A 111,713-nucleotide genomic window follows, 5' to 3' on the forward strand; every position below is an offset into this window, starting at 1 on the left:
AGAAGCCTTTGTGAATTTGGGACAGTCTGTGTTAGTTTCTTATTTGTGAAGTAAGGATGATTAAGGGGTGCCTGGGTGGCTCAGTCAGTTAAGGGTCTGACTTGATTTATCTAGGTCATGATCTCAGGGTCATGAGACTGAGCCTTGCTTGGGGTTCCGTGCTGGGTGTGGAGCCTGCTTATGAAGATTCTCTCTGTTGGGGTGCCTGGATGAGTCAGTCAGTTAAGTGGCTGACTCTTGATTTTGGCTCAGGTCATGATCTCAGGGTCTTGGGATCAGGCCCCACATGGGGCTCTGTGCTCAGTAGGGAGTCTGCTTTAGGATCTCTCTCTCCCTCTGCCCCCCCCCCACACACTCATGCTCGCTCTCTCTCTCTCTGTAAAATAAATAAACCTTAAAAAAGATTCTCTGTCTCTCTCCCTCTCCACCCTGCTCACATACACTCTTGGTCACTCTAAAAAGGAAAAAAAAATTTTCCTCTAAGTTTAACTGATTGCCACATCCTGTATTATCTAAGTTTGTGAGGATAAGGTTTCTGAAGGTATTTTATAAAGCTGAAAGAATCTGTGCATGTGTGTATGGAGTGGTACTGACCTTTCTCAAAACTTTGTTTTAAATCTAAAACAAACAGTTTTAGATTAACAGAAAGAATGTTAAGATAGTAAGAGTTCCCATAGATATGCACCGACCGTTTCCCTTATTAACATCTTACATTAGTGTTTGCACATTTGTTACCATACTAACAGACTAATAATCTTTACCAATGGATATTGATACAATATTATTAATTCAAGTCTGTATCTGTATCCTTAGTACTCCCCTCATGTCCTTTTCTGTTCGAGGGTCCCATACAGGATACCTCATTACATTTAGCTATCATGTCTCTTTAGAACCTGTTTGGCTGTGTCTGTTTGTAATAAATTTTTAAAGCGCAAAAACTTAGTTAATGTTGTAATTGCCATTAATTTTGGGTATAATTTAATAAAAATTTCAGTTTGTCCTAAGTACCTGTATATGTTGCTGTTTTGTCTTTTTTTTTTTAATTTTTATTTATTTATTTATTTTTAATTTAAAGATTTTTAAAAATTCATTTATTTGACAGATCACAAGTAGGCAGAGAGAGAGAGAGGGGAAGCAGGCTCCCCGCCGAGCAGAGAGCCCAATGCGGGCCTTGATCCCAGGACCCTGAGATCATGACCTGAGCCGAAGGCAGAGGCTTAACCAGCTGAGCCACCCAGGCGCCCAAAAGTGAATATTGTTAAAATGCAGGCTGTATTGTAACAGTAGAAATTGAAGGAAAGCCCTACTTCTTTCGTTCTTTTCTCTTCTTTATATTTTCAGATGAAAATATTTATTTTTTAGAGAGAGGTAGAGCACACAAACAGGGGAGCAGCAGGCAGACAGAGAAGCAGGATCCTCGATGAGCAGGGAGCCCGATGCGGGGCTGGATCCCAGGACTCCCAGAATCATGACTTGAGCCAAAGGCAGACACTTAATGACTGAGCCACCCGGGCACCCATCGTTTTATTTCTAAGAAGTAATCACTTACCAACTTTATAGTTTTGTAGCAAAATTTTAAAATGGACATATTTTGGGGAAGAAATGTTTTGGAAATGTTGACCATGGGTATACTCAATTTATTACCTCTCTTTTGTTGTTTACTTTTTTTTTTTTTTTAACATATAGACTTTATTTTTTAGAGCACTGTTAGATTCACAGCAAAATGGAGCTGAAAGTAGAGTTCCCATATATCTGTTCTCCCTTCACACACAGTGTCCCCACCATCAATATCTCATACCAGAGTGGTATGTTTGTTACTCTTGGTGTAGTTCTGTTGGTTTTGACAGATGTATGACATGTATCCACCATTAGAGTATTATACAGAATAGTTTTACCGCCCTAAAAATGTCCTGCACTCAGCCTGTTCATCCGTTCTTATTCCCTGAAGTTCTAGGCAACCACTGATTTTTTTTTTTTTTTAAGATTTTATTTACTTTTTTGAGAGAGGAGAGCAGGAGCAGAGGGAGAGGGAGAAGCAGACTCCTATCTGAGCCAGGATCCTAGCGTGGGGCTTGATCCCAGGATCCTGGGGTCATGACCTAAGCCAAAGGCAGACGCTTAGCTGACTTGAGCCACCTAGGCACCCCAGTGTCTTGGGTTTTAGCCATTCTATTTTATATGTAGTGGTATTTCATTTTAATTTGCAATTCCTTAATGATGCATGATGTTGATCATCTTTTCTTAGGCTGATTTGCCATATATTTTTTTTTCTTCTTTGGTGAAGTATCATTTCAGATCCTTTGCCCAGTTTTAAATTGGGTTCTTTGTTTCTTATTTAATTTTAGTAGTTCTTTTTATATTTTGGATAAGTTTTTTATCAGATGTAACTTTTGGAACTATTTTTTCCCTATTTGTGGTTTGTGTTCTCATTTTCTTCACAGTGTCTTTTCCAGAGCAGAAGTTTAAAATCTTAACAAAGTTCAATTTATTATTTTGTTTATAACTCATGCCTTTGGTGTTGAATCTAAAAAGTCATCACCAAACCAAGGTCATTTGTTTGCTTTTACTTGGTTTACATGTCATGGAATAAGACTACATTATTTTGGTGGTAGGTGAAAAATGTTTTATGCTTTTCCACCAAGGATTATTGCCACTGTCGTTAATATTTTTCTTTTGTAGGAATTGATGGCATATGTTTTTGTATTAACAAATTTTAAATGACTTAATTAACCACTTTCTAGAGGCTAAATTTAATTCAGCTTAAATTTGCAAATTTGTGAAATTTTAGACCAAGAAATGACATAAAAGAGCGTCCAGTTAAAATTCTTCATTTTGTAAATGAGTACACAGTGGATGCGAAACGTAACATGATTGTTTGAAGTCATACAGCAAATTAGTAATATCTATAGGACTTAGAATTGGTGATAACCAGTTTAAATTACAAAGATGAAGCTTGTAATGATAATTTCTCTTGTGTGGAAAGTATTTTTTTGGTTGGTAGGTGCTTTTTATTGTTTGTGACTTGGTATTGTAGTCCTAATATTTAAAAGGTTAAGTTCTAAGACAGTAAAAATACAAGCAGTTTTTATACTTCTCAAATGTTGCAACTAATTGGCTGGTTTATTATGGCAAATCAAGCAGATACTCATGTTAAGAAGTAATCTCAATTCACTAATTCAGTTATGGTGAGTTGTGGAATATTTCTTTTCAGGCTGTTTAAAGTCGTCTTCTATCACTAACATCATATTTTTAGAAAAATTACTTGAAAGAGAGATTGAGGGGGTGGTGCGGGAGGGGCAGAGGGAGAGAGAAGGAGAAGCAGACACCCTGCTGAGCAGGGAACCCAGTGTGGGGCTCAATCCCAGGATCCTGATCATGACCAGAGCTGGAGGCAGATGCTTAACTGACTGAGCCCTAGGCGCCCCTAAAATTGTATTTAAATTAAAAAAAAATTAAACTTAAGGTGTTCGTTAGATGTATGTCTTCAAATCAGCTCCTGTCATATTTTCAGAATACCGCTCAGTTTTTGTCCATATAAAGAATCTTACACAGTTGTAATTAGTTAACTACCTTTTGTTTTTTCCCCTTCTGTGTAACTTAACCTGTTTCTGTATAGTTTTAAAGTTTGTATTAACTCTCTGATTGTTGTGTTAATAAAATAGTATTAAACTCTTTCCCTATTGGACATTTCCTGCTGTTGTTTTTTTTTTTTTTTTAAATAAAATTTATTTGAGAGAGAATGTGAGAGCCCCCCCCCCCAACCCCCCCATTGCCTGGGAGGAGGGATGGAGGGAGAGGAAGAGTCTTAAGCAGACTATACGTGGCTCTGTCTCACTACTGGAGATCACCACCTGAGCTGAAACCCAGAGTTGGATGATTAACCAAACTGTACCATGCCATAATTGAAATTTATTAAAGTTGAGATTATATTATGGATGATTCCTAGATGCCTTTTTTGTTTGTTTGTTTTTGAATAGTCAACCTCTCAGCAGCAAAAGAGCAACTCTGGTGTCAGTTACTGAGAATACTGACAAAAAAAATTAACTGAGCTTGTGGACTTTATAGTCTGATGTATATGCTTTTTAGGAAAACTTTCGAATGTCCAAAGAAATCATGATTTTATTTTCTTTTTATATTTCAAAAAAGTGAAAATTACATATTTTTGAATCAGCATGACTTTAAAATTTTAAAATAATGTCATCAGAAATTTATTTCAAATGGTGCTGACTAAGCATTCAAAGATAAACACAGAATGGTTGTAATTTCCATTAGAGTATTTGAGTCTTAGGGTATTAAGTATAAAATTCAAAAGGAAAAAACATGGAGTTAAAAACAGGGCCTCCCTCTCATCTCTTGTCTCGTAGGCACTCAGTTCTCAGAATTAATCTCTAGTATCAGCTTGTAGATGTATTCTAGAGTTGCCTGTGCATGTTTTTTAGTTTTATTTATTTATTTATTTATTTTTAATGATTTTTTTTATTTGAGAGAGCAGAAGTCGGGGGAGGAACAGAGGGAGAGGGAGAAGCAGACTCCCTGCTGAGCAGGGAGCCAGACGTGGGGCTCCATCGCTGGACCTCCAGATCATGACATGAGCCACTCAGGCACCCAAGAGTTCCTAAGGTTTAAAAAAACTTAGCTGGCTGTGTTTAGAAATTTGTTAAGCATCTCATTTGGAACATGTTCTAATCTACAGAAGGATTTTCTAAATGACTAAATCTGGGGCACCTGGCTAGTTCATTCAGTAGTGCATGCAACTCTTGATCTTAGGGTTGTAAGTGTGAGCCCCATAGAGATTAATTAAAATATAAATAAAATTTTAAAATGATTTTAAGTCTACAGATGAAAGGATTTTGCTAATGATTCATTATCTGTTTGGAAAAATTTGAGGGATTTCTTGTGCAGTAAGGATGAACTAGAATGGCTTTTCTTAGATGTCCATATTCTTTTTTATGGAGTTACTTGGTAGTTCTCTCATAATATCTGCAGGTGTTTTGTGCTTTTATTATATCATCTTTGATAGTGATAAATTTGGGGGCAGTTCTCTTTTGATTTAAAATATGGTTGTCCTAAGTTACTCTGAAGTAACTTTCAAAATAGTATCCAGTTATTGTTGGTAGGATGAGATTTTATCTTTAAATCCTATAGAGCTGTGGAGTGAAAGAGTTACTAGATTTAGTGGGACATTGTTATGCAATGTGAGGTTTTTCAGTTAATCTGAGTATTTGGATGTTTACTATTTGGGAATTTTGAAGCACCTTGCAATTAATGCCTTGTAGTAACTGTTTTTAATTTTTTATCTGTTGTTTTAGAAGTTCAAAGAAAAGGCAAGTGTTAATTTTAAAGAGATTGTTGGACAAAATACTGGAGATAAATCCTTTCAGGATTTATAGCTATTTTTTCGTTTTTAGTATTTGTTGATGATTGCTTTTCCTCCTTGGAATGTCAGCTCTTCAGTTTTTAGGATTTGCTTTGTTTCTTTGGAAAATCCATTCCTGTTACTCTTTTCTTTTGGATAGACTACTGCACAATTTTATTTTTATTTTTATCATTTTTATTATAGTAAAATACAATATAAAAGTACCATTTTAAGTACTTTAAAGTATACAGTTCAGTGGCATTAAGTACATTAACTTGTATGACTGTTATCACCACCACTGTCTAATTCCAGGATTTTTTTTTTATCAGTACCACACAATTTTAGCACCTAATTGTTCTGGGATGTTTAGCCACCACATTTTTAGGGTTATAAGAGATAAATAAGATTTAGTTTTTTTTTTTTTTTTTTTAAGATTATTTATTTATTTATTTGACAGACAGAGATCACAAGTAGGCAGAGAGGCAGGCAGAGAGAGGGGGAGGCAGGCTCCCCGCCGAGCAGAGAGCCCGATGTAGGGCTCGATCCCAGGATCCTGGAATCATGACCTGAGACGAAGGCAGAGGCTTCAACCCACTGAGCCACCCAGGCGCCCCAATAAGATTTAGTTTTGTTCTTAAGGACTTTACAGTCTGATGAGAGAAACAAGTAACCTAGTGTTTATGATACAGTGTGGCAGATTATATGTTTTATATCTCTATCATTAAGTTTTATTCAACCAAAATTTTACCTTGAAAAATTGTGCCCTACCACTCCACACACTGAATTAATGTAGGCTCTTCAGTCTTTTCATTTAGGTCAATTCAGGACTCAACAAACCATCATGACTGCTTCTGTAACAAAAAGGGTATCAGAAAATTGGTATTCTGATTTAATGCCAAATTATGAGCATTTCTTTTCTAATGAAGCAGGGAGATGAGAGAAAACCATGATTAGCGAGAACTTCCTAGTTGTCTGCACCTACCCGCAGTTGAACTGTTTTGACTTATTCTAGTTGCAGTGACTCCTTGCTTGATTATGGTCAAATATGGCATTACACAGACATGTTTATCTCTCTCGGCAGATCATTTGAGGAATAGCTGTGTTTGGAATAACGTGTCAAGAGATTGTGTGTTCGAATTCCTTGAAATTTGGGAGTTAGCACTTAAAGTTGAATGTTTTTAGCAGTTTTAGTTAGAAGCAATGTTACCAACGTTGGACAGTATTATAGGTTTTGTTTTCATTCTTCTGTTACTTATTCTCTGTAGTACGGGATTGTTTATGAAAAGTTAAACATGGATCTTTGTTTCTAAGATCCTACAGTCTTCGTAATATAGTCAGTCTGAGAAGAAGTTGATAGTCCAAATGCTTTTAATAGTATTTTAATTAGCAATTTCAGTGTTTGCTGTATAGGAAGAATTCATATTACTAGGCTTAGACTCCTCTAATAAATTATTTTTGTAGATTTAGAAAAGTCTGAATTTGTGACACAGTTTTGACTGCTGAAAAAGAATGAAAGTTTAAAATAACACTTAGTTTGATTAGATTATTAATAATTTCAGCATTTATTACTTTTGAAAAATAACTGTAGTCTTGTTCTTTCAGGGTAATCACTTTGATCAGTATGAAGAAGGACATTTGGAAATTGAACAGGCATCACTTGACAAGCCTATAGAATCGGTAAGATGATCAGTGCTTAATTTTGGGTCATAGTTAGGTAGTGTTTGTGTGACACTTGATGTGAATGAATTTAAATTTATTACAGTACAGTTTAGAGTGTTTCTTTGTTTTTTTGTTTTTTTTTTGCATGCCCTACAATAATCAAATAGAGTTTGGGATGTAATCTAATATTTAATGTTTTGGGAAATCGGTCTGAAAAATCTAGAAACAACTTAGCATTTGATGGAAAAATATCATTTTGGCCCATAGTGATATTCTGTTAAAGATAGCAAGTTAAAGTTTAGCATTTTTGTAAATTAAATAAAGGAGTAAAATGTATTTTGATCCTTGAAAAGCTTCACCTTTCTTGGGCAACACAATCACGTGTGAAATGTTCCATTAGGAATAGTTAAGGACTAATACAGTTACCAGACGCTTGTGAAAAATGACAAATTTGGTAGCTTACGTAGATGTCTGGTTTTTGTGAAAAGCTGATTTCTATCTCTTTACATGGCTTAGTTTTAGATATTGATATAAAGTAATAGAACAAGGGATTTATTTTCCCGACTTAATTTAAAAAAAAAATCCCAATTTTTAAACATTATTTTCATTTTGAAAAGACTTTTATTTTTAAATTACACAGTTCATTGTTAAAAAAGTCTAAACTTGTCAGTATTGTCAGTATTTAATATTTGTGGTTAGTGTACATATTTTAATAAGTGTTTCAGTGAGTTATTGGTAAACTTGAGCAAAAATGACCAAAGAGGAAATCTTAATCTTTATAGCAGTCAAGACATATCCCCTCTCCTTTTAAGAAACATTAGCTTCTCCTCCTTCCTCAGGAAAATAAGGCAGTTTAGAGAGCACAGATATTTTAACTTTTAGCTTTTATTTTCAAACTGTAACATAGTAAAGGATCAACATATATTTATGTTCCTGATTAGGTTGGTGTTGTGTGTGTGTTTGTGTGTGTGTTTAGATGTTTACAGAAATTTACACAACTTGGGGTGTTCGACATTTTTCTTCCACAGCAGTTGGCCCATATTAGCTAAGCAGCCATGATCTGGTTTGTATTGCACGGTCTGCCTTTTTTTAATTTCTTCTCTAGGGTTTCTTTCTCCCCCACCTCCCCTTCTTATTTCTGTTCTTCTGGTCCAGTGAACACTGCATATAGTACCTTCTGTCTTAATGTGCTGGCATGATGCTAGACTTAGGCATGGCAGTAATTGATGACGCATGTGATAATGCTGCAGAGGGAGAATTCATATCTGGTAGTGTGCTGAAAGCCCGGTCTTGCGTTTTGATTTGAGGATATAATGCCAAGTCCACATTGCTAAGTTAAAAATCACTGAAGTGTGTGCCTTGTTCTATATCATCTAGGGAATTATCACAAGGCAGAATTTTACAGTGAAGTCTGTAAGCTAGCTAGATTAGTATTTTGTACTTGAAAAATAATTTAATTTTTCCATTTTATTTAAATGTTTCTTTGGGTCATAGTTTAAGAACAGATAGCTATCAGAAGGAAGACCCAAGTACCATATCTACAAGGTACATGGTTAATATTCTTAAATAAGCTACATTCTGTGGGTACTCTCAGTAGTAGGAAATTTAATTAGACTAAATTTGCACCTTAGTATTCATTATTACTATACTCAATAAAGATTTTTTTAAAACTTTAATAAACATTTCTAAAGCAATTTAGGGCTGCATTTTAAAGTTTTGGAAAATTCCTTCCTTTGGTGTGTGAGGCTAATGCTGTTTTTCCTCTCACACTGTCCAGGATTTTTTCCAGCACATGTCATAGGAAGAATGCTATCAGAAGACAGTCTGACTGAGTCATCATTGTTGAGTAATCCCAAAGAGTAGGAGTGGAATTGATACATGCTCTCTTTATTGAGCAGTATTATCTTCACTTAAAATAATGAATGGTATAGTACTTAACTGGATATTTAATTTTTAAAAAATGAATAAGTGTATGTTCAGAGCTGTATATTAATAAAGTATATTTCTAATGAAAATTTACTCCTGAAACAAATAAATAAATATTATTGATGTGGTAGTTTAGGTAGTAGGAGGAGGAGCTTCCTAGTCTGCATTGTGTTAGATGGAAGTGGGGACACACAACAAAGAGGGATTTTATTTCTTTGACCAAATCACTGGGGAACAAACTGATTAAGGGAAGGTTTTAAAGAAACTTTTGCTAAAACAATTGGCATGAAAGTTGGTAGTGTGGTATCAATTCCTCTCTTCTCCTCCCACCCCCCCCCCAAAAGAAAATACCCTATCACCTAAGGAATGTCCACTAAATAAGTGTGTTTTAGTTATGTGGCTGGTTGGCTATATTGAACTCTTGTTCTTAGGGGAAATGGCATTGCTCTCACGTACAGTCTCCGCTGAATCAAAGTCTTTCTCTGCAGCAATATCTGTTGAGAGGTGCTGCCTGTTTTGCTACAGCATGCGACTCAAAAGTGGCTGGAAATACGCAGCTTGGGAGTCTACAGATCATTGCAGGAGCTAAAGGTCTAGTCATTTTTTTTTTTTAAAACAAAGGTAATCTGCAGCAGCTGGTAACCGTGGAAGTCTCTGCACAGGTTTGTGCCAAGAAATATGCCTGTGAGAAGGGTTATTGTGAGTATAGGATGAAGGTCTTTTCCATTGGTAATAGGGTAAATTTGTTGCAAACTGGCAAGATGGGGAATGCAATACAAAGACTCAATAATGCATTATGCTTTTAGTAAACTTCCGAAGTCCAGATTTGTTAGATGATACAGGTATTTCCTTTCAATCAGGAAGTGTGGGAAACATCTCAAAATCCAGCATTTATAAAGTATTTCATAATTTTTGTTAGAAAGTTTTATTTCCCCTACTTTATTTCAACCAACCAGATATCTTTCAGTGAAATTTTTGGTCAGGAATAAAATTTTGTTCTAAGAAAATTATGAAAGAATTGCCAGACAACTTGATTAGAGAAAATGGAAAGTATTAATGTTTTACCTTTATTACAAAAAAAGTCTTAGGATTTGAATTTTAAGTTATTGCTTAATGATTTTTTTTAAGTCCCACCCATTATAATTATACGCTCTACATTCTTAAGAAAGATAAACTACTTAGAAAACAAAACTTAATCTAAAGCCATAGCTCAGTCTAGAATTCCACATAGTTCCAAGAACTGGTTGGTGTGATTTAGGATATAATGGTTTTTCATTACCTTTGTCATCGACAATGAGAAATGAGATGGCGGCATGATTATAAGCTATACAGAAGGCAAAATACCTGCATCATAGTAAAATTGTCACAGTTGCTCTTGGAAGTAAAACTATCATCAGCCATTAGTTGGTCTTTGTTTTACCTGATAAAAATCCCGTCTTTATAGTTCTTAGGTTGACTGAGCTGTTTTAAAAAAATTAAGTTTTCAAACTCCAGTTGCTGATGTTTACTTTGCTCATGTAGGGTTTTAGATGTACATGTATAATTGAGTTTTGTCATGTTGCATATCTGTTTAGATCTGTGGACTCCACTAGTTCCAAACTGTAACTATAAGACTGCTGATTTGACATTTAGCAGTGACCATATGTGGACTGCACTATAAATAATGTGCTTCTTGGAGCTGAATGGTGTAGCATTACTATATGGCTTTTCTCTCTAGTCTTCATTGTGTCATCTGTAGTGAGCTATAGATTTTTTTGTTTCGGGAATTTTTACAACTTGTTGTTTGCATGGGTTCACCTAGTAGCATTTGGTTTTTGCTTATAGAGTCTTTCAATACACAATCAGCAAAGCTTACAATCCACTCAAGAGACTTACCATTTTTGTCACTTGAAAATGGTCTAAATGGTGTAAATTGAATGTGGCTGTCAACTAAAAGAAAATTGAGTGTGGAGTTAATACTCATCCAGTTACTGACATAATTGTAGTATAGTTTTCTCTTGAGACATGATATTCTGTTTCCTGCTCTAAAAACTGGAATCAGACTCTTGAAATAAAATAAATTTTTATCTGTGTTTTGGCAGGGTCCCATTTTACAGATTGGTGGTGCTGTTGCCAAAATGGTCATTGTTATTATGATGGAATATAGTTTATGGAGCAGAGAAAATTTCTTGGGAAAATTTTCTGCTTGATAATAAATACAAATATTGAGGAATGGCTGAAATAATAATGAGGTTTTTTGTTGTTTTTGTTTTTTCTGGTATTGTGTTTCAGCATGTTGATAGTTTATAATAACTTACATTTCTTGCTTTCAGAGATGTTCCCATTTAAAAATTATATTTTCCTTTCTTACACATATCATAGAAGGGAACAAAGAGTAAAAATACAGCATTTTAGTTCTAGATTTAACTTTAGAAATAGAAAAGAAAAAAGGCCAACTGAGGTAGTCAGTATAAAAAGTTTGGGTTTTCAGTTCAGTTTCATGGTTTGACCAGAATTATGAAATTCATGCCTAACCAAAGAAAATGCCACACTGCCACCATTTTGGTCTTGAGCACAGAGAGTAACAAATAGCTTGTGGTAACTCTGTGAATTAAGTGGAACCCAGTTTTTTGCCTGCCTCCCTTGGGCAAAGGTCAGTTGCTTTATCAGTTAATTTAGAATGAGTATTTGCCTTGATGTGCCTGGCTGGCTCAGTTCATAGAACATGCAACTCTTGATTTTGGGGTCATAAGCTTGAGCCCCACGTTGGGGGCAGAGTTTACTTAGGTAGGTAGGTGGGTAGGTAGGTGGAATTGTCCTGCAGTTCTTCCATGTGCATTTAATTTAAAACAGCCTGTTATTGTCATGTCCCTTTGTCAGTTATAAACCAGACAGTGTTATAAAAGAAAAAGAATTCTGTTACTTATTTTTGGTTCTATGACATTATAGTTAAACCTCAAATTATGTATTTTATTTTAAAATCAAACACTGAAAGATTTTTTTTTGTTTTGTTTTATTTTTTTATTTTTGAAAGATTTTTTAGTCACTACTAAAGTGAAATAGTAAAATGCTACTACTTAGAGGTAAATTTAGTGCTCATTGTCCTTGTTATTCTAGGCTACCTGTTTGAGCTTTAAATCACTTACTCCAATTTATTGTCATAAATAACATCCATGGGAATAATTAGCAAAATCACAACTCCAGATAGAGATAGGAGATTACTATTTTCACAGGCTTATGAGCGAGTTCCTTGTTCTTTCACTGTGAATGTTCAGTGAACATTTTGATCATTTCAGAGATAGGCAAGTCTGCTTTGTTCTACTTTGTTATGAGGTATTTTGGTGTGTCTTCCTTGTGTTATCCATTATCCCTAAGCCTATTGGATTTTTGACAAGTGTTTATAAAACTTCTTTTCTTTTTTTGGTAGGAAAAGGGACCATACTGAATACTAGCCCTTTCTGCAGAGTCACAGAGCTGCCTTTTTTCCTCCAAAAGCAGGTAGTCTGGAATGATAGGAAAGGTCCAGATTTTCTGTATTAGTCATTCACTTAATCTAGGAGGTTGGTAAGGGGAAGAGGTTCTGGGAGAGATATGTCCATTGTTTCTGTTGCCTTTTGTTGTAACCATAAGGACGTAGAGTGAGTGGCATGGTAATTTTAATATAGACCCTGACATTCTGTTCCTTGTTAATAATTAGGAATATAAATTTAATTAAAGAACAGTTTTCACCTAAAGTTTGAGAAATGCCACTATCATTTTGTATCAATAGCTTTTTTTTTTTTTTTTGAGGTGACAGCCATCTTGAGTGGTTTTGTAAAAGTGGTGCTAATGTGTATAATCCCTAAAGTTTTCTTTTTTCTTCCTCTCCCTTTAACATTTGCTTTTCCTTTCACTGTTGTCAGTCACAACACGCTGCTCTTGAATCTCTCAGCTGGTCTTGACTCGTGAATTTACTTATGCTTTCACTCTTCTTTAATAAATACATTAATTGCAAGCAGTGAATTGAAAACAAGACAAAAAAAAAAAACGACCATTAGTGATTGGACAGTTTCTTACTTTGTGTTACATTTAACTGTTCTTTTGACAGCCCAGTTTTTAAAGCCAGGTTCGTATGGAAATGCTTTCACTCCACTTGCACTGCTTTTGGAAATAGCATACTGCTTCATCTGTCTGTTTATTTTAGTGCATTCATAATATAACACAGTCAGCATAATGTCTCATCTCCACTTAGCCAAAGATTGAGTTTTCTTAAATAAAAAAAGAGGGCAGCAATTTTTGTCAGCATGGTTTAATATCCTAAATCTCTGTGCCAAGTATAGTTGTAAAATTATAGTTATAAAAGTAGCTGATTAAAAGATTAAACAACAATTTTGTCAACTACATAATCTTAGAGTCATTCTGCTATCCTTGTCCTTTCCATAGTTACTTACTTGTAGGAGTTATGATATAAAGTAAGGATTTTATGTACAGGTAAGTTTATATTTATGGTAGGATAATAAAGACCTCTTCATTTTCTGCTAACACTACTTGTATTAAGACTTGAATTATTTTTTAGGTTTTTTAAGTCTAGTAATGTGGAAGTCGTCAACTGGGTTTATACATAACCATGGCATTTTCAAATTCTTTTAGTTCCTGGCAAAAAGTAATTTCTAGTGACCTTTTGTGTACCATATTGATATTGTATCTATATGTTTAAAACAAGAGTATCTTGTTTTAGAAACAAATTTTCTTCCTCTTTTTTTTTTTTTGAAACAGATTTTCCATTATTGTTTGCCTCCTTTTTTGTTTTTAAAAAAGTACAGAGATCTCCACTTCCCCTCACCCCTACCCCCCCCCCCCCCAGCCTGATCATTGAAGTAATCAGTTGCTCAGCCAAGTTTTCCTGTTTGCAGTTTGCATGTCATAAACCTGTGGAAGGAAACTGTCCCCACAGCCCCCAACTTAAACAGAACATAGGGGAGGCTTAATCTTCCTCTTCTAATTTACCGTCTGAAAAGAAAAATAACAGTAAAATAATTTTTTTCTTCTGTAATTCTAAAGACCATTTTGTCAATGAATATGGAGCTAGAAGATAAAAAAGTTTTAACAGGAGATATTTGATTTTAAATCAGTAATTTGTGGCTTTAACTTTTTAGATGGATTCAGGAAATAGCTTATTTTCTTTTTGTGTGTGTGTATTTTTTGTTGTTGGGTTTTTTGTTTTTTTGTGTTTTTTTTTTTTTTAGGAAATAGATTATTTTTAAATGGTGATACCAGCTTAGTACTATAAATTACATTTTAATGCATAGAGAACCCTTTGTGTTTGTTATTTGAAAATGTTCCCATGAGTTTAGGAGCATTTTAGCTGACGTAGTTAATGGTTATATTAATTTCGTCTCCATACTTCACAATATTTGTAAAAAGCAAACAGGACAAAGGTATGCAGAGGTGTCTAAGATCTTGAACCCTTACACAGAAGCTGACATTAATTGTTGTTTCTGGTGTCTTTTCGTACAGTTTACATTAAAATACCTTTTCTGATGTGCTCCTAGGAAGATGAGACATTATGTATATTGATTTTTTCCCCCTACATGCACTAATGGTTCTTTACTGTTAACTTATTGCTAGGCCTGTTTCATTCTAACATTTTAGCATTTTTGTTAGATTACATGTTGAAATGCATCACTCAGTCTGTGCTTGAGCTCATTTTATTTTTCTGTTTAATCAATTTAATTTCTTGTTTTACTAACCTCACTGTTTTTTCAGTTTAATATTGGCTGCATGCTAGTTAAATATTTATATATTTTTTATATATATATATATATTATAAAAAAACCAATCAAGTCTAGCCTGGATTTTGCTCTGATTGTGTTTTCATTTCTAGTGGTGGGGCAGTCTTACACTTACAACTTACTTTGTATCATGAAAGCCTGACACATAAACAAAATAACTAAACACAGTGTAGATTTTCTTTAAAAAAAAAAAAAAATCTTAAAGTGGTGCTGTCTAGGTGGTGGATATGATTGTATAAGTACCTTGATTTTATGCTTTTTAATGTTAGTTTTAAACTTCATAAATGTATTCTTCCCCTTTTCCCTTCCCTTTTTTCTCCTTTTTGAAGTGTTATGTACAAAAGTTGCCCAGCACACCATCAGAAAGGACCCTTACCCCTATGTTCTTCCCATATAAAATATTGGCCAGCATTTCTTTTTACATTAATGCCCCCTTTATTGGGCACATTTACCCTACTATTAGCATCTTTTTGCATGCAATATGTAGAATTATCTCTTGCTCATCACCTGTTTAAATGTCACTAGGAAGGGAAGAATATATTATTGGAATATTTTTGGTTTGTCTCTCTGTTCTGTCTGTCAGGATAATATTGGACATCGCTTACTCCAGAAACATGGGTGGAAGCTGGGCCAGGGATTGGGAAAATCTCTTCAGGGTAAGTTTTTTAAATGTACAAAAAGAAAGAAAGAAAAAACAGTGTTTTTGATTTGATCTTATGCTTGAATATATTGATTGTCTTTTTTTTTTTTCTTAAGTGTTTGGGCTTTTTCCCCCTGCCTTTTCTCCCCTAGAACAGTCTATATTTTTCCTATAACTGTATTTTAAGTTACTATTATGCTAATAGGTTTTCAAGAGTGAACTGCTGTGTCATGAATACTTTCAGGGCAAACATTGTGTATGTTTGGCTGGACTGGTTTTAAATTTTTTTGGTGGGGGCGATGGGTGATGGGTGGGTGGAATAAAAGAAACACACTGTCTCAGAGTGTGCTTTCTTTGTGTCATTTAGCGATGTTGTATTGTAGCTTCAGTATTATAAAAGGAGCCATTCAACAGCAGAATTTAATTTTTGCCTTTCCAAATTCTTCCTGAAGCTGGTGATTGCCCATGGTTCTTTTTCTCTGCAGTCAGAATCCACATAGTAGTAGAGAGAAGAATTAACCCACATGAAACAAAAAATGGAAGCAGAAGTTTGTTTCCTAAGACTCTCTGAGCAGAGGTCAATTTCTCAGGTTCAGATCAGGCTCTGGAAAATATATGACTTAAAATTTCCATTGAATTTATTTTTCTTTTAACTATAGTAATCATTTGGATAAAAACAAAATACTAACATTTCTGCTTTTGAGTATTTGTTAGTTGGAAACCAACTCCGTTCACTTTTTAGCTCCTTCATGTTCATGAGCTACTGTTTATTCTTCGCGGATGTGAACACTACTTCAGAAATGATGGGAATCATTGCACTACTACTTCTGGTCATGGGGAGGGGTCTCATTGTATAAAGGGGTCTTTGGGGAGAGGTGTACTTTTATTGACTAATTCTTTGAGTATTGGAAATAGATTTTTACAGTTTGGGAAGTCTAATCAACTCAATTGTGTGTGTTAAGGGCACAGGATAGGGCATAAAGTGGAATGTTCTAGTCTTTAAAATCTTTGCTTTTTTTTTTTTAAGATTTTATTTTTTTGAGAGAGCGGGGGTGGGAGGGAGGAGCAGAGGGAGAGGGACAAGCAGACTCCATACTGAGTGTGGAGCCTGATGAGGGGCTCGATTTCACGACCCTGAGATCATGACCTGAGCTGAAACTAAGAGTTGGACACTGCTGACTGAGCTACCCAGGTGCCCACTAAAACCTTTGCTTTTTGAATTATAATCCTAGTAGTTCTATTAAAATTAGTATTTATTACTAAGCAGTAATCTGTTTTGGGGGGGGAGATAGAAAGATTTGATTACCATTAAACTTGTTTTCTCTGAGTTCAAAATGAGTTGGTACAAAAAATACAGTTAAGAGCAAATCTCTTTGAATCCCAGAATTTTTCATTTGTAAGCTTAGAGACTTTACACCTAGCAGAGGAAAAGAAAGAGTAAGAGAAAGTGAATTTAAGAAAAGGAAGGTAATTGAATACTCACTTGTTTTTCAGTGATAGAAAAATTTAATTTTTACCTTAAGAATACTGTAGGGGCGCCTGGGTGGTTTAGTCGGTTGAGTGTCTGCCTTTGCTTGCGTCATGGTCCCAGGATCCTGGGATCAGCCTGCATCGGGTTCCCTGCTCAATGGGGAGCTTGCTTCTCCTTCTCCCTCTGCCATTCCCCGTGTTTGTGCTCTCTGGCTCTCTCTATCAAGTAAATGAGTACTAAAAAACAAACAAATAAAACAGTAGAATTTTGGTTGTGTTTTGAGCTTTGAGCTCCTTGAAAAGAGTTTTTATTCATATTTTAACTCCCATCTTCATGGTTGCAGGTATATAGTAAACATTTAATAAATCTTGAGTACCTTATTCATCTAAATTACAAAGGGAATTTGAAGCCCATATCTTTTTTTTTCTTTTTAATGTGGTAAAATACACATAATGTAAAATTAACATGTTAACCTTCTTTTTCCATCTCAACCATTTCATTATTTTTATGTTTTTAAAAGATTTTATTTATTTATCTGAGAGGGAGAGAGAGAGCACGTGAGTGAGCAAGAGCATAAGAGCAAGGAGAGGGAGAAGCAGACTCCCTGCCTAGCAGGGAGCCCAATGTAGGCTGGATCCCAGGCAGCTGAGATCATGAATTTGCCACCCAGGCACCCCTCATCTTAAATGTGACTTAAACATTTTAACACTACCATCAGTAGTGTTCACTAAATTCACAATTATTGTGCAAAGCTCATCTGTTTTGAATGGCTGGTACTGTATCTTTACCCTGGAGAAGAAGGGAATCTTATTGTATTACCAATGTTAAAGGCTGAGTTTAATGGTCTTGTAAATGGATCTTTATTTTTTAAGTGTCAGATTCAGCAGTGTGCATACTTATCTTGCATAGTTGTCTCTGTAATAACCACATGATCTAACCTAGAATGTGGCCACATTTATGGCATGTAATATGACAGATTTTTTTTTCATTGTACCAAACCTTTACTACAGATAACCATTGAAGAAAATGGTTATCTGGGGCGCCTGGGTGGCTCAGTGGGTTATGCCTCTGCCTTCAGCTTAGGTCGTGGTTTCAGGGTCCTGGGATCGAGCCCCGCATCGGGCTCTCTGCTCAGCGGGGAGCGTGCTTCCCCCTCTCTCTCTGGCTGCCTCTCTGCCTGCTTGTGATCTCTGTCTGTTAAATAAACAAAATCTTAAAAAAAAAAATGGTTATCTAGTCGATCTAGTGAAAATGATAATGCCTTGTTAGTATTTCATAGTATGTAATTTCTGGGCTCATCGCTTTGTAAATTCTGTCAGTTCTCCTTTTTATTTGATTTTAGGGCTCTAACATCTTTAACATAGCCATCCACGAGGCTCCTGGTGGCTCAGGGTTAAGCCTCTGCCTTCGGCTCAGGTCATGATCTCAGGGTCCTGGGATTAAGTCCCCCATTGGGCTCTCTGCTCAGCGGGGAGCCTGCTTCTCCCTCTCTCTCTGCCTGCCTCTTTACTTACGATCTCTCTCTCTGTCAAATAATTAAAATCTTAAAAAAAAAAAAAAAAAGCCATCCACTAAAATTTAAACCTGATCTCTTCAGGATATTTTGTTAACATTTAAAAATTATTTCTACCAGAGGTGCCTGGGTGGCTCACTCAGTTGGTTAAGTGTCTGCCCTCGGCTTGGGTCATGATATCATGGTCCTAGGATGGAACCCTAGTCTGGTTCCCGGCTCAGTGGGGAGTCTGCTTCTCCCTCTTCCCCCGCCCCTCCACCCCTCTCCTTCTCTCTCTCTCAAATAAATAAATCTTAAAAAAAAAATAAAAATTATTTATTATTCATCCAAGGTTTTTACAAAGAGTGTCATCCTTGGAGGTTACAGTGCAAATATCTTGTCACTGGATAGATTGGGGAATAGGGTATGCTGACTCTGGAATGAGATTATCTGTGGCATGGTAGAGATCTGTACTTTATAAATTGGGTTTATTTTTGTACTCAAATTTCCTTTATTCTTACCACTTTTTTTCTCCCTTAGTAGTAAGATATTTCAGAAGTTTAAAAAAAGAATTTTTATTGTGTGTGGCAGATGAGTGATTGCTAGTATTTAAAAAAAAGACTTGTAGAAAAGATCTGTTGACAAGGTGTCTGAAGGGAACAACACAGAGAAAAGACAATTTCTTATGGACAATTGCTTATTGTAGAGGCAGAGGATATATTTAATTTGGAATAAAGAAACAATGAATGAATGATAGTTGTATTTTGTGGCAGTTGGACTAGATTTGTTTCTTGAAATTGTTTTATAACCTTCTGGAAGGTTTAAAATGGAATGGAGGGGTGCCTGGGTGGCTCAGTTGGTTAAGCCTCTGCCTTCAGCTCAGGTCATGATCTCAGGGTCCTGGGATCAAGCCCTGCATCAGGCTCTCTGCTCAGCGGTGAGCCTGCTTCTCCCTCTCTCTCTACCTGCCTCTCTACCTACTTGAGATCTCTGTCAAATAAATAAATAAAATCTTTAAAAAAAAATCTTAAGGCCAGGAGGAAGCAAGATTAATTTTCTCAAAGAAAATCTATCACAAAAAGATTTTCTCGAGGCTGTTAAAAAAAAAAAAAGTTAGCGTGATGCAAGATAAATGGTATCTCTGCCTACTTGTGATCTCTCTCTGTCAAATAAAAGTCTTTAAAAAAATAAAATGGAATGGGATGCAGCTCAAATCTTTATTTTGCTGTGAAATGTGTAGTCAGTAGGTGTAGCCCAGATGTGGGGTACCTAAACTCCCTTTGTTATATATATTGTCTGGGTGCTTTTTGATGATTTGGTGTTTTTTTGTTTTTTGTTTTTTGTTTTTTGTTTTTAAATCACAAGCAAAAGTTCAGCCCCTGGGAAAAATGGATGGGGTCTGATATTGTTTCATAGCTCACCCTGTCTAGAAGGTTCAATCAGTAACAGACAACCAACACATAATTACTGAGATAATAATGCATTCTAGCTATACTGGCTATAAATAGCATAAGCAAGGGACAAAGTAGGTAAGAGATTGTTCCTGTTCCCCCAGTCTTGCTCTTTTAAACTATTGTAGATCTTTGAAGGTTTCTTGAGTTTTATACTTTTATGTACTCTTTTCATGCTTAGAATTAAGTATGTGATCAGTCTGAATATGTAATTGACAAATCACTCCAAGTTCATTGAGTGTAGGGAATCTTGTCTAGTTTTGTGTAAAAGTACTTGGTGTAGGATGTGAAGGCAGTGTGAGCAGCATTTCGAAATACAAGATAGGTTTGAGTTTGGCTCTGCCTCTTACTTTAAGTAAAGGGACAAGTTACCATCACGGAGTTATTTTTTAAGTCCAGTAAATTTCAGTCCAATAAAATCTTTGCTCATTTATTCAGTTATGGGGTGAAGTAAATTAATATAAATTATGAACTCCCTTTATAAAAACTATAAAATGCTGTGTAGATGCTGATTGCTGTTAACACCCCTGCTGTGTAGATTTAGATGTTTGAATTGAATTGGAGATCATCCATCTGTAAGTCCTTTTTCTTACCAACTTTAAGTAATCTGTACACCCGTTGTGGGGCTTGAACTCAAAACCTGAGATCAAGAGTCTCACACTCACTGACTGAGCCAGCCAGGTGCCCCCCATCTTTAGGTCTTAATCAGAAACCTAAATATAATTAAAAAAAAATAGAGGGGCACCTGGGAGGCTCAGTTGGTTAAGTGTCTGCCTTCGGCTCAGGTCATGATCCCAGGGTACTGGAATTTAGCCTTACATGGGACCCCCTGTTCAGCAGGGAGCCTGCTTCTCACTCTCCCTTTGCTGCTCCCCCTGCCCATACTCACTTTACCAAATAAATAAATAAAATCTTAAAAAAAAAAAGTAGAGAAACACTGTCTTGCTAGTCTGTATTTCTCAGAATTTACAGTATAGTAGCTATAATGTCCTCCATATGTGCTAGATAATTGACTCCCGGATCTGTATTTTTAGTGCTCTGTGCATTTTAGGGTCTGTGAACCCCTTATTTTGGTGTCTGTTTCACTGATTCTGAGATCATTAGTTATTGCCGCTTCTGAGCCTAATTTGCACAATCTAAGAAGAGCCTCAATCACTTAACAGTGGCATTGGGAAAACTGGTGAGCCACCCAGAAAAAAAAAGTTGGATCCTCACTGTGTTGCCTTACCCTGACATATATTCAAGATGGATAAAATATTTAAATGTTAAAAAAAAAAAATAAGAAGATCGTTAGGGTGTGCACTGGGATAATTATTTTATTTTACTTTATTTACTTTTAAAGATTTTATTTGAGAGAGAGCACAAGTAGAGAGGGAGGGGCAGAGGGAGAGGAAGAAACAGATTCCCCGCTGAGCTGGGAGCCCGATGTGGGACTCCATCTTAGGACCCTGGGATCATGATGCAAGCCGAAGACAGACTTTTTTTTTTTTTTTTTTTTTTAATTTATTTAACAGAGAGAGACAGAGATCACAAGTAGCAGAGAGGCAGAGAGAGGGAGGGGGAAGCAGGTTGCCTGCTGAGCAGGGATGTGGAGCTCTATCCCAGGACCCTGGGATCATGACCGGAGCCGAAGGCAGACGCTTAACCGACTGAGCCACATAGGCACCCCAGTAATTATTATTTTAAAAATAATGTTGGAGTCATGCCTGGGTGGCTCATTTGGTTTAGTGGCTGCTTTTGGCTTGGGACATGATCCTAGGGTCCTGGTGTCGAGTCCTGCATCAGGCTCCTTGCTCAGTGGGGAGTCTGCTTCTCACTCTGCCTGCCACTCTCCCTGCTTGTGCTGTCTCTCTGTCTCTCTCTATGACAAATAAAATAAATAAAATCTTGAAAAAAACAAATAAAAATAATGTTGAAGAAGCACCTGGTTGGCTCAGTCGGTAGCACATGTGACTCTTGATCTTGAGGTCATGAGTTCAAGCCCCATGTTGGGCATAGAGTTTACTTAATAATGTTGGAATAAGGATTTTTTAAAAATCCACATAAGGTATTATTTGCTTCAGGGGTACTGGTTTGTGAATCATAAGTCTTAAACAATTCACAGTACTCACCATAGCACATACTCTCCCCAGTGTCCATAACCCAGCCACTCTATCCCTCCCCTCCCCACCTTCCAACAACCCTCAGTTTGTTTCCTGAGATTGAGTCTCATGGTTTGTCTCCCTCCTGATCCCATCTTGTTTCATTTTTTCCCTCCCTACCCCCTATAACCCCCCACCCTACCTCTCAAATTCCTCATATCAGAGAGCTCATATGACAGTTGTCTTAGAATGAGAACATTTTTAAGTTTAGATGAGATTGGGCATGTTCAAGGTGGTATGGATGTAGACCTCTTCTTTTTTTAAAGATTTTATTTATTTATTTGACAGACATCACAAGTAGGCAGAGAGGCAAGCAGAGAGAGAGAGGAGGAAGCAGGCTCCCTGCTGAGCAGAGAGCCCGATGCGGGGCTCAATCCCAGGACCCTGGGATCATGACCTGAGCTGAAGGCAGAGGCTTTAACCCACTGAGCCACCCAGGTACCCCTAGACCTCTTTTTTTCTAAGTTTAACCCCAAACCCAGAAGCCATTAAAAAAGGATACATTTTACTATATTTCATTGTAAATAAAACAAAAGAAAAACAACAAATGGGGAAAATATTTGCAATATCTCATTATAGACAAAGGACAAGTTTCCTTCATGTATTTATCTGTTGCATGAAAGACTTATAGCCTAAAGAGATGATATAAATGTTGTTTATAGAAGAGTAATGCAAATGATCTTTTTTTTTTTTTTAAGATTTTATTTATTCATTTGACAAAGAGAGACACATCGAAAGAGAGAACACAAGCAGGGGGAGTGGGAGAGGGAGAAGCAGTCTCTCCACAGAGCAGTGAGCCCAAGGTGGGGCTCAATCCCAGAACCCTGGGATCATGACGCAAGCCAAAGGCAGACTTCAACAACTGAGCCACCTAGGTGCCTCGCAAATGATCTTTAAGTGTATGAAAATAGTCTGTTCTTTTCATAAGAGAAATATGCATTTTAGTAACCACAAGGTACAATTTTTCACTTCTGCATTGGAAAGGTTAAAAAAAATTTCCCTGGTAATAATTTGGGAAAACAGGGATTTATATCATAGTCAGTAAGAATAAATTGGTAAACCATTGCAGAGAACAATCTGAATTACTTAAAGATTAAAATGCACGTATCCTAAGGCACCTGGTTGGCTCAGTCAGTTGGATGTCTGGCTCTTGATTTCGGCTCAGGTTGTGATCTTGGGGTCATGAGATCCAGGCCTGTGTTGGGCTCCACCCTCAGCGGGAAGTCCGCTTGGGGTTCTCTGTCTCCTTCTACTCCTCACCCCTCAAATATATAAATCTTTTAAAATGAAATGCATGTATTCTTGAGGTCAGCAGTCCTGATTTTCTGTTCTTCACTTACTCTTTGAAATGCACAAGATAATTTTCATCAAGGTTATTATGTCATGTTGTTTTGTGATAATGAAAGATTGGAAACAGTCCACCACATATCATTGATTCCAAGACATTTTTTTCATATTTTAATAAAGGTAAAATTAATTGCATCTTATTAATGGCATTATAGTTCTAAATTGGCAGCTGTTAAATTTCTTTCAGGCATATAGAATATTGTGTTTGTGGTTAATGGCATTTTGGATTTGAAGAAATAGAATACTAAAATTGTATAAAGGGAAACCATGCTGCTTTAAAGGGATGGAAGTAGCTTAGTGTGTATTTGGTATATGTAGAACAATTTCCAAGGTACATTAAGTAGAAAACAATGTACAGAACAATGTGTGGAATATATTAAACTACCCTTTGTGGTAATTACATACATAGATACACACACACACACACACACACACACACACATTTATATATATCTCCTGCTTAAAATCAGTATTTTGTTCCCCAGAATCAGACCACCTACCCATGTGAAGACCTTATTTAGGTACCTGTTCACCATTATTTAAAATGAGTTATTTGTTAACCCCCAAGCCCCCAGGCAGTTTTCAAAATACAGCTGTCTATTTGTGAATTTAAAAAAAAATTGCCAGGGGGTACCTGGGTAGCTCATTCGGTTAAGCAGCTTAGTTGATTAAGCATCTGCCTTTGGCTCAGGTCATGATCCCAGAGTCCTGAGATTGAATCCTGCCTGCTTCTCCCTCTGCCTGTTGTTCCTCCTGCTTGTGCTCTCTTTGACAAGTAAATATATAAAAATATTATTAAAAAATAAATATAAAAATATATATAAATATTAAAATTTTTAAATTGCTAGGATATAAAGGGCTTAAACATTTCTTCTTTATTGCCAAGTAATTAATATGGTTGTAAAGTAACATGTCTGTCCCTTTTGTTGATACTTAAGCTTTTCCAAAATTCTAGTGTATGTGAAATGTATTTCTAGATTACTCACATACCTTTTTCTTAAAAATGCTAAATTAGATTTTTGAGAATGAAATGTAAACATTTTACTATATAAAATCTTTGGCTGGATATATCATGTTGAGAGCCATGAACTGAAGCATTCCAGTATGAAACCTTAAACAGGTACATCCTGTGAGATATACCTATATATTTATGTTTGTATTTTCTTGACTGTGCAGAGAAAAATCCTTGTAAAGGCACACTCTGAGGGAAACTGAGTTGCTTTTTATTGTATCCTCTTAAAACTGATACACTTATATTGCTATACATTTATTTTAAGATTTTTTAAAATTTATTTGACAGAGAATGAGAGAGCACAAGCAGGCTGAGAAGCAGACAGAGGGAGAGGAGAAGCAGACTCCCCACTGAGCAGAGAACTCCACGTGGGACTCCATCCCAGGACCCTGGGATCATGACCCAAGCCAAAGGCAGATGCTTAACTGACTAAGCCACCCAGGCGCCCCTACTTACTTACATTGCTATTTAGAAATACAAAAGTTGGGGTACCTAGGTAGCTCAGTTAGTTAGGTATCCAACCTTTGATCTCAGCTCAGGTCTTGATCTCAGGGTCGTGAGTTCAAGCTCCATGTTGGGCTACACTCTGAGCATGGAGCTTACTTTAAAAAATCTGTATATAGAGGGCACGTTGGGCTCTCTGCTTAGCAGGGAGCCTGTTTCCTCCTCTCTCTCTCTCTCTCTGCCTGCCTCTCTGCCTACTTGTGATCTCTGTCTGTCGAATAAATAAATAAAAACTTTAAAAAAAATCTGTATATAGAGAAAATTATTTTGGAAAAGAGTAGGCAAAATTAGAGCAGAGTAGTAAAGTAGGGTGTGTTGTTTCTTTGTTTTCATGTATGTGTCCCTTCCCCCCTGCAATCCGTGTTCTATTTTCAGGTAGCAAATAAATGGTGAATATAGGTAGGTAGGGTCTGTATTAGTTCGTAATAACAGTGTTCTTACTACTTTTTTTTTTTTAAAAGATTTTTATTTATTTATTTATTTGACAGAGAGAGATCACAAGTAGACGGAGAGGCAGGCAGAGAGAGAGAGAGAGGGAAGCAGGCTCCCCGCTGAGCAGAGAGCCCGATGTGGGACTCGATCCCAGGACCCCGAGATCATGACCCAAGCCGAAGGCAGCGGCTCAACCCACTGAGCCACCCAGGCGCCCCTTCTTACTACATTTTATGACTGGAAGGAAAACTAGACTTGGATTCAATAGCACAGAATAGAAATATGTAGTATTACATTTTAGACTTGGGGTGCCTGAGTGGATCACTTAGTTAAGCATTGACTCTTGATTTCAGCTCAGGTCATTATCTCAGGGCTGTGAGATCAAACCCAGCATTGGGCTCTGTGCTGGGCATGGAGCCTGCTCAAGATTCTCCACCCCCCCACCCCCTCCCTTAAAAAACAAAACAAAAAAAAAAGAAAAAAAATAGACTTCTTTGTTAAACTAGATTGTAGATCTTCACTAACTTTCTAAGAAAAATCATTCTTTGGTTGAGAAAAATAAGCTTTCCTTTTTTTAAAATTTTATTTTATTTTTAAGCAATCTCTGTACTCAGCGTAGGGCTCGAACTCACAACCCCAAGATCAGGGGTTGTATGCTCTGCTGACTGAGCCAGCCAGGCGTCCCAATAAGCTTTAATTGTATAATGACATAGATAAATTTTGTGGGTGGAGTCTTTGTAAAATCTAAGTTGTTGTCATTTTATATTAGTTTCCCTGTGAAATTTGTTTTCCTTTGGGAAAAGGAAATTATGCTTGGTACATATTATGTGCCAAACATTGATTTAGAATCTAAATGTTTTGTATGTTCCACTTAATGAAATATTATTAGTATAATCATTTCATAAATGAAGGAACAGTTTTGGAAAGGTCATATAGGTACTGAGTCTCTGCCGTTCAAGTATAAGCATGACTTTGAAATCAATGTTCCTGTATGTATACCTTTTCTCAGAAAAAGCTGGTCACTGGAAATAAGAGTAGTTGGGGGAGGATAGATGTATAGGACTACTTGTTTCTATGTATAGAGATCATCACATTTAAAAGATACATCAGAAGACATTAAGTATGTGTTAAGTTTGTGGCAAAATAACTAGAAAAGAAGTGGCAAGTTTTTCAAATGAAAATTTGGAACAGTTTAATACAGAAAGCTATTTTATCATTCTAGTACCCGCCCTTTTTTTTTAAGTGAATCTAGGTAAACTTTTATTATATTAATTTATCTTTTTAAAAGATTTTGTTAAGTAATCTCTACACCTAACCTGGGGCTTAAACTCACAACCCTGAGACCAAGAGTCGTGTGTTCTTCTGACTGAGCCAGCCAGCGCCCCGCCCCCCGCCCCCCACCCGCTTTTTTAACTAAGAAAAGAGAGTGAACTAGTTATAGAAGCAGATTGGATTTTATCACAGTGGATTACTTTGAAGGAGACATTGGTGAAGAATTACATGGAGTTATTTGCACATTTATTGAATATTTACTTCGTTCAAGAGACCATTATAAAGAGTATACATAGTATGATAAGATACTGCCCTTACTCGTAGAGTTTGCTATTCGTTTTAGGAGTTAAGGGGTGGATTCTTACAGTAAATGGTGTAAGTCCTCAGAAGGAGGAATGACACAATGAAGTCTTGAGGAGGGAGGAATGAATATTACCAAAGACAGGAGATACTGATACATACAAGGTGATTACTCCATGGCTGGCTGGAGTAGGGAATGCCCATAGAACTTTCATACTGTTTTCATTTATTTTTCTTTTCTTTGTAATTTATTTTATTTAAATGGAGCTAATTAATATGTAGTAAGTGTATCATTAGTTTCAGAGGTAGAGTTCAGTTATTCATCAGTTGCATGTAACACCGTTGCTCATTATATCACGTGCCCTCCTTAGTGCCCCTCACCAGTTACCTCATCTCCCCATACACCTTTCATACTATTTTTAGAAGAACCTCTCCAAATATTTTTTTTAGGTTGAACCTTAATGTATGAAAGGTGGGGTGGGAGTTGGTGGATGGACAGTTTTTTTGGTTGAAGTAGAGTTCTAGGTCTCCAAGAGCAGTTTGGAAACCATAAGTAGAAGGCAGTTATGGGAAATTGGTTTGAATAGGCACAAATCAGATACTTATTGACTGTTTACTGTGTGCTAAGCACTTAACAAATATTTAGTTCTTACAGCAAGTCTGTGAGATAATTGCTGTTATTCTCATTTTGCAGAAGAAACTGAGACTTAGAGAAGCTTAGTAAGCTGCCCAAGAATAAGCAACCAGTAAACAAGGGTATCAGAATGCAAACCTTTTTTTTCCCCACATTTAAAAACTGCTTTTAACTACCCACACTGAATGCAGAAGGCTTTAATACTGCTCCAGTTTAATGCTTTATTTTGTAAGCCGAAGGCAGTTTTTGATCAGAGGAGAGACTTTCATAGCAAAAAGATGTTAAAGATAATTTTATCTAAAATTCATTTTATAGGGACACCTGGGTGACTCAGTGGGTTAGTCAGCCTTCGGCTCAGGTCGTGATCTCAGGGTCCTGGAATCGAGCCCTACATCGAGCCCTGCATTGGGCTCTCTGCTCAGCGGGGAGCCTACTTCTTCCTCCCCCACTCCCCCTGCTTGTGTTCCCTCCCTTGCTGTGTCAAATAAATAAATTAAAATCGTTAAAAAAAAAAGATCTTAAGAAAACAAAAGATCCAGAAATAGATCTAAATATATACAAGGACTTTTTTATATGATACAAGTGGTATCTGAAACCGATGATTAGATGGGACGGTATATGATGCTGGGACAACTGGGTAGCCATCCGGAAGAAAGTCAGATTTATACCAGGACTCACACACTAGGGGGCGCCTGGGTGGCTCAGTGGGTAAAGCCTCTGCCTTTGGCTCAGGTCATGATCCCAGAGTCCTGGGATTTAGCCCCGCATCTGGCTCTCTGCTTAGCGGGGAGCCTGCTTCCCCACCCCCGTCCTCTCCCTGCCTCTCTTCCCACTTGTGATCTATGTCTGTCAAATAAATAAAGTCTTTTAAAAATAATAATAAAATTCATTTTATAGGTGGAGAAATGTTAGGTTTATGGTTTCAGAATGTCTTTGTCATAGTGCTGAAACCTCGCCCCAAATTCTGATTTATGATCTCTTGTTCTTTCCAGTACACCAGCCAGGACATCTGTGGTAGAAGTTAAATGCTAGTATGATCGAAGTATGTCTGAAGATGAGTGGAAGACTGTTTAGAAAGTTGTCTGGGTATGAGTTGATGAGGACTTAGAATAGAGTGGTGGCAATTGAAATGGAAAAGAAGACAAAGATATGAAGGATGATAAATGAACCAAGAAGCATAGTGTATAGTTACTTCATGCATATGTCTGACTGGCAAGCTCTTGTTTGCTGGCTTTAGTGTTAATCCTTTATAATAGCTACTAGCATTTATTAAGTGTTCAGTGAGTGCTTGTGAATGGATTATCTGATTTAAATCTTTTTTCACGGAGATATCATTCCTGTTTTTTAGATGAGGAAATTGACATTATGAGCAGTGCTTTTGCCCGAGACCTTTTAGCAAATAAGTGATAGAATACTTGTACCAAAACTATGCTTTTAATCAATATGTTGTAGTGTACCTAAAGTTTGTGTGGTGGCTCACATCTCTGCTCTGGAAAGATACGATGGTGGTGAGAAATGCAAGTATTATAGAATTGAAATAACGATAGTTATTCTGGCCAAAAAAATTGAAGATAGCTGTGAATGTGATTTTTTTTTTCTTAAGGCTCTTAAAGTGGTCATATATATTATTCATGATTAACATAAATTTGTGTATAGTCTTAACTTAAGGCTAGATCGAGTGGTAAGAACTTTGGCCATGTTTTTAGGGATGCTTGGTAATTGGTCTCCAGAAGGGGGAAATACTGTAACTTTTGTCTTATATTCTAATTTCATCCCCACCCCCTTTTTTTTTTTTAAGATTTTATTTGTTTATTTGACACAGAGAGAGAGCACAAGTAGGGGAAGCAGCATGCAGAGGGAGAAGTAGGCTCTCTGCTGAGCTTGGAGCCTGCTACTGTGGGCTCCATCCCAGCACCCTGGGATCACGACCTGAGCCGAAGGCAGCTGCTTAATGACTGACTCACCCAGGCACCCGATCCCTTTTTATTTCTCATACTTTATATTTGTCTCTGCTGGCACTTTAAGGTTTTTTAAAGATTTTATTTATTTGAGAGAGAGAATGAGAACACTGCAGAGGAAGAGGGAGAAGCAGGCCCCATGCACAGCAGGGAACCCAATGTCGGGCTTGATCCTAGGACCCTGGGATTATAACCTGAGCAGAAGGCAGGCGCTTAACCTTCTGAGCCACCCAGGTGCCTTTTTAAAAAAAGGTTTGTTATAGCGATTGAGAGAGTGCACACACATGTTGGGCGGGGGAGAAAGAGGATCTCAAGCAGACTCCCCACAGATGGCAGAGCCCCACATGAGGCTCGATTGCAGAGATCACGACCCAAGCCAAAATCAGGAGTCAGAAGCTCAGTTGACTGACCCATCCAGGCACCCCAGAACTTCTGAATTTTTTAAAAGGAACCAGAAGTCTAGATCTTTCTTTCTTTCTGGGGGGTCGGGGTGAATTCCCTGTTTGATAAATATTGGCTCAAAGTTTAAAATAATTTGGGATAAACAAAACATATGGAAGACCTAAATTTGACTCACTTTTTAGGTTACCAGTTTATGATTGCTTTTGAAATTTGACCTGGGTTTGAATTTGAGCTCTGTAACTAGTAAGCAGTTTTTCCTTGCTATACCCTCAGTATACCGTATTTTAAAAAGATTTGGAGGTCTAGGGAATTGAACATGATGGTGTATAAGTTTTATACCTGTATTCAGTCTCATTTTCCTCCTCAATATGTAAAGTGGGAGATAATGCCACTTAGTAGGTTGGGAAACTTCATCCATGGTCAGCTGCTAAGGCTAAGAGCTGTGTTTGTAAATGCACAAGTCTTTTGACCTCTACTCCAGTACTTTTTCCATTAAACTTAATGGTTTCAAACTCTGATGAGCTGCAGAATCACTTGGGTGCTTGTTAAAAACGTAGGTTCCCAACCAGCACAACTCAGTGGGTCTGGAGTAGGGTTCAGGAAATTACATTTTTGTTTGTTTGTTTGTTTTATTTTGTATTTATTTTTTTAAGTAGGCCTCACACCCAGCGTGGAGCCAACACAGGGGTTGAACTTAAAACTGTGAGATCGAGATCTTAGTTAAGATCAAGAATCAGATACTGAACCCAACTGAGTCTCCCAGGTGCCCCAGGAGATTACATTGTGAACAAGCTCCCCCAAAGAATTTGCTCTGGGCCATGTGAATAAAATAGGCTTCTCAGAAAATTACCTTCACTATAGCAAGTAGTGAGGTTAGACAGTAGTCAAGTAGCAAGGTTAGACAGTTGGTTCTTTTACTCATCTAAAATGTATTAGTGATTTTGGGTCTGAATTAGTGTAATGCTGTTTATTTTTCTTAATAGTCTTATCCTTAGCTGACTTGGCGCTAAGAATGGAACCTGACTGGGGGCTTGATCTCAGGACGCTGAGATCATGATCTACCAGAAACCAAGAGTCTGACCCCTACCGGGCTGCGCCACTCAGGTGCCCCGAAGAAACTTTTAAAATGAGCAATATAGAGTATATAGTGATCATGATTCCTTGTAAGTAAAATAGTCCAATGAGGTAGAAATAATTGAAAATATAAAAATTCATTACTGAACCAGTATTTGATAAATAGGAACTAAGAAGAGACAAAATTGCTTTGAAAACTGTATGGAATCATAGATTTTTACAACTGTTAAAAAAAAAAAGAAAAAAAAATTCTAGGGATGACCTAGGATCTCTGGACTCTTAGCAGAGACTACGAAGGAAATAAGGGATTTTTCAGTTTCAATCTACTTGACATTCTGAATTTATTCATATATTCCGTGTGGACTTTATCTACTACTAATTTGATACCCAGTGGATTAGAATCTTGCTCTCTGGTACACATACATAGCTGCTGTTTTCTTCCAGGTGACAATAATAGTAAAATAGTAAACATCTTGACAATGTTTAATTTATTCAATTTTATTTCAATTAAATACATTTTCTTAGATGATTTGAACTATATATTTAATTTGGAGAAGGTTTTGCTAAAATTTAGTTTTGTTTTTTAAAAATTTTATTTATTTGAGAGTGCATGAGAGCATGAGGAGGGGAAAGGGGCAGAGGGAGAGAGAGAAGCAGCTTCCTCACTGAGTAGGAGGCCTGGCTCAGGGCTCGATCCAGGACTTTGGGGATCTTGACCTGGGCTGAAAGCAGACACTCAACTCACTGAGCCACCCAGACACCCCTAAAATTATGCTTCTTTAGATTCATTCTTTTGGCTTGGATTTAATATTTATGTAACATCAGTTTTCATACTCAGTCTCATTTTGTTAATGGAATGGTATATGGGAAACATTTTTAGATGATTCTTTGGTTATTGATCCTGGATAATAACTTTCTGCCATCTGCAAATAGAGTTGTTTCATTATCACCAAACTGCATGTAAAACATTATAATTTGTCACAGCTTCTATTTTAGAGTATCATTCATTAAAATACCAAATTTGGAGGGGCACCTGGATGGCTCAGTCATTAGGGGTCTGCCTTTGGCTCAGGTCGTCATCCCAGGGTCCTGGGATCAAACCCTGAGTAGGGCTTCCTTCTCAGCGGATGCCTGCTTCATCCTTTCCAGCTCCTTGGCTTCTGTTCCCTCTCTCACTGTGTCTCTTTTCGTAAAAAAAAAAAATAAAATAAATAGAATCTTCTTTAAAAATTTGGAAATGAAAAAACAAATTGATTTTTAAAAATTTTCTTTCCTGTAAAAATTTTTTTTTATTTTTAAAAAATTTCTGAAGCCTTAAGGAGATAATTGGTTTAGAGTTCAACATCCTGCATAGTGAGTTATGGTTTCCAAAGCATCTTCTATCTGTTACCTCTCAATCTGCATACCAAACCTGAAAGTGAGGATAATATCCATTTTGCAGGGGAGCCTACTGAGACGCAGGCTCTGGCTGTCAAAGGTGACACCGTGGTTTAGAAATTATTTCTTATTGGAGAACTGAGATTTTGTAACCCAGCCTTTTTAGGGAGTTCCTAGATAAATACAGGAAAACAAATATTTAAAGATGAACTGGGGAGAGGGTTAATGTTGAAAGTAAAGGAGGAACAGTTTAAATGAAGCTGGAAAGTCTTTTTTGGATTTTTGAGGGATCCTGGAATAGTAAAAAATTCTCAATGTAGTTATGGGAAACTTAACCAATAGTAAGAGAATACAGCTCTAAGAAGGTGTTGGATTGTTGTATGCCATAGGACTGGCTACTGTCTACATAACTCCTCCAGATACTGTCTACTCAGATATTTTCCACTTGCTAAGAATTATAGTGAGCCAGAGCGCCTGACTGGTGCAGTCAGAATATCAGGGTTGTGAATTTGAGCCCCGTGTCGGGTATAGAGATTACATGAATGAATGAATGAATAAATGAGTGAATGAATAAATGAACGAACGAATGAATTTGAGCCCCTTGTTGGGTGTAGAGATTACATAAATGAAGGAAAGAATAAATAAATAAGCAAGCAAGCTTAAAAAATATTGAAGCGAGCCTTAAGTCTAACTCCTTAAACATGTAATGCCAGGGCGCCTGGGTAGCTCAGTGGGTTAAAGCCTCTGCCTTCGGCTCAGGTCATGATCCCAGGGTCCTGGGATCGAGCCCCGCATCGGGCTCTCTGCTCAGCGTGGAGCCTGCTTCCTCCTCTCTCTCTGCCTGCCTCTCTGCCTCCTTGTGATTTCTGTCTGTCAAATAAATAAATAAATCTTAAAAAAAACAAACAAACATGTAATGCCTTCTTCTTGATTGCTAATGAATGACAGTAGATAAAACCAATTGAACAAGTCTCTAATGCAAAATTCAAATACTTCTTTATGATAATGTACATATTTTTTGAGATATGAAGGCCTGGGTAATATAGCCCTATGTTCTATTTGATGAAATAATTACTTGATGTACAAGACACTTTAATTATCACAGTTTCATGGCATGAAGCAGAAGGCACTATGATGACCAAATACATAGACCTGAACAAGTTCTAGATCCGCTATGAACATGTTCATTCTTTTGAGTCAACAGATGCTTTTTAATTGAACATGACTATATCCCAGGTATTGTGTCAGTTACTCGGGATACAAGCATAAGTGAAACTCAGTGCACAGTAGTGATACCCAACTTTTTTTTTTAAACTAAGGGCCTAATATTCTTTTCCTCTTACCCCTTGAGCCCCATGTTTTTTTTTGTTGTTGTTGTTGTTGTTTTTTGTTTTGTTTTGTTTTTGTTTTGTTATTTTAACCTGAAATTGTATGTATGCATGGTTTGGTTTGGTTTTGTTTTCAGGGAGAGAGAATATCTGTACCTGCATAGCAGGGGAGGGGAAGGGGCAGATGGAGAGAGAGAACCCCAAGCAGGCTCCTGCCTAACATGGAGCCTGATGTGGGGCTTGGTCTCACGACCCTGAGATCACAGCCTGAGCCGAAGTCAGGAGTCCAATGTTAAACTGACTGAAGCACCCAAGTGCCCCCGTGAAATTGTATTTATTAAATTGGTTTTCCCATGTAAAAAATAAATTGATCTTTACATTATGGTTAGTATGAGATAGCCTTCAGTGAGTTGGTATAATTTTAGCTAAAACAATCTTATTTGGAGTAAACGTATATTTCTTTAGGTGATTTTTTTTTTAAATTTTTAATTGAAAGCACCTCATGCACTCCCTTTATTATTCTCTTCTAAGGGCTTGAGTATCTCATATCATCCCTTGAATCCCCTGAATCCTTTTCAGATTTAACATTCTGATTCCATAGCATGTTTATTGGTAATGCCTTTTTGCCTCTTCTCTGTCCTTATTCAGTAATATTAGGCTATATGATTAAAATTGAACTATTTTTTATCTTAGGAAGCCAGATCTGATACCCTGGTAAGATGGAGGATGGGAATTCTTTAGGTCACAGTCAAATTTCTGTGCCCTTAGAAAACATCTGTATTTGAAAATCAAATTATTTAGGTTGTTGTATAGATCACTAAACTGGCTATGGCAAGAATGTAGTTAGTTCTGTACAGGAGAATTTGAATTTTGTTGAGTAGGAAGTCTTTCTTTCTTTCTTTCTTTTTTTCTTTTTGAAACCTTGGGAACTCGGGCGTGTGGGCGGTGGTGGTGCCCGAGTGGCTCAGTCAGTTAACCATATGGCTTCGGCTCAGATCATGAGTGGGGTCCTGGGATCGAGCCACGTGTCTGGCCCCCTGCTCAAAGGGGAGCCTGCTTCTCCCTTTCCCCCTGCTCCTGCTTTCTCTCTCTCTCATTCTCTCTCAAGTAAGGGAATAAAATCTTAAAAAAAAAAAAAAACAAAAAACTTAGAAACTCTATTGGGAATAGTTAATGTTCTTGATATTTCTAGTTAGTGTTTCAGGGAGGTAGCATTTATCATATTATAGTTACTAAGAAAAAATACTCACATGAGGCTGAAAGTAATCATTGTTTTCATGGTACTGAAGACTTATTTTCAGGAAAAATTTTCCAAAGTGACACTTTGGCTTGGAAATAGATGTTCCATTTTTTACTCTGTTTCTGCTAGTTGTGTGTAATCACTGTTTTAATAAATGAAATTATATTTAATGCATTAATGTAGGTTACTGAGAGTCCTATTTTGAATAGTTTTGCAAATCAGAGAATATTTCCTACATGTATTTGAGTTGCTAAAAGTAAGAAACAGATTTAAAGATGCCAGGACAGGCTCTTGGACTTAATTAGTTTAGTGACCACTTTTGGAAGTGGATATTGTGACTTTGGTGGCTTTTATATTTATTTCTGCTTTATTATGATCAGTCTTTTAAAACTATTTTAGACACCTTAAGAGAACATCAGATATTTTTTAAGTATTCTCAGGTATATGCATTGGCTCTATAAATGTTCTGCCCCACCCCCATGCCAGAAGTTTAAGTAGGTAAGATTATTTTGTCTAATTATTGGTAATTAATGAGGGTTTAGAACTTTGTGTTGATCACTGCCATGTGCCCAATGCCTTCCAACAGTACTGCTACAGTAGTAGCAGTTCAGTAAATATTTGTAATGAATATTTGTTGACTCAATCTTAGTAAGGGGAAAGACAGCAGAAAGAAATCGAGGTGTTCTTATAGCTATTGACTGTCCAACCAGTCTTTTAATTATTTTGGAAGCTTCATTTCTAATCTGCTTCTATGGGGAAATCATATGATTTTGAAGTGTCGCTGATTACCAACTTATGGTTTTTTAAAAATATTTCTTTCCCAGTTGTTCTGTTCCTGGAGTTTGTCTCTAAAAATAGTGTTTCTCGAAAAAGTATTTCTCTTCAGTCCAATTCTTTGGGCCAGTTTCTTAGATTAGTCCATCTCTATTTTCAAATCAAAACTGATTCATGGGGATTTTCTCAGAAACAAGGTGGCTGTAGTCCGTGAATTTTTATATTTGGCCTTATTTTCTCTTCAGTTATGATAAGTCATAGTAGCTTCACGTATTCTCAAGAGATGCATATTTACATACGAACATGTTAGTACTTTCGTCGTGTAAGTAGAAGTAAAACTACCTTTTAAAATATACCAAGTACAATTTGGGTTGGTTAATGAAACATGAAGTTTTTTCCTTCTCTTTTTAGAAAAATATTTTGGTGGGGGGGGGGTCACCTGGGTGGCTCAATTGGTCAAAGATCTGCCTTTAGCTCAGGTTATGAACCAGGGGTCCTCCATTGGAGCCCAGCGTCGGACTCCCTGCTCAGTGGGGAGCCTCCTTATCCCTCTTCTCCTGCCTGCCCCCATACCTGCCCCCTTTCCCGCTCATGCTCATTCATTCTCTCTCTCAAATAAAATAAATATTTAAATTACTGTAATAAAAAAATTACTGTAATTTTTTGCTGAGGTATAATTGTCATACAGAGTATTAGTTTCAGGTATAGTACATAATGATTCAATATTTGTATATATATTTAAGGTTTTGATTTAGAAAATAAGAATACCAGTTTTTTGTTTGTTTTCTTTTTCCCCATTACATGAATACATCAGTATTGGCATATTCTAGATCTGGTATGTTTTCTTTTTTTTTTCCTCCCCTTCTCCAGTTGTCTAGATGCAGTCATAGTATTTATTAATCTTTGGCTGAGGAGGACAATTTCTTCTAAGGAAAGTGTGTACTGTTCTCTTGGAAGTTGTGTCTTTTGGAGTGAAATAAACAACAAAATGTTCTTAATTTAATGGATTTTAAGAAATATTTTCCTCCTTTAAAGGAAACAATTAGGGAACCTGGATTTAGTTCAATTTATTTTATTATTTTATTTTTAATTGGCTTTTGTGTATTTTTATTTTTAAATTTTTAAATTTTAATTTAATTTTTAAAAATATTTGAGAGATCGAGCGAGGGAGTACAAGCAGGGAGAGGGACAGAGAAGCAGACTCCCCACTGGGCAGGGAGCCTAATTTGGGGCTTATGACCCACGCAACCCACTAAGCCACCCAGGTGGCCCTTTAAAATTTTTTTAAATTTTTAATTTTTTTAAAAGATTTTATTTATTTATTTGACAGAGACAGCACAAGCAGGCAAAGCAGCAGACAGAAGGAAAGGGAGAAGCAGGCTTCACACTGAGCAGAGAGCTGGACATGCGGCTCGATCCCAGGACCCTAGGATCATGACCAGGTTGCTTAACTGAGCCATCCAGGCGTCCCTAATTTTTAACTTTTTTAAGTAGGCTGCACACCCAGCATGGAGGCTAACTTGAACTCATGACCCTGAGGTCAGGACCTGAATTGGGATCAAGAGGCTGGCGCTTAGCCTGCTGAGCCACCCAGGCACCCCTTTATTTATTTATTTTTTAATTTTAATTTTTAATTTTTTTTTAAGATTTTTATTTATTTGCCAGAGAGAGAGTACACACAAGCAGGCAGAGAGGCAGGCAGAGGCAGAGAGAGAAGCAGGCTTCCTGCCGAGCAAGGAGCCCGATGCGGGACTCCATCCCAGGAGCCGGGGATCATGACCTGCCAAAGGCAGCGGCTTAACCAACTGAGCCACCCAGGCGTCCCTTAATTTTTATTTTTTAAAAGATTTTATTTTTAAATAACCTCTGTACCCAGCATGGGGCTCAAACTTACAACCTTGAGATCAGGAGTCACATGCTCTACCGACTGAGCCATCCAGCCACCCCAGTTCAATTTATTTTTCAAAAAAAGTTGAGTTTTCTAGAGAATATCATACTAGCAAACATTTGGTTCCTATCTACTTTTTGAAAAGTCATCACTGTAAATTGTTACTCAGGTTTTCCACAGTGGTGTTCTTTATGATAGGATTGATCATTAATCACAAATGAGTAAGTTGAGAGGTTTTTGTTTTTAAGCTGCAGTCTCTTTTGTATTATATTGTTCTCTGTCTTTTCCCACTAGGATTTTTTCTTTGTCTGGAACCTCTTTAATAATGGAAAGAAATTACTGCTTGGCCCAGACAATAATGTCATCTTCAGATTGTTTTTTGTTTGGGTTTTGTTGTTGTTGTTGTTGTTGTCGTCATATGTATATTTTATAAGTAAGGTCTGTGCCCACGGTTGGGCTTGAATTCACAACCCAGAGATCAAGAGTTGTGTGCTCCACCGACTAAGCCAACCAGGCACTCTTATATATTTTATATATAATATAATATAATAGATATATATTTTAAATTGAAGTATGATTAGCATACAGTGTTATAATATTAATTTTAGGTGAACAACATGATTCAGGAGTTCTCTACAGTACTCGGTGCTTACCACAATAAGTATAGTTCCCCCTCTGTCACCAAAATGTTATTATAGTACCTTCAGATTATTTTTAAAGCCAGACTCTTTATTTTCTGTGATGAGTTACCTCTGAGTGGACTAATTATAAGTGGGACAGCCATTTTGATGCCACTTTCTCTGGAGTTCCTGGTCTCCTTCAAAGCTTGGCTTTGTTGTATGCAGAAAGAAAGATGTTGGCAAGCCCTGGAAGATTTCATTAAAAGGAAACAAAGGAAAGCTACTTCAGGGGTTTTATTCATTCATAACAGTTTGAGTTCACAACAGAACTCAAATATACATAAGTTTTCTAAGCACTTAGTGTTAAAGGTTATTTTCCAGACCTTCTACTTATATATTTAAAAAAAAATGTCTTGATGACTCCCTTCCCAATCCACAAATCCTCTTAGAGTTCTTTTAATGAAGGAAATGATCACTGTCCAGTTGATCTGTCTTTGATGTTATTTCTTTAAGGAGAAGTCCCAGTTGGGGCCCTGAATACTGATTTACCAGAATGAATAGTTAAATTAGAAATTGGAAGCTAGAGCTAGTTCTCTTGCTTTAAAGCACCCCCCCCCCCGCCCCCACCGAATTGTTAAAGAGGAGGTTGTACATGTTCTCAAGTAGCAGTGCAAAAATCCCACATCCTGGGCCAACCAATGTGAAAACAACTGCTCTAGCACTAAGTGTCCTTCCTCTTCAGCTAAAATTGGGGGAGGGACAAACCAGTTGTTACTTTACCCTTTCCCATCTGCCTGCTAGAAGGCCTGTTTCCTACCCTAATGGTTTCTGCCTAACAAATGGTGTTTCTTTTTTACAGCATTATGATCCTGGACTTGTTGTGGTGATGGTAAACTTAGCAGTGGTAATTTTTTATTTTCAGACTGAATTACTCCTTTTGTCATCAGTGCACCAATATGTTAGGCTTACTTTCTCTGTTGTAGCCTTCATCCTTCTGCTTGGTCTTTTTCATTTTCCTTTCCTTTCCTTATGCAACTTGTCTGATCCTTGTTCATTAAAGGGTACTGTTAAGAAGGGATGTATCTGTTTGTGTTAGAACCGCCAAAAAAATCAGTTAAAACATTAAATTCTAATACTGTCAAAAACTTGATTTTCCCACAATGTAATGGGCACTAGCACTTGCTACTGCAATTTATAAATAAATTAAAACAAACTTTGACTGCCTTAGAAGGCAAAAGTACTAATGCAGAGTTTATGAACAGGGGTTTACAGAGGTAATGAATTTGTACCAAAGCATTGATTCTTGCAAAACAAATTCTGACAGACCAAAAAGAAACCAAAACCAAAAAAAGTAAATTCCTTTGACATTTCTTTTCAATTCTTTTATTGGAACATTTGTGTATTTTACCAGTAAATCCCTGATTGAGACGTTATGAAAGTGATATTGCACCTAGGAAGTCATTTTTATAACCTGTCTTTAATTTGGTCCTTTTGCTAAAGATTGCAGTCACTGCTTATTTATTATACCATTGGGCAAAAGGTAATATGCATTTTCATTTTGTTTAACTGGCAGTCTTTGATAGTTTCTAAAAGAAGGCTGTATTTTAGAACTTTTTTCCTGGCATGAAAAGATCTTTATTAACTTAAACTTTCACTGTGATAATTATTCTTAATTATCTCCTTATTTATTGTTTGAAAACTATAATGGGATATTGGTGATAAGTAAACTTCCGAATTTGTTTTTTATTATGTTTTAAAGACAAAAATTAAACACATATGGAGCAACTGGATATAAGTGGTTGCCAATCACTTTGAAAACAGTTTTTTCTTTTTTCTCCAGGACCAAGCCTAGTCATGAATATGGCATTTATTTATTTTTAATTGGTTTTGGTAATACCTAAGATTTAGCCTGACAAAACTCAACTTTTTAGCCCAAAGGTATAATACATATATGTGTATAACAACAACAACAAAAACACAAAAAACCCCTTAAAAAAAACAATTGTTTACACCAGCCTGAGTGAAATGATGAGGGAAGTAAACATTGTGTTTTTTCACTAAAGGTGTACAACGGATAAGGTAAGTCAGTCCTCTTTTCAGTGGGCTTACATCACAATAAACAGCGCAAGTTGTGATGTAAAACAGCTGTGGTAGTAAAGTGCTTGTCTGCCCCATTTTGCTTTGTTTGGCTGGTTATGAGTGGATTAAATAAACATTTTTAAAAATCTCCAGCATAGATTGATTAGTTTAAAGTCAATTTTCTTCGCAACTAGTCCTTTTCACAGCTTACCAATTGCCGTAGCCAGTGTTAAATCCGCTCTGGAAAATGAGACCTCAGAGCACCAGTTTTAAAAGTAAAATGATTTTTTGTTCCTAAGGGCAACTAACTGTTGCTTTTAATTTAAATATTGTCACAGCCCCAGTTAATTTTGAAAACAAAAAAATATTAGACATGCTGAATTGCAATTACAGAGTTTTCCTGTATCATGTTTGAAACCGTGCATTTTTTAAAATTTAACCATATCAGTTGAGATTTGTTACTAGTTTTAAAAGTGTGTATGGGAGGGTGTCCGTGGACAGTAAGAGTGATTCTTGATGGAAAGTTATTTGGGGATCATTTTAAAAAGCAGTTTCTAAAGTTTTTGATTTTTAAATCTCCTAGTGCCATTGCTTAGAAGTGCTTTGCATTGCTTATTTAATTTTGTCATAGTAATCTGGAATTTTCCCCAACTGGAATGTTAGCTAAGGTGGTTAGTTGGGCTTAAACTGGGAGAGGTAGGTTTGGTTGTAAGCTGTGAGAATGGCTTGTGTTTGGTTCACTGTAGCTTTCTGGTCTCTGCACTCCAAGGCAAGATCTCTAACCACCCAAACCCAATGTATAAAGTGAACTGTTGGCTTAGCTTTGCCTCTTACCTTGATTATGTGTTCCTGTTACAGGGAGAACGGATCCCATTCCGATTGTTGTCAAGTATGATGTCATGGGCATGGGTCGCATGGAAATGGAGGTAAATTGATCTTGTTAGCTAATTTTTTTTTTAAATGGTGTATTTAAAATTGATATTAATTCAAATTCATATGCCAGTACAAAAATACACTTATCAGATAGAATGTAGTTTTAATATTTTTCTTAGGAAATTAAAAAATATATTTTACATTCTCATTTAGTGCTGGCTTTGGGGCAGGTAGGTGACGGACAATGCCCCTAAGGAAGTTGAATGTTTTGCCCAGGGTTATGCCACAAGGCAAGATCAGACTTAAAAGCCAGATCCTGGTGCTTATTTCATAAGGCATTGTTGTTCAACTCTGAAAATATTTGCTGTGGTAGAAGCCTTGCCCCTGTGTACAGCTATCATCTGTGATACCTTCTTTTCATTGCCTAAAATATTTTCTCCATTTACTCCTAATTCCTTGGCATTGAACATTGAAGTAAAGTCTGTTATCATTAAAAAAATGTGCCTGTTGGGAACCACCACCATGATAGGATTAATTAGCTATTTTGCACACATTTTTCTCTGTGGGGTGAGAATGAAGTAAGAGGTAGCTGAGTATAATACAAAGTTTTTATTTTCATGTAATACTGTAGTTGTGTAAATAATTTTTTAATAGCTAGTTGGGGTACTTTAGGAATTACGACTAATTATATTTATTTTTGTTAAGCTCGATTATGCTGAAGATGCTACCGAACGGCGCCGTGTCCTAGAAGTAGAAAAAGAAGACACAGAAGAATTAAGACAGAAGTACAAGGTACCGAATGAAGCCATTCTTTGGTGTTGGGTGCTCATACTGAAAGTGATACTCATTTTGGTGAAAAGAATCTCTATTTATGACAGGATTTGTTTAACCTTCAGTGATGATTACTAGTAGGCCTCAGGTTTCTGTTAGTTTCCTGTATTGCTGTTGTAAAAACTAGAGAGCTAATGCTTCATAAGTCTGTTGGAATGATCGCATTCGTCTTTGGAAACACAGTGCCTGTACATAGTAGGGAGTAGTAGCAGTAAAAATTGTTCTTTAAGAGTCCTTTGGGAACTTGAACCTATTGACAGGACTTTTGTTTCCAGTGGGTGGGGTATTTTAAGAGTAACAAACTGAGGGGCACCTCGGTGACTCAGTTAGTTAAGCAACCAACTCTTGATTTTGGCTCAGATCTTAAGATTGAGCCCTATGTTGCGCTCTGCATTAGGCATGGAGCTTCCTCAAAATTCTCTTCCTCTCCCTTTCCTCCTTGCTCTCTCTCTCTTTTAAAAAAAAGAGAGAGAGAGGGAGAACATCAGTATTTTCTTTTTTAAGGGATTAGTTTAAACTAATCCCTTGTTTTAGACCATGTTATAAGTTAGCTTTCAAATAGACTGACCAGGGAACATGCCTTTCAAGATGTACTATGCCCAGTCTCTACTATAAAATAGGTAAATTTGAAGGTAACAAATAGGCTTAGTTAAGATTATCATATAGAAATTGATTTTATCATGAACCTTAAAGTGGGAAGATGGAAGAGGGATTTATTTTTAAAATATCTGTTCTACTGTAAGAAAATAACTAATATAAAAACTGACAGAACTATAAGGAGAAATGTTACATCTACCACAATAGTGGGAGATTTTAATACATCTCATTCAATAATTGATTTTAAAAATGGAAAAGACATTCAGCAAAGACCTTTGGAAGATTTGACTACCACATTAACAGATTTTACCTGCTGGTTATATAGAATTGTGAATCCAATCACTTTGAAAATCAGAAAACTTTTTTTTTTTTTTTTAAGATTTTATTTATTTATTTGAGAAAGAGTGAGAGGGAGCATGAGAGGGGAGAGGGTCAGAGGGAGAAGCAGACTCCCCCCTGAGCTGGGAGCCCAATGTGGGACTCAGTTCTGGGATGCCAGGATCATGACCTGAGCCAAAGGCAGTTGCGTACTTAACCAACTGAGCCACCCAGGTGCCTGAAAATCAGAAATTTTGAAAATATATGGAACAGTAATTTAAACAAAATTTTCTACCATAATAACCCATGTCATAAAGTATCATTAATCTCAAAGAACTGAAATCAAGCCACAAAGTGGTTTTTTTAAAAAATTTATTTATTTTTAAAGATTTTATTTATTTATTTGACAGAGAGACCTCGAGAGAGGGAACACAAGCACGGGAAACGAGAGCAGGAGAAATAGGCTTCCGGCTGAGCAGGGAGCCAGATGTGGGGCTCAGTCCCAGGACCCTGGGATCATGACTTGAGCTGAAGGCAGACGCTTAACGACTCAGCCACCCAGGCACCCCAGCAGTCAGTTTTTTAAATTAAAGATAGAAAAATCCCCTGTAAGTTATGAGAAAATTATTTTAGTTTCCAGTAAGTGAAAGAAGAAATCACAATGCTAATTGGAAAATATTTTGGACTGAAAGATACAAATACTACGTATCAAAACTTCTAGGATAACCTAAAGCAGTATCATATGTGTTAGCAAATATATAGCCTTAAATGCTATTTAGAGAAAGCAGAAAATGAAGTAAACATTTCTCTCAGGAAGTTAGGAAAAGAATAGCAAAGTAAATCCAAAGAATGCAAAAGAAAAGTAATAAAAAATGATTAAGGTTAACAGAAATAAAACAAAAAACAGAGCCAAAAGTTAGGTACTTCTGGTGATATTAAGGAAGAAAAGAACTTAGAAAACTAGTGTCAGTAGTGAGAAGATAGCATTGTAGGTGCAGTAGGCAGCACTAAAAAATAAAAATCTTATGATTAACCTCATGCCACCAAATGCAAAAATTAGATTTAAATGGATAAATTCCTACGAAATAGAACTTGCTAAAGTATACTTAAGAAAAAAAGAGAAAAGAAAACTTCAGGAATTCTGTACCTATTATATAAATTGAATCTATAGTAAAAAGTCTTTCCATAAAGCCCAAATAACTTCACTAGTGAGTTCTGTCAAAATTCATAAAATAAATAACTTCAGTCTTTTTTTTTTTTTTTAAGATTTTATTTATTTATTTGACACAGAAAGAGATCACAAGTAGGCAGAGAAGCAGGCAGAGAGAGGGGGAAGCAGGCTCCCCACTGAGCAGAGAGCCTGATGCAGGCCTCGATCCCAGGACCCTGGGATCATGACCTGAGCCACCCAGGCGTGCCAATAACTTTAATCTTAACCAACAATGTCTAATCTTCCAAAGAATTGAAAAGAAAAACTCCCAGCTCATTTCATGAGAGATTAGTACCACCTTGATTCTAAATACTGACAAGAAGGATACTTAATGACACTCTGATTTAAAACACAGATGCAGGGGCGCTTGGGTGGCTCAGTGGGTTAAAGCCTCTGCCTTTGGCTCGGGTCATGATCCCAGGGTCCTGGGATTGAGCCCTGCATTGGGCTTTCTGCTCAGGACGGAGCCTGCTTCCCTTCCTCTCTTTCTGCCTGCCTCTCTGCCTACCTGTGATCTCTGTCAAATAAATAAATAAAAACTTTATTAAAAAAATAAATAAAAATTAAAAAAAATAAAACACAGATGCAAATCTTAAACCACTAGCAAATACCAGAACCAATTCAGGATATATCATGACCACATTATGCAAAGAATGCAAGATTGATTTAATGTTACAAATGCATATAGTCAACCACAGTAAGAGATTAAAGGAAAAAACCTAGGGGTGCCTCAGTAGCTCAGTTGGTTGGGTGACTGCCTTCTGCTCAGGTCATGATCCCAGAGTTCTGGAATCGAGTCCTGCATTGGGCTCCCAGCTCCATAGGGAGTCTGCTTCTCCCTCTGACCTTCTCCCCTCTCATGCTCTCTCTCACTCTCCTCTCAAATAAATGAATAAAATCTTAAAAAAAAAAGGAAAAATTCTTTTGACTATCTCAATAAATGCAAAAAAAGCATTATATAAAGTTCTGCATTCATGCATGATGAAATTTTTGTCTATATTGATAAAGAATCTTCTAATAGAAAGCCTGCAAAAACCATATACAAGATACCATATTTAAAAGTTGAGGACTCTCCTTTTGGGATGTGGAAATAGCAAGGATGACTGCTCTCATTGTTTCTGTTAAGTATTGTGCTGGAGGTCCTAAGCAACACAGTAAGATAGACAGGCAGAAACAAACAAATAAATACATAAAGAGATGAAAAGAAGAGACAAAACTGTGTTGGTTTTTTTTTTAAGATTTTATTTATTTATGAGAGAGAGAGAGAGCGAGCACAGGCAGATAGAATGGCAGGCAGAGGCAGAGGGAGAAGCAGGCTCCCTGCAGAGCAAGGAGCCCGATGTGGGACTCGATCCCAGGACACTGGGATCATGACGTGAGCCGAAGGCAGCTGCTTAACCAACTGAGCCACCCAGGCGTCCCAACAAAACTGTTTTTGTTTGCAGGTATGATTACGTACACAGATACCTGAAAGAATTTACAGATAAGTTATATAAATTAGTTTAGCTGGATGCTAGTTTCAAAATCATAAACTAAAATTAGATATCTGTGTATCAACAAAGAGAAAATGGACATTGCAAAAATTTCAGGATTTGTAATAGCAAAAAACTTTATGAAACACCTAGGAATTAGAAGGCAGACCCTTATGTATTTGACCATATATACCATGCCATACCATACAATAACAATAATCATACCATAAATAATCTGTGTAAGAGGAGAAAACCATAGAGTTTATAAAAGATAGTATAGAAGATTCTCTCTTCTAGCTGTGTCTAACTTAGATAAGTACTTGTTTTTCATTTCAGCGATACTTTCTTTGATGTTTTATTATGAAAACTGAGCATACAGAAAAATGGAAAGAACTATATAGTTAATACCCATATACCAACCACTTATACTCCATAATTAACATTTATAAATATGTTTTATTACATGTCTCACTTTTTTTAAACAATTTATTTATTTGAGAGATGCCTGGGTGGCTCAGTGTTTTAGGTGTCTGCCTTCAGCTCAGGTCATGATCCTAGGGTTGCTCAGTGGGGAGCCTGCTTCTTCTGTCAGCTTCTCCTCCTGCTTGTGCTCTTTCTCTCTCTGCCAAATAAATAAATAAAACCTTAAAAAGATATATTTGTTTGGGGGGGGGCGCAGAGAGCGAGAATCTTGAAGCAGACTCTCCACTGAATGCAGAGGACGTGGGGCTCTATCCCAAACCTGTAAGATCATGACCTGAGCTGAAACCCAAGAGTTGAATGCTTAAGACCCAGTTACTGATTGAGACACCAAGGTGCCCCAGATGTCTAACTTTTTAAAAAACAGCCTCACTGAAAATGACTTCCTAAATTCTTGAAATACCTCTTTTATTCTATTTCTAATTTGTTTTTGGTTTTTTAGTAATGTCTAGGTTTTGTATTTGGGGTGCTCTTTGTACCTTTTTTTTTAATTTTTAAACACTTTAATGTTTTTATTTTGTAATTTCTTCAAATCTTCTATTAACTGTAGTACATGATATGTGTTTTTATAGTTTGTTGCATCTCCTGGCTTTTTCACAATGGTTTGTCTCCTTGGGTGGCTTGCAGTTTTGATTGTCATCTCCTCATTCTGTGGAAATTTCTTGCATCCTGGATTTTGGAGGTAGTGCTTATGAGATAGTTTCATATGTGCCCTTGCTAAGATATAGGGTCTTTAACTGCTAATGGACTGTTTTTTTTAAATGTTAATACTTAAACTAAGGATTCCTGCTGTGAGTGGAAAGTGTAAATCCTTTACGTCCACCATGACGGGTCTGCAGTTCCAACCTCTTATACATGACTCTTTCCATTTACACACTGATACATGGTGAGTTTCTTGGTGTCTTCATGGACAGAAGGTAATGAGGTGTGCAGTTTTTCTAGTTTCTGTTTCAAGGGTAAAGACAACTCTTTTTCCTTTTTTCCTTCTTCTTCTTCTTTTTTTTTTTGGAGTAAACTCTACACCCAACATGGGGCTCGAGCTCACAACCCTGAGGTCAGAAGTTGCAAGCTCTACCAACTGAGCCAGCCTGGGACTCCATGGAGACAACTCTTCCTGACTCTGAACTTTTCACAGGGAGTGCTTACTAGCTTTCTGTCGTCAATGTCCTGAAGGCTCACCTTCAGACATCTAGGGATTGCCCTATCTTGTTGAGCTCAACTATATATTAAAATGTGTGTGTTTTAAAGATTTTATTTATTTGAGAGAGAAAGAGAGAACACAAGCGAGGGAGGGAGAGAGGTAGAGGGTGAGGGACAAGCCAACTCCCTGCTGAGGAGCCTGACTCTGGGCTTGATCCCAGGAGTCCAAGATAGGTGCCCCTTTTTATTTTATTTTGTTCAGAATTATAATATAGTGAAATCTTCCTCTTCCTTCTGTTCCTTTTTTCTTTTCCTGTTCTCTTCTCCCTGTCCTTTTCTTTATGCACTGTTCAATCCGTTAGGCTGGCTTTAGCACTTTTCACTGAACCACTTTATTTAAGGCCACAAAATACCTCTGTTTGCTAAATCCAGTAGCTCTTTTAAAACTTATTCCATATTCTGTTTCTTGGCATTGTTGAATACAATTGACCATTCTTTTTTCTTTAAAACGTTTTCTTTTCTCTTGTTTTTGAAGATTTCATACTTCCCTAGATTGTTCCTATCTTCCTTGCTGCTTCTGTATAGGTTCCTTCGTTGGTCCCTTCTTTTCGGCCTAAACTTCAGATGTTGTAGTTCTTCATGTTCAGACCTAGATCCTCTTTTTCTGTCTAAACACTGTCCTTAGGCCCTGAATGATTATAATACTATGTTTCATCATCTTTCACGTGGTTCTTTTTTATCCTTTAGAACTTAGCTTTGAAACCTTCTCTCATCACCTAGTTTAAATAAATCCTCCACTCTGCCTTATTCTCTTGCAACACTGTCTTTTATCATTTATAATTATAAATTTTTGTTTCTTCACTTGTTTATAGTCTGATTGCTGTTTGGGCAGAAAAGGCATTGAGAAGAGAGACTGTGTCTATTTGTCTGCCAGTAATAATACTATATCCAGCATAATGCCCGGCACATAATTGCTCAATAAATATGAATTGAACAAACATATTCTTTTAATGAAATAAGGGGAGGAACCAGATTTATTTGGCTATACTGTCAGAAATAGAAATATTCTAAAGTTGGGCACCTAGGTGGCTCAGTTGGTTAAGCATCTGCCTTTGGCTCAGGTCATGATCCCAGAGTCGGGGGATCAATCCCCATGTTGGGCTCCCTGCCCAGTGGGCGGTCTGCTTCTCCCTCTCCCTCTGACCCTCAACCTGCTTGTAGTCTGTCTCTCTATCTCAAGTAAATAAATGAAATCTTAAAGAAAAAATACTCTGAAGAGTACATTTTATTGTTTTCAAATAAAAGTTACACTGTCAAGTGAATAATAAATGAAATAGCCGAGTAATTCACAGCCTCTTAATATTATGCATTTTATTTTAAGGCTCTTTTTGTCCCCCAGCCCAAGAAATTATTTCTCATTTGAACTCTTCATATTGGGTTAAGCAAGAATTACTTATCCCCCTTTTATTGATCAGATGCACAGAAATCTTGTTAGATCTTTACTGTTTGTAAAACTCTTTCCTCTTCCTGCTTGTCACTCATTTATTTCACTGTATTTGTTCTTCACCTTCCCATGACCTTGAAACTTTGGCTTTAGTAACTTAGCCCCTCCTTAATTTGTACCTGTCAAGCACCACAGATTTTTACTTCCCTCAGCATTTTGACCCCAACTCTTTTCTTCCTGATCTTTGTGTCCTGGCTACTTCTTTTTTAAAAAATATTTTTATTTATTTATTTGACAGAGAGAGAGATCACAAGTAGTTAGAGGCAGGTGGCGGGGGGGGGGAAGCAGGGTCCCCGCTGAGCAGAGAGCCCGATGTGGGGCTCAATCCCAGGACGCTGGGATCATGACCTGAGCCAGAGGCAGAAGCTTAACCCACTGAGCCACCCAGGCACCCCTTTATAGCTACCTATTTAACCAAAGCCTGTCTCCAGTCAATACAAATACTTGCATTTCTACATCTTTACTGTAGTGCAGTATGAGAGTGGTTCTGATTCACCGGGCTCAGAACTGCCAAGTAATCTTTCATATGTCATTTCCTGCTTAGTCTCCTCAGCTCTCATTCTTAAGCATTGGTTCTTAGGCCCTCATCTTTCTTCAACTGCCCTTGTCTTTCCTCCATCTTTTCTTACTCCTAATAGAAAATTTAACAAAATGTGGACCATCAGGTCAGAGTGCATTTATGCCTATAATATCCACCATCAAACTTGGGCCCAAATATTCCTGTCCTTAAATTTTTCTCCCCTTTTCACTGTCCGTTAAAGGATAATTCCTACCTGTGAATTCTGGATCTTAGACCTCTCTCTATCTTATAAAAGAACTTTACATCTTTGTAAAGGTGTAACCTTTGGGGCATCTGGGTGGCTCAGTCAGTTAAGGTCTGCCTTCATTTCGGGTCATGGTCCCAGGGTCCGTGGATTAAGCCCACATCAGGCTCCCTGCTCAGCGGGGAGCCTGCTTCCCCCTCTCCTACTGCTTGGACTCTCTCTCTCTCTTTCTGTCAAATAAATAAATAAAATCTTAAAAAAAAAAAAAAGGTGTAACGTTGGCAGCCTCTCTCATTATTCATTCTTTTCCTTTAACCAGTAAACATGCTCACACATTTGTGGGGTAAGAGAACCACTAACTGAAGAAGAACAAAACAAAACAAAAAACCTCTGTTGACTCCCACTCTCTGTGGCTACTGTCTTCTCTTTTGACATGTCTTTAGAACTAAACTTCTTAAAGAGTAGTCTCTACATTCACTGCCTCCTTTATGTCACCTTCCATTCTATTTGCAGATGGTTGTAGAGCTGTTTGGCTCTAAATTTAAATAGGTTTAAATTTTAATGGGGAAGAAATACAGTCCCATTTTTGACACCCTAAGTATTTTATTAAATACCGATAAGATACTTTAAAAATATGTGTAAAATAAGGGATGCCTGGGTGGCTCAGTCGTTAAGCATCCATATCTTGATTTTTTTTTTTAATTTATTTATTTGACAGCAAGAGAGAGAGATCACAAGTAGGCAGAGAAGCAGGCAGAGAGAGGGGGAAGCAAGCTCCCCACTGAGCAGAGAGCCTGATGCGGGCCTCGATCCCAGGACCCTGGGATCATGACCTGAGCCGAAGGCAGAGGCTTAACCCACTGAGCCACCCAGGCGCCCCATATCTTGATTTTGGCTTAGGTCGCGATCTTAGGGTCCTAAGATCAAGCCCCGCATTGGAATCCACACTCAGCGCAGAGTCGGCTTGTCCCTCTCCTTCTGTTCCTCCCCATTCCCCCTCCTGCTTGCACATGCTCTCTTTCTCTCTGGCTCTCAGATAAATAAAATCTTTTTTTTAAATGTGTAAGATATAAAGAATAACTACAGGGTGCCTGGGTGGCTCAGTCATTGGGCATCTGCCTTCAGCTCAGGTTGTGATCCTAGGGTCCTGGGATCAAGCCCCGCCTCGGGTGGGCTCCTGGCTCAGCAGGAAGCCTGCTTCTCCCTCTCCCACTCCTCTTGTGTTCCCTCTTTCTCTGTCTCTCTCTCTCCCCCTCTGTCAATAAATAAATAAAATCTTTAATAAATAAAGAATAACTACAGACACTTGTGTGTCTTCTACTCAGTTTAAGAAAAAGAACATAATCAGTGATTTCTGTGATTGCATTCCATTTCTTCCTCGTTCAGGGGTAAGCACTATATTTTTGTGTTTTATCATTCCCTTCCATTTTTTTGGATATATTTTTTTTGGCTGAGATAAAATTTACCATTTACCATTTTAAAATATACAATTTAAAGACCCTAGCATATTCACAATGTTGTAGAACCATCAGTACTAATTCCAGAACATTATCATCATTCCAGAAAGAAACCCCATACTCTTCAGCAGTCATTCCTCACCCACCTTCTCTCCCTGAAAGCCATGTTCTGTCTCTAGGTTTGCCTGTTCTGGACATTTCATATAAGTTGAATCATTCATTATGTGGCTTTTCATATCTGACTTCTTTACTAAGCATGTTTTTAAGGGTCAATCATGTTAATAGCATGTGTAAGTACTTGATTTCCTTTTTATGGCTGAATATTACATTGAAGAATATACTATAGTCTGTTTAATTATTCACCAATTAATGGACATTTGGGTTTTTTCTACTATTTGGCTACTACAAATAGTGCTGCTGTGACCATCTTGTACAAGTTTTTGTGTAAATATATTTTCTGGTTCTCTTGGGTATCTACATAGGAATAGAATTGCTGGGCATATGGTAACTCCTATGTTTAACTCCTTGAGGAAGTGCCAGACTGTTCCAAAGTGGTTGTACCATTTTACATTCCCACCAGCAGTGTTTGAGAGTTTATTTCTCTACATCCTCACTTACATTTTTTTATAGCCATCCTAGTGGGTATGAAATGGTATCTGATCATGATTTTTATTTGCATTTTTCTGACTAATGATGTTGAGTATCTTTTCTTGCACTTACTGGCCATTTACTATTATTTTGGAGAAATATCTATTCAGATCTTTTGCCCATTTTTATTTTTATTTTTTTAAAGATTTATTTATTTATTTGACAGACAGAAATCACAAGGAGGCAGAGAGGCAGGCAGAGAGAGAGAGGAGGAAGCAGGCTCCCCGCCGAGCAGAGAGCCCGATGTAGGGCTCCATCCCAGGACTCTGGGATCATGACCTGAGCCAAAGGCAGAGGCTTTAACCCACTGAGCCGCCCAGGCGCCCCCTGCCCATTTTTAAATTGGGCTGTTCTTTTATTGTTATAGGAACTCTCTGTTAATTCTGGAAATGAGACCCTTGTCAGATACATGATTTGCAAATATTTTCTCCCATTTTGTGATTGTCTTTTCATTTGAAAATGTCCTTTGATGCACAAATTTTAAAAATTTGATGAAGTCCATTATCTTTTTCTTCTGTTGCTTGTGTTTTTGGTGTCATATTTAAGAACCCATTGCCCAGTCCACGGCCATGAAAATTTACACCTGTGTTTCCTTCTAAGAAGTTCAAGTTTTAGCTTTTTTATTTAAGTCTTTGATCTATTTTTTGAAATAAATTTTTTAAGTTAATTTTTGTATGTCATGTTTGGTTGGTGTTTCAGTTCATTCTTCTGTATATGGCTACCCAGGTGTCCCAGTGCCATTTGTTGAAAAGTTTGTTCTTCACCACACGGTCTTAGAACCTTGTTGAAAATGATGGTCTTGGGCACCTGGATGGCATAGCGGGTTAAGCGTCCAACTGTTAGTTTCAGCTTAGGGTCCTGAGATTGAGCCCTGCATCTGTCTCGCTCCCTGCTTGGCAGGGAGTCTGCTTTGGATTCTCTCTCTCTCTCTCAAATAAGCAAATCTCAAAAAAAAAAAAAAAAAGAAAAAGAAAGAAAATCACGATCTTGCTTATTGTTGCTTTGTAGTAAGGTTTGCTTTTGGGAAGTGTGAGCCTTCCTACTTTATTCCTTTTTAGGATTGTTTTGGCTAGTCTTGATCTCTCCTACTTCTTAGAATCAGTTGATCAATTTCTACAAAGAAATCAGCTGTGATTCTGATAAGGATTATGTTGAATCTGTAGGTCAGTTTTGGGAGTATTGTCATTTTAACAATGTTAAATCTTTCGGTCCATGAATACAGGATGTTTATCCATTTCTTCAGATCTTTTTTTGTCGATTTTATTCATTTACTTCTCAGAAAAAGAGGGAGAGAAAGGACAAGCAGAGGGAGCGACAGTCAGAAGGAGAAGTAGGCTCCCTGCTGAGCGAGGAGCCCAGTGCAGGACTTGATCCCAGGACCCCGGGATCATGACCTGAGCCGAGGGCAGCGGCTTAACCATCTGAGCCACCCAGGCATCCCTCTTTAGATCTTCCTTTTTTTTTTTTTTTAAGGATTTTATTTTTTTATTTGACAGAGATCACAGTTAGGCAGAGAGAGAGGAGGAAGCAGAATCCCCACCGAGCAGAGAGCCCGATGCGGGGCTCGATCCCAGGACCCTGGGATCATGACCTGAGCCAAAGGCAGAGGCTTTAACCCACTGAGCCACCCAGGTGCCCCATCTTTAAAGATTTATTTTTATTTATTTGACAGAGAGAGATCACAAGTAGGTAGAGAGGCAGGCGGGGGGTGGGGGGAAGCAGGCTCCCTGCTGAGCAGAGAACCTGATGTGGGGCTCGATCCCAGGACCCTGAGACCATGACCTGAGCAGAAGACAGAGGCTTAACCCACTGAGCCACCCAGGCTCCCCATCTTTAGATCTTCTTTAATTTCTTTCAATATTTGTTAAGTGTTGTACTTCTTTTATTAAATTTAATCCTAAATATTATTTTTTAAATGCTATTGATTTTCATATATTGAGTGATCTTGTATTTTCTGCAACTTCGCTAAACTTATTTATTTATTTACTTACTTACTTATTTTTAAAGATTTTTATTTATTTATTTGACAGAGAGAGAGATCACAAGTAGGCAGAAAGGCAGGCAGAGAGAGAGGAGGAAGCAGGCTCCCTGCTGGGCAGAGAGCCTCATTCGGGGCTCAATCCCAAGACCTTGAGATCATGACCTGAGCTGAAGGCAAAGGCTTAACCCACTGAGCCACCCAAGCACCTCTAAACTTATTTATTACCTCTAATAGTTTTTTATGTGAATTCTTTAGGATTTATTACATGTCATATCATCTATGAATAAAGATAATTTTATTTGTTTCTTTCCAATCTGGATGCCTGTTTTTCCCCTGTATCTAATTGCTCTACCTAGAACTCCCAATATATTGTCAAGTAGAAGTGGCAAGAGCAGACATCTTCCTTCTGATCTTTGTATAGGGCAGGCTTTTGGTCTTTAACCTTTAAGTATGATGTTAGCTAGGGCTTTTTCATTGATGCCCATATTGGATTGAGGAAGTTCCTTCAATTTGTAGTTTGTTGATTTTTTTTTTTTTTTTGGTCATGAAAAGGTGTTAGATTTTGTTGAATGCTTTTGTTACTTTTTTGTATCTGTTGAACAAATAGGGATTCCCCCCCTTTATTTAATATGGCTATTATATCAATTTATTTTTATGTATTGAATCAACTTTGCATTTCTCAGATAGTCTTATTTGGTCATGGTGTATGACCCCTTTAATATGCTGCTGAGTTCAGTTTGCTAGCATTTTGTTGAGGATTTTTGTATCTAAATTCATAAGAGGTACTAGTTTGTAGTTTTTTTGGTGAAATGTTTGTATAAGAGTAATACTGATTTCATAGAGTGACTCAAGAAATATTATCTCCTCTTTTATTGACCGCCCCCCTTTTTCCCAAGATTTTATTTATTATAGAGAGCTCAAGGAGGGGTAGACAGGAGCAGAGGGAGAGAGAGAGAATCCCAAGGGGACTCTGTACTGAGCACTGAGTCTGAAGTGGGGCTCAATCCCAGAATCCTGAGAATATGACCTGAGCTAAAATCAACAGTCAGACGCCTGACTTGAGCCACCCAGATTTTAAATGGTTTTAAATTGTCCCTTAGATTTAAAAATGGTTTTACAATGTGTTTTGTATCCCTAAACATGTATTGTTTAATTTTACATGGTTTTGACTATTTTATTTTTATTTTTTGTTAAGATTTTATTTATTTATTAGAGAGTACACTTGAGAGAGAGCATGAGCAGGGTAAGGGGCAGAGGGAAAAACATACTTCCTACCAAGCAGAGAGCCCAATGTGGGACTCCATCCCAGGACCCTGGGATCATGACCTGAGGGGAAGGCACATAGATGCTTAACCAGCTGAGCCATCCAGGTGCCCCAATTTTACATGATTTTGAACTTTATGTAAATGGAAACATATTTCCTGGTATACGTGTATGAGTTTATCCAGAGTTTGGCCTTTGTTCTTATTATTCTGTTACTTTAAGTAGTTATACCTATATATTTTTCCTGACCTGTATATATTGATAAATAATGTCATTATCATTTTTCCCCTAGAAATTCTAAGGTTTCAGATTTATAGAAAAGCCTTTAAAAATGTTAATTCCTAGTTTTATTTTACTGTGTTTATATATGTTACTTACATTATCTCTTTTTGCAATTTATTATGGTTTCCTCTATAGCCTAATACAGCCTTTTTTGATGAACATTCTATGAGTACTTTAAAAGGTGTGTTTCCTATTTTTAGGCCACACACCTTAATATATTACTAAGGTGTTCATGGGGCACCTGGGTGGTTCAGTGGGTTAAGCCTCTGCCTTTGGCTGAGGTCATGATCTCAGGGTCCTGGGATTGAGCCCCACATCGGGCCCTCTGCTCAGCAGGGAGCCTGCTTCCCCCTCTCTCTCCGCCTGCCTCTCTGCCTACTTGTGATCTCTATCTGTCAAATAAATAAATAAAATCTTTAAAAATATATATATGTATATATATATATATATATATATATATATATATTACTGAGGTGTTCAGTGTCTTAGTTAATTTTTATCTCTTTGATCTGTCATTAAATAGATGATTTATCGAGTCTCCATATTTTAATAAATCTCTGATTTCTGCATCATGAATGTTGCTGCTAGATTATGGTAGATATTAAAATTTTTAGATACCATGAGTTGCCCTCATTGACATTATTAAGTGCTTTTCTTTATCTTGTTTAAAGCTTTATAGTGTAATCTGTACCTCATTTGAAAGTAAGACATTGATTCTGCTTTCATTTTGTGTATATTGCCTTGTATGTCTTTGGGTTTGGGGTGTTTTGTTGTTTTGTTTCAATTTTTCTTCAAGGTTTTTATTTATTTTTGTGAGAAAGAGAGACAAAGATAAAGAGCGAGCACAAACGGGGTTGGGGACAGAGGGAGTAGCAGACTCCCCACTAAGCAGGGGAGTCGGACCCAGAACTTGATACCAGGACCCCGGGATTATGACCAGAGCCAAAGGCAGATGCTCAACCAACTGAGCGACCCGCTGCCCCTGTGTTTTTTGGTTTTTGTTTTTTAAGACCTATTTATTTATTTGAGAAAGAGAGAGAATGGGGTGGGGGCGGGGAGAGAAAGAATCTCCAGCAGACTCCCTGCTGTGTTTAAAGCTGGACACAACTTGGGGCTTCATCCAGTGATGCTGAGATCATGACCTGAATCTAACCTAGAGTCAGTTGAGGGGTGCCTTGGAGGTTCAGTTCTTTAAGCATCTTCCTTTGGCTCAGGTCATGATCCAAGGGTCCTGGGATCAAGTCCCACATTGGGCTCCCTGCTCAGTGAGAAGTCTGCTTCTCCCTCTCCCTGCTGCATGTTCTCTCTCTCTCTCTCTCCCCCCCTCAAATTAAAAAAAAAAAAAAAAAGACTCGGTTGAGTATCCAACTGAGCCACTCAGGTGCCCCATCTTTGTTTTTTTATGTTCAATCCTTCTGAATCACTTTGTTTTGGACATGCATCTTATAATTTTCTTGGAGTTGGGTTTAGCTTTGAATTACAATATGAAAAAATTTTTAATGATTTAATTACATATATTTTTAAGTAACCTCAAATTCACATCCCCATGATCAAAAGTCACATGCTTACCTGACCAAACCAGCCAGTGCCCCAATTTTTTGTTTTATGTGACAGATAGGTTTGGTTTATTTTATATTAGGTTGTTTTTTTTTTTAATATAGGGATAGAGATAGATATAGAGGGACTGTATTTTTGTTGTAGTTCCCTTTAACGTAATAACCCTTTGTTCTCTTTATCTTAGTGTCCATTATTTACTTTAGAAATGGCAGGTTAACCTGCTTTTGTCATCTTAATCCCTTTCATTTCTTCTACCACCTAATATTAGTAAATACACTTAGTATGTAGCATACAATTAAATATAGTTGTATAGTATTTATATTACTTGATTTTCAGTTTTGAATAAAATTCTTGTTACTTTAATTATAGATGCAGTAATAGGCAGAGCTCTAATTCCCATTTGCCGTCTCTACCTACCCTGTCCTGTAGCAGTTAATATACTATCATTTCTGTTTTGTGAAGGGGTGTAGGATGTATCTTGTTATCTGACATGCTAGTAGCTCTGCTTCTTTGAACCTCAGTTCTTTTTTTTTTTTTTTTTAATAAGATAAGAGAAGTTTGTTTATCTTAAGATTTCATTTATTTGAGATCACAAGTAGGCAGAGAGGCAGGCGGTGGGGGCCGTGGGGTGGGGAGCAGCCTCCCTGCTGAGCAGAGAGCCTGATGCGGGGGCTTGATCCCAGGACCCTGAGACCATGACCTGAGCTGAAGGCAGAGGCCTAACCCTCTGAGCCACCCAGGCACCCCAATATACTGCTCACTTTTAAATCGAAGTCTTATGCAGATACATTTGATGGGAAGATCACATGTCTGAACCCTGGTTTTAAGGGAAGATGAGAAAGTGAGTTTTCTGACTTCTAGCTTGAGAAAACCAGCACTGATAAGGAAGAATATCCACAAGCTACTTAATAGCCAGACAAAATGAAACTGCCCAGGGTGCTTAGGAAAAATTTTGGTGAATGAGAGGCACCTGAATGGCTCCTACGTGTCTGACTCTTGATTTTTGGCTCAGGTCATGATCTCAGGGTTCTGCACTCTGCTTGTCCCCTTCCTCTGATCCTCCTCCTGCTTGTGCTCGCCCTAGCTCTAAAATAAATAAATAAAATCTTTTTAAAAATTAGGTGAATGATTGAATATGACAAAAGTTATAATGTACTGTATATTCACTTTTTAGTTTTAATAAATTTATCCAAACTGGTTCATCCTGGCATTCCACAAAATACAGCAACCTTTTCTTGTTTACTGATTAAATAGCTTATGTGAGAAATGGTAGATGATAGAACTGCCCTGAAAGTGAATACTGAAGATACAAAACTGAATAGAAAAACCAATTTTAGAAGCCTTGGAAATGAGACTTATCTTCAGATCTGTTAACTGGAAAGGTCTACTAACTGTGAGACTGATTTATGTACCCCTGCTGTAAGTGGTTCACAAGTCGTCATTTATCATTTCTTTCCTCTTCTCATTCCTCTGTAGTCCCTTACAGCAAATGTATACACAGTTGACCCTTGAACAACGTAGGGGTTCCCACATGGTCAAAAATCCATAATGACTATCTAGTAAGCCCACTGTTGACCAAAAGCCTTACCAATAACAGAAACAGTTGCTTAACACATATTTGTATATATGTTATATAGTTTCTTATGATAAAGTATGCTAGCAAAAAGCAAATATTAAAATAAGAGAATATATATTTACAGTACTGTACTGTATTTACTGATACTGTGTTATATCCTCTTATTTTTTATAATTTATAATTTTTTATTTATTTTATTATTTTTTTTAAGATTTTATTTATTTATTTGACAGAGAGAGAGAGAGATCACAAATAGGCAGAGAGGCAGGCAGAGAGAGGGGGAAGCAGGCTCCCTGCTGAGCAGAGAGCCCGATGCAGGGCTCGATCCCAGGACCCTGAGATCATGACCTGAGCTGAAGGCAGAGGCTTAACCCACTGAGCCACCCAAGCGCCCCTTATTTTATTTTTTTAAAGATTTTATTTATTTGACAGAAAGAGAGCACAAGCAGGGGGAGCATCAGGCAAAGAGATAAACAGCCTCCCTGCTGATAGGACTTAGTTCCGGGACTCTGGGATCATGACCTGAGCCAAAGGCAGAGGCTTAACTGACTGAGCCACCCAGGCGTCCCATGTCCTCTGTTCATAAGATGAACCATCTGTCAGTGCCTACATCAGTATTGTCTTACATGATACAAAACACTGTAGATGTTATACTTATTACTAATACTAGACATCAAAAATGAAAAGATAATGTGGGAAACAGTTTACAAGTATAACAGTTCATGCATTGATAACGAAGAAGCAGTGGTATGATTGCTTCATTTTAGCCTAGTGTATTCAGTACAGTTGTTTCATAGTAGTCTAGCCTATACACTAATGAATGGTTATAAAGTTTTTATGACATACGGCAGTCATATTCATAATAAAGTAGTAGAAACATTGTTAATATTTAATACATATATTTTTATCTGAGGTTATACTCAGCTTCTCCAGTTGCAAGGGAGAAAGCCATACCATACCATAATATAGTTTTTTGAAAGCAAAGTCAAAAAATAGTAAGAAAGCCAATACATTATTTAAAAAAAAATTTTTTTATTAACATATAATGTATTATTAGCCCCAGGGGTACAGGTCCGTGAATCGCCAGGTTTACACTTCACAGCACTCACCATAGCACATACTTTCACCAGTGTCCATAACCCAACCACCTTCTCCCTACCCCCTCCCCCTGGCAACCCTCAGTTTGTTTTGTGAGATTAAGAGTCTCTTATGGTTTGTCTCCGTCCTGATCCCATCTTGTTTCATTTATTCCTTTCTTACCCCCCAAACTCCCCACGTTGCCTCCCAACTTCCTCATATCAGGGAGATCATATGATAATTGTCTTTCTCTGATTGACTTATTTCGCTCAGCATAATACCCTCTAGTTCCATCACAGATAAACCAATACATTACATTATTAATTTCCTACCAGATGTCACTTACTTTATTCCTATGTAAGGATAGTCCACCCACTTCCCATCATAGTCTTATACATGATGTCCTTCATAATGAATATTTAGGCAATGATGATGACACAAAAACATCTCATGCAAGTCTTTCCATATAGTTACTACATTTTCATACAAAGACACACACACACACAAGAGATAAGTTTATTAACTATATGGCATAATGATTATATACTGTTCATTAAGTGGAAGTGGATTATCATAAAGGTCTTCATCTTTACTGTCTTCACATTGAGAAGGAAGAGGAGAGATTGGTTTCGCTTATAAGGGGTGGAAGATGTAAAAGGGGAAATAGAAGTTACTTAGTGTAACTTTACAGAAATAACGTCATTATTTCTGTCTGACTTCTTGCTTTTTCGTTTTTTAAGAAAATGTTTCTAGGCACCTGTGTGGCTCAGTCGGTTGGGCGTCCATCTTCGGCTCGGGTCATGGTCTTGGGATCCTGGGGTTGTGATCTTGAGTTCCTGGGGTCTGGCCCCGGGTTGACCTCCCTGCTTGTCAGGGAGTTGGCTTCTCCCTCTTTCTGCTCATGCTTTCTCTCTGTGTCTCTCATGTAAATATATAAAAATCTAAAAAAAAAAAAAAAAAAAAAAAAGTCTCTATACATTGTCTTCTATCCTTTGCTTTAATTTCAATGCCCATATCATAGATGGGTCCATGTGGTAAAAGAAGTCAGAAGCAGTCTTGAATTATCCCAACCCTTCTTCCAGATAGTGTAATGTCAGTTTGTTTTCTGGCACTGCTTCTTCTACATTTCCTTCTTTATTATCTGGCACTGGTTTTGGAAGCACTCATCTTCCATTAATTCCTCTGGTGTGGTGTCTGTTATCTCTTGAATTTCTTCAAAATCCATATCTTGAAACCCTTCCCCACCACCATTTTTCCCCCCCTCCGTATCTATAATCTCTTTTGTGATTTCCTTGATTGGCTGTATTTTAAGTTCTATGAAGTCATGCACAACTTCTGGACACCTTTTTCTCCAGGAGGAATTTACTATTTGGGACTTTTATGGCTTCCATGGTTTTTTCTGTAACAACAGTGGCATCTACAGTGGAATAATCCTCCTTTTTGAGGTTCTCCTTTTAAGGTCTCCTCCATAGTGTTGACAATCCTTTCTATAGTGTACTGTGTATAATGACCCCCTGATCTAGAGGCTGAATTAGAGACATTGTATTTGGGGACAAATAGACCATTTCAGTGCCTTTGCTGTTGAACTCATCTAGTTCTAGGTGGCCAAGGGCATTGTCAAGTAAATATCAAAAGGACTTTGAAAAGAAGTCCATTACTTGCAAGGTACTTCCTGACATCCCCTGAAGTCATCAATGGTACCAATCAAGAAAAAGCATTCTTGTTGTCCCGGCCTTCTTTTTGTACAATGGAAAGACTGTCAGCTAATGCTTATCTTTTCCTTTCAGGGCTTGGGGTTAGTTTTATAGATAATGGCAATCCTAATCATAAACCCAACTGCATTTGCATAAAACAGTAGTGTTAATTTATCCCTTCCTACCTTAATCCTGGTGTTTGCTTCTCTTCCTTTCTAATAAATGTCCTTTTGACTTTTCCCCCTCCCCAGAATAGGGTACTTTTGTTTGCATTAAGAACTTGTTCAGGGGGCGCCTGTGTGGCTCAGTGGGTTGGGCCTCTGCCTTCAGCTCAGGTCATGATCTCAGGATCCTGGGATCAAGCCCCGCATCGCATCGGGGCTCTCTGCTCAGCAGGGAGCCTACTCCCCCCGCCTTCCTGCCTCTCTGCCTACTTGTGATCTCTCTCTCTCTCTCTGTCAAATAAATAAATAAAAATCTTAAAAAAAAAAAAAAAACTTGTTCAGGCAGATTACCTTTCTCTTCAGTGTTTTTCTTGATGGTGTCTAGGCACTGTCTGCTTTTGGTTGGCAGAAGCCACTTCTGTTATCTTGACATTTTTTAGCCAAACCTCTGTAAAAATTACCAAACCATCTTCTGCTGGCTTTTAATTCTCCAGCTTTAGATCCTTCACCTTTTTTTTTTTTTTAGGATATTATTTATTTATTTGACAGACAGAGATCACAAGTAGGCTGAGAGAGAAGAGGAAGCAGGCTTCCTGCGGAGCAGACAGCCTGATGTGGAGTTCGATCCCAGGACCCTGGGATCATGACCTGAGCCGAAGGCAGAGGCTTTAACTCACTGAGCCACCCCAGGCGCCCCTAGATCCTTCACCTTCTGCTTTAAGTTGTCATATAATCCCTTTGGCTTTTTTTAAACCTTTTTTTTAAACAGACTCTTAAGTCTGTACGTATTCCTTTCTTAAAGCAATCCTAACCCCACACAAAAACTGCATTTTCTTTTCTTTCTTTCTTTTCTTTTTTTTTTTTTTTTTTTTTTAAGATTTTACTTATTTGACACAGAGAGAGACCTCGAGAGAGAGGATACAAGCAGGGGGTGTGGCAGAGAAAGAAGCAGGCTTCCCGCCAACCAGGGAGTCTGATCATGACCCGAGCCCGAAGGCAGATGCTTAACTACTGAGCCACCCACCCACCCCAAAAACTGCATTTTAAATGTGAGATTAAAAGGTTTTTCACAAAATGGAGCATCTGGGTATCTCAGATGGTTAAGCGTCCCGCTCTTGGTTTTGGCTCAGAGTTGGGAGATTGAGCCCCATGTCCATCTCTGCGCTAAGCATGGAGCCTGTTTCAGATTCTGTCTCTGCGGGACTCTTGGGTGGCTCAACCAGTTAATCATCTGCCATGGGCTCAGGTCATGACTTCAGGTCCTGAGATCAAATTCCATAGCAGGTTCCTTGCTCAGCTGGGAACCTGCCTCTCCCTCTGATTGCCACTGCTCCTGCTTGTGTGTGTGTGTATGCTCATTCCCGCACACAGGCTCGCTCCTGACATAAAAATAATTAAAAAAAAAAAAAAAATCCTCCCTCTACTCCAGCTAACTCTCGATAAATAAATAAATTAATAAAAATAAAAACCGTTACGCACCTGCTGATATAGCTATAGTGACAGCTTCATGGATTTCCTTTTATTTTTTTTACAATGGTCCTTACACTTAACATTTCAAGGTTCATTAATCTTGACATGGCAAGCTGCTACTGTTGGAGATGTGAATCTGTGGTCTATATCAAGCAGTTTAAATTTTCCTTAGAATATCATGACTTTTCTCTGCTTGTGAGCACTTTCAGCATCACTAGTGGCACTTTGTATGGGTCCCGTGGTGTTCTTCAAGGTTTACAATATTGCACTAAACATAATGAAAAGTACACAAGATCTGGGAGATACCCCTTTTTACTGCAATACCCAGCTTGCCAGAGAGCCAAACTGCTCATGCAGAGATGATTAGCATCTCACACAGTTGTAAGAGGATACTTGTAACACTTGAGCTCATCCCAGTAGCAACTGAGATGGCTATGAAATCATATTACAGCATGTACTACATTTAATTTTATGCAGTTATGACTTAATACATTGTCTTTACGTTTGTTTACATTTCTTTCCGCTAGTGGTGCCATGGAAGGTCTGTAAGTGTGCACCTACGTTTTGATAAATTATAACTTTTTCTTTTCAAGTAGGCTCCAAGCCCAGTGTGGAGCCAACGCAGGGCTTCAGCTCATGACCCTGAGATCAGGAGTCAGATGGCTTAACTGACTGAGCTACCCAGACACCCCTAAATTTTAACTTTCTGTAGTAGATTTGTATGTCTTTTATGGTAGTAAATGACAAACTAGTATCTACATGTATTTTATTCATTAACAACTGTTAATGTTCTTTTTTTTTTTTTCCTAGTCTATGTGGTTTATCTGTTTTTTCAAATTCTTGCAAATCTCCCAAACTTTGTATTGGGAAAAAATCATATAATTGGACCTGTGCAGTTCAAAACCATGTTGTTCAAATTCAACTGTACTCTGTTTGTTTTGAGATGTCATTTGATGTTTAGTTTTTTAATGGAACTGGTAAGGCAAATTGGGCCACCTTTTTGGGTCAGTCTTGTAGTTTTTAGCCAAAACCTCATAAAGCACCAATGGATAAGCAATATATCTATGTTGGCTTTTCAGATTAACTGTGCAGCTTATTTGGAGAATAGCTTCTAACTGGCTGCAGTCTCAAGTAATGCTTTTTGCCATAAAGTAAAAAATATGGGGTACATGGCTGGCTCAGTCAGCAGAGCATGCGATTCTCGATCTCTGGATCATGAGTCTGAGCCCCACATTGGGTGTAGAGATTACTTAAAGGAAAAAAAAAAATGTTTTCCAAGTTAAAAAGTTGAGTATTGATATAGTTGCTCCAGCTTTATTTTGGTTAGTATTTTCCTGGCATATCTTTTTCTATCCCTTAACTTCCAACTTTCTAAGTCCTTGTGTTTTTAGGGGTATCGCTTGTAATCAGCATATAGTTGGATTCTGTTTTTCTGGAAGCTTCTTAGTACATTTACGTTTCTTGTGATTACTTACCAATCTGTCTTTTTAACTTCTGTTTTCCTGATTTTTCTGAACTGTTTACCTTGATAAAATTGAAGTTTTCTTACTTTTCCCCCCTTTACTATTTCTAGCCTTCTAATAATTACCCTTGGAATTTTAATGTAAATATGCTTAATTTAACAAAGTTCAAAGTTAACTATCTCAATTAGTAGAAAGACTCTAGAACACTTGAACTTTGAACTCCCTCTTCTGTTATACTTGGCCATTATAGCTAGCATTTAGCTTTTATCCTTTTTCAGTCCTGCAAACTAGGTGTTTTTGTTGTTATATGTATATATTTTATTGCTTAACATTCACTTTCAGATTTCAGACCTTTTTACTGGCATCATTTTCCTTCTCCCCTAAAGCATATGCTTCAGGAAGCCGGGACTTTCAGGCCCACAGTAAGAAATACGTTTACTATTGCCACCACTTAAAACTGAAACAAAAGTTTTACAAGATAGTATTTAGCCTTATGTGAAATACACTCTGTATTTTGCTATTTTTTTCCCCTTTCATGCCTGTTAATCTACTAAATTAATGCTGTGATCCATTGGTGAGTCACAATCTGTGATTTCAGAAGTACTGCTTTAGAAAGGTTCTTTTTAATGAATCTGTTGGTGAAACTCTTCATTTCTTCGTTTGTGAAAAATAGGTCATTTGTTATACGAATGACACATATTTTCTCTCAGCCCGCTGAAGCACACTGTCTTACCTTCTGTTGTATTTGAAACTGCTGTCAAACTGATTGTGGGTGATCTTTTTTTTCCCTGGATATTTTATGATTTGATGGTCTTTTTTCCCTTTGTAGTCTCACTCAGCGTGTCTAGGTGCATATTGTTTATGTAGCCTGTGTGGTATACTTTGTGCTTCCTGTATCTGGAGTTGTCTTACTAATTTGAAAAAATCCTTAGCCTTTCCATCTTCAGATATTTTTCTCACCTCTGCTGTCTGTTCTCTTTTTCTGGGATTCCAGTTATACGTGTGTTAATATTCTTATTATATTCTTCATGACTCCTAGACCTCTTTTTCACATTATCTGTTTGCTTGTCTCTGTGCCACATTCTAAGTAATTTCAGTTCTTACCTCTTTTTGTTTACTACATCTCTTTTGAATTGATATATAATTTACATACTATAAAACTCACCTTTTTAAAGTATCCATTGGTTTTTAATATATTTTGTACGTTTGTGCAACCATTGCTACCATCTAATTCCAGAACATTTTCACCTCCCTACTATGTTTTTTAAATTTTTATTGTTTTTTTTATTTTTTTTATTATTTTTTTTTTATTAAGTAAGCCCAGCACAGAGCCTAGTGCGGGGCTTGAACTCATGACCCTGAGATCAAGACCTGAGCTGAGATCAAAAAGTTGGACAGATGCTTAACCAACTGAGCCATCCAGGCACCGCCCTGCACACCCCACCCCACCCCCCACCCCCAATTTCTTTTTTGAGCTGTATCTGGTCTGCTTTTTTTAATCCATCTTCTAAGTAGCTGATGAATTTTTTGGTTTATTTTTTACAGTTAGGTTTCTCAATTATAAAAGTCTCATTTTGGTCTTTTTATAGTCTGCCTAGGTTTTTGTTGTTGTTTTCTGTTTTGTTTTGTTTTTAAGCAGGCTCCACACCCGACATAGGGCTTCAACTCGTGATCCTGAGATCAAGTCATGTGCTCTACCAACTGAGCCACCCAGGCACCCCTAGTTTTTTGTTTAAGGATTAGATTTTTAAAAATTAAGCAATCTGTACACCCAACATGGGGCTTGAATTCACAAGCCCAAGATTGAGAGTCATGTGCTCTTACCAACTGACCCAGCCAGGTGCCCCTGTAGTTTGCCTAGTTTTTAAAATATGTTTAATGTTTGCTCATTGTTTTAATTCCATTTTATATTTTAAACATTTTATCTTTATATTATGTAACAGACTGTTCCAATATCTGAGATTTGGAGTGCCTAAATCTGTTGCTTGTTTCCAATGACTTTCACTTATAGACAGATGAATTTTTTTTCTTTCTTTTTTTTTTCTTTTAAGATTTTATTTATTTATTCATGAGAGACAGAAGCAGAAGGAGAACCAGGCTCCCCAAGGAGCAGGGAGCCTGGTGCAGTACTCGATCCCAGGACCCTAGGATCATGACCTGAGCCAAAGGCAGATGCTTAACCATCTGAGCCACCCAGGGTCCCTGTGGATAGATTTATTTTCTCTTCTGTGTATCTAGTAATCTTTGATTTGTAACCCCTGTTTTGTTGATCTTAATCTAGGAAAATGTTAAAGGGCTAAACTGGAGGATGCTTTCTGAGAGTGTTTTTGATTCCCTCAGCCAAAATGCAGAGGTCCTTGGCTACTCTCCAGCCCGGTTATAGGTTCTTTCATTTATTAATGAGGCTTCTCTGATCTAGCACCCCCATCTTGCTTAAACACCAAGCTCCAGTGTCACCCACATGTCCTAAGAAAAGCCCTTGTGCATCACAGCCCTGATTTCAGTTTCAGATCATAAGTTGCTCTGTTTTGTTTTGTAGTGCTTCTTTTGGGGATTATACTTACTTCTGTGGTTTCTACAATGCAATAAAAATTGTGTTTTTTAGGGTACCTGGGTTGTTCAGTCAGTTAAATGTCTGGCTCGTGATCTCAGCTCAGTTGTTGATCTCAGGGTTGTGAGTTCAAGCCCAGCATTGGCTATTACTGATGCTGGGCATGGATCCTACTTTCAAAAAAAATTGTGATGTTTATTTCTGGTTGGTTGGTTGGTTGGTTTGTTTGTTTGCCAGGAGTAGGAGTAGGGGATGACACCATAATGCCAAAAAGCAAAGAAAAAATTAAATTCTTTTTGGGGGCATCTGGGTGACTCAGTTGCTTAAGCATCTCATTCTTGGTTTCTGCTCCGGTCATGATCTCAGGGTCCTGGGATCCAGCCCTGAGTCTTTGGGCTCCTCACTCAGCAGGGAGTCTGCTTCTCTCCCTCTGCCCCTCCCCTTGCTTGTGTATATGCGTGTGTGTGCGTGCACATGCATGCTCTCTTAAATATATCTTAAAAAGACTAATTGAAGACAACTAATTTTTTAAGAGTTTATTTATTTGAGAGAGAAGGGGAGGTGAGAAAAAGAGCATGAGTAAAGAGAGGGGCAGAAGAGAGGGAGAAGCAAATAGGGAGCAAGATGCAGGGCTTGATCTCCGGACCCTGAGATCATGACCTGATCTGAAGGCAGATGCTTAATGGACTGAGCCACCCAGATGTCCCTAAAAACAGCTATTAATTTAGATAATACAGTAAGTTGCCTGAAATCCTTTATCATTAATGGCATCACATCCATGATAAACACATGGATTAATTAATAGTATAAGTTTACTAGATAAAACACAATGTCTCCAAAAAAAGAAATCTTACCAGTACAACCACACACAAATCACCCTGCCAGATTGCCACTGTGTTCCATCTGACTTTTATTGGTACTGCTAAATAAGCCCCCTTTTCTCTTTTAGGTAAGACTGCCTCTTTATAACATTCATTTAAATTCTACCAACTTAATTTTTTGTTTGTGTTTTTTATAGGATTATGTTGACAAAGAGAAGGCAATTGCCAAAGCATTGGAAGACCTCAGAGCCAACTTCTACTGTGAACTCTGTGATAAGCAGTATCAGAAACATCAAGAATTTGACAACCATATCAACTCCTATGATCATGCACACAAGCAGGTGAGGAAATGCTTGCTAACCAAAAAAAACAAAAACAAAAACAAAAAAAACTTTGTTGTTAAAACTATTGAATTTTATCAGTGTACCCAAAAAACTTTGTGACTATGGTTTCTTATATCTCTAGTCTTTATCTGAGGTCCATCTGACTTACCTGATTTTTTTTCAGTGACAGAAGTCCCAACAGACCTTCTGAAAATTTATGTAGAGTGAAGAATTGTGAGCTTTATAAATCTTCATAAAGTTCTTGGCTTTGAATGGTTTCTGTATTTGTGTTTAATTTGGTAGTTCAACTGAGGATCACTAGAAGCTTTGTTTCCCTTTCTCCCTCTTTCCGAACATGTTAATCTTTGAACAATTATCCCAGACTCTGGTCACTTCATCCTCTGTATATATATATTCATGCTTTGTTGGCTACTGTTTCCTGTCGGTAAGTCAGTTTTGTTATTTGGAATGCCTTGGAAGATAGATAAATCTTGAAAAGAAAAACAGAATTAGATGCTATCTTAACTTGAATAATAACAAAAGAAAAAAAGCCCTCTGATGCTGCATGTTGAAGAGCTTGCTAAAAAGTGGTTTATTCTTTCTTTGCAGTCTTTTCTTTCTTTTTTTTCTTTCATTGGTTTAGAAAATAAAATTGTACCTAACTAGTTACACACATAAAGAAGGTAGCAGTAATTCCCCAGGGGGGATTTTAGAAAGAAGAAACGAATCTTTAATTTCTTATAGTACAGTTCTGGCTTATTAAAGAATTTTGAGCCATTTGATTTGGGATGATTTTAGTAGAACTTGCTAAGTCTTTGGAGGTTTGGTAGTTGTATTTGTTAAACCTGTAAAATTTATGAGCATTGCTGGAATGCTCTAATCTTAAGTGGATCTGTTGAACCAGTGTTTTTTTTTACCTTTGCTTTGTCTTTCAACCAACCATAAGATTTCAGTGCACAGGTAAAGGGCAAGCTTTGATTAAGTTTTACCAGCACAAGGATAGTTTGTAAACTCTTACACTTTTTGCAATAGTTTCTTCCACATTTAACCACACCTAACCAATTTAAGATTCTTCTACTAGTAGAGTTGTATTCAACACAGCTTTGAACTTTTTATACACCTTTGGACATTGTTATACTGTCAGTTCTTAATTTGAAGAATTAAAAATTACGATATATATGGCCAAGTTATTTTGTCTTACTTTTTCAAAGAATCGTGTCAAGAAAGAAAGAGTTACAACAGCAAATACTGCTTATCCAGTAACTTCTCAACCTTTTCAGTCTATATATAATTCAAATTTGGGGGGTTATTTTTTACAGAATTAAGAAGGACATTTAATATCTAAACACATAAATGCCTTTTTGGGCTCTTTGAGAATTCCTTCAGTCATGTGATGGGGGCGTCTGGGTGGCTCAGCGTGTTAAGCCTCTGCCTTCGGCTCAGGTCATGACCTCAGGGTCCTGGGATCAAGCTCCACATCGGGCTCTCTGCTCAGCGGGGAGCCTGCCTCTCTGCCTACTTGTGATCTTTCTGTCTGTCAAATAAATAAATAAAATCTGTTAAAAAAAGAATTAACTGTGATAGGGTGCCTGTCTAGCTCGGTTGGTCAAGTATGTGATTCGATCTAATGGCCGTGAGTTCCAGCCCCACGTTGGACGTAGACCTTACTTAAAATTTAAAAAAAAAAAAGGGGGGGGGGGACAAATTAGAAGACTCCAGAAGAAACTTTAGGCACCAAAAGGAATTTTAAAAGGTTATATTTTCAGTTAAAGAGAAGTCTCTTGAGTAAAGTTTCTGTTAGGAAAAAATAAATCAAGGAAAATTGTCATTCAGACTTGAACAGTGTTTATATTGCTCTTTAAAGGGAAAAAATTCTATCAAAGCAACAGATTTACAAGTTAAATCTGAGCAGAAGTACAGAACTAGTGAAATTCATATTGACAACATTAATGTCGTGGACGACAATGTTTTAGTGATGTTGCTTTCAACTTTTGAGAGTAGTAGTAATTGTTGCAGCTCTGGTTCTTTTGAATTTGGCATGTTTATTCTCCTCTGCACTTTGGGATGACCCACTTCTCTCTCTGCTTTTCTCTGTTATAGTGGTTTTCCCCATGGGGAGATTTTGTCCTCCAGGGAACACTTAATGCTGCCTAGAGACATTTTTGATCACCACAGTTAGGAGGGTGGTGCTACAGGCATGTAGTAGGTAGAGGCCAGGGGTGCTTCTGAACATCCAACAACGCACTAGAAAGTTCCTTGCAACAAAGAATTACCTTGCCCAGAATGTCAATAAATGCTGAGGTTGAGAAACCCTGTTCTGTTAGGATTACTGAAAAACTATCAAATACATGTGGTATTGTGCTATCATTTGGCCTTTGCTTGGTACAAACAGATCACTATCATTTTAAGTCCCCAGTTGTGTTCTAAACTTTTATAAAATACTCATCTAGATGATCCCGAATGTTTATTACTCCAGGTTTTTGTTGTTGTTGTTGTTGTTGTTGTTGTTTTTAGATTATCATCAAAATGAAAATAGAAAAGTGAGGATATCTTATAGGGAACTCATGGATTACCTTTCCATGAATATAGAGATATGTGTGTGATCTTTGGTCAAGGAAGAAGTCTTTAGCTAGTATGATTAATGAATGTATGTGAGCTTATTTCTTCACCATGATCAAAAGCCCCTTCCTAGGTATTAAAAAAGGAACAGCAATAGTATGAGTTTATTATTCTGTTTGCTCTTGGAGTGTTCTTTATTTGGTTGAAATGTAAGCTTTTTCATCTTTCTTTATACTGCTCTCTTAGTGCAAATAGTAGAATCTTGAAACAATGCTATAGATATATAAACCAGAAAATGCACAGTACTAAATTTTTTATAGTTCTACTCTTCCCTGTACTTAGAATTTCTAAGGAGCCTTTAATCCCCTTGGTACAACACGGCTAAATAATCCCTAAGAGGAGGTGCGTCCTGTTTTTCATCCTCTTTGATGGACATGAACTTACCATACAAATGGACCTATCATTTTCCACATTCATGCTCTAAAATCATAAAGACGCCCTGTCTTGTCTTCCAGGAAGGCACACAGGATTATTATGAATCTGAGATAATGGGTAAGTACATTCAACCCTATATGAGTAATCCCTAGTTTGCATCTTCCGTCAAATTTTCACCATTAAAAATTTCCAGAGAAATAATCTATCATGTTAGTGGTAAACTACTAGTATAGACAGGATCCTCAACATACCCTTATTTTCATGAAGCACAAATAATCTCTGCGAAGAAGGCTACATGGTCACCCTCATTTGTGGTGATTTGGGAGGAGGGGGGTTGTTATATGCTGCTCACTACTCTAGTTTTTCTCAAATTTTCTAAGATTTTTGTGAAGAAAATCATTAACCCACAAATTTTAAGACCCAGCCGGATGTGCAAAGATGAAAAAGCTCATGAGACATTTTGGCTCTTGTCAGCTGTTTAACCCTCATTTTAAGGTAATAATTTCAATACATTTTGAAGGGAAGAGATTCAGACTTAAGAGAGAGCCCAGTCTGTGATTCCTTTTTATATAACTCAGTCCTGATATGCCTCAGTGCTTAATGAATATTAGTATCTATCTTCTGTCCCTCTTGGCTTAATTATGGTACAGTCAAAATTACTTTGAAACTAAACATTCTTCTTTCTCTACCTCCTCGCCTCTTTCATTATTTTGTATATCTAAAAACATGTCTCCTAGTGGATATGAGCATGGAAACCATTTTCTTGAGTTTTCATAGGGCCTAAATTTCAAACTGTAAAGAACATTCTCTTTCTTGAAAGTGCATTTGTAGCAACACAATAATAGTGTCTTATGTCTAACACTGTTTTTTGTTGTTATTTTTGTTTTGCTTTCTTTGGTGCCTTGTTACCTAGTCAGGATTTTCCCATTCTTACTCTCTCTTATTTGTGGCACTAAGGGTCCTCCTCACCAGCCTCCAGGACATAAGCCAGAGATCACAAATTGTCCCATAGATGTATTTTGTCTGGCCTTTGCAGTATTAGATTTTTTTCCCTTTAATTTTGGTTGGTTCCCAGCTTTTAAAATGAGATTTTACATAATTCAAACTTACCTTGAAAAAATGAAATATCTAAGAACACTGGGCCTACATTTTAATACAACAATTGGCTAAAGCTGAATAGTTGCGGTCTCTTCAGACAGGCACATGCTAACGTCCAGTTATCTGTGGTTCCACATAATCTTTGCTCTTATGTCAAGTTGTATGACTCATTATATTAACTGTCAAATCCCTCTAGACATTTGGGTTTGTGACCCAGGCCCATACCTTCCTTTTCTCTCCACACAGGCTTCTACCCACAGCATTCACATTGACACTGGAGAAGTAGCACATTGAAAAGCTGCCTCCTCCTTCCTCTTTAAGGGCCCAACTTTGCATTTTGAGAACTACCTGTGGTAGTCTGATCCAATTTTCAAAATCTGGTACAGTAAAGCAGCTTTGAGAAATTCTTTTTACTTGTACAAAAAATCAGTGTCTTGGGCAGAGGAGAGAATCCTTTCAGCCTGCCTCTTCTTTCTGCTAAAATCGGTTCAGTATGAAACTCCTTTTACGTTTTTTTGGAAACACTGAAATCTCATTTAGTACCATGTCTGTTTCAACTGTAAAAGTAGTTTTATGAACTTTAAATAGCTGAACTAAAACAGAGTAAGCCTGTAGCAGCCATCAGTGACTTCTCTACAAAATAGAATCTACTACTGCATAATTTAGTTAACTTTGTCTAAACTGTTACAATTACTTTTTGACAGCATTGCTTACTTTTAGTTGACTGTGACAATATCAAGTAATATGTATTATTAAGGAACAGAGATTTTAGAGTTTTCCTCATTACTCAAAAATGAAATAGGTTTTCAATTGAAATAAGGTCTGAGAAATTCCTTGGTGATGGAAGGAATAATCATTTTTGGACTTCACATGGCCTTCATTCAAGTTTGGAGTCACTTTGCACTTGAAGATTCACTGTTTATTGGTTGCATTTTGCCTCTCAAGATCTTTACTGCATTTGATCCTCTGTATGCTTGGTACCTAGGGCATCAGGACAGTAAGCATATCAAAACCAATTGGACCTCTGGCAAGCCACTGTAGATTTGATGAAATTCAGACTGAGTTTTCTTTTTTTGGTGCTACTTTGATATTCAGGGCAAGGAAACACGAAAGTACATTTTTAAAAGGCAATTCAAAAAAAAGTAAAATTGAAAAATAATTCTGGGGCTAAAATTAAAAATAAAATGAATCCTTCTAAAAGAAATGAAACCACAGGGGCCCCTGGCTAGATCAGTTGGTGGAGCATACGACTCTTGATCTTGGGGTTGTGAATTTGAGCCTCACATTGGGCATCGAGCTTATTTTTAAAAGAACTTAAGAAGTGAACTTGGTGGTTACCAAGACTAGATACCAGTGAAGATATTCTACACATATCTGTATTTCATGTGTTTATGAAATGTTTATCCTTAGAAAACCATAAATTGATAATTGTAAAGTCATGAAATAGATTAGGAAAACCATGAAGTATTTATGAATCCTAACGCTTCATAAATGTTGACTTAAATAGCATATGTCACTTCTGAAGAGATTATGCTTACAGAAGCAAAGCAAGTGTGTAAAGAGGAATGCATCTAAGAATTTGAGCATATTATAATTTTATTTTATTAACCTGTAGCAGGGAGATAAAAGTTTGTACCACTGTGTATGTTATTTTTCTTTGGGACTGTTTTGCTTAATATAAGAGAATTGACATCATTTGGCTAGTCTTCCAAAACCTGGGCATGTTTTGAGCCTTTTCACTTGTTGAATCTTACATACTCACTACCACTGCTTTTCTTGGGGGTAGACTTCTTACATCCAGCTATCACAATCTAGTTAACCTTGGAAAACTGTTTCTCTTTAGGGAAACTGTCTGCTTTTGTGAGCAGGCAGGGATGACCCTAAACAGACCCTTTGGGAACTTAGTTTGCTGGTAAACCCTATATTTTCTTCTTAGGAATTTCTAACTCCATTCTTTATCTTGGCACACTTTCCCAGTATGAATAAAAATGATTCTACCCTATTTATGTTCTATACTTTTCAGCCTGTTTTCTGCCCCTGTACGTTTATATTCATCAGAGTCGTGCACTGTGGTGGAGATTCTTGCATGAGGGCTGTATGTTCTATTGTAGTCTGAAAAGGTAAAGCAGCCTAAGAAACAATGATAGGTCTGTGAGTGACAGTCCTGAAAAGAGAGCTCTGAACTGAGATGCTGCTGTTCTGTTTGCTATAAGCCTAAACTGTTCTTAGGAATTATGCTCCTTTAAATTTTACAGTGAGAGCATACCTTTGCCTCCAGTTATGATCTGGAAGGCTATGTAGATGTAGATCTATCTATATATAGATATATATATATATTTTTTTTTAAGATTTTTTTTTTATCTACTTGAGAGATCATGCGCATGGGGTTGGGGGTGTGGGCAGAAGGAAAGTAAGAGAGAGAACCTCAAGCAGACTCCACACTGAGCACAGAGTCTGACATGGGGCTTAATCCCACGACCCTGGGATCATGACCTGAGCCAAAATCAAGAGTTGGACATCCAACCTACTGAGCCACCCAGGCACCCCATATATAGTAATATTTAAAACTCATTATCCACAAAACCACAATGGCATACCATATCACACCCATTAGGATAGCCAGAATTAAAAGATACAGTAACATATGTTGGAGAGGATATGAAAAAACTGGAACACTGCTACATTGCTAGTGGAGTTGTAAAATGGTCTAGCCCCTCTGGGAGGCAGTTCGGCAGTTTGTCAAAATGTGTTAAATATAGAGTTTACCATATGACCAGCATATACTCAAGAGAAATGAAAATATACATGCATAAGAAATGAAAATATATGTGCACAAATAAATGTGCGTAAGAGGGGCGCCTGGGTGGCTGAGTTGTTATCCCAGGGTCCTGGGATTGAGCTCCGCACTGGGGTCCCCACTCAGCAGAAAGTTTGCTTTCCCCCCCTCTCTCATTCCACCTGCTTGTGTCCCCTCTCGCTGTCTCTCTGTCAAAAAATAAATAAAATCTTTTTTTTAAAAACGTGTATTAGATTGTTCATAGTATCCAAAAAGTGGAAACAGCCCATATACGTACCAGTTGATGAGTGGATGAATAAAATGTAGTACATCTGTACATTAGAGTATTACTCATCAATAAGAAAGAATGACTTACTGATACATACCGCAGGCACGAACCTCGAAAGTGTTCTGCTCAGTCAAAGAAACCAGTCACAACTCCCCCATGTTGTATGATTTTATTTATATAAAGAGTTTAGAATAAGCATGTCTGTAGAGAGCATATATTAGGTTTCCAGGAACTGGGTAGAAAGGGGTAATGGTGAGTGACTGCTGATGAGCATGGAGCTTCCTTTGGGAGTAATGGAAATGTTCTAGAATTAGATAGTGTTAATGGTTGCACAACTCTGAGAAACCCACTAAATTTTACAGTTTAAATGGGTGAATTTTATGCTATGTGAATTGTTTCTCAAAATTATTTTTAAAACTTCATGCAGTTTAAAATTTGGTGGTGATGATGGTGACTATGTGTACATATACATAGGTGTGTGAAAAAAATGGTAAAGGAAGCACCCTGCTTCTGCAGAAATACACCATGTTTTAAGGCATTTTGCTGAATTCCTGAACATATTGAAATGAATATTTAATAATAGCTTTATGACATATTAATTTGTTGCTCACCAAATTATATTAATAGTCATTGTGTTGCAAAATAATTGGGCATAAATAGTAAGTATTTCATAACTGACTAGAACTACTCTTAGCAAGAAAGAATGTGTGCTACTCTGCTTTCCTCTGATGTTTTCAGGATCTACGATCAGCATTAATGTTTAGTTTTCTCTGTTACCAAACATTTGGTTTTCTCTGTTACTTAATAAACATTGTCATAGTTTACTGATGAACATGTGCTAAAAGAAAGAATTTACATCTAGTGTCCAGTAACTTGGATTTCCTTAATCATTCAGCTACAGTCTTCCTTCCCTGAGTAGTTTAGTACTGAGGCTTTCTGTGTTCTTTGCTGGTCTTTTTCTTTCCTCACCACGTACTGATGTTCTGGATGGTCTCATTCAGAAGTATCAAACACCAAAGAATTTGCATTCAGGAAACCTGGACAAGTAATAGCTGGCATGATTACTCTACTTTGGGAAGGGAGAAGAGATTGATGTTGTATCATGAGAAAGAGGAAGGAAACTGGGGAAAAGAGGGCATGGATTTGGGGTATGCAGGATTGATGACATAGGGGAAAGGGAGTGGTTGAGGTTCAGAAAAAGCTGAATTGGGCTCAGTGGGTGGGGCGTGTGACTCTTGATCTCAGTAGAGATTACTTTAAACAACAACAACAACAACAACAACAACAAAAAACAACTGGATTATACTTAGCCAAAAAAAGAGATTGAGGTGGGAACAGTTTCTTTGCTGTTTCCTGTTTCTGTTCATAACTAACAAGTAATACATAAAGTATTCTATTCCCTTTCTCAACAACTCATTTTAAAACTGAAACCAGTTTGGTAAATGTTTATTGATTATTTCTTTTGTGCCGTTGACAACAGTATGTGATTGCAGGGTTAGTACAAAGGAAAGCTAAGCTTGGGTCCCTGTTCTGGGAGAGTGGGGTGGTTTGGTAAGAGGAAAAAACTGGATAATCTTTTGACCCTAACAAGACAAAATCAGGTTTTCTCTTTAGAGTTGAGTAAATATTAGAACATGGGATTTTTAGTGGCAATAGGAAATACTCTCTGTTTTCTGATGTCTGAAATTCCCTTAATCTGAAAACAGTAGCCTGTTTTTCTTTAAATTGAAGTAATAGATTTAAAATACTTGAGACGGGTGCCTAGGTAGCTCAGTCTGTTAAGTGGCTACCTTAGGCTCAGGTCATGATCCCAAGGTCTTGGGATCGAGCCCCACATCAGGCTTCCTTCTCAGGGGAGAGCCTGCTTTTCCCTCTCCCTGCTGCTCTGCCTGCTTGTGCTCTCTCTCTCTGTGTCAAATAAAAAAATAAAATCTTTTAAATAAAAATAAATAAAATACTTGAGAAAGACAATAGATTTATTCCTAGTAGATTATACCCAAATATTTAAAAAAAAAACCTACAGCATTAATTTTTGTTAGAAAAAAATAGCAACAAAAGATGCAAAAAATATTTTATTAATTCAGACCCATATTTTGTTGCTAGGGGAAATTATGTGCAGATGTAACTTAGTGTCATTCATTCCTGGGTCAAACAGTGTCATCCCTTGCTATTATACTGTACATTGTTGATAATGTAAGCAAATTTATCACCCTCATTAAAAACCTGGTAAGATTTACCAGATTCTCATTTCTCTGGTTTAATTTGTTCAGAGTTGGGCAGTGGAGCCGGAGTTTGTCTGTAGTGGACATTTTGCTGCTAGCACAGTGCTATGTAGGCGGTGTTTAAGAACTGGAATGTCATTTACATTGAAGTGGTCTTCAGCTCAAAGAGCCATGGTTACGTTGATGGGTATTTCAAGAGCTAGATTATTTGTTAAGGTGTGTCTCCTCCATGTTGGTCTTTTGGGAAGTTTAATGAAAACCCTGGCTACCATGTATTGAGAATCAGTGAGAAGTGGCCATTTTGTTCTGTGCTGCAAATGTATACTTTTTTGGAAACATGCTTTTTCAGAGCAGGATCTTCAAATTCTTTCATTTTGAATGGTGTTCGGTCTCCCTTTTCTTTGAATGAAATATTGTCCAGCTAAAAATGTATTACGTGGCTTAAATTTTTACTAGTATAGTTCAATGAAGAAGCAATGTTACTAGCAACACTTCAGAAAGCATACTTTATAATTTTCAGAGATAAGGACATAGTTGAAGTTAGCTTTGATGATTAATTATGTCCCCTCAGATCAGTCTGTGTCCCAGTTTGGATTCTAACTTGAATTTTTTCTATGCATGGATGAAATTTGCTCAGCCTTTCAAAACGTTTTGGATTGATGGCACATGGATAATATTTGGTCTCCTTATGTGAGCTCTGTCTCTGACAGGCAGGTATTCTCTATTCCCCTGTATTCTCACCTTGAAGAAGTTACCTGAAATTGTGTTCGTCTTTAGAATTTAAGAGGAAAGTAAAAGTATACGACCCAGAGAGAATTTCATATGAACATTCAGTTGCAAATGAGCCAGGCTTTTGGAATATACTAGCCAACTTTGGAAAATCCAGTTCTGAATTAGGGACTTTTTACCTTTACAAAAATTACTTTTTATATAGGAATTGAGAAGTTTCTGGTTCGTATCTTTTTTTTTTTTTTTTTTTTTTTTCTTTTTGCTCATTTTTTTTTTTTTTTTTAATTTTTATTTTATTTATTTATTAAAAAAAAAAAATCTCTAGGGGCACCCGGGTGGCTCAGTCAGTTTAGCATCTGACTCTTGATTTCGGCTCAGGTCTTGATCTCAGGGTTGTGAAGTCGAGTCCGAGTCAGGCTCCACACATAGTGTGCTAGCCCCCTTAAGATTTTCTCTCCCTCTACCCCTCTCTATTTCTCTTCTAATAAAAATAATAATAATAAAGTAATCTCTGCACCCACCATGGGTGCATGACCCCATGACCCCCAGATCAAGAGTGGCGTGCTCTACCAACTGAGCCAGCTAAGCACCCCTGGCTTAATTTTGTCCAGAAATGAGGGGCTTAACATTTTAGGTTTTTTGATTCTCTGAAGAATGAGACTTCTTTACTGGATGAGAATAATAGCTAGGAAAACCATATATGTTATATTAACCTGACATTGTCCCTAGTAGAGTCATGAAAATTATCAGGGGCACCTGGGTGGTTCAGTTGGTTAAGCATTTGACTCTTGATTTCAGCTCAGGTCATGATCTCAGGGTTTTCAGATCACTCCCCACTTGCAGCTATGCGGTGGATGTGGTACCTCCTTAAGATTATCTCTCCCTCTCTTAGAAAAAAAGAAAAGAAAATACTTCTGCCCCTCTCTCTGTTTTCTCCCTCTCTTGAAAAAAAATTTTTTTTTTCATGTCAAACTTTTCTACAAATGGTAAAAAAGTTATTTGGGGGAAAAAATTAAGGATCCAATGTTGAAGCCAAATTATTCACCAGGCATTTACCAGACACTTTCTGTAGACTTACTACTGTTCTATACACTTTAGGGTTGATTATAAATGTCAGCTATCTGAGCCTCATGTTGAGTGTAGAGATTACTTTAAAAATTTAAATTTAGGGGCTCCTGGGTTACTTAGTGGGTTAAAGCCTCTGCCTTCTGCTCAGGTCATGATCCCAGAGTCCTGGGATCGAGCCCTGCATTGGGCTCTCTGCTCCGCAGAGAGCCTGCTTCCTCTTCTCTCTGCCTGCCTTTCTGCCTACTTGTGATCTCTGTCAAATAAATAAAATCTTCAAAAAAAATTTTTTTTAATTTAAAAAAGTAGGGGCTCAGCTCTGTTGGTGCATGGGACTCTTGATCTCAGGGTTGTGAGTTCGAACCCCACGTTGGGTGTAGAGATTACTTTAAAAATAAAATGTAAAAAGATCAGCTATAGTCTCTGCTCCAGATAAAAAGGAAGAGACAGTATTAAACACTTTAGACATGCAGTGTGCTTTTTATTTATTTTGACACTTAACCTCATAAATCTGTTGCCAGAATGGCTCTGTTTTTCTAATGGGGGAACTGGCGCCTCAGAGAGATGAAATCACTTGGCTGGTGATGAATGAATTTGGACACAAGTCTTTCTGACTCTGAAACTACACACAGACTGCCTTTCTGAAGGGCAGGAATAAGTATAGTTAGTGCCAAGTATGTTGGTTGCTAGATGAGGCTGTTTTTAGGTAGCAAAGTTAGTACAAAGTATGTTGGTTGCTAGATGAATACTAAGACAGTTCAGAAAGAAGAAAATCTTATAAGGTACGAGTAGAGACTTTGTGAGGGGAATTTAGTTTGACTTTGGGTAGAAAGGAAAGACTTGGAATTAGGAATCCATTTTTATCATCAAAATGCCCTCATCTGAGAGACCTCAATACACATTTTGAGTTTGGGAGAGTTGCCAAGCCCCATGTTTAAAGTTTGGGTTCGAATTCTGGAGTTCCTAGTTTTACATTGAGACACCAGACTTTAAAATATGTAAAGGTAGGGGCACCTGGCTGGCTCAGTTGGTAGAGCATGTGGCTCTTGATCTTGTGGTTGTGAATTTGAATCCTCACTGGGTGTAGAGATTACTTAAATCTTTTTAAAAAGATAATAAAGTTTGCAAAGGTGATTTAGGAATGTTTGCTACTCCCCATATAGGTGTATATCTTTGCCTAGAATGGGGCTATAACTCGGATTTGTTTTACTGATACCACATTTTCTTCCCTCCCTACAATTATGTTGTGGTCGGAATTTGAGATAGGGCATCTTCAGGAAGATGTGGACATAGTTTTATCCCTTCAACTTCAAGGTTGCATCAAGTGGTTGCTGAATGACTGGAAAACCTAACCTCTGACTCAGCCTGGAAACTCTAAGCTTTGATAAAATGCTCATTCTTTTACACAGTGTCCTTTATGGGTAACCCTCTCGGGTCCCCTCCCTTCTCAGTAACTTTGTACTATCACTTTGTAATCACTCAATAAACCTTGCTTTGCTGCCTACCCAAAAAAAATAATAATAAAAATAAACAATGTTATTTAGTTTGGGAAATAACTCCTAACTAAAAGTAATGAAATATTTGTAAAAGGAAGGAAAGGATGAGGCTCAGGGAGATTTTGCAGGCCTGGGGGGTGGCTAGAGAGAAGATGGCAGATATGAGAAAAACATGTTCTATTTAAATTTTGGCTAGAAAACTTGGTAAATGTTTGGCGCAGAGAAAAACTAGGTTTGTAGCCTGAAATAATCATATAATAGTCCTGACAGGCTCTTTCTGCCTCATTCCCCTTGAAAGGAGGAAATTGAAATTCATACTTATTCAAAATAATTGATTCGCCATCTTGAAGAGGTTTTTAAGAAGTCTTAATTCTGGATAGCCAGCTTCAGTAAAATAGTTTGCCGGCTGTTGGTTACTTGAACATTCCCAAAATAAAGGTAAATGAAAATAAGATTGACTGTTTTTAGGTAGCAGTGGTCTTTCCTGAAGTTCTGTTAACTGTTTTTCCTAAATTCAGATAGGTCTGTTTATCTAGGAGAGATTATTACTGTGTCAGTCTGTGTGTATGTACACATATATGTGTTGTACAGGCGTTCCCTTCTCCCCGACCCTCTTAGAGTTGATGGCTTTGTCCCTGATTGTTCAGTATAATAGTTTGCAGATTCACTGAGAGAGCCTGTGTAGTAATGCTTGCTTTATTTTTTTTTTCTCTTTCACTCTTGTTTTATTTTTACTTTTTTTTTCTTTGTGATGTGACATTTTCAGCTGATGTATTGAAAGCAAATCCTTCTAATTTGGGAGCCCAGATCACAAGAGTGAGTTTTTCTACTAGTGTCTTTAGCTGTATATCTTTTTTTGTGTGTGTCTTTTCACCCTTTTCCCCCTCCCAATTCAAAAGATTTCAAAACACATTTCATAAATATTAGATAAGAAAAAATCCTCTGTCTGTTGAACATCATGCCCTTCCACAAAGCAATGTCCACTTTATATTGGGTCAAATTCCTTTTCCTAATGCTATCATAAAAGCATAGGCTAATGTATGTATTTTGTTTTGGTTTGTTTTCTATATTATCTAGTGTGTTGGAAAGAATTTTAGTTCTGTCTTCATTGCAGATATGTCTGGACTTTGTCACCAGTGTGTCATAGCACCGTTCTTTTTTTGGTGGTTGTTGTTTTGTTTTGTTTTGTTCTATTTTTAAGGAAAATTATATAGAAGTTTCTGAGAATGGAAAACCCATTCTTTATCAGGATTTTAAGCAATAAATTCTCTGACTTATCTCTATTTTCCCTCCTCATCCCCTGGATGTTCCTCTCAGGGCCATGACGGAATGAAAGAGCAATACACATTACTCTCTCATTTCAGCAGACTGACCAGATGCAAGTGGTCAGACTGCTGAGCTCTGAACATGCGAGCATTGGAAGATGGTTGGTTTCATAGTCAAAGGAAAACTGTTCATGCTGAAAAGAAATCACAGCACCTTTTTATGGTGAAATAAAAGTATGCTTTCTATTGTTAATTTTGATTCAAATAACCTCCCCATGTAAGCTGTACATTGCTTTTTAAGATCTTACACCTGGGTAATTTTCTGTACTAGCCTAACCCCTTTCTGTTCTCTTTGGCTTGTGTTATTACAGTTTATCTCATGTTCTGTTTGTCTAGTTTTGCATCCTGGAGGAGCAGGTGATTAGTCCCTTTTCTTTCCTCCTAGTGTTCTAAAATTTGCTTGTTGCTTCCAAAATCATTTAATTTTGCCCCATAAAGCAAATGGTATGTTGTCCTAATTAGAAGTGCAGGTATTCCAAGTGTCTTATCCAAAGTAATCAGCCATTGTGTTTTCAATTACTATCAGAATATAACAGTGTATTCTACGCTAGCCCTGTAACCACTGATTGAGGTAAATATTCTAAAGGCCTTGTTTTCAGGACCCCCAAGTTATTCTAAATCACCCACCCTCTATTTCCTTTTTTTTGTTACCCCAGAGATTGAAAGATCTTAAGCAGAGAGAGTTTGCTCGAAATGTCTCTTCAAGATCCCGTAAAGATGAGAAGAAACAAGAAAAAGCCCTTCGGCGGCTCCATGAATTGGCAGAACAAAGGAAACAAGCTGAATGGTGAGGATATTTTCTCTCAGAGGGTTCTACAGATAGTTTTAATCCTTAAGAATTAAGAATTATAATCCTTATTAGTAAATATTTTATACTTAAAGCCTGTTATTACAGTATAATATACTGATTTTATGAATATACACTTCTCAGGCCATATCCTGTCTGTGTGACTTTAGTTGTCTAAGCTTTATGCCTCGGTGTCATTATCTGTAAGATGGGAGATGATAATTAACAGTTCACTTGTTGCACTTTTTTTTTTTTTTTTAAAGATTTTATTTATTTATTTGACAGAGAGAGATCACAAGTAGACAGAGAGGCAGGCAGAGAGAGAGAGGGAAGCAGGCTCCCTGCTGAGCAGAGAGCCCGATGCGGGACTCGATCCCAGGACCCTGAGATCATGACCTGAGCCAAAGGCAGCGGCTTAACCCACTGAGCCACCCAGGCGCCCTGCACTTGTTTTGAGGAGTGATTATCTTTACATCAGAAGTGCCTTGTAGAAGATGTTCAATGAATCAATAAATTATACAAATATTATCGTTCCCATTCTCCAACCTGTGTTTTATAGAAAAGGACATATATCCCAGTATTCTTTTTTGTAACTAAACAGTATGGGGCAGAGACTCAAGTCAACTTCCTTTTAAGTACTGTACAGTCTGTGCTAATCACTGAAACCTAGGGAATTCTATCAATTTATTTCTCTGCAGCTTCCTGCATTCTTGAGTGTTCTTTTTAATCTTCCTTCATGATTCTTGATGATTATCAATTTGGGGGCTGGTATTTAGCCTTTGGTGGAATTTACTCCACCTAAGGCTGAATTTCCAAGCAACTAGTCTTGGGGGACCCAGTCTTTGAGCATCTGAGTATTCATGAGGTATGTGCCTCGATCAGAAAGACTTAGCCCCCATCTTTGTTTTTAATGGCTGCCCAGGACCAAAGAAGGAACTGGCTATAGGGGAAAGAGAAACTATGATTGTGTCCTTCAAAACTTCACAGCCAAGTTCCTGGACTTACTCAGTTACTAAGTTCATTTTTGTCTCAGGATCCCGCCCCCCTTTTTTTTTAAACTTACTTACTTCTCTAGCATTTTGGAGGAGAGAGCACATAGTTTTGAAACAGAGGGGGTTTTTTTGTTTGTTTGTTTTTAAGATTTTATTTATTTATTTATTTGACAGAGAGAGTGAGAGACACAAGCAGGCAGAGCAGCAGAGGGAGAGGGAGAAGCAGGCTCCCCACTGAGCAGAGAGCCCGACGCGGGGCTCGATCCCAGGACTCTGGGATCATGACCCGAGCCGAAGACAGTCGCTCAACCAACTGAGCCACCCAGGCACCCCGAAACAGAATTTTGAAACAGAATTAACCAGTGAGCTCTAATGTTGAGTTAAGCTGCCTGTAAACTGGTTCTGATTCCTTCTTTGGCAGCTTTTTGTATCATAACGCTTTCCTCTTGGGCACATTGCGAGGGCGAGGGAATCTCTATAAAAAGTATATGCCAGGACACTTTCTGATTTGGGGCATATTTTAATATATGTTTTTCTTCAGAGGTGACTTGCAGTTCTCAGTTTTATAAGTAAGCAGTTAAAAGATGACCAAGTAATCTCTTGAGAGAGTAAAAGGTTTTGACCCATCACCAGGTATTTCGTTGTCCCAGAATTAATTCATGACCCCATAGTAAGTGTTGTTGAAGCAGTTAACATGTCAAAGACTAAGTAAAAGAACAAAATAAGATCTGTTTTTATTCAACTTGAGGGTCTCTTTGCCGTGGGGTAGGTTTTGTGACACAGCGTAAGTGTTTCTTGCTATTTAAATCTTTTGGGTTCCTATCTTCCATTAGCAAGAGTCTAGATAGCAAGGGATACCACGTTATCCAAATATATTTAGTCTCTGAGTTTAGGATAGCGAGTAGCTAGGGATCAGATAAGACTTCATCCAAACAGGTATGTAATTCTCCTCACTTCTTGAATTTGGCTTGAAAAATACCTCAGATGAATAGTTCACACACTGTAAAAATTTCAGACACAGCGTGAGTTTAAAACACTGGCTTTGAGGCTCCTCCATGTTCCTGTTTTCAAAGCTGGGAAAGCGTTTATAGCATCATGATCCTTGTACAGAATGCCCAGAAATTACAACAAAACCAAAGCAAACGCTTTAGTGTGGTACCCAAGAAATAGACACAAACTCTTAGTTTCCGAAACAGATAAACTAACCATGGACCACCAAGGAGTAGTATGGTGGGTGTTTCTGACTATGTTAAACTCAAAGTATCCATACTTTTATTTTTTATTTTTCCTTTTTTTAAAGATTTTATTTATCTAGCAGAGAGAGTGGGGGGAGGCAGGCTCCCTGCTGTGCAGAGAGCCCTATGCAGGGCTCGATCCCAGGACCCTGAGATCATTACCTGAGCCGAAGGCAGAGGCTTTAACCCACTGAGCCACCTAGGCCCCCCATATCCACATTTTTTAAAATAAAATTTTAAAAATATGGAGGAAATTAGCAGGTTTTTAGCTGAGTGAAATACAACCTTTGTGAGTAGATGTTCAGCCATATGTTTGATGGCACACTGATAGGTAGCATGTTTCAGTAAGGAAGAAGAACAAAGGTACCTGGCTGGCTGAGTTGGAAGAGCACATAATACTTGATCCTCAGAGTCGTGAGTTCAAGCCCTATGTTAGATAGAGATTACTTAAAAATAAACAAACAAACTTACTTTAAAAAAAAAAAACAGATACAGGGCAGGTCACCTTTACTAGGTGGTAACAACAGAGTATTTGAGCTGTGTAATACAGCTTCACTTAAATTTTAGACCGATTAGAAGAAAGAGTAGTAACTGACTGGTGCTGGGAATACACCTAGTTAGTAGAAAAAGAGAATGAGACTTTGCCTAAATTCATAGAGCAAGTTCTTTTTTTAGCACAGGGCTAGGAAACAACCACCACTTAGTGTCTTTGAGGCCTACCTACAACGAACAGTGGAACGTAAGAGATAAGTGGGTTTTTTTTTTCTCTTTAAGATTTTATTTATTTATTTGACAGAGATCACAAGTAGGCAGAGAGGCAGGTAGAGAGAGAGAGGGAAGCAGGCTCCCCGTTGAGCAGAGAGCCCGATGCGGGGCTCGATCCCAGAACCCTGGGATCTTAACCTGAGCCGAAGGCAGAGGCTTAACCCACTGAGCCACCCAGGTGCCCCAGAGATAAGTGTTCTATGAGAAGTATGAAATGTACCTCTAAACTTTTTTTTTTTTTTTTCATTTTTCTAAACCATTGTGTAGTGCACCTGGAAGTGGTCCCATGTTCAGACCAACCACGGTGGCTGTAGATGAAGAAGCTGGAGAGGATGATAAAGATGAATCAGCTACAAACAGTGGCACAAATGCTGCTGCCACTTGTGGCCTGGGATCTGAATTCTCCACAGATAAAGGAGGCCCTTTCACTGCAGTACAAATCACTAATACCACTGGACTGGGACAGGCCCCTGGGTTAGCCTCCCAAGGCATCAGCTTTGGCATTAAGAATAATTTAGGGACTCCACTACAAAAATTGGGAGTGTCATTTTCCTTTGCCAAGAAGGCTCCTGTCAAACTCGAATCAATAGCATCAGTTTTCAAGGACCATGCAGAGGAAGGGACTTCTGAAGATGGAACAAAAGCTGATGAGAAGGGTTCTGACCAAGGACTGCAGAAGATGGGAGACTCTGACAGTAACAGTAATCTTGATGGTAAAAAAGAAGATGAAGACCCTCAGGATGGAGGGTCCCTTGCCTCAACGTTATCTAAGTTAAAAAGAATGAAGCGAGAAGAAGGAGCTGGGGCTGCAGAGCCAGAGTATTACCACTACATTCCCCCAGCACACTGCAAAGTAAAACCAAATTTCCCCTTCCTACTCTTTATGAGAGCCAGTGAACAAATGGAAGGTGATAATAGTATACACCCAAAGAATGCCCTAGAGAGCAAAAAAAGCAGTTCTCCCAAGCCTAAAGGCTGTATCAAGATGGCAGCAAGCCAAGGAGCAGAGAAGACAGTTGATGAAGTCCCCGAGCAACAGACGGCAACCAGCGTCACAGAGCCCTCAGAGCCTGGAAGCAAAGCTGAGACAAAGAAGGCCTCAGGAGGGGATGTAAGTGAGCAGAATGTAGAGAGCCCAAGTCAGAAGGGTTCAGAGAACCAAATATGCGAGTCTAACCCTTCTAAAGAAACCTGTCAGATCATCGCAGCAGGGAAAGAAAGCCAGGAGGGACCCAAACATCCTACTGGTCCCTTCTTTCCGGTATTGAGCAAAGATGAAAGCACTGCCCTCCAGTGGCCATCAGAACTCTTAATTTTTACCAAGGCAGAACCCTCCATTTCATACAGTTGTAACCCTTTATACTTTGACTTTAAACTTTCAAGGAACAAAGATGCCAGAGGTAAAGGGACAGAAAAACCAAAGGATGCAGGAGTTTCCTCAAAGGACCATCTTCAAGGCCTTGATGCTGGTGAGCCAAATAAAACCAAGGATCGGGGAGAGAATGTAGAACATTCCTCGGGAGGCAGAGTGGATGCACCTGCTTCAGGGTCTGGCTGTAGCAGTCTGAATAAGCAGGAACCTGGGGGCAGCCATGGGTCAGAGACAGAGGACACAGGGAGGAGCCTTCCTAGCAAGAAAGAACGATCTGGGAAGTCCCACCGACACAAAAAGAAAAAGAAGCACAAAAAGTCAAGCAAACACAAACGGAAACACAAGGCTGACCCAGAAGAGAAAAGCTCTAAGACAGAGTCTGGGGAGAAGTCTAAGAAGCGCAAGAAACGAAAACGAAAGAAGAATAAGTCATCAGCTCAGGCAGATTCTGAACGGGGACCCAAACCAGAACCCCCTGGGAGTGGTAGCCCTGCACCGCCCAGACGACGGCGGCGAGCTCAAGATGCTTCCCAGCGGAGGCCCCTCCCGGCTGAAGAGGGGGGCAGTGGCAAGAAGGATGAAGGTGGGGGTGGTGGTGACTCCCAGGATCACGGTGGCAGGAAACACAGAGGTGAACCTCTGACTGCATCCTGCCAGCGAAGAGCTAGCGCCAAACAGAGCAGCCGGTCCGGCCACCGGAGTCGCCCCAGTAGTGGAGATGAGGACAGCGATGATGCTTCATCGCACCGGCTACACCAAAAGTCTCCATCCCAGTACAGCGAGGAGGAGGAGGAGGAGGAGGAAGACTCAGGCAGCGAGCATTCCCGTAGCCGCTCCCGGTCGGGCCGACACCATTCCTCACACCGTTCTTCCCGGCGTTCTTACTCAAGTAGCTCAGATGCTTCTTCAGACCAGAGCTGCTACAGTAGACAGCGCAGCTACTCTGATGACAGCTACAGCGACTATAGTGACCGATCTCGAAGGCACTCCAAGCGCTCCCATGACTCTGACGACTCCGACTACGCCAGCTCCAAGCACCGGTCCAAACGTCACAAATACTCCTCTTCCGATGATGACTACAGCCTCAGTTGCAGCCCGTCCCGGAGCCGCTCTCGGAGTCACACCAGGGAGCGCTCGCGGTCCCGGGGCCGCAGCCGCAGCAGCAGCTGTAGCCGCAGCCGCAGCAAGCGGAGAAGCCGCAGCACCACGGCCCACAGCTGGCAGCGGAGCCGAAGTTACAGCCGTGACCGCAGCCGCAGCACCAGGAGCCCTTCCCAGAGATCGGGTTCCAGGAAGGGGTCATGGGGTCACGAAAGCCCCGAGGAAAGACGTTCTGGTCGTCGAGACTTCATCCGCTCTAAAATCTACCGCTCCCAGTCTCCCCACTATTTCCGATCAGGCCGGGGAGAAGGTCCCGGTAAGAAAGAAGATGGCAGAGGAGACGATGGCAAAGGGACAGGCCCGCCCTCCCAGAACAGCAGTGTTGGTGCAGGAAGGGGGTTAGAAGGTGACTGTAGCCCCGAAGACAAGAACTCTGTCACTGCCAAGCTGCTGCTGGAGAAGATCCAGTCAAGGAAAGTAGAGAGGAAACCCAGTGTGAGCGAGGAGGCGCTGGCCACCCCTAATAAAGCCGGGCTCAAGCTCAAGGACCCCCCGCAAGGTTACTTTGGGCCCAAGCTCCCCCCGTCTCTTGGCAATAAGCCTGTCCTTCCACTGATAGGGAAGCTCCCAGCTACCCGAAAGCCCAACACCAAGAAATGTGAAGAGTCTGGCTTCGAGAGAGGGGAAGAGCAGGAACAGTCAGAGACAGAAGAAGGGCCTCCGGGGGGTAGCGATGCCCCATTTGGACATCACTTCCCTTCAGAGGAAACAGCTGGCCCCTTATCAGACCCACCCCCAGAAGAGCCAAAGTCTGAGGAAGCTACTGCTGATCACCCTGTGGCTCCACTAGGCACCCCAGTGCACTCGGACTGCTACTCTGGGGACCCCACCATCTCCCATAACTACCTCCCTGACCCCAGCGACGGGGACACCCTAGAGTCCTTGGATAGTGGCAGTCAGCCAGGCCCTGTGGAATCCAGCTTGCTGCCTGTAGCGCCAGACCTTGAGCACTTCCCCAGTTATGCACCTCCCAGTGGGGATCCTAGTATTGAGTCGGCTGATGGGGCTGAGGATGCTTCCCTGGCCCCGCTGGAGAGCCAGCCCATCACTTTCACCCCCGAGGAGATGGAGAAGTACAGCAAGCTCCAGCAGGCCGCACAGCAGCACATCCAGCAGCAGCTTCTGGCTAAGCAAGTAAAGGCCTTCCCCGCCTCGGCTGCCCTGGCCCCAGCCACTCCAGCCCTGCAGCCCATCCACATCCAGCAGCCAGCCACAGCCTCTGCCACCTCGATCACAACTGTCCAGCATGCCATCCTGCAGCATCATGCGGCGGCTGCTGCTGCTGCCATCGGAATCCACCCCCACCCGCATCCCCAGCCACTTGCCCAAGTACATCATATCCCCCAGCCCCACCTAACCCCCATTTCCTTGTCCCACCTCACTCACTCAATCATCCCTGGTCACCCTGCCACCTTTCTCGCTAGCCATCCCATCCATATAATTCCTGCCTCAGCCATTCATCCTGGGCCCTTCACCTTCCATCCTGTCCCACATGCTGCCCTCTACCCTACCCTGCTTGCTCCACGGCCTGCTGCTGCAGCTGCCACCGCCCTCCACCTTCACCCACTACTTCACCCCATCTTCTCAGGTCAGGACCTGCAGCACCCGCCTAGCCATGGCACATGAGTTGTGGGATGGGAGCCCAAGTAGGGCCAGGGAAGGCAACCCATGTATCTTCCCTCGGGGGTGTTGAGCCATTAATACCAGCAAGTACCAGCTGGGATGGGCAGTGTCTGACAGCCAAAGAATCAAGTTTTGGCTTGCAGGGGTGGTTTTAGTTTTGAGGCTTGCTTTGGGTTTTACTATCAGGGATTTTTTTCCCCCTTCCCCCTTTCTGTTTGTCCCTTCCTCTCCTGTGTCTCCAAGCTAGGGAACACCAGTAAGTGCTCCTAACTCCTCTGCAGCAACATCTCCAAACTGTCAAGTTTGGATACTCTTCCCTCTACTTTTTATCCTCTGCTCTTCCCTTCTGTAAATTTTTAAACATTCTCTTCCTCTCTGGCCGGCAGTTTGTCCATCTGGTCCTGCCCACTCGGTGTCTTTGACCATCCCTTGGAGACCTTGTGCTATCCCGGGTGAGGTGGAAAGGGAGTCTGACCTGGAACCAGATGCTACTCAGGCTGTTATTCAGTCCACTTCCCACACAGAGAGCCACACTTTTGGCCCTGTTGTCCTCATGTCCCTCATCCCAGAAGAGATACCTGCATATCCCAGAAAAAGAAGATCCTATCATGAATAGAAGCTGTGCGAAACATAAAGTCGCCCGTGTGCTTCCCCAGAGAGGAGCTCATGTGTCTGAAGGGTGTATTTTCTTCTGTCATGTTGATGTTTCCTTCTTAATTTATAGGATTTTTTTTAAATGTAAAAAATTGCACTGAACTCTATAAACGTAAATGCTGCTTTTTGTAGCTCATATTAAAAAAGGTTCCATATTTGTAGTATACTGCAATAATATTTTTTACATCCAGCTCTTTAAGTGATCCTTGTTCTGGTGGCTTTGTGTAAATATGTTTGCCCTAGATGAATTAAGAAACTTTAAAGGTTATAAAATGAAAACAAAAAATAAAGTATCTGTTTTCTGCTAGATGCAAAAATGACTAAGCATGTATATTTTATCAAGCTCATGTATTTTTTGAAGTTATGAACTATAAAAATGTTAAAACAAAAAGAACATTGTTTAACATCTTTTGCTGGGACGAAACGTTTAGTTAACTTGCAGTAAGTGGTGCCCCCAGCACTGGGATTTTTGAACTAATGGGCAGCAGCCAGCTGTGGGTGTCAGAGGGATCCTCAGTTAAGACCTCTCCCTCGTGCTTTGCAGTTTTGTACAGAGAAACAGGAAGACCCACAGAGGAGGAAGGAGAGATTCGAGAGCTATATTGTGCGGAAGCAGTGAGATTCAGAGTGATGGTCTGGGGGGGGGTTTCCTGGGTTTCCTGGGTGCCTTGCTCCAGGCAGTCTGTTTGCCTTCCTAGTACTTAGCCCCCTCTGACTTTTTTTTTTTTTTTTTTTTTTTTGTTAATGTGCCTTTTGGGTTGGCTAGAAACTGAAGAAGAAGTAGACTTGACGATAGAGTTGGGACAGTTTCTCCTCCTCATGTGGGGAGGTGAGCACAGTTCTAGATACTGCAGATTCTTTTGCTTCACAGTTTCCATGCCTTCTGCCCAGCCTTGCTGAAGCAGTGAAGATTTTTTTTTCCTTCCATGACGCCTACCAGAGGAAGTACCACCTCAGTTCCTCTTCCTCCTCTTGCCTTTCCCCTGGGCTCTCAGACCTAACACACCGACCCGTTTATATTGCAGGTCTCATCTTCGGCGCAGTTAGCGGTTCCCTCCGTATTCCTGTGGCTAAAATTGGTTGGGAGGTCCCTGGACAGGAAGAAGCAAACCCTGCTTGCTTGGCCCGAGGCTCTGTGTTCTGCCTTTCTTCTCAGATTCCCAAAAGAAAAAAAAGGTTTTGAGTTTATGAGAAGCAAGTGCTGGGCAAACAAGGATCGTGACTGAGCCTCCTGCCTGTCCAGGCTCCTCATCCGATCAGAAACCTCACTCTTGATAACTAGCACTGGAAAGATGAAATCACCTGTTCGAAGTGAAGGGACTCATTTTTCTTTGCTTTCAGCCCATGTAAATATTTAAATAATACAGTATTAACACTTTTGTGCTGCTTCCCATTAGCTTGTAGATGGAGCCATACTCTGGCTGCCTCTCTCCCTTCCAGGGGGCAGTTTTCTGTAACTTTCAGAACAGTGATTTTAAAACTTAAAAAAAAAAGAAAAAATAACCTATCCTTACTTACAAGCATTACAGATTGTATTTAACTTTATCACATATGATAGAGATATATATGCTGTAAAATTAGGGAAAGGAACTTTCTAATAAACCAATGATTTGTGGAAACGTGGCAGAGTCTGTGGTGATTGTTGTCCCATCCGCCCAAACTGGGAAGGGATGGCGTTACGGGTCACCAGTAGCATTTTGTGAAATGATCAGGAAATGGATTCTTGTGAATGAGTTGCTTATGATGTTTGGGATTTAGCTGCTCACAACAGGCTGCCCAAGTAAAGGGGGGAAACTGTGCTGTAGAAGGAAATAATCGCGGTTAATTTTCTTTCAGTCTTAGGTGGGTGTCTTGGAATGTGCACCTCCTTTCCACTCTCCCACAAGAATTCTCTTCCGTGTCTCCTTTTTTCCTCAGTTTAGATCTGTAATCTATGTGCGGTAGAATGTAGGGCATGTAGGTGCTCACTAAATGGGTTTGGGATTTCTGGCTTGGGTTTTTGGAATTTGGGATGAACTTCAGGGTGATGGGATTACAAGTCACCTGCCTGGCCTTTGCCTTCCAAGTGGAGTTTTGTATACCCTACCAGTCTTCTGTTCTCCTTAACCTTTTAATAACACTGCAGTGCTTGAAAGCTAGCTGGTAAAAGGAAATGTGCTGTAATTGTTAGAGCAGATAAAAGCCTCTATCTACTCTTCTGTTTTAAAAAAAAAAAAAATCACAAAAAGCAGAGAAAGTTAAGCATCAAAAGCTAACCATAGATTTACAGTGAGAAGCTTTCCTCTCTCCCTCAGCCTTTCAGGAAGGAGTAGTACAATGTGTCTTTCCTGTTCTCTCATACAGCTCCCCTTGACTGGAGGGAAGCTGTTCAATTTGAACCTTGGGTTGGATGCTGAGATCTGCCTATTTCCCTAAAATACCAAAATCCCTGCCCAGAAAGAAGGCATGTTAGGAAATAAAAGTGACTTTCTGAGCGGGCAGGGTGCGGTGAAAGAGGCAGACTGGCCTACAGAGAACGCTGGTAGGGGGAGATGTGTGTGTGGCTTTAATTCCAGTAAGGTTCTTTCAGCTCCCTGCCTCAGCTACCTGAGCAGGAACACGGACATACTCCCTCTCCTGCACCCTTGATACTAAATTGGGCCTCGTCAACCATTTTCACTATTTGCCAGAAATACCTTCACCTCCCCTTTATCAGCTCTTGTCTGAATTACTGCAGCATTTTCCTGGCTGGGCTCACCAGGATCTAACTCCCCATTCCATGTGAACTTACTGGCTTTCAAGAATCTGGGTGTGATTCATTTTATATTTCCTGCTTCCCAGTAGAATTGTAAGCTCAGAGAGGAAAAGAACTGATTCTTAACACTTCTTTTATTTTTTTCTTTTATTTTTTTTATTTCTTCTTTTATTCTTTCTAAGTCCCTTAGAGTGTTTTACATAAAGTTGAACACATAGTAAACATTTTGACTATATTTTTAAATATGAACAAAGAAAATATTAACTGCGGACTATGCAAGGATTTAGCAAGGAAGCATCAAAGATGATAAAGGATTTTTATGTATCCACATCACCTAGCTCAGTGCCAGGCACATAGAAATGCAATAATTTTTTAAAAGATTTTATTTATTTGACAGAAATCACAAATAGGCAGAGAACCAGGCAGAGAGAGGAAGAAGCAGGCCTCCTGCTGAGCAGGGAGCACAATGGCAGGGCTTGAACCCAAGACCCTGCGATCATGACCTGAGCTGAAGGCAGATGCTTAATCAACTGAGCCACCAGGGGCTCCAGAAATTCAATAATTACCGACTTAATGAAGCCTTAACAAAACTTTGGATTCATTGAGGAATTCTACGACTCAGGGTTGATGGGATGGGAAAGTGGGAGCAACAGATCAACACTCCACGGCTACTGTCTCAGAAGGGAGATCAACCCAGCCCTGGCTCGGAAGGGACACCCTTGAGAAACCGAATTCTCGAATACCAAACTTCTCTCCCTTCCCAAATCAGAGCCTTCGCCTATTTCCAACTTCAGCTGGTGGTACCACTGTCCTACCAGCCAGCCAGGCGCCAAAGCTTTGAATTAACTTGGGCACCTCCCTACCACATCCAGTTACGAATCAAGTAAGGGATAGGATTTTGAGCTGGGTGCTGAGGTGGTGAATTGTGTGGGGAACAGAGGAGCTGAAAGGATTCCGGGATGGCACAGGATAGCTGGGCAGGGGGCACCTGGGTGGCTCAATCGGTTAGGCGTGTGCCTTCGGCTTAGGTCATGATCCCCGGGTCCTGGGATCGAGCCCCATGTTGGGCTCCCTGCTCAACGGGGAGTCTGCTTCTACTTTTGCCTCTCCTCGCTCATGCTCGCTCTCTCAAATAAAATCTTAGGGGAAAAATAAGGATCCTTGGGCGGGATAAAGATGGTGGTTAAGTTTGGTTACAAAATAGAGAGCAAAAGGAGGATGCAGCAGTCTTCCTTGACCGGGAGCAGATCTCTTGAATTTCCCTCCTGAGAACCTGCTTTCTGGGGGAAGACCTGCAGTGCCGTAAGATTTGACACTCCTCTTCTGTCATCCAGAGAAAATTACCTTGCCTTTCTGCTCAGAACCGTTCCTTCTCTTTCCACTGTGTGACTACATTTGTATCATCTACCCTCAGTGCGCACTCCTGTTCAGTCCGTCTGTCAGCAATGCCTACTAGGTGCAGGACTCCTGGCCAGGCCCTGTGGCCGCAGAAAGGAACCTTACTCTCGAGGGAGTGAGTCATGGACACAAGCAAGTCCATGAATGGACCATGACTAAACAGCGTGATAAGGGCTGTGCCCACATGTGTCAACTGCAGAGTGCCAGCCTGGGGAAATCGAGGGAGGCTTCCCCTAGGCAATGACCCCACAAGAATCAAGTCTTGACTGGACAAGAGCTCTGTCACCCAAGAAACAGTGGAGGGTCTGCCTTCAGCTGAACAACTGGCGTCTGGTCCCAGAGCCTGTGAGCCAGAATAACCTGGACTGCGCTCTAACCGCATCTCCTTTCCCCTTTGCCAGCACTGGCTGCACTGTGATGGCGGCACTAAGACCTGGCTTGAGATGGAGGGAGAGTAAAGCAGCTTGCTGCACCAATATGGCTGACCAAGACCCTGAAAGAGGAAGTGGGTAAGTGCGTTATCCAAAAGGATACAGCAGCCTCAAGTCTTATCAAGGGACAACAGGTTCCTCCTTCCTCCACCGCTGACCAAGTCACAGTGGGCCACAGCACTGCAGGCAGCTGTGAGGCGGGACAAAGAGCTGTAAAGTGGCTGGAGTGAAGGTGTATGGACCAGTTCACGGTTACGCCACCCCAAGCAGAAAGGAATGGTGGCTTCGACTAGCATGGTGGTGGTGGAAATGTGAAGATTCAAGAGACATAGTTAAGAGGCAGAACCAATAGGACTCGGTGATAAACTACTCTCAGGAAAAGGGAGGAGTCATGCCTTTCAGCCATTAGCATCCACCCCCAGGGTGGCCTCACCCCCTTCCCCGCAATCCAAGAAACCATATGGTTCCAGGGCCTGTAGCCCCTTCCTCTGCCTACTGCTCAGCAAGTGGGTTCCAGTTTGATAAGAAAAGCCTTCCTGCAGTGGAGACCGAAAGGAAGAGGAAGGAGCTAGTCCATTCCTGCCGAGGAGGTTGTGGGAGAAGGAAGATGGCCAGAGCTGTGTATCCACTTCATGGCCTCTGGCTTCTGGAGTGGGTGCAGCTGCTCTTGGGACCTGGGGCCATCCCTCCGGCCTGGGCCTTGAACCTGGACCCAAGGCAACTCACCTTGTACACGGGCCCCAATGGCAGCCACTTTGGGTTTTCACTGGACTTCTACAAGGACAACCATGGGAGGTGAGCCTGGGTTGAAGTCTGGGTGTTGGGAGAGACCATCACCACTTCTGGGAGCCTCAAGCTCCCCATTTGTTTCCTAGAGGTTGAGCAAAGAGACTTTCAGGCTCTATTTCAGAGTGAGCTCTTTTTAGGAATACTGGCAGGAACTAGCTCAGGTTAGAGTGTCAGGGAGGGGCACACATGCAGAGGTGGGCACCAACGCTACAGCCAGAACAAAGGGAAGATAAAAGTTGATGGCTTATTTTTCCCTCAAGGCTCAGTTGTATGACCTATGCCACCTTGGTCTCCTCAAAATACAGAGAGGAGCACATGTCTTAAAATGACTTGCCCCACTCCCACCTTGCTTTTCTACTCCATGCCCCTCATTCCCATCAAAATTACAAATATTTGAAAAGAAACAATGGAGCATTCATGGCTGGAATTAGTCAGCTGCAAAATCAGACTTCCAAGAATAGAGTCCTGGTTCCTTCTCTTTATAGTAACTACCCTGCATGAGTGACTTATTGTGGTAGCTGCTGGGATGCCCACCCCTGGGGATGGCAGACAGTCTTCAAGTACCTGCTTCTTGGGGGATTTCCTCTGCTGAAGAGTCACCTCCCCCAAAGTCCCCTTTCCAAGGTGGCCTACAACCAGTGGTTGATCGATGAGGACTGTGGAGGGAGGAGAGAGGTAGAAGGGTCTGATGTTCTCACCTCAACTTGGGATGGTTCTGAAAGGTCCTTCTAGCTCCAGAGCTCCTAGGATGTTGAGCCACACCTGTCATTGGGCCTGAATCTGCATCATACTCCTTTCTCTGCCTACTCCTGTTCCTTTCCCTTTCTTTTTTTTTTTAAGATTTTTTTTTTTTATGATTTTATTTATTTGTCAGAGAGAGAGAGAAAGCACACAAGCAAGGGGAGCAGCAGGCAGAGGGAAAAGCAGGCTCCCTGCTGAACAAGGAGCTGGATATGGGACTCAATCCCAGGACGCTGGGATCCTGACCTGAGCCGAAGGCAGACACAACTGACTGAGCCACACAGGCATTCTCTTCCCTTTCTTTCTGCAGATATTGACCTCAAAGGCATTACTTAAACATCCTGTGAGCTCAAAAAAAAAAAAAAAAAAAAAAAACACAAACAAAAAAAAAGAAAGAAAGAAAGAAAATAAAACATGGCATTATTGTCCCCAATTTATATATGGTAGAACTATGACTTGAACTTACATCTACTAAGGTCCTCAGTTATATCAGTACCCCCACTTTAGAGGTGCTCAGTAGCTTCCCTAATCACCATTAAACCTAGCTCTCAGGAAGGTATCTGGTAACAGTCTTAAATTTCAGGGAGCATGTAAACCCCTGACTTACGGTGTGGGGCACAAGGGTGTGGGATGTGGAGTGTGGGTGGTATGCAGACCTTAGGAGATCTTTTTCAGCAAGGACGACAAACTCTTCATATTCAAACCAAACTAAACGGTTATAGTACCAGCTTTACCCTTAACTTGCTAAATTACGCACGTGGTTTCCCCGCCGGGAGACAGTTTCCCTGGCCATAACATCAACAGGCTGACCTCCACGGTCTGTGATGTCTGGTTGAGGGAAGATGATCCGGTGCCCTCCAAGGCACACAGCCCTTCTGGGTAGTGCTCTCAGCACAGGCGCCAGGGCATGTGGTACCTCGGGATTCGCCCCGCGCTCACCCAGCTTTCCTATGCAGAGTGGCCATCGTGGTGGGCGCCCCACGGACCCTAGGCCCCAGCCAGGAGGAGACAGGCGGCGTGTTCCTCTGCCCCTGGAAGGCCGAGGGCAGCCAGTGCACCTTGCTGCCCTTCGACCTCAGTGAGTCCAGCGCGAGGAGGGAAAAGGAGGGGCTACAGGGGGCGTGGACAGCCGTGCTTCAGCGCCGCACCCTGCTTGTGCCCTCCAGATGATGAGACCCGACACGTAGGCTCCTACACCTTCCAAACCTTCAAGTCCCGGCAAGGACTGGGGGCGTCGGTGGTCAGCTGGAAAGACAACATTGTGGTGGGCGCTGCGGCACGGGACACCGAGAGCAGTCGGGGGGCAGGGACACGTGGAGGGGGGGGACCCGACTCCCGCTGGTTCCCCACTCTCCTGTGGCCCTGCTCCAGGCCTGCGCCCCCTGGCAGCACTGGAACGCCCTAGAAAAGACCGAAGAGGCTGAGAAGACGCCCGTAGGTGGCTGCTTCCTGGCTCAGCTCCAGAATGGCGCCCGCGCGGAGTACTCGCCCTGTCGGGCTAACACCATGAGCCAGGTTTACCAGAAAAACGGCTTTAGTGAGTGCTGCTCTCCGTTTGGCCTCCGCCCACCCACGGCCCCCCTCAGCTCCGCCCCCAACTCCTACGCCCCACCCCGGCCCCGCCCCGGCCCCGACGCCCGCACACACTCCCGGATCCGCCCCTTCGCTAACTCCTCCTCCTTCCCTCCACCAATAGACGACCGGCGCTGCTGCGAAGCGGGCTTCAGCTCGGTGGTTACTCAGGCGAGAAGGGAGCCCAAGCGGCGTGGGGGTGGCTCCCAAGCAGGGTTCCTTCTCACTTCCAGGGCTTCCCTTTCAGGCTGGAGAGCTGGTGCTTGGGGCCCCTGGCGGCTATTTTTTCTTAGGTACCTGACCATCTGTACACCTCCCTCCCTTCTCTGGGCCTGGGGAGACTCCAGGAGTCTGGGTCCCCACACCCGCTGTCTCTCGCGCCCTAGGTCTGCTGGCGCGGGCTCCCATTGCCACTATCGTCTCGAGTTACCGCCCAGGCACCCTCTTGTGGCACGTGGCCTCTCAGAGCTTCACCTTGGACTCCTACGAGCCGGAGTACGAGGACGGCTACCGGGGTAATCCCGGCCCCTCCCTTCTAGGCCTCCCCGCGCCCTCTAAGCATCACCGCGCCCTCAGCCGGCTGGGTCCTGCCCCTGCGGGAGCGCCCTCAGGCCAACTCGGCTGGCCAACCCAGCACCTAAGGCGCCTTCACGCTCTGCGCCCACAGCTTCTCCGCCACGGCGCAAGTCCCACATACCCCTGCTTACCTTTGCCACCCTGGATTCGCAGCGCGGCCTAGGGCGGGGCTTGGCCTCAGTTTTCCCATCAACACAATGCAGGGTTTGGCCTGGGTGGTCCCTGAGACCCTTTCTTCCTGGCTCTTGGCACTCTCCCTGCTTCGCCCTCTCAGAAAGAGTAATTCGTGCTGTGTCTTCAGGGTACTCGGTGGCGGTGGGAGAGTTCGACGGGGATCTCAACACTACAGGCAAGAAATCCATTTAAGGGCAAAGGTTGGGAACCTCAACCCAGGGAGGAGCACTTACAAGCCCCACACGAAGTCTCCACTGGGTTTCAGAATGGCGGGTGGGAGGTGGGGTGGGTAGGTTCAAAGGACTTCATTCACTGGGGTACGGCTCTCCCCAGAGTATGTCCTCGGTGCCCCCACCTGGAGCTGGACCCTGGGAGCGGTGAGTGCCCCCTGTCCCGCCACAGGGCATCCCAAAGCCCCCGACCCCACTCCTCAGCCTCACAAGCCCTCTAAACCTCCTGCCTTTTCTCAACTGAATGGGAGGCTCTCCTGGGGAGCAAGAATGAGGCGCTCCTTGCATTCTCTGTGCAGGTGGAAATTTTGAATTCGTACCACCAGACGCTGCACAAGCTGCATGGAGAGCAGGTGGAGGCCCGCCACGGTGGGGGTGGCCGAACCTGGGAATTGGAACCCTAGAATATTCCAGGGGTGGGAGGGGCAATGTGTAAGAGAGGGTGACGGTCTAGGGGCAGGAATTAAGTATGCCTCCTCTTCCTGTAGATGGCTTCGTATTTTGGACACTCGGTGACCGTCACTGATGTAAACGGAGACGGGTGAGGGGCGCCCCATCCCTACCCGTTTTGGGTCCCCAGTCATCAGAGGGGTTGACTGCTTTCGGTCTCCTCCTTTCCTTGCCCACTCCCACATGACAACCACCGAGGGGAGCGGGAGGGCGAGAATGGAATGGGCAAGATTTGGCTCAGGCCGCATCATCCCCCTAACCCACCCCACCACGCTGCCCGTCTGGCCTGCAGGAGGCACGACCTGCTGGTGGGCGCGCCACTGTACATGGAGAGCCGCGCTGACCACAAACTGGCCGAGGTGGGGCGCGTGTACTTGTTCCTGCAGCCTCGAGGTCACCACGTGCTGGGCACCCCCAGCCTCCTGCTGACCGGCACTCAGCTCTACGGGCGATTTGGCTCAGCCATCGCACCCCTGGGCGACCTCGACCGGGATGGCTACAATGGTAAGGGAAGAGAGGAGCCGCACTTGCTGCGAAATGGTTAACAGTTGTAACAAAGATCATAGATTTGATCAGAGCATCGCCAGAGCCGGGAACCGGGCTTTTGGGGAGAAGAGTTGAAAAGGACCACTTAGGGTTTGTTTGCATCCATCCAGGCAAGAGAAGGTGACCACCTGGCTGTGGATTTTGGCGGTGGGGTTAGAGATGGGTTGATTTCACAGGTATTTAGTACCTGGACTATTAGGACTTGATGGGTGGCTGGATGTGGAGCAAAGAGAAAGCCGGGAGTTGAGGGGGTGTGGTGCCTTCACTGCCTGTAACTCAGGCCAAGTAGCGGGACTGGGAAGGGGAGGGCAGGGGGGCGGAGATCAGCAGGTCAGCCCTGGGCATGTTTGACCTCGAAGGACTTGGGAGCATTAGGCAGACATCCAGAGAAAAACCACATGTGCCTTCCCTACTGGCACCAAAGAGTTCCAAGTGAGAGACAGAGGCTTCAGGAGGGTGAATGAGGTCCCCAGCACCTGTGAAGTAAGAAAAGGGCTCGGACAAAGCCCTGGGGAGCAAGAGCGGTTAGGGGACTCCTAGAGGAAGTGAGTGTAGAAAGGAGACAGGAGTGTCCAGAGAAGTAGGAGGGAAACCAGGAGATCTCTTGGCCCTGAACTGAAGGAAGAGAGTGCTCTGAGCAGGAGGAAGGGGGTCAGCGGCTCCAGATGCTTCTGAAAGACATCATTAGATGGGGTTGGAGAAGTCTCTGTGGGCTTTAGCAAGAAGGAAGTCATTGGTGACAATGAGAGGAAGCGGTTTCAGGGCTGGGTAGGCACAGAAGTCGGAATGCCATGGGGCAAAGTCAGGAATGGAAGTGAAGAACTGGAGGCAGGCAGTGTAGACAGCTCTCGCAACCAGTTTGTGAAAGGACAAGAAGAAAGGAGGAGGAAGAGGAGGAGGGGGAGGAGGAGGAATTGGGGGGGAGGGGAGGGGGAAAGTGGGGGAGGACGAGGAGGTGGGGGAGGAGGGGGAGGGAAGGAAGGAAGGAAGGAAGGAAGGAAGGAAGGAAGGATTGATTCCTGAAAGGAGAGGAGGCTCAAGAGAAGGTTATTCTATTTCAAAGCAGATGAAGTAGGTTGAATGTGGAGGCCATGATCTGGTGGGGAAACAGGGTGGTGAGGGAAGTGAACTGCAGGAGGGTCCCTGTGATGCTCGGTGGGCGAGGCTGGGCTGGGATTGTTTAGCCTGGTGGCAGGGAGTTAAGGAAAGTGGGTTTGCATTTACACCACAACAGTGGGACTACTTCTCTCTGTGAAGGAGGTAGGGGACTGGGAGCTTGAAGAAAGTTTGAAATAGGTGCTGAGCAGAGTGGGAGGGGGGGCTGAGCAGAACCCCTTCAGGACAGCTGGGCAGCATCTTGATCCCTAGTTTCCATGGGCTTCGAGGAATCCCTGGGGCCCCCTCTGCCGAGGTCTGGCCAGACTTGCTGAGGACTGACGATGGGGTAAGATGGCAGAGGATATGACCGGGGTGATCGAATGGTCAGAAATAAGGAAGAGATGAAGATGTTAAAGGTCAGGGGCGCCTGGGTGGCTCAGTCATTAAGTGTCTGTCTTCAGCTCAGGTCATGATACCAGAATCCTGGGATCGAGCCCCCGCGCTGGGCTGCCTGCTTGGCAGGAAGCCTGCTTCTCCCTCTTCCCCTGCTTGTGTTCCCTCTCTCACTGTCTCTGCCAAATACATAAATTAAAAAAAATTTTTTTTCTAAAGATGCTAGGGCACAGGGCGCCTGGGTGCCTCAGTGGGTTAAAGCCTCTGACTTTGGCTCGGGTCATGATCCCAGGGTCCTGGGATCAAGCCCCACATCGGGCTCTCTGCTCAGCAGGGAGCTTCCCCCTCTTTCTCTGCCTGCCTCTGTCTACTTGTGATCTCTGTCTGTCAAATAAATAAATAAAATCTTTAAAAAAAAAAAAAAAAAGATGCTAAAGATCAGGAGAGAGGGGAGGCCCAGAGCCTGGGAATGAGACTGGTCAGGGTGGTCTTATATGGATGAATTCTACGTAACTCAATCAGAAAAATCAATAGATTTTTTTAAAGGAAAAAAGGTCCATAGAAAACAAAGTCAGAAGACAAAGGAAAGACAGTTACAACATATACATAAAAGTTCTTATTCCTGTCACATGTAAAGAATTCTTACAAATTAATAAGATTATGATAATTAACAAATACATTTTCAAGAGTGATCTTAAAAGTTATTAGTGATGACAAGCCCCTAGTGTAGCTCTGAGTTCGCATGGTGGAATTGAAATGGGGTGAAGGGGGGAGCCTTCAGTTGGCTTAGTTGGTTAAGCATCTGACTCTTGATTTTGACTCAGGTCATGACCTCAGGGTCACAGGATAGAGCCCCGAGTTGGGCTCTGTGCTGGGCGTGGAGCCTGCTTGGGATTCTCTCTCTCCCTCTACTCCTCCTGCTAGCACACACACGCATTCTCTCTCTCTCTAAATAAATAAAGTCTGGAAGGAAGGAAGGAAAGAAGGGAGGGAGGGACGGAGGGAGAGAAAGAAATGAATGAAGTTCCCTAGGGGAAAAGGGGGCCACTACTTAATAGGTCTTGGTTGTTTAATCTTCTGGGATTCAGTTTTTTCACCTAAAATGGGAATAATAGTGCCCAATTTTCAGGATTAAATGAAATCATGTCAATATATTTTCCTCAATAGATACCAAGGGCTGCTACTGTTTTTATAATCGTCCTACTTGGTGGGTCTCTTTTGTTCTGAGTTGTAAACTCCTGGAGGGAAGGGCAGCTGCCTCCTTGACACTGAATTTTGCATCCCTCTGCTGGTCTCCTGGAGTCTGTGGGAGAGGGAGCTTGGGGCCACCTGGATAACAAAACAGAAAATGGTAGCAAATGGCCATTGCCCTTCTGTTGCTCCTTCCAGATGTTGCAGTGGCCGCCCCCTATGGAGGTCCCAGTGGTCGGGGCCAAGTGCTGGTGTTCCTGGGTGGGAGTGAGGGGCTGAGCTCACGCCCCTCCCAGATCCTGGACAGCCCCTTCCCAGCAGGCTCTGGCTTTGGCTTCTCACTGCGAGGTGCCACAGACATCGATGACAATGGATACCCAGGTACCCCTGGAATGCCTCCAGCTATCCCAGAAGGGCTCTTGGGTATTAGCCGGAGATGCTGAAAGACACAGTCAGGGACCGAGGCCTCACTGAGTTTTCTGACCCGTCTGGGAGGCTGGAAGGCTGGGGGTGGGGGGTAGGTCAAAACTCCAGTGGGGGAAATGGTGTGGGAACCCCTGAGGACCCCGAGCCTCCTCTAACTGGTGATTCTGATCCCTCCACCATCTGTAGACCTACTGGTGGGAGCTTATGGGGCCAACAAGGTGGCTGTGTACAGGTGAGCGCTGGCTCCAGGGGGACCGTGGGGGAGGGTCCACACCATCAAAGGCTCCTGGGCCAGGAGGGTCCACAATAGTGAGCCTCCCCCCATTCTGCCAGAGCTCAGCCAGTGGTGATGGCCAGTGTCCGGCTGTTGGTACAAGATTCACTGAATCCTGCTGTGAAAAATTGTGTCCTGCCCCAGACCCAGAAGCGTGTTACCTGGTAGGAGGCAGAGGGCATGGATGGGCCGGGTGAGGTCTGGGACCTTCAGGGGCCCTAGCTCCTGAGCCCAAATCCTATCTTTGCAGCTTTAACATACAGATGTGTGTAGGAGCCACTGGGCACAACATTCCTCAGCAGCTGCGTGAGTGTCGTCATGGGAACGGAAGGGAGGGGTGTCTGGGCTCCGCTGGAGGCCGGCCCGCCCGGGAGACCCTGACCCTCCCCTCTCGCCTTGCCACAGCCATAAACGCTGAGCTGCAGCTGGACCGGCAGAAGCCCCGCCAGGGCCGACGGACGCTCCTGCTGAATTCTCTACTGGTGGACACCACGCTGCGTCTGGACCTGGGCGGGAGAGAGAGCCCCATCTGTCACACCACCATGGCTTTCCTCCGAGTACACCCAGGCGGGGGGATGGGAAGGGCTGGGTGTGCAAGCCTATTCCTCCAGCCCTGGGTTGTGGGCCTGGGGCTAGCGGTACGGGGGTGGTTAATGGGACATGTCTGGCAGGGTGCCTGCTCTGACTCTTGTCCCCTCCCTAGGATGAGGCCGACTTCCGGGACAAGCTGAGTCCCATCGTGCTCAGCCTCAACGTGTCCTTGCAGCCCAGGAAGGATGGAGTAGCCCCTGCTGTCGTGCTTCATGGAGACACCCATGTCCAGGAGCAGGTCTGGGGGGAAACGGGCAATGGAGGGGCAGGACCTCTACCAGAAAGTCAGGGTTAGGGTTAGTGTCCAATTCCTAATGGGATCCCCAAAACCTTGATGTGACCACTCATCTCCAATGTCTTCTCTAAACCTTAATGAAAACCCCCAAGTCTCAAAATTCCTTAAACCCTGTTCCAAGCCCCACGTGTGGTTCATGTCACCTGTCAACTCCGACAAACCCGTAAACCCCGATGTCACTGTCCTGACATTGTCCCAAACCCTGATGTAGATCCTGAAGCTGTGGTGTCAGCTCCAAACTCCTTTTCATCCTCGGACCTTCTAATTCCCTTGGCCCTGATGTGACCCCCAAACTTCACATGTCCCCAACTCACCCGTACCCCTCGCTGTGCCTCTTCTAGACCCGCATCATCCTGGACTGTGGGGAAGATGACGTGTGTGTGCCCCAGCTCCAGCTCTCCGCCAGCATGTGAGGAGGCCGTGGGCCCCATGATGCCCCTTCACCACCTGGGGCCGCCCCCGTCACCCCACCCAGACCCTGCGCCCGGGGCCAGGCCTCCTCCACTTTACTCCTTTCTCCCGGTAGGATGGGGTCCCCACTCCTCATCGGAGCCAATAACGTGCTGGAGCTGCGGATGGTTGCAGCCAATGAGGGCGAGGGGGCCTACGAAGCCCAGCTGGCCGTGCATCTGCCCGCAGGTGCCCACTACATGCGGGCCATCAGCGACGTCAAGGTGAGGCCCCACCTCGGGGGCATTCCCAGGGACCTGCGCAGTGCAAGAGCCTTGCCTCTCCTTTCGAAGCTGAGAGGCCCCACTTCTCTTAGGCATGGTTGTAAAAACTGTTATTTATTTATTTTTTTTAATTGGGAAAAGGAGTATTTGCTAATAGCATAAAATCCGAGGGCTGTTCTAAAACCCAAAATGAAAATGGCTTGGGAGCTAGGTGTTAGCAGGAACTCTCCGCCCCCCCCAACCCCGGCATACAAGCCCCCTCCGGACTTTCCGAGAGCACTTACATATACATAAGATACCCCAACCATCTTCTTTCATGAAACTCCCTCCCTGAAGGGCTTTGAGAGACTCATCTGTAACCAGAAGAAGGAGAATGAGACCAAGATGGTGTTGTGTGAGCTGGGCAACCCCATGAAGAGGAATGCCCGGGTGAGGCCCCATGGCGTGGGTGCTGGGTCCTGGCCACCAGGGGCTCAGACACAGCCGAGTTTTAGGGGCTGGGCTTGGAGTCCTATAGCTCTGGGTGGGAATCCTGGTCCTCACACTCCCTGTGTTCTTGGCCCAGTGGCCTTCCCTCTCTCAGTGGGTTTCTGAGATAATGGGACAAGGCTGCCCAGAGTGGGCATCTGGGCTGTGACTTTGGCCCTCGCCGTCTCTCAGATAGGAATCACAATGTTGGTGAGTGTGGAGAACCTGGAAGAGGCCGGCGATCATGTGTCATTCTGGCTGCAGATCAGAAGGTACTGGGTTGGGGAACATTCCTACCCACCACCCTTCCCCTGGTTGATCCTGATGCAGACACTCTCAGAGGCCCTCCTTCCAGAAGGATCTTCTGGAACGTCTGCCCTGCAGACTTCCCCGTTCCCTTTCTTCCCCAGAGACTTGTTTCTGAGTCTTGGAGCCCTAGAAGGTCTTTCCTGGGTCTAACTTCAGTGTGGCGTGCTGATTGTGCAGTCAGCGCTTCCCCAAATGCCTGAAATTCTGGCCCTGCCCCAGAGAGTTGTGATGTCCACTGGGCTGGTGTCCTGACCTGCTTCTTCTTTTCCCTTTTCCTCCAGCAAGAACAGCCAGAATCCAAATAGCGAGGCTGTGCTGCTGGATGTCCCGGTCCGGGCAGAGGCCCATGTGGAGCTTCGAGGGTGAGACCAGGGACAGACCAGGGAGATGGTGGGCAGAACCCTTGCTTCACAGGGCCTTGGGGAACCTCTACAGGTGACTCAGCTGATCAAGCTCACCTGGAGGGATTCGGGGCCCACAGGAACTCCTTTCCAGCCTCCCTGGTGGTAATAGCCGAAGAAGACAACAGGGAGAACAGCTCCAACATCTGGGGCCCCAAAGTGGAGCACACCTACGAGGTGTGAAGGGCCTTCCGGGACCCAGGCTGGGGTGGGGAGGGGCCCAGGAGCTGCGCCGTGGATGCTGAGCCACCTGACATCTGACCACCGCCACCTGCCAGCTCCACAACAACGGCCCTAGCACTGCGAGTGGCCTCCGGCTCAGCCTCTGCCTCCCTGGCCAGTCCCAGCCTTCTGACCTGCTCTACATCGTGGACATACAGCCCCAGGGGGGGGCTTCAGTGCTCCCCCCAGCCCACTCCTAACCCCTACAAGGTGAGAGCCTGGGTGAGAGAAAGACTTGTGGGTGGGGCCCCAGCCCATCAACCAGAGCCCCTCCGGGAGTTGGGGGGCGGGATGAGTGGAGCTCAGACCAACTGCTTGCTTCCCCAGCTGAACTGGAGGCTGCCTACCCCCAGCCCTTCCCCTACCTCCCCTGGGCGTCACAAGCGGGAGCGAAGACAGGCGTCCCTGCCAGGGTCCGACCAGCCCGCCAGGCCTCAGGATCCAATTCTCCTGGTGAGCAGGCTCCGTGGTCTCCAGCTGGGGCCTCCCTGGGGCACAGGGGCAGAGGCTCTGGGAGGCAGGGCGAGGAGCCCACGGTGTGATGCAGGCCTCGGGTGGACTGCAGGTGAATATGAAGGGTGGGGCTGGGCTTGTGTCTGGGGCCGGCTGGGGGTCCTTGAATCTTTAAAGGTTCCCAGTACGTTAAAGAAAATGAAGACATGCCAAAGCAGAGTTACAAAAATTCTGGGTGTTGAATGCTGTATGATGACCCCCTTCTTCCTGCCCTTTCCCTGCATCTCTGGAACCCTGTGAGCAGCCCCGTTTAAAGATAACGGCAGAAGCTTGATTCTGAAGTCCTTCCTGGGAGGGCGGCCTGAGCTCCCTGTCCTCCCTGCCCCTTTCTACAATCGAGTCCTTGGGGTGGTGAGGGCTGAGGGGTCCGAAGGGCTGGGAACTGATGAGGCATCCCCTTAGAGCTGCGACTGGGGGCCGCATACGGTGGTGCAGTGTGAGCTTCGGGAGATGGCACGAGGCCAGCGGGCCATGGTCAGGGTGCTGGCCTTCCTGCAGCTGTCCAGCCTCCAGCAGGTGGGGGCGGGGCGGAGGGGGGGCGCGGAGAGAATGCCAGGGGCGGGGCTTTATGGGGGGTGTGCCGGGGCGGGGCTTTATGGGGGCAGGGACCACGCCTGCTCTGGGCCAGATGGGGCCGCAAGGGGTGAAGAGCGAGTGAGCGCAATGCTTACTTTTGAGGGGACGGGATTAGGCCAGGACCAGGACTCCTGGGACCAGCAGGCCCATGTAAATGGCTTTCACCGCACCCTGTTCAGAGGCCCCTGGATCAGTTCGTGCTGCAGTCGCAAGCTTGGTTCAATGTCTCCTCCCTTCCCTACGCTGTGCCCGCCCTCAGCCTGCCCAGTGGGGAAGCTCTGGTGAGTACAGGCCTGCGGACCCACTGTCTTCCCAAGCGTCCATGCCCCACAGGATGGGGGCGGGGCATCCCCGGGTCTGAGGGGTGGCACAGGTGGGTGGCTTGGCTGGGGGTCCTCAGCCCACAAGTCTGAGTCTTTGGGAGAGGCAGGTGTGGGTTTGCCCTCAGGTGCAGACGCAGCTGCTTCGCGCCTTGGAGAGGGACATCCCCATCTGGTGGGTGCTGGTAGGGGTGCTCGGCGGCCTGGTGTTGCTCACGCTCCTGGTCCTGGCCATGTGGAAGGTGAGGCATGAAGGGACTTTGGGGTCCCCGGGTGGGCACAAGCTTGACCCTGCCCGACCTCACAGGGAGGCAGAGAGATGGTGACCCAGGGTCCGTCGGCATCTCCGCTAGTAAGTGCCATTCTCCAGAGAACCTCTCCCAGGCCACAGACCCCTGGGGGAGGGGCACCTAAAATCCCTAAGGCCTTGTAGCCTGTTTCCCGCTGAGAGGAAGAGTCCCAGGAAGGGAGCCCTGCCTTCAGGAATTCCCTGGCTGCTGAGGAGGACAGGGCTCACCTCCGGACTCCTTCCCTGAGTCTGATGCAGACCCCCTGGGGAGGCCCTGCGGAGTCACTCCCTCCTCTGTGCCAGGAGGGCTGTTCTCAAACTCGCTTAAGTGCTCAAGCCCTGGGAAGTCGTGGTGCTTTTAGGGAAAATCATGCGTTAGACTTACAGTCATCAAATACATGTCACTGTGAGCTTGAGTCGCATAGAGACCTAACGGCCAATATTTAAGAAAAATTCAGGGGAAGGGCGCCTGGGTGGCTCAGTCGGTTAAGCGTCTGCCTTCAGCTCAGGTCATGATCTTGGGGTTCTAGGACTGACCCCTGCATGGGGCTCCCTGTTCAGCAGGGAGTCTGCTTCTCCCTCTCCCTCTGCCCTTCCTCCCTGCTCATGCTTTCTCTCTCTCTCTCTCAAATAAGTAATCTTTTGTAAAAAATTTGGGGGAAAAAAATTAAAAACAAGTAACTTGTGACATGTGTTATCTCTGAATGGGGAAGGCCTCCATTTGTGCACGCAGGGGGATCTAAATGTGCTGGTCTAGGGAGAGGACCTTGTGACTGGCTGCTTTCTAGCCTGCTTCTTCAACTGCTGCTCGGAGGCCTACTGATTATCTTTACATCCTGTCCCCGGCCCCTGTGCACCCCCAGGTTGGCTTCTTCAAGCGCAACCGGCCACCACTAGAAGAAGATGAGGAGGACGAGTGAGGGGCTGGCCCATGCCCTGTCCTCTGAGGAAGGCTGGGAGCTGTGTCTGCTCTGCCCCTCCTTCAAGGTGCTCCCCCCAGCTCTGCTCACCCGTGGCTGGGAGCTGTCCCATGGAGGCCTCCTGGTATTCTCCCCCTCTGGTGAGAGCTGGCCACTCCTTTCCCTGCTGCCAAATAAAGAGCTCCAATCCCCAGCATGCTGTCTCCTCTTGGGTCAGTGAAGAGAAGGGGACCGGAGACAGGTGATGCTTGGAGAGAGGGGTGGGGGCTGGCAGATGTGTGAGCAGAGAGTTGCCCATTACAGACAAAAGTTGTCCATTACTGTCTTTGGGAGTTTCTGGGAGCAAAGAGTGGGGGCAAAACAGAGGAGAAAGGGTGGGAGAGACCCCAAGAGAGACTGGAGGGGGATGGGGTGTCCGAGGGTAGCTGGGTGCAAATGGAAGCTGGGAGCATCAGAGAAGGCAGGCTGGTCCCTGGTGGACAGCCTTATTTATTTATTTATTTATTTATTTATTTATTTATTTTTCTGGTGGACAGCTAAACAGTATTTTTTTTTTCTTTCATGATTTTGGAGAGATAATTCTCAAGTGGACCTGGGATTTGGGAGCATAACCTGCACTCCCCACTCCCATTAAAAAAACAAACAAACAAAAAGCCTTTAAAGCCAGCTTCAAAGTGAGGAGGGGGCAGAGGGAAGCCGACTAAGCCCTCAGCCTGAGGTAGGGAGAGGAGAAAAGGCTTTGCTGTCCAGGGAGAGAAGCGCACCAGGGAGAGGAGAGCAGGCTCTGCTGTCCAGCTACCCTTCCTCCCCATCAAGGAGAAGCTGTTCAGTTAGGAAAGGGGGCCCCAGGCAGGGGCGCCAGGAGCAGAATACAACTCTCCCTTCTCTGCCTGCCAAGACTGGAGTCCCAGGATAGATGGGAAGGGGGCGTCCACCTGGAGTCCTGAGAAATGTGTTGATTGATGGGTTCAGTAAATATTGACTGAGCCCCTCCCATGTGCCTGGGACTCTCCCAGCGCTGAGATGGAACAGTGAAGAGAGCCAAGTTCTGGCCCCTTGTGAGACTTACATTCGACCAGGGGTAAAGAATAAACGAGAATGTAAATGTGGGGTCAGTGGTGGTCAGTACTGGGAGGAAGAACTGAGGGAACGAGATTCTGGTGGAACTACGTGGGAGAGGGCTGCCATTTTAGGTAGAGCGGTCAGGGAAGGCCTCTCTGATGAGGGGAACAGAGAGAGGGATGAATGAGCCTCGTGGCTGCTCAGGAATAAGAGCGTGACCTGGATGGAAAGAGCAACAGCTGAGAAGGCGCTGAGGTGGGAGCAGGCTTGAGGTGTTGAAGTGAAAGCAAGGAGACCCATGGACCAGAGGCCAGCATGGTCCAGATGAGGTCAGGGGTGGAGGCAGGAGGGCAGCACCTTTTGGCCATGGGTAGGACTTGGGACTAGATGCCAGGTGTTGGGGGAAGCCACTGAGGAACAGACTTACCTCACAAGCGCGGCTGGTATTTGATTTTACCCAAAGGGATAGAAGGTAAATTTTGCAAAGAAAACAATTCGACATCCATGCATGGCAAGTTCCAGAACAGGTTTTTAGTTGGGTGACTTTTCCTAGGAAAAGATTAAGCTGCTGTGATCCTTACACACCAGCCAGACTCCCTCTCCACCCGACCATCGTGACTGGATAGCACCAGACAGCCGATCTTGATCCAGCAAAGCATTTGGCATTTGCCCTTATAGACAAGACAGAAACATGAGCTGGATTTAAATCTGAACAATTTTGATAAAGCTGAAGGAGATCCCTATGAGGTTGTTCCAAAGCTCTATCCCAGCCCTGAGCTGCCTAGCACTGTCCTGAGTCCCCTCCATGGAGGCAGGGAAGCAGCTCTCCCACCCCAAAGACGGCTGCTGGCTGTGAGGGAACTCCAACACAATGGGTGACTGCAGCCGATTCAAGGCAGCCTGGACAGATTGTGAAGTTGGGTTGAAACCAACAAGATGAAATTCACCAGGGATGAGTGCTAAATCCTGTGCTGAGATTGTGAAAATTTGGTTACATAAGAAGAGGGCTGGGAAATCTGGTTAGATGGAAATTTATGAGAAAGAAAGGGAGAAAGAGGGAGGGAAGGGGAGAGGGAAAGACAAGAAAGAGAGGGAGGGAGGAGGGAAGGAAAGTAGGAAGGGAGGAAAGGAGGGAAGGAAAAAGGGAGAGGAAGAGAAAAAGAATCTGGTATCACAAACTTACAACAAGGTACCCTTAAGTCAGAAGAGCCAACCAGGGGACCCAACCAAGAGAGGAGCCTGCTGTCTTCTGGGGGACAAGGTCCTTGCTCTAGGTATCCAGTCCCCTTTGGGGCACCACATCGTGAGAAGCAGGTGAAAGCCAGGGAAAAGCAAGAGCGTAATATCAAATTAGATGAGGATTTGGCAGCCCGGAAGCTGAATGAGGATGACAACCAGAAACTGGAAAGAAAGTGAGCTTGGCTGGGCCTAGGTCAGGCTTCAAATGTGGGGTTCAAAATGTGGGGTTCAGTGGCGGAGGAAGAAGGAAAAGACTGGCGCTCATGAACCAGAACCAGTGGGACCGACGGGTGATTCTAGGGGAAAGGAAAAGGCCGCTTGCATCTCTAGAAGAAATTCCCAAACATTATGACCATCCAACAATGATCTCATTACCTGAGCAGAGGTGAGCCTCCATGTCAACCTGGGCGGACAGGAACACCATTGATTGCGCCCCTGCTCCTGTCAGGCATATGGCAAATCCTTTATATCATCATCACATTTAACCGTTGTTACAACAGCCCCACGAGGTAGAGATTATTACAATTCTCACGTGAAAGGAAGGCCGAGGACCAGAAGGCGAAGTAACTTGCTCACGGCTCAAGA

General features: G+C 41.1%; 2 protein-coding genes across 10 annotated transcripts; both read left to right on the top strand.

Annotated features, from left to right (window-relative positions):
• The first annotated feature begins 6,951 nt into the window (after nt 1-6,951).
• GPATCH8 (G-patch domain containing 8) lies at nt 6,952-90,615 on the top strand. Of its 9 annotated transcripts, XM_032849057.1 has the most exons (12): nt 6,966-7,033; nt 8,044-8,078; nt 13,008-13,025; nt 15,275-15,347; nt 38,908-38,952; nt 40,986-41,053; nt 41,706-41,792; nt 67,518-67,661; nt 70,718-70,754; nt 81,079-81,128; nt 82,294-82,424; nt 85,684-90,615. In XM_032849057.1, the coding sequence occupies exons 6-12, from the start codon at nt 41,027-41,029 to the stop codon at nt 89,573-89,575; spliced, it is 4,368 nt and encodes a 1,455-aa protein (XP_032704948.1). In that variant the 5' UTR covers nt 6,966-7,033; nt 8,044-8,078; nt 13,008-13,025; nt 15,275-15,347; nt 38,908-38,952; nt 40,986-41,026; the 3' UTR covers nt 89,576-90,615. The 9 variants fall into 9 exon arrangements, with proteins under 9 accessions (XP_032704947.1, XP_032704945.1, XP_032704950.1 ...); XM_032849056.1 differs by lacking the exon at nt 8,044-8,078 and having other exon boundaries at nt 6,952-7,033; XM_032849055.1 differs by lacking the exon at nt 38,908-38,952.
• A 4,684-nt stretch (nt 90,616-95,299) lies between these two features.
• Nucleotides 95,300-109,023, top strand: ITGA2B (integrin subunit alpha 2b). The gene is given in 31 exon segments (XM_032849051.1): nt 95,300-95,584; nt 97,276-97,397; nt 97,486-97,583; nt 97,691-97,856; nt 98,016-98,062; nt 98,139-98,184; nt 98,278-98,406; nt 98,769-98,816; nt 98,975-99,018; nt 99,171-99,224; nt 99,360-99,412; nt 99,614-99,825; nt 102,748-102,930; nt 103,162-103,207; nt 103,309-103,413; nt 103,500-103,555; nt 103,655-103,806; nt 103,953-104,078; nt 104,477-104,544; nt 104,662-104,809; nt 105,146-105,238; nt 105,470-105,549; nt 105,868-105,948; nt 106,068-106,164; nt 106,266-106,373; nt 106,375-106,419; nt 106,537-106,662; nt 107,125-107,238; nt 107,478-107,579; nt 107,747-107,860; nt 108,771-109,023. Coding segments are annotated over 31 exon segments (3,108 nt in total). The 5' UTR covers nt 95,300-95,396; the 3' UTR covers nt 108,828-109,023.
• The last annotated feature ends 2,690 nt before the right edge of the window (nt 109,024-111,713 follow it).

This window comes from Lontra canadensis, unplaced genomic scaffold, assembly GCF_010015895.1.
Source record: "Lontra canadensis isolate GAN:19392208 unplaced genomic scaffold, GSC_riverotter_1.0 scaffold218, whole genome shotgun sequence".
NCBI classification, from domain to species: Eukaryota; Metazoa; Chordata; class Mammalia; order Carnivora; family Mustelidae; genus Lontra; species Lontra canadensis.

Excerpts from the sequence above, each read along its gene's own strand:
- GPATCH8 (XM_032849056.1), top strand. The coding sequence starts at position 41,027 with ATGGGCATGGGTCGCATGGAAATGGAG. Across the intron at positions 41,793-67,517 it reads AATTAAGACAGAAGTACAAG|GATTATGTTGACAAAGAGAA; the intron begins GTACCGAATGAA and ends TGTTTTTTATAG. Across the intron at positions 70,755-81,078 it reads TTATGAATCTGAGATAATGG|CTGATGTATTGAAAGCAAAT; the intron begins GTAAGTACATTC and ends TGACATTTTCAG.